This window comes from Hyla sarda, chromosome 12 (genome assembly GCF_029499605.1).
Source record: "Hyla sarda isolate aHylSar1 chromosome 12, aHylSar1.hap1, whole genome shotgun sequence".
Taxonomy (NCBI): domain Eukaryota; kingdom Metazoa; phylum Chordata; class Amphibia; order Anura; family Hylidae; genus Hyla; species Hyla sarda.
In genome coordinates, this window is record NC_079200.1 from 45,606,239 (window position 1) to 45,750,417 (window position 144,179).

General features: G+C 44.6%; 2 protein-coding genes across 8 annotated transcripts; one reads left to right on the plus strand and one right to left on the minus strand.

Annotated features, from left to right (window-relative positions):
• The first annotated feature begins 5,406 nt into the window (after positions 1-5,406).
• PSMC5 (proteasome 26S subunit, ATPase 5) lies at positions 5,407-27,327 on the plus strand. Its single transcript, XM_056549264.1, has 12 exons — positions 5,407-5,559; positions 11,226-11,297; positions 11,963-12,032; positions 13,811-13,908; positions 13,992-14,048; positions 14,138-14,368; positions 15,361-15,487; positions 16,027-16,217; positions 20,455-20,553; positions 22,496-22,606; positions 23,267-23,353; positions 24,842-27,327. Exons 1-12 carry the CDS (start codon positions 5,512-5,514, stop codon positions 24,893-24,895), a joined length of 1,245 nt encoding a protein of 414 aa, XP_056405239.1. The 5' UTR covers positions 5,407-5,511; the 3' UTR covers positions 24,896-27,327.
• A 29-nt stretch (positions 27,328-27,356) lies between these two features.
• On the minus strand, positions 27,357-105,341 carry SMARCD2 (SWI/SNF related, matrix associated, actin dependent regulator of chromatin, subfamily d, member 2). Of its 7 annotated transcripts, none has more exons than XR_008849381.1 (15): positions 105,140-105,339; positions 103,000-103,067; positions 63,096-63,277; positions 60,898-60,940; positions 55,703-55,825; positions 42,110-42,229; positions 40,389-40,484; positions 40,008-40,109; positions 39,292-39,453; positions 38,300-38,397; positions 38,070-38,205; positions 37,822-37,944; positions 34,718-34,819; positions 30,625-30,796; positions 27,358-28,030 (listed from the first exon to the last, which is right to left on the minus strand). XR_008849381.1 is itself a non-coding variant. In XM_056549257.1 (15 exons), the coding sequence occupies exons 2-15, from the start codon at positions 103,057-103,059 to the stop codon at positions 27,989-27,991; spliced, it is 1,419 nt and encodes a 472-aa protein (XP_056405232.1). In that variant the 5' UTR covers positions 103,060-103,067; positions 105,140-105,341; the 3' UTR covers positions 27,358-27,988. The 7 variants fall into 7 exon arrangements, 6 of the variants coding, with proteins under 6 accessions (XP_056405236.1, XP_056405234.1, XP_056405235.1 ...); XM_056549257.1 differs by having other exon boundaries at positions 30,767-30,796; positions 105,140-105,341; XM_056549261.1 differs by lacking the exons at positions 103,000-103,067; positions 105,140-105,339 and adding an exon at positions 101,946-102,078 and having other exon boundaries at positions 27,357-28,030; positions 30,767-30,796.
• Between the last annotated feature and the right edge of the window lie 38,838 nt (positions 105,342-144,179).

A 144,179-nucleotide genomic window follows, 5' to 3' on the forward strand; every position in this document is an offset into this window, starting at 1 on the left:
TGGTGTAGACCCCAACTTCACCTTTTCATAAGGGGTGAAAGGAGAAAAAGACCCCCAAGATTTGTTAGGCAATTTCTCCCGAGTACGGCGATACCCCATATGTGTCCCAAAACTGTTGCCTTGAAATACGACAGGGCTCAGAAGTGAGAGCGCCATGTGCATTTGAGGCCTGAATTAGGGATTTGCATAGGGGTGGACATAGGGGTATTCTACGCCAGTGATTCCCAAACAGGGTGCCTCCAGCTGTTGCAAAACTCCCAGCATGCTTGGACAGTCAACGGCTGTCCGACAATACTGGGAGTTGTTGTTTTGCAACAGCTGGAGGCTCCATTTTGGAAAGAGTGGCGTACCAGACGTTTTTCATTTTTATTGGGGAGGGGGGCTGTGTAGGGGTATGTGTATATGTAGTGTTTTTTACTTTTTATTTTATTTTGTGTTAGTGTAGTGTAGTGTTTTTAGGGTACAGTCACACGGGCGGGGGGTTACAGCGAGTTTGAGCTGCCGCGCAAAATTTGCTGCATCGCAAACTTGCAGCCCGATACTCACTGTAAGCCCCCTGCCCATGTGAATGTACCCTGTACATTCATAGGGGGGGGACCTCCAGCTGTTGCAAAACTACTAATCCCAGCATGCCTGAGAATGTTTGGGAGTTGTGGTTTTGCAACAGCTGGAGGCACATGGGTTGGGAAACAATGAGTTAGGAAACAATGTTTCGCAACCAGTGTGCCTCCAGCTGTTGCAAAACCACAACTCCCAAACATTCTCAGGCCTGCTGGGAGTAGTAGTTCGGCAACATCTTTAGAGCCAGATGTTGCCGAACTACAACTCCCAGAATGCTTGGAGTTGTAGTTTTGCAACATCTGGAGGACTACAGTTTGCAGACCACTAATACAGTGGTTCCATATCTGTGCCCTTCCAGATGTTGCAAAACTACAACTCCCAGTATGCCAAAACTGTCCAGGCATGCTGGGAGTTGTAGTTCTGAAACATCTGAAGGGCCAGATGTTACAGCACTACAACTCCCAGCATGCCTGGACAGTAAGGGCATGCTGAGGATGTGTAGTTTTGCAACATCTGGAAGGGCACAGTGGTCCAAAAACTGTGGACCTCCAGATGTTGCAAAACTGCAACTCCCAGCATTCCCAGACGCCAAGGGCTGTCTGGGCATGCTGGGAGTTGTAGTTTACAGGGTCCTATTACAACAATGCATGTCGCTTTACGGCGACGTGCATTGCTGTAAAGGGCCCGACCGCGGCTGAAGATATACTCACCTGTCGCCGCCGCCGCCGCCATCTTCATCGTCTGAATCCGGGTCTTCAGGGACGAGGTAAGTACCGGGGCCGGTCCCCAGCACTCCCCCGTCCCCCGCCGCGTCCTCCGGTCTTCCTCCCGTCCTCTCTGGACTTCAAGGGGCCGGGCAGGGCGGGAGGAAGTAACCGCCCCCCCTCCTGCGATTGGTCGGTTAACTAACCGACAGATCGCAGGGTATAGGAGGAGGTGGCCGGCTTGCCACCTCGCTCCTAGTCTTCAGCATGGTCCTGTCTGTCTGTGACAGCCGGGATCATGCGAAATTACCGGGTGGTCGGGTCCCAGAGACCCGATCAGCCCGGTATCGCCGCAGATCGCAAGGGCGATTTCCCTTGCAATTTGCGGCGATCGCTGACATGGGGGGCCTACATGGCCCCCCTTGGCGTTTGCCCTGGATGCCTGCTGAAGGATTTCAGCAGGCATCCGGTTCCGATCTCTGCCCGGCGAGCGGCAGAGACCGGAAAACGCCAGGACGTACGGGGACGTCCTGGGTCCTTAAAGCCCAGGGTGCGGGGACGTCCCCGTACGTCCTGGGTCCTTAAGAGGTTAAAAATGAAAGAAGCGATTTTCAGCTAACATCTCTCTGCAGTGTTTCTTCAACAAAAGATTGTGCCATTTGTGGCAAATGCTTCCAGCCTTGTTCCTTGTGTAGTCAGGAAAGCAATCAGCAAGGATAGGCCATTAATCATATTACCCTGAAAAATTCCTTTAACCCCTTCCCACCCTGTAAACATTCCTAGGCAGAAATACATTCCAGTTAATTGATGTAAATGTACGTCATGGTAATCCCAGCCGTTCAGAAGCGGAGCTCACAGGATCTGCAGCGGGAGCTGGCTGTCAAACTGGCAAATGCCAAGACCGAAGATCGTGGGGTCGCTCATCAGTGACCCTTCTCATACCTGCCCATGTGATTGCGGGGTTACAATGGCATGCCATAGCCACAGCCATGATCATGGCCTCTGGGTCTGCTAGCATTCACTTCAATGGACCCGTAAAAAAAATCACCGATAGTGGCGGATTGGCAGACTGACTGTGAAACCATTGAAGTGAATGGTAGTGAAACTCGCAGTGGATTTCCTACAGCGGGAAACCTGCTTTAAGTTATCAATGTGTGAATGTACCCTAAGAGTGCGTTCCCTCCTGGCGTATATACACAGCGTATTTCACGCTGCGCAAAATTTACGGCAGCAGCGGAAAATACGCTGCATATTCCTCGCTCACTATACACACAGGGCTTTCAGGCGGCAGCCCTATGTGTGTAGTGAGTTTTGGGGGCGGAGCCGTGTGCCGGAGTGACTGTGACGCGCGCCTCTGCCTCCAAAACTCACTACACATATAGGGCTGCCGCCTGAAAGCTCTGTGTGTATAGTGAGCGAGGAATATGCAGCATATTTCCCGATGCTGCCGTAAATTTTGCGCAGCATGAAATACGCTGCGCATATGCCAGGTGGGAACACATCCTTAAAGGGGTTCTCCCGTGGAAAACTTTTTTTTTTTTTTTTTATGAACTGGTGCCAGAAAGTTAAACAGATTTGTAAATTACTTCTATAAAAAAATCTTGATCCTTCCAGTACTTTTTAGGGGCTATATACTACAGAGGAAATGCTTTACTTTTTAGATTTCTCTGATGTCATGACCACAGTGCTCTCTGCTGACATCTCTGTCCATTTTAGGAACTGTCCAGAGCAGGAGAAAATCCCTATAGCAAACATATGCTGCTCTGGACAGTTCCTAAAATGGACAGCAGAGGTCAGCAGAGAGCACTGTGGTCATGACATCAGAGAAATCTAAAAAGTAAAGCATTTCCTCTGTAGTATATAGCCCCTAAAAGGTACTGGAAGGATTAAGATTTTTTAATAGAAGTAATTTACAAATCTGTTTAACTTTCTGGCACCAGTTGATTAACCCCTTAACGACGCAGGACGTATATTTACGTCCTGCGCCGGCTCCCGCGATATGTAGCGGGATCGCGCCGCGATCCCGCATCATATCGCGTCGGTCCCGGCGCTCATCAACGGCCGGGACCCGCGGCTAATACCACACATCGCCGATCGCGGCGATGTGCGGTATTAACCCTTTAGAAGCGGCGGTCAAAGCTGACCGCCGCTTCTAAAGTCAAAGTGACCCGGCTGCTCAGTCGGGCTGTTTGGGATCGCCGCGGTGAAATCGCGGCGTCCCGAACAGCTGACAGGACACCGGGAGGGCCCTTACCTGCCTCCTCAGTGTCCGATCGGCGAATGACTGCTCCGTGCCTGAGATCCAGGCAGGAGCAGTCAAGCGCCGATAACACTGATCACAGGCGTGTTAATACACGCCTGTGATCTGTGTAGAAGATCAGTGTGTGCAGTGTTATAGGCCCCTATGGGACCTATAACAATGCAAAAAAAAATGTAAAAAAAAAGTGTTAATAAAGGTCATTTAACCCCTTCCCTAATAAAAGTTTGAATCACCCCCCTTTTCCCATAAAAAAAATAAAACAGTGTAAAAAAATAAATAAATAAACATATGTGGTATCGCCGCGTGCGTAAATATCTGAACTATAAAAAATATATCATTAATTAAACCGCACGGTCAATGGCGTACGCGCAAAAAAATTCCATTTTTGGTCACTTTTTATACCATTAAAAAATGAATAAAAAGTGATCAAAAAGTCCGATCAAAACAAAAATCATACCGATAAAAACTTCAGATCACGGCGCAAAAAATGAGTCCTCATACCGCCCTGTACGTGGAAAAATAAAAAAGTTATAGGGGTCAGAAGATGACATTTTTAAACGTATAAATTTTCCTGCATGTAGTTATGATTTTTTCCAGAAGTGCGACAAAATCAAACCTATATAAGTAGGGTATCATTTTAACCGTATGGACCTACAGAATAATGATAAGGTGTCATTTTTACCGAAATATGCACTGCGTAGAAACGGAAGCCCTCAAAAGTTACAAAATGGCGTTCTTTCTTCGATTTTGTCGCACAATGATTTTTTTTGCCGTTTCGCCTTGCATTTTTGGGTAAAATGACTAATGTCACTGCAAAGTAGAATTGGCGACGCAAAAAATAAGCCATAATATGGATTTTTAGGTGGAAAATTGAAAGGGTTATGATTTTTAAAAGGTAAGGAGGAAAAAACGAAAGTGCAAAAACGGAAAAACCCTGAGTCCTTAAGGGGTTAAAAAAAAAAGTTTTCCACGGGAGTACCCCTTTAATAGAAATTGCAGTATGATCTGTGCCTGGTTTGTCTTTGCTGATTTTTTGGCATTTTTTCTCCCATGGACCTCTATGGGTTGAAAAAAAAAAAGTTTTTATTCCCATACATCCTTGACAGGAGTTATCGAGTCTAAAAAAAATATATCCCCTATCCTGTGGACAGGGGATACGTGTAAGATCACAGGGGGTCCAACCAATGAGACATTCCGCGATCTATTACTCCGGCTCTCTAAAGGCGAGCCCAAGATACGGAAACGCTGTATCTCCGGCTCTCCCATAGAGATGAATGGAGGGGCCATGTCTGCCACCGCTTCGTGCCGTGGTCGACACACTTTATTCATGTGGCGGGCAGGAGATAGCGGGGGTCCCATTGATCGGACCCCCCTGCGGATAGGGGATAGGTTTTTTTTTTTTTTTTTTTTTTTAGACTGAGCAACTCCTTTAATACAAAAACCTCTAAAGAAATGACAAAAGAATCATCACTTGTAATGAGAAAAACGCAAGTGAAAAAACACCACATATAAACACGACTCAAAATTAGGTCTTATTCACACAACTGAATTCGGGATCCATAGCAACCAATCAGCGTGAAGCAGGGTGTCAGTGCATGCTGGGAATTGTAGTTTTGTAACAGCTGCAGAGATCCAAGTTAGGAACACTAAAACTGGTGTTCAAACCTCTGCAGCTGTTGCAAAACTACAACACCCAGCATGCCCGGACAGCCTTCGGCTGTCCGGGCATGCTAGGAGTTGTAGTTTTGCAACAGCTGGAGGCACACTGGTTGGGAAACACTGCACTAACTCCTGTGACTGTACAGTATTTCAACGAATTCACTTGGCAGTCAATATTTCCTGTACTCCAGGTGGCGCTCAAGAGCTCAAGAAAAATGCACAGAACGTTCTTGACGATCAACAAGACTCTATGGTAGGAGCAGGAAGTCCGGTTGTACGTAACTACGTCTGGACCGCTTCCGGTCCTGAGTCACGGTGAAACAGAGAATGGCTCCGCCGGGTGAATACAAGATGGCGGGGGAAGGAGCAGAGCAGGTACCGGTGTTACGTGTGTATTGTGCTGTAGTATGTTACTGTAGAGATACATAGCGTACGGCTGCCCCGTCCATGGCTCCTGTGTTGTGGTTGTCGGTGCGTGTTTACATCCACATGCCCGACCTATAGCTTTTACTCCTCTCAGCTCCACGAGTCCCAGCCATGCTGAGACTTGTAGTTCTACAGGTCAGTCAGGATAGGGGCATGTGGCTGCTTGTGATTTTGAGTGCTGCCCTTTTAAAGGGTATGTTTTAAAACTACAACTCCCAGCATGCCCTGACAGTGCAGCTGTCAGGGCATGCTGGGAATTGTAATTCTGCAACAGATAGGTGATGGATGTCTGATTACTGGGACCCCCACTGATCATGGGGGTCCTGGGAATGGACAGATCCCTGACGGTTGGCTCCACCATATCTGACATGGATCATATATATATATATATATATATATATATATAATAAATATATAGTCAACCCAGGACATAAGTTTAGTAAGGTATATTGTATCAGTCATGACCTGTATTATACACTAGAGCTGTATTCATAATTCTGCCTTTTGTTTGGCACATCTCTGATATCTTAGCTGTATCTTATGTAGGGGGCGGAGTTAGGTTTTCCTTTATATTGTTATTGTAAAGTGCTTGATGTAAAGATCACTCATAACAGAATGCAAATGATCAGCGCAAGATCTGTGCAAACTTTTAACATGTTAGGAATTCTCTTGGGAGCCTGCAAAATAGTGAGTGCACCTCTGGAGTATAATACAGGATGTAAGTCAGGATCAGTACAGGATAAGTAATGTAATGTATGTACACAGTGACCCCACTAGCAAAATAGTGAGTACAACTCTTGAGTATAATACAGGATATAACTCACATATTCACATTTAGTATTAGTGTATATTAGTGTATATAGTTTATTAGTATGGTATGGGTATAATGGGTATTATAGGAATATGTCTTTTGTAAATATTGTATATATTTGTTTGTGTGCAGGAATGAGTGTGGGGTGGACCGGTGTTGTATTTTATGCTATGGTGTTTGGTTTTATGATTCGCTAAATTGATATGTTCTGTCGGATATGGTATGTTTATGTTTTGTAATTTTTTATTGTTATGTTTGAAATTTTAATAAAAGATCTACAGGATATAACTCAGGATCAGTACAGGATAAGTAATATGTGTACACAGTGACTCCACCAGCAGAATAGTGAGTGCAGTTTAGGAGTAAAATACAAGATGTAACTCAGGATCAGTACAGGATAAGTAAAGTACAGTCATGGCCGTAAATGTTGGCACCCCTGAAATTTTTCTATAAAATGAAGTATTTCTCACAGAAAAGGATTGCAGTAACACATGTTTTGCTATACACATGTTTATTCCCTTTGTGTGTATTGGAACTAAACCAAAAAAGGAGGAAAAAAGCAAATTGGTCATAATGTTGCCAAACTCCAAAAATGGTTTGGACAAAATTATTGGCACCCTTTCAAAATTGTAAAAAAAATAAGATTTTCAAGCATGTGATTCTCCTTTAAACTCACCTGGGGCAAGTAACAGGTGTGGGCAATATAAAAATCACAACTGAAAGCAGATAAAAAGGAGAGAAGTTCACTTAGTCTTTGCATTGTGTGTCTGTGTGTGCCACACTAAGCATGGACAACAGAAAGAGGAGAAGAGAACTGTCTGAGGACTTGAAAAGCAAAATTGTGGAAAAATATCATCAAAGTCCATCTCCAGAGATCTAGATTTGCCTTTGTCCATAGTGCGCAACATTATCAAGAAGTTTGCAACCCATGGCACTGTAGCTAATCTCCCTGGGAGTGGACGGAAGAGAAATATTTACAAAAGGTGTCAACGCAGGATAGTCCGGATGGTGGATAAGCAGCCCCAAACAAGTTCCAAAGATATTCAAGCTGTCCTGCAGGCTCAGGGAGCATTAGTGTCAGCGCGAACTATCCTTCAACATTTAAATTGAAATGAATCTGCTATGGCAGGAGACCCAGGAGGACCCCACTGCTGACACAGAGACATAAAAAAGCAAGACTACATTTTGCCAAAATGAACTTGAGTAACCAAAATCCTTCTGGGAAAATGTCTTGTGGACAGATGAGACCAAGATAGAGCTTTTGGTGAAGCACATCATTAACATAATTTACTGAAAACTGAATGAGGCCTACAAAGAAAAGAACATAGTAGCTAAAGTGAAATATGGTGGAGGTACAATGATGTTTTGGGATGTTTTGCTGCCTCTGGCACTGGGTGCCTTGAATGTGTGCAAGGCATCATGAAATCTGAGGATTACCAACGGATTTTGGGTCGCACTGTACAGCCCAGTGTCAGAAAGCTGGGTTTGCATCCGAGATCTTGGGTCTTCCAGCAGGACAATAACCCCAAACATAAGTCAAAACACACCCAGAAATGAATGGCAACAAAGCGTTGGAGAGTTCTGAAGTGGCAGCAATGAGTCCAGATCTAAATCCCATTGAACACCTGTGGAGAGATCTTAAAATTGCTTTTGGGAAAAGGCGCCTTCCAATAAGAGACCTGGAGCAGTCTGCAAAGGAAGAGTGGTCCAACATTCCGGCTGAGAGGTGTAAGAAGCTTATTGATGGTTATAGGAAGCAACTGATTTCAATTGTGCAACCAAATTTTAGGTTAAGGGTTCTAATAATTTTGTCCAGCACATTTTTGGAGTTTGGTTTGACATAATGTCCAATTTGCTGTTTTTTTTTCCCTCCCTTTTTTGGTTTAGTTCCAGTACAGACAAAGGGAATAAACATGTGTATAGCAAAACATGTGTTACTGCAATTCTTTTCTGTGACAAATACTTCATTTTCTAGAAAAATTTCAGGGGTGCCAACATTTACGGCCATGACTGTATGTATACAGTGACTCCCAAATTCAGCACAATTTTGTACTTTTAATGCATTTACAAAGAAGACTTATGTAAATGGGCAAAATGGTTGTCATATGGACTGCATTGCATCTTATTAAATTGATGGTGGTTACACTGCGACCCACAAGTTACAGTGACCTGAAAGACATGGGAAATGTATCCAGGATGGACTTGTGGTGGAGGCAGCAAACAGGTGGCATCAAGACCTCATCCAGTTGCATTAGCTGTGATGCAGTAATACAACACACGTCCTTTAGCCAAGGAAAGGGCCCATTCACACTACAGGGCATTCTGTTTGCGGCAGGTGCCGCCGGAGTCAGTGCTTGGACATGCAATAGATGACAACGCATTTCTGCGTGGGTTCCGCCAAAAGGATGAACATGTTCTTTTGGCGAAGTCCAGAAGTTGGATTTCTGCCACAGAAATTCTACAGTGGAGCACAATCCCATCAAACACAATGGGAGGCTGTTGCTCTGGAACTTCCAAGCCAAACGTCTTCGCTTTGAAATTCCGTAGTGTGAATGGGCCCTAACTGTAACCCAAATTCTACCTGTATGTTTTAAATAGACGTGAAAGTCCCTTCAAAGCATTTATTCTGTGGGTGCATTGAATTACATTGCATTAGGTCCTTGAACTTGTAATATATATACTGGTTTAACCCCTTAAGGACGCAGGGTTTTTGCATTTTCATTTTTTCCTCATCACCTTCTAAAAATCATGATGCATTCAACTTTACAAAATTGGAAAAAAAAAATAAAATAAATTCAAACCTGTGAAAAAAATCTCACACCGGCGATGGAACTCTATACTGTACACCAGTGGTCTCCAACCTGCGGACCTCCAGATGTTGCAAAACTACAACTCCCAGCATGCCCGGACAGCCAACACCTGTCCGGGCATGCTGGGAGTTGTAGTTTTGCAACAGCTGGAGGTCCACAGGTTGGAGACCACTGCTGTACGCTGTATCCCTATGCCCGGGCTGCAAAAGATAAAGAAAATAAACTTTAACTTACCTATGTCTGCCTCACGCTGTTCCTTGGGACTGGAACGTCGGACAGCCGTCAGCCTATCACCGGCCGGAGCGATATCCCACCCAGGCCAGTGATAGGCTGAGCCCACTGTCATGTAAGGAGCTCTGGCGGGCTTCTTACAGGACAGTGCGTTTAACCTATCACTGGCTGGGGCGGGACATCGCTCTGGCCGGTGATTGGGACTGGAACGTCGGACAGCCGTCAGCCTATCACCGGCCAGAGCGATGTCCCGCCCCAGCCAGTGATAGGTTAATCACTGGCTGGGGCGGGACATCGCTCTGGCTGGTGATAGGCTGACGGCTGTCCGACGTTCCAGTCCCAAGGAACAGCGTGAGGCCGACGTAGGTAAGTTAAAGTTTATTTTCTTTATCTTTTGCAGCCCGGGCCTAGGGTACAGCAGTGGTCTCCAACCTGCGGACCTCCAGCTGTTGCAAAACTACAACTCCTAGCATGCCCGGACAGCCGTTGGCTGTCCCGGCATTCTGGGAGTTGTAGTTTTGCAACAGCTGGAGGTCCGCAGGTTGGAGACCACTGGCGTACAGTATAGAGTTCCAACGCCGGTGGCCCCCAAGAAAGAGGAGGAGGGCAGTGCTTGCGGGTGACGTGATTGGGGGGGGGGGGAGCAGAATAGCGCTCGCGGGTCACATGATTTGGGCGAGGGGGTGAGAAAGAAATACCGTGGAGCCTCCATAAGTTACAAAAATACTGTGATACACATATTTGGTCATACCGCCCAGCCCTACCAACCGGAGTCACTGTTTGACTCCGGTCGGCTCATTAAAGTTAATGGAGTTCAGCGCCGGTCCGGCTGGGGTACGGGAGAGCCCGGTTTGCCCCTCCCCCGGCCGGATCTGGCATCCGTAATGTAAAAACGAAGTGTGACTGCAGCCTTAACCGGCAATGTTTTATTTCAATTTAGACGCGGCGATCAACTTTGATCGCCGCATCTGAAGGGTTAATACCGGGCATCACCGCGATCGGTGATGTCCGGTATTAGCCGGGTGTCCAGACCATTGATGGAAGCCGGGACCGACGCAATATGACATGGGGTTCTATCGCGGGAGCCCGTGCAGGACGTATGCATACGCCCTGTAGCGGGAATTATCTGGTCTTTGTTTAAGTATGTCTTGCACGAATATACAGGTAAGGGTGCATTCATAACCCAATTCTTTCCTACGGGGTACGGGATCGCCTGGTTTTCACATCTCCAGCCTGATCCGGTCACCGTATGGAGGAATCGTGGTGTGAATGCACCCATAGAAACACTGGTCAGTCACTGCTGTATTCTATATGATAGAGCCGTTTGTATGTTATACACAGGGATATGAGACACGGGAAGACTTCTTAGAACCTGTGTAGTGGAAAATTAGTGCAGTTGCCCGTAGCAACCAATCAGATCGCTTCTTTCATTTTGAAAAGGCCTCTGTGAAATGAAAGAAGCAATTTGATTGGTTGCTATGGGCTAATACACCAATCTTCCTCTACACAGGTTTTGATAAATGTTCCCCAGAATATTTACGTTCCTTTCAGGGCTGCGTCACACCTGACCTGTTTGATTCCCGCTACTCTTATTATTTTGGATCTGCTGAGGGTCTAATCTGTGTGACCTATACATTATAGGCAGATTCTACAGAAAGTGGTCCTTTTAAAGGGAAGGTTTGCTTTGGTTCATGTGCTTAGATTGTAGTTTCTTAAAGGAAAAAAAACCCATATATGTTGACATGACTTCTCTTGATATACAGATGGATATGGATGAGATTCGTGGTGGCACTGGCCTGCGTCAGTATTATTTGTCAAAGATCGAGGATCTGCAGGTAAGAAATGAAACCTTACTTCCCTACTGCCTGTTATGGATGTAAAACTGTGATTTTGTATCTTTTACAAGTTGAAGGAGAACTCCAGTACTTTATGTCTTGTTCCCTATCCACAGGATAGGGGCTAAATGTCTTATTACGGGTGGTCCAACCACAAGCTCTCCCCCAGCTTCCCCATGTTCTGAAGATTTGTGTCCATGGGAGAGCTGGAGCTTGTGAGCACTGTACTCGTGTATCTCTGGCTCTTCAGTACACAGTGCAAAGAGCAGTGTTTCCCAACCAGGGTGCCTCCATGTGTTGCAAAACTACAACTCCCAGCATGCCTGGACAGCCAAAGGCTGTCCAGGCATGCTGGGAGTTGTAGTTTTGCAACATCTGGAGGCACCCTGGATGAAAAATACTGGCATAGAGGGTATGTTCACATGCTGCAGATTTTGCAAATATTTCTGGAACACCAAAACCTTATCCATACATCTGATTGTACATCATGATTGAAAAATCCAAATATAGTTGGTAACAATCATATCTGCATGTGAATGTACCCCATGTATAAAATACTTGCTGCCTGTCTACAGATGACTGTAGGCGTGCGGTAAATGGCAGCTATACCTAGAAACTTACTGGGATCCAAATTGATGTCAACAATTTGATGTTTTCTTTTCTAGTTGGTTGTCAATGAAAAAAGCCAGAACTTGAGACGTCTTCAAGCCCAGAGAAATGAGCTCAATGCAAAAGGTGAGCAGGCGGAATACATATTGGGTGCTTTTCATTCTGATGTCATGGCTTCCATGTTTGTGGGGGTCTGTGTTGGACAAAGAGCATCCGTTATGATATGCAATGGTCACTGTGTTTTTGGTTTTCCCTCTCACCTTAGTTGATTGATAATTGACCTTTCCAGATTTCCTTTTTCTAATACATGAGCGATGTTACCCTGAATCTCTGCTCGCGGAATTCAGCGATCGGAGATTCAGCCTGGCAGCTGGCGGCAGGACCGCGCGGCACTGCTCCATAACCATTGACAGCTATTCAGTGCTCGCGGACTTCCGTGTAAAGAATGAACATGTTCTTTCTTTGTGCGGACAATTCCGCCGCTGAAATTCCGCAGTGTGATCGGGTCTCGTGGAAGACCCATTCACACAGATGCTAACGTTCATTGTCCGGAATATTACTTGCGGAATTCCGCAGTGTGAACATACACTTACAAAAACAGGGCCTTACTAAAACTCTAAGCCTGTGCTGCCCAATCTGCAGATATTGAGCTGGTGCAAAACTACAACACATAACAAGCCCCGGCAGTCAGGGCATGATGGGTGTTTGCACCAGCCGGAGAGAAACTGATAGAGGAACACTGCTCTATGCCATATCATTTGAGGTGCATTTTCATCATAGTGATTTGCTAGAGCAAATGGTGATAGGACTCAGGAACCCCGGACAGGCAGGGGGAGAGAAGCGGGTGGTGGCAGCGGTCTATGGCACCGCAAAAGCCACTGCAGTGCATTGATTTGAAGCGCCCGCTTTAAATCAATGATCTGCAGCGGTGTCGCGGGGGGGGGGATGAATAGCCGATAACTTATACCGGAATATCTGTATAAGTTATCCGCTATCGGCCCTAACCCCCACCGATAATCGGTATCGGCCCTAAAAAAAACTATATTGGTCGATCCCTACCACCATATATTTAATAATGTGCTCCTAGCCCTGATACAAATATTCTCTCAGTTGGGGTGATGATGTCTCTCCATCCGTGCACAATGTTTTGCATGCCTCTGCCACTCTTCGACACAAGTTCAGACTCCTCTGCTCTGCTGCACTCCGGCTCAGACCAGAAGTTGGCCACATCACACAAGGGACATTGTGCAATGCAAGTTAATTAAGTCTCCCTCCTCCTTTTTGATCGCTTTTTTTAATTAAATTGTTTACTGATAAACTGTGACCAAAATCATCAATTCTGATATCAAATAAGTGTGTTTTTTATTTTGTTTAATGATCAGATTGCTTTTACTGGCTATAGCATAGCATTGGTCAGTTAGACCAGTCTTCTGCTGGTACAGCCTGCTCAAGGTATCTGCAGAATTACCATAGAGGGCCCGGTGGCCTTTCAAAGGCCTTTAGCTGCAATGGTAACTGATCAGCACCCTAAGATTGCCTTGGGGGGAGGGGTGCCGCCGATTGGGCACCTAACACGAGCAGCTCATTTAACCTTAAAAATGGATTGCTAGTGAACACATTACAACATGGCTCCATTCACTTTAGTGGTACTAAGCTGCAATGCCACACACAACCTGAGCAGATTGGTGTATTTTTTTTCTTTTCTAATCCCGAGTAAACCCTATAAATTGACCAACAATAGTATCATCACTGATGTCTGTCATTGATGGTGAGTGCTGGCTTCTCAGTTCACTTAGCCTGCCGTAAACGTACAACTCCTGGCAAAAATAATCAGGTTATAGTAGTATCTTTTTAGAGTGACTATTGTATGAATGAAATAAATACCATACCTCTGCTTTTTCCAGTGCGTTTGCTCCGTGAGGAGCTGCAGTTACTCCAGGAACAGGGATCCTATGTTGGAGAAGTGGTGCGAGCCATGGACAAGAAGAAGGTGTTGGTTAAGGTGAGTGGATACCTCTTGACATTGGTCAATGGTTGCCCTATAGGAAATAATTTTATGTAACAAACTGACTTGTCACCTTCTAGGTCCATCCTGAGGGGAAGTTTGTTGTAGACATCGACAAAAACATTGATATAAATGATGTAAGTATTATCTCCAGAAAAGCTTATGTTGTGGATTTGTAGTATATGCACTTTACCAGGTTTGTTGCTGACTCCAAATTCTCTATTAGGTGACCCCAAACTGTAGAGTTGCTTTAAGGAATGACAGCTACACCCTGCACAAAATCCTGCCCAACAAGGTGGACCCGCTGGTGTCGCTGATGATGGTGGAGAAGGTTCCAGATTCCACGTATGAGATGATTGGAGGTTTGGACAAACAGATTAAAGAGATCAAGGAAGTCATCGAGCTCCCCGTCAAGCACCCTGAACTATTTGAGGCACTGGGGATTGCACAACCTAAGGTTAGAGTTTCAGCATGTGTTATGAAGACAGATGATTGATGACAACTAGGGATCGACCGATATCGTTTTTTTAGGGCTGATGCCGATAATCGGTGGAGGTTAGGGCCGATAGCCGATAACTTATACCGATATTCCGGTGTAAGTTATCGGCTATTTATCCCCCCGCGACACCGCTGCAGATCATTGATTTAAAGCGGGCGCTTTAAATCAATGCACTGCAGTGGCTTTTGCGGTGCCATAGGCCGCCACCGCCACCCGCTTCTCTCCCCCTGCCTGTCAGGGTGGTCCGGGCCATCCATCCTTCCTGTAGTGTCTGGCGGCATTCCGGGTGGAGGGTGAACTGGTCCGGGCTGTCCTTCTTCTCCGGGGGTCATCTTCTCCACTCCGGGCAGGCTCCGGCCTAGTAACGCAGCATAGACGCCGCTGCGCAGTGACGCCCGTGTGCAGCGACGCACCTGACGTCACAGCGTAGCGGCGTCTATGCAGTGTACTAGGCCGGAGCCTGCCCGGAGTGGAGAAGATGACCCCCGGAGAAGGACAGCCCGTACCGGTTCACCCTCCACCCGGAATGCCGCCGGACACTACAGGATGGATGGATGGATGGCCCGGACCATCCCCATTACGGGTAAGTTTAATTTTTTTTAATTGACTTGGAGGGTGGGGGAGGGGCCCGACCGGTATAGCAGTATGGGCAAAAATCCATACCGGTATACCGCCCAGCACTACGGTGGGGGGTGCGACGCGGTGCGGTGGGCCGGGGGAGGTCGCGGTGGGGGGGGGGGGGGGTGCGGGGGGCGGGGCATTATCGGCAAGGTAATTGCCGATAATGCCCAAAATCGTGATTATCGGCCATACCGATAATCGGTCGATCCCTAATGACAACCATTGTCCATATGCCCCAGTATATTACATTTATAGGGCATTGGGAGGGTTCGCACACTTAAGACCACTGTTTAGAAGCCTAATAATTTATCTTATATATTCTCTTATAGGGAGTGCTTTTGTATGGACCCCCAGGTACTGGCAAGACACTACTGGCCCGTGCTGTTGCACATCATACAGACTGCACATTTATCCGTGTGTCTGGATCTGAACTTGTTCAGAAGTTTATTGGGGAGGGTAAGTATAATTTTTTTCTGAAATTACGTTTGTGGGATCATTGTCCGTGGAAATTCCAAGGGATTACTGACTTTGAGTGAGGATACATTCCTTGCCATGCAGAAGTCTTATATTTAGAGACCAAAACTGGATTGGATCCCGTCATGTGTAGTCTAAGACAGTGTTTCCCAACCAGTGTGCCTCCAGCTGTCTCCAGCTGTTGCAAAACTACAACTCCCAGCATGCCCAGACAGCCGGAGGCTGTCTGGGCATGCTGGGAGTTGTAGTTTTGCAACAGCTGGAGACACACTGGTTGGGAAACACTAGTCTAAGAAACATTTTCCAGAAAGGAAGCTTTCTTGTAACCTTTTAACATCACGATCCAATCCAGCCTTCAGCTATAAGTATACAGCTGCCACACTGACCCATAATATGACCATCTACATACATGCTCTATTATAGATAGGCAAGTAAAGTTTCTTTGTGTACCAACAGTAAGTGGATTACTAGAAAGTGCTAAACTACATGCATTTTTATGGGGTGATGTGGTATGTTAATAGGAGCTCGCATGGTGAGGGAACTCTTCGTCATGGCTCGAGAGCATGCTCCTTCCATTATCTTCATGGATGAGATTGACTCTATTGGATCTTCGCGGTTGGAGGGGGGTTCTGGTGGAGATAGTGAAGTGCAGCGTACCATGCTTGAGCTGCTGAACCAGCTGGATGGATTTGAGGCGACAAAGAATATTAAGGTATGTTATGCATTAATACAATGTTTTAAATTGCCCGACCTAAGCGGTCATGGTGTAATACAAATATATATTCTTGTAACTTATCTCTTTCCCAATAGTCATCTTATTTCCCATAGTGTTTCCTAGCATTTTCCCTTGGAGCACACTGATGTCACAGCTGCTGCTTCTTCAAGCCTGCTCAGAGCCGAGTGAGTAAGCTGCAGCGGTGACGTTAACGTGCTCCTGGAGCACCTGAATAAGGAGAATAACTGCAAACAGGGACTTACATTGATGTGATACAAGGTGCAGTTGTGCACCTATGTTGGAGTGGAGGACCTGCACCTATGGATCACAATATGGTTTCACTACTGTGGTTAATGTAAACAATGACATTAGCTAACCCTCAAAACTGATGTAAAACTGAGACATTAGCCAGTATATCCTTATATGAAGGACACACTTGAGCCCGCACACCACGCCAAGGTTTCTCAGATGGTGCGGGACCTATCAGCTAACCTACCTGGCCAGATAAATAAAACCAGGGACCAAAATACAGCAACCATAGGCCCGGCTTGCAGATTGCTCCTCAGTCACCTCCAGTGTGAATCTAAGCACACATACAATGGGAGGGAGTAGACAAGCTACAAGCCCCACCCCTGGTTGGTTCATTTATAGCAGGCCTCACAGGTGAAACCCTAATGCTACCCAGCAAGATAAAAGGGTGCATTAGTATAAGCCTTAAGCAAAGACCAGGGATGTGGAATTCCTATCGCCCGTCGCCCGGGACAAGCAGTTTCGGGCGCCGGGCAGGTGAAATTGTCCGGCCCTTAGCCCTGCTTCGGGCAAGCAGGGCCGGACCTCACAAGCGCTGCTGACCTCTGCAGACTGTATGGAGCGGGCTCCCGACTCCTGCCCGCTCCATACTCTGCAGCCCCCCGGCTGTAAAAACCTGTTTCCTCCGAAGCAGAGCAGGGGAGATGAGAAGCTGTGTATTTGTCTTCTCTCCCCTGCTCTGCAGACGTCCGGGGTGATGAGGGGTCGTGGCTTCTTGCTCCCCGTGCAGACCTGCGTCCTCTGCCTTCACTCCCCCCAGCTGTAGCTTCAGAGAGCTGAGGGGAGGAGGCACGTCTGCATGGGGAGATGCATGCGGCGCTCACAGGGGAGTATGGAGCGGGCTCCGGATTCCTGCCCGCTCCATACTCTGCAGCCCCCGGCTGTTCTCTGTAGCCGGGGGGCGCCGCTAATAGCCAGCATGCGGCGATCGTCGCGGCTGGCTATTAACCCTTTAGATCACCGCTGTCAAAGCTGACAGCGGCGCCTAAAGGGAGATGTGAATGCTCCCTGGTGGGCTAGTGGGGTGGATCGCCCCCCCGCAGTGCGATCGCGAGGGGAGATCCACTATGGAGGTAGCCGGAGGAATTACCTCTGTTCCCTGCTGTCCCACTCTGTCATTGATAGATCCTGGCTGGACCAGGCTCTATCAATGGATCACAGAGCACACAGATTAATAGAGTTCAATAGAATCTATTCATCTGTCGGAGGAATCTAATGATTCCTCATATAAGTGTAATAAAGTGTTAAAAAAAAAAAATGTTAATATAAGTTTGAAAGACACACATTAACCCAGTGGTCTTCAAACTGTGCCCCTCCAGATGTTACAAAACTACAATTCCCAGCATGCCAGGACAGCTGTTGGCTGTCCGGGCATGCTGGGAGTTGTAGTTTTGCAATATCTGGAGGGCCACAGTTTGAAGACCGCTGCATTAACCCCTTCCATGTTAAAAGTTCAAATCACCCCCTTTTCCTATATAAAAACATGCAAACATAATAAAAATAAACATATTTCGTATCGCTTTGTGCGTAATTGTACAACCTATTAAAATATAACATTATGTATCCCGTACGGTAAATGTTTAAAAATATCAAACCACAGAATTGCAATTTTTATAATATCCCAGAAAAAAAAGTTAAAAAGCGATTTAAAAAGTCAGATCAATACCTAAATGGTACCGATACAAAAAACTGATTATGGCGCAAAACATGAGCCCTCATACAGCCTGGTATGCGGAAAAAAAATAAAGCTACAGGGGTTAAAAAATGGCAATTAAAAAAATTTGAAAAAGTTCAGAATTAGTAAAACATGACGTAAACGATACAAATCTGGTATTGCTGTAATCAGGCGCCTAAAGTATAAAACTAACATGTTACCTCAACCACAAGGTAAATGGCGCAGAAAAGAAAACCACCAAATCTGCTAAATTATCTTTTACTATTTCAATTTCACTTCCCTTGAGATATAGATATATATATATTTTTTTTTAGTTCGGAGAATGTTATTGAAAAATTAAAAGATATCCTTATAGTAGATAGTTATGGCTATTATAGGGCGAGGAGGAAAAAATGAGAGCGTAAAAGCGAAAATTGCCCGGACAAGTGGATCGTCATGAGGGACAAGTAGATTTTGCTCCATTTTAGTCCCGTGGACAAGTAGTTTTTTATAAAATTTCCACACCCCTGAAAGACATAACAGGTTATATTTGCATGAACATGGTTATAGCAGGAAAACTCAACCCCATTGCAAAACCACTGCAAACAGGGCCACGAATTGGGGATAGGTAAATGTCCTTCTCCTCAGTGGCACCCGCATTACCAGCCTGTACCAACAGGTTAGTGTGGTAGACTCTGACAGATTCCCTTTAAAACATACTTTTCATATGATTAGGATTATAGACATGCCCGAATTAAGATGAAGCAACAATTTATGATATCCTTAAAGGGGTACTCCCCTGGAAAACATTTTTAAATCAACTGATGACAGAAAGTTAAACAGATTTGTAAATGAAATCTATTAAAACATCCTTCTAGTACTTCTAAGCTTCTGTATGCTTCTTTTGTTTTTGAATTTTTCTTTCTGACCACAGTGCTCTCTGCTGACACCTCTGTCCATGTCAGGAATTGTCCAGAGCAGGAGAGGATTGCTATGGGAATTTGCTTCTACTCTAGACAGTTCCTGACATGGACAGATGTGTCAGCAGAGAGTACTGTGGTCAGACAGAAAGGAAATTAATAAACAAAAGGACTTCCTGTGGAGCATACAGAAGCTTAGAAGTACAGGAAGGATTAAGATTTTTTTTTATAGAAGTAACTTACAAATCTGTTTAAATTTCTGGCACCAGTTGATAAAAAAAAAAAAAAAAAAAAAAAAAAAAAAAAATTTCCCACAGAGTACCTCTTTAATATGGCATATGCAGCTTTTACTAGCAGAAGCAAACTCATAATAGAGCAAGACCCACACATTTCAGAATGAAAACAGGACCCCACCGCACCACCCACATCATCTTTATTACATGAAGTTAGAGGGTTGTCTGTCCCTTTAACATAGCAGCCTATACATATGACTGCAGAAGCCTAATGGTGAGACCTCACCTATTAATAGCAAAGGAGTCCCCTAACCCCTCAAACCCTTCCTTACCTGTCAGTCATATGACTTATCCCTAAAAGTATATCATGTAATTTGTAAAATCATTATTCCATGCCTAATGTCAGATCAGAAGGGAGAATGGGGAGGGCAACCTGTTTTATATCGGGACCAAAATTATCAGGCGACATCAGTAAAAAAACATTATACCATAAAACTTTTAGAGCTGCTTCAGAGCGGATGTATAACAAGCATACTTATTGGTAATATTAGCTTAGATGTTGTCTTTGCTTAGCAGTGTTACTTTTAGAGATGAGCGAACTTACAGTAAATTCGATTCGTCACGAACTTCTCGGCTCGGCAGTTGATGTCTTTTCCTGCGTAAATTAGTTCAGCCTTCAGGTGCTCCGGTGGGCTGGAAAAGGTGGATACATTTCTAGGAAAGATTCTCCTAGGACTGTATCCACCTTTTCCAGCCCACCGGAGCACCTGAAAGCTGAACTAATTTACGCAGGAAAAGTCATCAACTGCCGAGCCGAGAAGTTTGTGACGAATCGAATTTACTGTAAGTTCGCTCATCTCTAGTTATTTTCTATTCGAGTACATTCTCTTGTGTTAGTGGAAGTGTTAAGCTGCATAGAGCAGTGGTCTCCAATCTGCGGACCTTCAGATGTTGCAAAACTACAACTCCCAGCATGCCCGGACAGCCAACGGCTGTCCGGGCATGCTGGGAGTTGTAGTTTTGCAACATCTGGAAGTCAGCAGGTTGAAGACCACTGGCATAAAGTATATTCTTGTATTCGACTAACTGATATTTCCACCCTGGTGGTTCCTTCCCAGGTCATTATGGCAACCAACAGAATTGATATATTGGATTCTGCTTTGCTGCGCCCAGGCCGCATTGACAGGAAGATAGAGTTCCCCCCTCCTAATGAAGAGGTAATTGCTTGCGCCGTTGTGGTGTATGAACTCTGTATTTTCCTGTTCATTGTACTTGTCTGTATTTTCTGCTAATTGCACTAGTAGACGTTATTTTAACTCTTGATACAGTCCCTATTGGCAGCATTGAAGTTTGAAGTGTTAAAGGGGTTATCCAGTTATAAAAATTACAGTGAGTTATTCCCCTCTTTGCATGTTTATTAATAAAGTCCTGCACGTGTATGTAATGTTCTGGGCCACTTTCTGGAGCCTCTTCCACTCTGTCTCCACATTAGCTCCCTCTCACTCTAGCTCCCGGCCTCCTGAGACAAAGACCATGTGACATATGTACAGTGACCCCCCCCCCCCACGACCTACGATCGCCCCGACATATGATAATTTCAACATACGATGCTCTTGTTTGTCGGGGCCATCGCATAAACGACTATCCGGCAGCGCAGACTGCTTCAGCTGCCACCGGATAGCCGTTTACGGTGCCCCGTGTGGTCCGCTGACGATCACTTACCTGTCCTCGGGGCTCCGGAGTGTCCTCTTCGGGATCCCCTGCATCGTCGGCGCTCTCCATCGTCGTCATCACGTCGCTGCGCACGCCGTCCCGTCATCCAATAGGAGCGGCGTGCGTAGCGACGTGATGGTGGCGACGGAGAGCGCGGATGCCGGGGAAGCAGAGGCCTTACCGGAGCCTCGGGGATGCGGCGACAGCGATGGAAGGCGACATCCAGGGCAGCGGTGACGGTCCGGAGCGGTGGGGACACGTGAGTATAACCTCCAATACCAGTGGTCTTCAACCTGCAGACCTTCAGATGTTGCAAAACTACAACTCCCAGCATGCTGGGTGTTGTAGTTTTGCAAGATCTGGAGGTCCGCAGGTTGTAGACCACTGTCCTATACTTTACATTGCACGGATCCCTCAACATACGGTGGTTTCAACAAACGATGGTCCATTTTGAATGGATTACCAACGTATATTGAGGGACCACTGTACTTGCTAGGGGGCCTTGCTTGCTGCAGGTAGTGATGTCAAAGTAGCAAACTCATTCTCCTTTTGTGACAATCGGTGTCACGTGTCGGCCGGCAGGGAAAGCTGTGTTTTGGTAAACACAGCTTGTGCACATGTATCTTGGGGGCTGGATACAGCAGCCAGTAGGAGTTCCCCGGCAGTAAGAAGGGAGCCGCACTGACTACTGGAAATTTTTATAATTTCTGTCCGGCACGTACAATGAAAAATAGGGCAAGTAACTAAATGGGCATATCTGCACAATTGGAGCTCGAAATCAAGAAACATTAGCAGAGACAGAATGATTGCGAGGGGGCAGCAATAAGGTAATATTATTAATGGCAGAGTTTTATTTTCTTTTTGATCTGATAATCCCTTTTTAACTGCTGCCTCATGTTGATATTCCTGTTTAATACTGGTTCTTTTAAAGGGGTATTCCAGGCAAAAACTTTTTTATATATATCAACTGGCTCCAGAAAGTTAAACAGATTTGTAAATTACTTCTATTAAAAAATCTTAATCCTTTCAGTACTTATGAGCTTCTGAAGTTAAGGTTGTTCTTTTCTGTCTAATTAATCTCTGATGTCACCTGTCTCAGGAACCGCCCAGTTTAGAAGCAAATCCCCATAGCAAACCTCTTCTAAACTGGGCGTTTCCCGAGACAGGTGTCATCAGAGAGCACTTAGACAGAAAAGAACAACCTTAACTTCAGAAGCTCATAAGTACTGAAAGGATTAAGATTTTTTTAATAGAAGTAATTTACAAATCTGTTTAACTTTCTGGAGCCAGTTGATATATAAAAAAATTTTTTTGCCTGGAATACCCCTTTAAAGCAGGTGAATGCAGTACAGAGGATAGTTTATGGGCTTTATATGCTCTTGTACAGATTCTTCCCTACTTTAGTTATGGTAAGGGTACAAATTGAGGTTTTTCGTCTTTACGTAGGCCCGTTTGGATATTCTGAAAATTCATTCCCGAAAGATGAATCTGACTCGTGGCATCAACCTGCGTAAAATAGCTGAGCTCATGCCTGGAGCATCCGGAGCAGAGGTGAAGGTAAGATTCTCGAGACCTATTTAGAATACTTTGTTTCAGTCTTGCAAGTGAATCTGGAGGCGTTTCTGTTCTCCTGGCCCAGCACCCAGGGCCTTGCAGATGACAGATTAATAGGGAGCAGATGGATGTTTGTAAGACAGCCCTACAGTTCTCATCACCGCCCACAGTCTCAGGATACAGATCACTGGGAAACAGATGTGAACGTTATTGTGAAATCCCAGTTTACTCCTTGGAAATCTCTGCGTTTAACACCCATTCCCAAAATCTTACACGTTGACCACATTTTGGGAGTATTTCTTGTAGGAATAGATGCCAGAAATTTTTTGAGCTGTTTTTATTTCCTGTCTTTTTAATTTTGTTTTGAAGCGTGTGTACTGTGGTGACTTCTTTGGAATCCATTGTGATCTCTATAATTGCAAACAGATCACATTTAGTGATGTATCTGCTGCTTACATGTGAAACCTTTGTCTATTATACCCAATATGTGGTGTTTTTATCATATACTTCATGTAACATTTCCACTGTCTCGCAGTTAGACTTTCCAGTTCACTTGAGAAATGAATTTTCATTGTTCCCTACTTATATACATCTGTAAGGATGTAGCAATACCATGCTCACCCACCCGCCTGCTGTCAAGAGTAATCTTTTCCTTTCTTACAGGGTGTATGTACAGAAGCGGGTATGTACGCCCTCCGTGAAAGAAGGGTACATGTCACACAAGAAGACTTTGAAATGGCAGTAGCAAAGGTAAGATGGTGGCTTCTACTAATAATAGAAATAGGCTTCATATTACAATAATGTCTATTATAGCACTGGCCAGGGATTGGGCTCACAGTCATTGGATCCCTTCCTGTCAGTGTCTCTCCTTTCTGCTGGCTTTGATTGGTAGACCTGTTTTAGTCTGTAGGGGCGGCATTATTAAAAATGTTTTTCTCTCAAAAATCTCATGAATCACACATTGTATGTTCAGTTTCATGCTTCCCATTGTTCAGGCAGCAAGTGACTAATGACTATTTCATTGTAGCTGTCCATATGATATATATATTTATTGCTGCGCTCGCATCCTACCCGCACAGTCCCCTCTGCTATCAGCAGCCAGGACCTGTGGCTAATGCCGGACACTGCCGTTCAGGCAGATGTCCTGAATTAACTGTTTAGACACGGCGAAAGTGAAAGCTTCCCAGCAGCTCAGTCGGGCTGATCGGGACCATCTTGGTAAAATCGCGATGTCCCGATCAGCTAGGAGGCATCAGGAGGGTGCCTTACCTGCTTCCTGCACGTCCAATCGGCGATTAATTGCTCAGGCCTGGATTTCAGGCTTGGTGCAATCAACCGCCGATAACACTGATCAATGCAATGGCATTAATCCGTGTATTGAATCAATGTACTGCCTGTTTTAGTCCCCTATGGGAGCTATAACATTGCAAAAAAAAAAGTTAACGTTTTTTTTTTCTTTTTTTACCGTTTGGCCGTAGATTTTTGGGTAAAATGAGTGATGTCATTACAAAGTAGAATTGGTGGTGCAAGAAATAAGCCATCAAATGGATTTTTAGGTGCAAAATTTAAAGGATTTAAAAGGTATGGAGGAAAAAAACAAAAGTGGAAAAAGGGGGTTAAAGGGGTTTTCTCTTAAAGAACTCTCACCCCTGTCTAGAGGAATAAGGATAAGTGACAGATTTGGCAGTGTCTGACCTACAGAGGTGGACAAAATTGTTGGCATCTTTCTGTTAAAAAGAGAAAAACCCACAATGCTCCCTCAAATAACTGGAAACTGACGAAGTTAAAGTAGACCTGAATGGAGGGGGTGTGGCATGACGTCTCTAGGGGGCACAGAATGCCGGGGGCTGCTCCACAATCGGATAGGGATAAGATGTATTAAGCCGGATTACCCCTTTAAAAATAAAGCTGAATCCTGAGTCTTACACAGATGCTGCTTCTGCAAGCTTGATACCTGTATTACAACTATAATGCTGCTACTTTTAATAAGTTTTATTAAAACTTGTGCAGAGCAAAATTTGAGCAGTTGCCTTTACTAACTAGATTGTTTGTTTTAATTTTTAAGTCATCTGATTGGTTGCTATAGGCAACTGCTCCACTTTTCCTCTGCACAAGTTTTGATACATCTTCCCCATAGAGCCAAACTTGAAGCATTTATTAAATTTGACTTAAGAAAAGAAATGTGTGCACGATAAACATACACGGAAATCGGCATTAACATATGGCTAATGTTTTCAGGTGATGCAGAAGGACAGCGAGAAGAACATGTCTATAAAGAAATTATGGAAATGAACATGGAGTGAAGCCTTCCGAGCACACGTTATTCTCAGCCCTGATGTATGTTATGTACAGCTGCTGCTAATGTTTTTCATCCTCCAGCCTCCCTTGTGTAATCAGGGCACCCCAGGGCAAACACTTCTAATTTGAGAACTGAGCTGTTATTGTCACCGCCATACTGCGACCAGCGATAGGGCTGTATCCAAAGGGAGACTACTGTCACAGGGCATCATGGATTAACAAAACTTAACATGCATGTAAACCCTTTGGGTGCATAATTGATCACATGGGGGGGGGGGAGGGGACTGAAGCAGCAAGTTGTTGTCTTTTCAATTGCTAGTGAACCAGATCTGGATTTGTTTTTGTAATATTACTGAAACTGAATCTCTGTGGTCTGTTTTTAATAAAGAACAGAACGAGTAAAAAAAAAAGAAAGCTTTTATTGTTCTTAACCATTTAACAATTTTGCAAACAACAAAGAAATATTTAGTAATGAAACACATTCAGACCCTGCTCCCACAGTGCTGTAAACTGCACATCAATAAAGATCATAAGAAATGAATGCAGCCGTTTTAACATGTGCCCATGTCCCACATAGAGGGAATAGCTATTATGAGGGCTGCAATTTGAAAGCGCAGGTATTGCATGGGTATTGGGGGGCCGTTCACATGGGTGGATTACCGGTGAAATTTCTACAGCGTATGCTAGGTAATCTGCCTGTGTGAATGTACCCTTAGGCGGGATGTCAGGCAGTGTGTGATCACCAATCAAGTAATGCCCTGACTTAACACCTGCTTCAGAAGTTTAAAGGAGTCCTCCGCCCCTAGACATCTTATCCCCTATCCCAGCGGCCAGATCCCTGCGATCTCTTGGACGGCACCCGAGGTTCTGAACATTTATTTCCAGAACTCTGGCTGAAGCACGCGTTGTGGACATAAGTGTTCAGAACGCCAGGGTGCCATCCCGGAGATCGCAGGGGGGGGGGGGGGTCCCAGTGTCCCAGTGTCCAGACTCCTCCATGGTCAGACATCTTATCCCCTATCCTTTGTATATTGGGTTATAAGATGTTTAGGGGGCGGATTACCCCTTTTAAAGGAAAATGTTCACCCGTACTATAACCAGATACACCGGGTTATAGTGCAGGAGAACGATGCGGGGTCGTGGACTGCTATACCTACCTACAGACCAGAGCCCTGATCCCCAAAGTTCCCCCTCTTGCGCAAGCCCTGGAAGAGGGGGACCTTCGGGGGATCGGGGATCTGGTTTGCAGGTAATTATAGCAGTCTGAGACCCCACATCGGTCTCCTGTTCACCCACATTATAACTCAGTGTATCGGGTTATAGTGCGGGTGAACGGGTGACCGTTCTCCTTTTTAACTATGGTAATTTATACAGAAGAGCCACCCTGTGCATGCAACCATGGTAAAATGCTACATTACTAGCTGATAAGTTCATATAGTGGATGAATATTTTTATTTTTTTGTGCTCAGCAGTTTTAGATATATTGTCGCCTGTACACGACATCCTGAGAGTAAAAGAGTACCCCTTTAATGTTGCAGTTGCACTCTTGAATATCTGACCACATCTATACAGGGCAGTTTAAGGTATATTCACACACTGCAGAAATCTCAGCACATTTTATACATAGCAATGGGGCAGTAATCTCTGCAACACATTTGTCACACATGACCATGCTGGCAAAAGCCGGAGTCAAGGGAACGGGTTTGAAGAGGTTATCCGGCCTTGTAAAATGAATGATTTATCCTAAGGCTCAGCTGTTTGAAGGGGTCATGGTGCTTATGTGGTTGTTGCAGATTACTGCTACTCGTCCCTTTATGGATGTACTGCTAGGCTGTGTTCACACGATGGAAATTCCGGCTGGATTTCTGCATCTAATTCCGCATAAATTTAGAGTCAATACACTTCAATGGGATTCCCATTCACACAGTAGAATTTCCGCATTGGTCTTTCCTCTGCGGAAATTCTGCATTCCATGTAAAGAAAGGTCCTACCCTAAATTCGTGCGGAATTGTGATGCGGAATCCCATTGAAGTCAATGGGTCTATTTTTTATTTTTTTTCCTCCTCCTCCTCCATCCAAATGCCGATTTCGCGTGGATTACTCACGAAATGTAACCAAAGCAATGATAGAAAATCCCCATTTTCCTTACACTGGAATTTCTGCATATATTCAGAAAGATGCAGCATTCCACGTCCACATTTTTTGGCCAGAATTCTGCATCTTTATGCGGAAATTCTGACGTGTGAATGTAGCCTTAGAAGCAGTGGGGCAAGGTATTGCACTTTTGTCTCATTCAAGTGAATAGGGCACTGCAGCCTATTTAAACAGATGATCCAGAGAGGATATCTTTGGATAGGGCAGTGTTTCCCAACCAGGGTGCCTCCAGATGTTGCAAAACTACAACTCCCAGCATGCCTGGACAGCCTTTGGCTGTCCAGGCATGCTGGGAGTTGTAGTTTTGCAACACCTGGAGGCACCCTGGTTGGGAAACACTGGGATAGGGCTAAGAAAAAAAAAATTGACAGATTTTTGAAGACAAGGTGTTTTTTTTTTTAATTTTTTTAAATACCCCTTCAAAGCCAGCTGTCTCTTGCATTTCATCTAGTCGATACCTATAAACTTCAGCACAATACCTTTTTGTACCCAATAAAAACCCCAATAAACTATAAGGCTTCCTACTGTATGTGCAGACACTCAGTATTGTGTTACCTATCCTAGAATACATTCAAGCACGTCCAGATACCTTGTTCCTATATCACAACTTTTCCTGAATAAACATTCACAAGGTCAATAAGGTCCCTATAGGATCCGGAAGCCTCATTTTATATCTGCATACATCCAGAGGACATGCCCTGAGAAAATAACATTTATGGCTCTAAGTTGCATGCTCAATTACATGTAGCAAGGCAAATTCACAGCGTCAACTTCCACGCATCCTCCTCTTATGCTGGATGTGGGATGTTTTTTTATTTTTATTTTTTTTCACACAGGAAATCCTATAATGCACCAGCAAATAGTCAGTGTTCTCCTGGCAAACATGGCTGCTGGTGGATATTTTAGACTTTGTAGTGCAAAGGTCTTATAGATTTAGAGCAATTTGCATAATAAGATTATAAAACTGACTCCTACCTAAGAAAAAAAAACATTACATTTACAATATTCTCAAAAGTTACAAAAAATAAAACCAAAACCTTGTACCCAGCTTCCCCAGCAAATATATAGTGCAAATGATACTTTTTGCTTTAACTATAAAACATCAATGTAAATTCTTATCGCTACTATAAGTGGAATGCTGCTGATTAGAGATGAGCGAACTTACAGTAAATTCGATTCGTCAAGAACTTCTCGGCTCGGCAGTTGATGACTTTTCCTGCATAAATTAGTTCAGCTTTCAGGTGCTCCGGTGGGCTGGAAAAGGTGGATACAATCCTAGGAAAGAGTCTCTTAGGACTGTATCCACCTTTTCCAGCCCACGGGAGCACCTGAAAGCTGAACTAATTAATGCAGGATAAGTCATCAACTGCCGAGCCGAGAAGTTCGTGACGAATCGAATTTACTGTAAGTTCGCTCATCTCTAATGCTGATGTCAGCAAATTAAGTTCTGCTCATTGTCACAAGGTTTTTCATAACCATTTTCTGGGGCTATTGGTCACATGTTTTGCACCTCAGCACATACAGACTATTATTATTTGATTATTTCTACTACTCTTTGTGCCCTCCCTTCAAAAAGTTTTCAAAAGAAAAATAAAAGGTTATTTATGATGTAGACCTGAAATTTGACTATTTTGAGGTGCCCTTTTTAGAGCATTGTGATAATCTGAGTTTCGACCTAAATTTAGACTTCACATCTGCCTCAGAGGTTCCATCAAAATGGTGAACAAGACAGCACAGCATCCAGCGCTGTTGTCTGGTGAAATGTTGGACTCCGTTAAAATGGATGGGGTTCATCTGGCACTGTTGGAATCCAGCATGTAGAGGACCAGTACCACCATTTTTTTTTTTTCAATCTATTCCTATGACCAAACAATGGTGGTGGTATAAACCACTCCATTGTGCAAACGGCTTTTGTCTTATATCAGATAGCCATGGTATTGCTTCATTCTAGTTTCTACTAAGTAAAACATAGAACGCCATATTGCTCTATAGTAATACATGTTAGGTGCTTCCATCTGTTACAAGCTTGTAATAGGCTGGTCATACCCATTAAGACTGGAATTGTACTGAGGATTTTTTGGCAAAAATGCCGTAAAAAACACCAATTTTTCCGCACAGCGTTTTTTCGGCAAAACGCCATGGACAGATATTAGCTGCAAGTTTATAGTAAACTGCAAAATGCCAGATCCACTTGGCATTTGTTTGGCGTTTTTTTTTTTATCCTTTAGGCGTTTTTCAGCAATTTTGGGCTGGTTTTTCAAAACGTCCAACAAAACCTAGTTTGGCGTTTTTTGCACAGAAATTGTGGCGTTTTCCTCCCACATGGCTGGACAGCCATTGGCTGTCTGGGCATGCTGGAAGTTGAAGTTTTGCAGCATCTGGAGGACCACTGGTGTAGAGAGAGCTGTTGTCTAACACGTATGGCCACCTAATGGAGTCCTTATGTAAAACTACATATAATAATGGCATCGAATGACAACTCAAGCTTCGCAACATCTGTGCATCCAGTTTTATGAGCCTTTCTTGTAACTATATCCCAAGACAAAGCTGCAACTGTGGCCAAACATTCTCTGCACAGACTTGTAGCCGGCCGCTTCTCCGCCTAATAAACTCGATCAGACCCGATGCGACCAACAACTTTTGACATGTCCGATCGACGTATCAAAAGTTATTAAAGGGGTTATTCAGGAATAGAGAAACAAAGCTACTTTCTTTCAACAACCACTCCCAGTCTGTCTCCAGGTTGTTTGTGGTTCTGCAGCTCAGTTCCATTGAATTGAATGCAACCAGGTTCTAAAACCACACACAACCTGGAGACAGACATGGAGCTGCTTTTTTAAAAGAAAGTTGTTCTGTTTTTCTACTCCTGGAAAACCCCTTTAAAGGAGAAGTCTTATAGTGAAAAATGTATCCCCTATCTGTAGGAACCCCCCCCCCGTGATCTCCTGTACGGGGCCCCAGCTTTCACCGGGAGCGGCGCATTATGACCCCCGCCCGAAGTGGAGCCGCCATTCCCCTTCGATATATCTCTACAAGAGAGCTGAAGATAGCTGAACGGCTCTGCCATAGAGATATATGGAGGGGGCATGGCAGCCCCCACTGTGACGCGCCGCTCCCGTGAAGAGCCGGAGCCCCAGGTCCCAGCGATCCAAAACTTATCCCCTATTCTGAGGACAGGGGATAAGCTTTTCACTATGACATATCTCCTTAACAATGACAGAGTTTTAGGCAATGAATGTCCTGTATTTCTGTTCAGATTGTCACCGTGCACCTATGGATTATATACCCTATGATTTATCATTCCATAAGACATTTTAGCAAGCTGCAACATATTAAACTATATAAGGCTACCTTAGTAGCAAACGAATTGCACATTTCTGCATATATTTCATGTTTACTGTTGCAGCTGTTGTGGAGTTACAACCTCAATGCACTGGCCTAAGGGGTATGTTTACTTTTTAGTAGTAATTCTGCAATGTGTATATGCTAATATAACCATCCAGCTGAATATTGCTACAATATTGCTAGAAGCCAAGCGAAAAACAAAAGGCTGCAGATCCCTATCGTACCTGAGAACTGACACACAGTCATTCCAAGGTGACTGGGTACATAACAATAAAGATTTACAGGTAAAGGACATTAATAAGGCACATGGAATGTATAAAATAACATTGTTCTGGGAAGTGTTTAAGTGAGACGAAGCCCCAGAACCTGTTCAAGTTCCTGTCTCCGTTGCTGGACCTAAAAGAGAAAAAAAAGAGTCTAATAAAATGGAGGCATTTAAAGGGGTCTGTACTTATTTTCCCAGGAGATAAGCGGCACAAGGAAGATACGAGGATCAAAGTGATTGTTCCTACACATTAGATAGCCGAACCCGCAGCTGTATTGTTTATGGCAGATGTCTGGGAGATTGGGCATGTTGGATTCTCATGTCTTTGTGGGTAATGAGATTCCTGCTATCAAAATAAACAGAAACGAACGTTTGGTCACCTCGACTATGGGGAGCAATAGAATAAGGAAGTGGCTGACAGCTATCCAAAGCAGTGGTCTTAAAGGGGTACTTCGGTGGAAATTATTATTATTATTTTATTTTTATTTTTTTTAAATCAACTGGTGCCAGAAAGTTACAGATTTGTAAATTATTTCTATTAAAAAAAATCTTAATCCTTCCAGTACTTATTAGCTGCTGAATACTAGAAGAAATTATTTTCTTTTTGGAACACAGAGCTCTCTGCTGACATCACGAGCACAGTGCTCTCTGCTGACATCTCTGTCCATTTTAAGAACTGTCCAAAGTAGGAGAAAATCCCCATAGCAAACATATGCTGCTCTGGACAGTTCCTAGAATGGACAGAGATGTCAGCAGAGAGCTCTGTGTTACAAAAAAGAAAATAATTTCCTCTATAGTATTCAGCAGCTAATCAGTACTGGAAGGATTAAGATTTTTTAATAGAAGTAATCTAAATCTAAATACAAAAAAGAGCACATACGTGCACTCGCCGCAAAGCATAGACAATCAAGCCTGGAGGTCCGGTCGTGAAGACGGGTTGCCGGGTCTCTGCATCGGCGCTGGCATGTGGCGCCCCGAGCACCACATGCCAGCGCCCGATGTCGAGACCCGGCACCCCGTCTTCGCCACCGGACCTCCTGACTTGATTGTCTCTGCTTTGCGGTGAGTGCACGTATGTGCTCTTTTTTGTATTTACGTTGTATACTTCACACTGTCATATGTGCACCCCACAGGAGACTGTGACAGAGGTCGCCGAGGACCGCTTTGCTTATAGAAGGTGATATTGCTCTTTAGAGTGCTCTCCCCTTTTTCTGTTGCTTTTGTGGATGTTCTAATTTACAAATCTGTTTAACTTTCTGGCACCAGTTGATATAAAAATAAAAAATAAAAAGTTTTCCACCGGAGTACCTCTTTAAACTTTGGCCCTCCAGATGTTGCAAAACTTTAACTCCCAGCATGCCCGGACAGCCATTGGAGGGCCACAGTTTAAGACCACTGATCTGAAGTGTAGGCTCTATTATAGTGTATAACCACCAAGAGCTTGTATTTTCTAGGGTGATATGTGACTCTCTTATTGTAGGCAACATAATGGTGCAACAGAGTTTGCTTATACACTGGGCAAAGAAGTAGCATTTTTTTTATTATGTTCTCTTACTTTCTCTGCATTGGTCAATATTTGATGCATTAGGAAAGTATTCCCTTACACAGGAGATATAAGAAAAGGTCAGATCAGACTGATGCTAAGTTTCCTGACGTATTTTAATATTAAAGGAGTTCTGTAGTGAAACATAACTTGTCCCCTATCCAAAGGATATACCGTATTTATCGGCGTATAACACCCACTTTTAAAACCTAAATTTATGGCAAAAAGTCTGCCTGCGTGTTATACCCCGATAAATGTTCTGGTCACTGATTTAAAGTGGCCACAGTTTCTTAATCAACTGGTGCCAGAAAGTTAAACAGATTTGTAAATTATTTCTCTTACAAAATCTTAATCCTTTCAGGACTTATCAGCTGCTGTATAATCCACAGGAAGTTCTTTTCTTTTTGAATTTTCTTTCTGCCTGACCACAGTGCTCTCTGCTGACACCTCTGTCCATTTTAGGAACTGTCCAGAGTAGGAGCAAATGCCCATAGAAAACCTATCCTGCTCGGGACAGTTCCTAAATTGGACAGAGGTGTCAGTAGAGAGCACTGTGGTCAGGCAGAAAGGAAATTCATAAAAGAAAAGAACTTCCTGTGGATCATAAGAGCAGCTGATAAGTACTGGAAGGATTAAGATTTTTTAATAGAGGTACCGTATTTTTCGCCGTATAAGACGCACTTTTCTTCCCCAAAACTGTGGGGGGGAAGTTGGTGCGTCTTATAAGGCAAATACACACCTATCGTGGCGGGACCTGCGGCTAATACAGGACATCACCGATCGCGGTGACGCCCTGTATTAACCCTTCCGACGCGGCGATCAAAACTGACCGCGTTTGAAGCGAAAGTGACACTAACCCGGCTGCACCGGGAGGGACCTTACCTGCCTCCTCGGTGTTTGCTCCATGCCGGAATCCCCTGCATGGCCGGCGCTCTCCTTTGTCGTCGTCGCGCACGTCGCCCCGTCATCCAATACGAGCAGCGTGCATAGCGACGTGATGGCGGCAACGGAGAACGAGGTACCGGGCAGCAGAGACGTTCCGGAGCGACGGGGACACCCCGGGGACGCGGTGACAGCGATGGGCAGCGGGGACGGGTCTGGAGCCGCGGGGACACGTGAGTATTACCTCCTATACCAGTGGTCTTCAACCTGTGGACCTCCAGATGTTGCAAAACTACAACTCCTGGCATGCTGGGAGTTGTAGTTTTGCAACATCTGGAGGTCCGCTGGTTGAAGATCACTGTGACCTATACTTTACATTGTATTCCAGATTTTCCTCATTTAAAATTGCGTCTTATATGCCGGAGTGTCCTATACGGCGAAAAATACGGTAATTTACAAATCTGTTTAACTTCCTGGCACCAGTTGATTAAAAAAAAAATGTTTTCCAGTGGAGTACCCCTTTAAAGATCAGCAGCCTGTCCGTGGCCACTTTAAAACAGTGACCAGCGGCGGCTCCTGCGTGCACGGACACTTCTCCTGATTTTAATATCTTTCATATTTCCTTAACCTGGCCGCCCTCCGGCAGGCTCAGGTATTGCGGCGGGTCTTGTGGGCTGTGTGGATAGTATGATGAGTGAAGTCTCCTGCCGGCTCCTCTGAACTGCGTCAGGGACGTCACTTCTCATTTCCTGCAGCCGCCGCAGGTGACTGTTCTAAAGTGGCCTTGGCCGGGGCTGCTAAACTAAAACAAGCAGCCAGCGCTGCGCTCACTCTGACCAGCGGCGGCTGCAGGTAAAGAGGAATGACGACCCTGACGCCGCGCAGAGGAGCAGACATCACTCATCATACTATCCACACAGCCCACAAGACCCGCCACATTACCTGACCCCGCGGCCAGGTAAGGAAATATGAAAAATAGAAAAAGCAGGGGGAGAGTGCGGAACAATGAGCAGGGGAGGATTATGAGCAGGGGGAATCACAGGGGAAGGGGGGAAAACAAAGGAGCAGAGGGAATCAAAGTTGGGGGGATGATGAGGCATATAGTTTTCCAAGTCATTTATTTTCCTTTTTTTTTTCTTCAAAATTTTCCTGTGAAAATGAGGGTGCGTGTTATACGCCGATAAATACGGTAGATCGTGAGGGGTCCGACCACTGGAACCCTCTGTGATCTCGTGAATGGGCTTTGCAGTCTGCTGGAAGGGGGCGTGCCCACCCCTGCATGACGACACATCCCCTCCATGTATCCTATAGAGGTACATGGAGGGGCGCGTTGGCCATGGCTTCCTGCACGGAAGCTGCTTCTGGCAGACTGCTGGGGCCCCGTTCAGGAGATTGCAGGGGGTCCCAGCGGTGGATCTATAACTTATCCCCTATCCTTTCCACTGCACTACTCCTTTAAGTGCGCATTTTAGGTCGTAATTTGCTCTTTTGTGGATTACGGCCATAACCATTTTTTTTTGCAGACTAAAAATGCACTCGTAAAATAAAATACGTCAGAAACTTTAAAACAGTGTGAACTTAAATGGAGATAGAAAAAGTACACATCATTTAAAATAAGATCCCAGACCTTGAAGTAGATATGTCTCCCCACGCCTTCTTGAGCCCATGGTTGCTGGTAAAACTCAGAACGTCTTTCCTCCTCTGGATTTCCCATCATATCTGTCATTATCTAAAAGAATCAATAACGTATAAATGTTACAAATCATCTGTATTTATTTTTATCTTAATGCTCCTTCGGCCATGTTATAGTACTGCGCATGCGCTGCTTACTGTGTCCTCCCGGAAGCAGCGTTCCCCTCGGCTTCACAGCTGCAGACGTTGTTGCACAGTAAACGGCGCATGCGCAGAACTATAACACGTCCTAAGGAGCAGGGAGGGGGTTTATGAATATTGATTAGCCGAGCGCAGCGGCTGCCTGGAGAAGATGACGTCAGGGTGCCCAAAGTTCGGATCGGAGCTCCGCCCATGCCTCAAGGCCCTCATTAGCATATATAGAAAAAATGCTATTTGTGGCGGAACAGCTGGGCGAATCTACACAATGTCAGTACTGTTTTAATCAGCATCACCCGCACTATAAGCCTGTGTTACAGGTTTAGTGCGGGTGATACTGACAGATTTCCTTTAAACATGTATCCTGGTGCCCTAACATCATTGGAGATGTGCTTTAAATAACCTTAAGGACATGGGGGGAGATTTATCAAAACCTGTGTAGAGGAAAAGTTGACCAGTTGCCTGTAGCAACCAATCAGCTCACTGCTTTCATTTTTGAAAAGGCCTCTGAAAAATTTAAGAAGCGATCTGCTTGGTTGCTATTTGGTTGCTATGGGCAACTTTTCCTCTGCACAGGTTTTGATAGATCTCCCCCAATTTTCTGAGACCACTAACATTTTTATTTTTCCATGGTATGAGAGGATTACAGGACCAAGACAGGCTATCAAGCTTGGGGTTATTTAGTTTAGAGAAAAGACATAAGGGGGATCTGATCACAATGTACAAATATATGAATGGACAATACAGAGATCTTTCTAGATTTTTTTTTTTTTTTTTTACCTAGGCCGGTAACCATGACAAGTTGGCATCCTCTACGTAGAGACAGAGATTCTTCACTGTAAGAGCAGTGAGACTATGGAACTCTCTGTCACATGATGTTGTGATGTCTGACTCAAACATGTTCCAGAGGGACCTGGTTGATTTTCTGGAAAAATTATATTATATATACTTGATTTATGTGGTAAGACATTGATCCAGGGATTTATTCTAAATGCCATATTGGAGTCTGGAAGTAATTTTTTTCTCTGTTGTTTGGCAATTGGCATCAGCTTTATGGGGATTTTTGCGTTTCTCTGGATAAACACAGTAGAGTTTTAGGTTGAACTCGATGGACTCTTGTCTTTTTATCAACCTTACAAACTATGTTACTCTGTTATGTATATAGGCCTATGAGGGAATTTAAGCTTAATGGATTTGACCATGTATTACTTTTATGCTGCCTGAACCACGAGTCATCTGAGTGGTCCCCGGTGGCTCCTGCCTGCCTTAATTGGTAAATTTTCCCCTTTATGGGTAGAGTCACACGGAACAGATCTGTCGATGATGGACCCTACAGTGTGCTGTAGGTAATGCTTCCCCTAGGGGATATAAACCCCCTATCAACAACACCCCTTGAGTTTTTTCTGTCCCAGTAGTAGGACTTTTAACTCTTACCTGACCTGTAGTCTTTGTTTTCCTTACATGCCGATCATTCCTGCTTCTATAGCGGCGTTATCTTCATGGGATGCGTCTGCACTGTCCCTGTAAGGCTCATGTGCTGTGTCCTTCTTCTTAGGTCATGCGGGATATAGCAAGACTGGAAGTGCGCCATAATGGTACAGCCACTCTCGCTCCTGGGTTCTTTACAGTGTGCTTCTTGATATATTTATACTCCGACCCTAGACAGTCTCTGAACATTTATATTCAGAATGCCGGCATGGGGCTTCACTGTTTATATATATGAACACGGAAGCCCCAAGCCGACGTTCTGTACATAGGTGTTCAGAGATTGTCTAGGGGCGGAGTACCCCTTAAGATTTAAGTAGATACTCTGTTTTCCCATAGTTTTGTCAGCAGTACAATTTACACTACCTTATAGTAGATTATAGTATTCATTTCAATTACTTTATAATCACTCAAGGGGTGTTGTTATTTGGTTTAGATCCCCTAGGGGGAGGCATTTCTTTAATTTGATTGAGTTAACAGAGTTCACCCCATCATTGTGCTGCTGACAAGACTAAGGTAAAACAGATTAACTACTTGAATATTTAAAACCCTGAACGTGTGAAAACACCCATTCCAAGGTGGGGAAAGAACTTTCAATAAAGGTTGGTGGGATGGGGAGAAGCCCCCAGTGACCCTCCCGATGTCTCATGGTACAGGCAGTGTGAAAGTGACAACTGATTCCCTTTAATGGCACCATTTATTACTTAGTACTTATTATTTAGTACATATTTATTGGAAAAACTTCAGTTTGTTAGGAAGCAAATAAAAGGAAAAAGTTACACTTGTGTTGTCATATCCTGAGAGCCATGATTATTTTTAGTTTAACTGAGCTCTTTTTTTTTTTTTGCAATATTAGTTGACTTTTGTATTGGCACCACTTTAGATCTATAGGCTTTCATTAGGCTCCCCGCCACCTTGACAACCCATTGAAACCCACAATCATGTCTTGGAAAGGTGTGATCATGTCATGTAAGGGGGTGGTAATGGCGTGACAGGGGTGGTATGGCAGTTGTGGGAGGTCCTACCCAACAATGCCATATGTCTTTATCAGGAAGGGCCAAGGAGTAAAGGATCAACTACACATTATTCAGCTCTTCCAATATATAAAAAGAATGGCTTCTTAGAGAATATTCGTTCCCACTGGCTAACAGCTGTTTCGCCTACACAGCTAAACGCTGAGCTGCCCTTATCCTTTTCCCCTAGGTTTACTGAAGTCTTGCTATTATCTGTGATTTCATGCCAAGCACCACCTGTCTATTGATGCCAGGTTAACTGGGGAAAAACAACTATCACATAGAGAGTTAGGTCGAATCTGTTCATTGTCTTGCAAAAAGGGAAGTGCCAGAGTATATTTTTTTATGGACAGTTACTGTAATAGAAGGGTACCAATATAAGTGAACAGATTTTTTGTATTACCTTGAGGTCTCTGCTTTGGGATTTCAGCCAGTCCTGGATAAATTCCTGTGGATCATTGCTGAAGCTTAGCATGAAATCTCTCTGTGTCTTCAGCTGGTTGATGGATTCGATCGTCTCATGAATCTGAAAGAGGTAAAAAGTTAGAGAATACATTTCAAAGTCAAACCTCCAAGTGTGTAATTACGGGCAGAACAAAAAGAACAGATTGTTGTCTTTTATGGATCTTGGCAAAGATTAGTGAGTCTAACCTTGGCATCCAAACTGGCAATCTCCTGTTGGTTCGTAGTAGAGGCAAGAAAGTTGCTCATTTGGGACTTTAGGGGATCGTCCACTTCAACTTCGATGTCATAACAGGCCGTCTTCTTTTGGTCATTTGGATCGACACTTAAGGAAAAAAAAAAAATTTAATAAAACTAATAAATATTTAATAAAATATACTAATATATGAGCAAATTTTTTTTTTTTTTTTAGCAATTACCTGATGGTGTGGTTAATTATTATGGGGTCTGGGTGCTGCAAGAGACTTGCCAGCTTCATTGGAATGTCTGAAAATCTCATTCGGATACAGTTAAAGATCTGTGGGAACAGAAAGAAATGTAAGGGTGCTTTCACACGAGCAGAACCACAGCGTATTTTACGCTGCAGATCCACCGCTGAAGGGCGCCTGCATGGTGGCTTTACATATGCCTGCTTGGAGCGGCAATACGTCGCAACGAGCAGACACACTGCGATGTGCGAGTTGCCGCGCATGCTCTCGGCCCGCTCCCACTGCTCCATAAGCTAGGCCGAGAGCTGCCGCGATGTGCGAGTATACTGCGCATGCGCGCTGTGACTCGCACATCGCAGTGTGTCTGCTCGTAGCGACGTATTGCCGCTCCGAGCAGGCACATGTAAAGCCACCATGCAGGGGTCCTTCAGCGGCGGATCTGCAGCGTAAAATGCGCAGTGGGTCCGCTCGTGTGAATGTACCCTTAGGCTATGTTCACACTACGGAATGTCCGCATGGAAAATGCGGACATGGATTTCGCAATTTCAGTGCCAAAAACATCTGGCACGGAAATTCCGCCATCTGTACAGTGCAGCAGAGTCCTGTTGAATTCAACAGGACTCTGCCGCAGTGGAAAATTCCAACGTGTGAACATGCCCTAAGAAACTCAGATGCGGAAACAGTAGAGGTGGATTAGAGCAGTGGTCTCAAACTGTGGCCCTCCAGATGTTGCAAAACTTCAACTCCCAGCATGCCCGGACAGCCGTTGGCTGTCCGGGCATGCTTGGAGTTGAAGTTTTTGCAAGATCTGGAAGTCCACAGTTGGAGACCACTGGACTACAGATAAGTTCTATTACGATTGTTGGTATTGGCGCAGGAAACATGCAAATGGTCATGGTAATGCTGAATTTCTCTCTTAATGTGTAGCACTATAGTAGTGAAGATTATGGTTATCAAAGATCGCCATGTGAATACTCTCCTACCTGTCTGAAGTAGCGATTGCAGTTAATGTATTCCTTCTCATGACTGTCTTGCAGCTTGTTGTTCTTAATGTACAACCACAATGCCTGCATGATGTTGGCACGAGTCTGAGTGTGAACACCAAGCAGGCGTGCCAAGCGGGTGTCCAGTTTATACTGGGGAGGCTGTAGTAGTATGGAGGGAAACAGAACCATATTAAAATTACATATACCATTTATACCAACATACTAATCCCCACACCTCACTTTTGAGCAGTAAATGCCATGCAAAGGAGCTCAACAGGACATTCTAATAAAGCCCACCACCCCAAATTTTGCACAGTGTCTGGTACTTGTTGAAAGGGGTACTCCACTGGAAAAAATTTTAGTTTTTTTAAATCAAAAATTTAGTTTTTTTTAAATCAATTTAATAGTTTGCTATGGGGATTTGTTCCTGCTCCTGACATGGACAGAGGTGTCAGACAGAAAAGAACAACTTAACTTTCTCTGTAGTATAGAGCAGCTGATAAGTACTGGAAGGATTAAGATTTTTTAATAGAAGTAAATCTACAAATTTGTTCAACTTTCTGGAGCCAGTTGATATGAAAATGTTTTTTCCACTAGAGTACCCCTTTAATGGAAAGATTTGTACCTAAAGCTGATGCTGATGCCAAAAACTGACCAAAATACTGCCTTGTAAAAGTGGCTTAAGCTTTCTCTTTTTCTGTCTTACTTCTTACCTGATGATCCAGCATGAGAAGTAGAGTGCACTTGACATTCACATCTCCAGGGCGCTTCACCTGGAACCCATCGGTCTCCTGTGTGGTGGCCATCCTGTGCCACTATGAGAAGTTTATCAGACATTAAAGGGGTATCCCAAGCCAGGGGATAAATGTCAGATGGCAGGGGGTCCCACCCAGAACATGGCACAGACTCCTTTGTTTTGAACGAGAGTCATCTATGGAGTTGCTCAAGAGAGCCATTTATAATGCTTGGCTCTCTTCTGCAGCTCCATAGACAATGAATGTAATGCCAGCACATGTGTCACTGCTCTGCTCAAAACAAAGGCGTCAAGGGGTGTTCGATTCAATAACAGACATATTGTCCTTTATTCCACTTACTTCCACTAAATGATTATCTGGCCCATAAAGGTCCTTGTCCAGCTCAATGACAAGACTTTTAAAGAATGAAGAGAACTTTCTTTTCTGCTTGCTGGGCTATATTATAGAGAAACACTGTATAAGTAATAGGCTTACACTGCTTAACACACTTAACACATCACATTTAAAAGGGGTGCTCCGGGGAAGTTAAGAAAAATTAAAATGCCCCAAAGCCACCACAATACCTGTTCTGTGCCCCCTGTAGTTATTCATGTGGTTTTGGCAGCTCCTTCGGCCCCTGATGTCTCCTAAATATAATTTTTCCTGTTTGCAGCAAATACTACAACTCCCAAAAGTCAGTGCAGCTCTGTGTAATGGCTGCCAGCCAACCGATCTGTTTGCATTCTGTAAACACACTGTACAGGTCTTTTCTTTCAGACTATCTCCAGCAATAAATCATGCTGTGCTTTGAATGGCAGCAGTCAGTGATTAGATCTACAGCAAGAAAAGAGCATTAGTACTGGTGTGCCTGTAAAGCCAGAGCTCTAGACAAGACAGAAATCATCACGTGGTGTTGTCTTGAAGGGTGGGGTTTCCGCCAAGACAAGCAGGATCAGATAATTACTTCTTTCTCTCACTCTCTGCATGTAAGTTACAGCTGAAAGAGGGAAGCTACTCTATATAGCTAATGAATGATATTTAGACAAATACATAGGTTGGTGAGAGGGAAAAGATGAGCTATGGGTTAAGTTCCCCGGAGTACCCCTTTAAGGCTCACACAATATGGATGTACTCAAAGCAACTCATCTGTGGCAGAAATCCGGATTCACATTTGGATATGGTTCACTGTAATTCACTTGAGCAAATCTGTAGCTTTTCAGCACGGAACATCTTTTAAAAGCTCTAGCATGTTCATTATTCCACACTGTTTATTTCTGAAGTATGTGAATTGGGCATATACTTGTTTTATGTGCATTGCCGGAAAAATGCTAGTGGATTCTGTGAGGATTTAGGCCTAAAACCTGCACCTAAGCAATAACAGAATCCTTGACATGTAAACATGGCCATAAAGTGGACCTGTAAGCAAAGTGTTTGTTTATAGCTAAATAGAGACTCAAGTGTCCAAAAGCATTCCCCAGGGAGAGTCCATCATCCCTTGTGAAAATATAAAGAGATGGGCTGGGTAACTTTTGTCTCTTGCAATGCTGGGAAACACCCCCTGGGCACTTCAGCCTCATTTTCATATTAACATACAGACTGCTAACAAGCAGACTTCTTTAATCAACCATTATTGTAACCTGATAGGTACTTTTGTGGATTAGTAGACAGAAGAGTAGATAAAAAGTCATTTTGACTTTTGGAGTAGAAAGCCCTAAAGGGGTCCTCTGCAGGAAAACATCTTATCCCCAATTCAAAGGATAGGGATAAGATGTCTGATTACAGGGGTCCCGCTGCTGGGGACCCCCACTTGGAGCTTCTGTGATCGTAACATCACGCCCCTTTCATTCATGTCTATAGGAGGGGGACATGAATGGAGGGGGTGTGGTGGCTGCAGTCGCCAGTAATCCGCCACGCAGCAGAGATCACCCTGCGCACAGGATGACTGGGGTGCCGCAGTAGAGATCGTGGGGATCCCCAGCAGCGGGACCCCGCGATTAGACATCTTGTCCCCTATGCTTTGGAAAGGGGATAAGATGTTTTCTGGCGGAGTATCCCTTTAACCCTTATCAGCTCATACTCACATCTTCCAGCAATTTCCCTTCCACACGTAGCTCCCAGGAGCTCACTTTTTCTCCTTCCTCTCCATCAGGTTTACCCGGAGTAAAGGTATTGGAAATATATATCCTCAGCTTACGCTTTTGCTGTGGAGTAAATAGTCTGTTAGAAAATGAGGTATTGGATTGGGTGAGATATGAACATATCACATCTGCCATTTATCGCCAACTCGCTCAAGAATGAAATTGAAGACAAAATAACAATTTTAACCCCTTAAGGACACAGCCCATTTTCACCTCTAGGACGCAGCCCTTTTTTGCACATCTGACCACTGTCACTTTAAACATTAATAACTCTGGAATGCTTTTACTTATCAATCTGATTCCGAGATAGTTTTTTCGTGACATATTCTACTTTAACATAGTGGTAAATTTTTGTGGTAACTTGCATCCTTTCTTGGTGAAAAATCCCAAAATTTGATGAAAAAATTGAACATTTTGCATTTTTCTAACTTTGAAGCTCTCTGTTTGTAAGGAAAATGGATATTCCAAATATATTTTTTTGGGATTCACATATACAATATGTCTACTTTATATTTTCATCATAAAATTTATGAGTTTTTACTTTTGGAAGACACCAGAGGGCTTCAAAGTTCAGCAGCAATTTTACAATTTTTCACAAAATTTTCAAACTCGCTATTTTTCATGGACCAGTTCAGGTTTGAAGTGGATTTGAAGGGTCTTCATATTAGAAATACCCCATAAAAGACCCCATTATAAAAACTACACCCCCCAAAGTATTCAAAATGACATTCAGTAAGCGTTTTAACCCTTTAGGTGTTTCACAGGAAAAGCAGCAAAGTGAAGGAGAAAATTCAAAATCTTCATTTTTTACACTTGCATGTTCTTGTAGACCCAATTTTTGAATTTTTACAAGGGGTAAAAGGATAAAATTTATACTTGAATTTGTAGCCCAATTTCTCTCGAGTAAGCACATACCTCATATGTCTATGTAAATTTGTTCGGCGGGCGCAGTAGAGGGCTCAGAAGCGAAGGAGCGACAAGGGGATTTTGGAGAGTACGTTTTTCTGAAATGGTTTTTTGGGGGCATGTTGCATTTAGGAAGCCCCTATGGTGCCAAAACAGCAAAAAAAAAAAAAAACATGGCATACCATTTTGGAAACTAGACCCCTTGAGGAACGTAACAAGGAATTAAGTGAGCCTTAATACCCCACAGGTGTTTCATGACTTTTGCATATGTAAAAAAAAAATAATAATTTTCACTAAAATGTGTGTTTCCCCCCAAATTTCACATTTTTTGCAAGGGTTAATAGCAGGAAATACCCCCCAAAATTTGTAACCCCGTCTCTTCTGAGTATGGAGGTACCCCATAAGTTGACCTGAAGTGCATTACGGGCGAACTACAATGCTCAGAAGAGAAGGAGTCATATTTAGCTTTTTGAGAACAAATTTTGCTCGGGGGGCATGTCGCATTTAGGAAGCCCCTATGGTGCCAGGACAGCAAAAAAAAAACGACATGGCATACCATTTTGGAAACTAGACTCCTTGAGGAACGTAACAAGGGATAAAGTGAACCTTAATACCCCACAGGTGTTTCACGACTTTTGCATATGTAAAAAAAAATTTTTTTTTTTTTACCAAAAATGCTTGGTTTAGCAAAAATTTTACATTTTTAAAAAAGGTAATAGCAGAAAATACCCCCCAAAATTGGAAGCCCAATTTCTCCCAATTCAGAAAACACCCAATATGGGGATGAAAAGTGCTCTGCTGGCGCACTACAGGTCTCAGAAGAGAAGGAGTCACATTTGGCTTTTTGGAAGCAAATTTTGCTCTGGGGGCATGCCGCATTTAGGAAGCACCTATGGTGCCAGGACAGAAAAAAAAACCCACATGGCATACCATTTTGGAAACTAGACCCCTTGGGGAACGTAACAAGGGGTAAAGTGAACCTTAATACCCCACAGGTGTTTCACGACTTTTGCATATGTAAAAAAAAATATATATTTTTTACACTAAAATGCTTGTTTTCCCCCAAATTTTACATTTTTACAAGGGATAATAGCAGAAAATACCCCCCAAAATTTGTAACCCCATCTCTTCTGAGTATGGAAATACCCAATAAGTGGACGTGAAGTGCACTGGGGGCGAACTACAATGCTCAGAAGAGAAGGAGCATCATTGAGCTTTTGGAGAGAGAATTTGGCCATGTGCATTTCCAAAGCCCCCCGTGGTGCCAGAACAGTGGACCCCCCCACATGTGACCCCATTTTTAAAACTACACCCCTCACGGAAGGTAATAAGGGGTGCAGGGAGAATTTAAACCCCACTGGCATTTGAGGGATCTTTGGAACAGTGGGCTGTGCAAATTAAAAATTTTATTTTTCATTTTCACAGACCCCTGTTTCAAAGATCTGTCAGACACCTGTGAGGTGTAAATGCTCACTGTACCCCTTGTTACATTCCGTGAGGGGTGTAGTTTCCAAAATGGGGTCACATGTGGGTATTTATTGTTTTGCACTTATGTCAGAACCGCTGTAAAATCAGCCACCCCTGTGCAAATGACCAATTTAGACCTCAAATTTACATGGTGCACTCTCCCTTCTGAGCCTTGTTGTGCGCCCCCAGAACACTTTGCGCCCACATATGGGGTATCTCCGTCCTCAGGAGAAATTGCGTTACAAATTTTGGAGGCTTTTTTTCTTTTACCGCTTGTGAAATTTTAAAGTATGGGGCAACACCAGTATGTTAGTGTACAAAAATGTTTTTTTTTTACACTAACATGCTGGTGTAGACCCCAACTTTACCTTTTCATAAAGGGTAAAAGGAGAAAAAGCCCCCCAAAATTTGTTAGGCAATTTCTCCCGAGTACGGAAATACCCCATATGTGGCCCTAAACTGTTGCCTTGAAATACTCCAGGGCTCCGAAGTGAGAGAGCGCCATGTGCATTTGAGGCCTAAATTAGGGATTTGCATAGGGGTGGACATAGGGGTATTCTACACCAGTGATTCTCAAACAGGGTGCCTCCAGCTGTTGCTAAACTCCCAGCATGCTTGGACAGTCAATGGCTGTCCGGAAATGCTGGGATTTTTTGTTTTGCAACAGCTGGAGGCTCCGTTTTGGAAACACTGCTGTAGGATACGTTTTTCATTTTTATTGGGGGGGAAGGGGTGGTGGTGGGGGGGGGCAGTGTACGTGTGTATATGTAGTGTTTTACTCTTTATTTTATGTTAGTGTAGTGTAGTGTTTTTAGGTTACATTCACACTGACGGCGGATTACACTGAGTCTCCCGCTAGGAGTTTGAGCTGCGGCTGCAGCTCAAACTTGAAGCAGGGAACTCACTGTAATCCGTCGCCAGTGTGAATGTAACCTGTACATTCACATGGGAGGGGGGGGGGGGAACTACAACTCCCAGCATGCACTGACAGAACGTGCATGCTTGGAGTTGTAGATTTGCAACAGCTGGAGGCACACTGGTTGGAAAATACTGAGTTAGGTAATAGAACCTATTACCTAACTCGGTATTTCCCAACCAGTGTGCCTCCAGCTGTTGCAGAACTACAACTCTCAGCATGTACTGATTGCCAAAGGGAATGCTGGGAGATGTAGTTATGCAACAGCTGGAGGCACGCAAGTACAACTCCCAGCATGCCGAGACAGCCATTTGCTGTTCCTGAATGCTGGGAGTTGTAGTTTTGCAAGATTTAGAGGGGTTCAGGCTGGAGATCACTGACAGTGGTCTCTAAACTGTGGCCCTCCAGATGTTGCAAAACTACAAATCTCAGCATGCTAAGACAGCAAACTGCTGTCTGGGCATGCTGGGAGTTGTAGTTTTGTAATATCTGGAGGGCTACAGTTTAGAGACCACTGTTAGTGATCTCCAGCCTGAACCCCTCTAAATCTTGCAAAACTACAACTCCCAGCATGCCAACACAGCAAACACAAACAGCTGTCAAGGCATGGTGGGAGTTGTAGTTTTGCAACATCTGGAGGGCGACAGTTTAGAGACCACTCTCTAAACTGTCGCCCTGCAGATGTTGCTAGGCAACAGACTCTGCACACGCGGCGTCATACTTACCTCCACCGTCGCCGTAATCACAGCCGCCGCCGGGTAAGTGACCGCCGCTGCCGCTGCTACTACACGGTTCCCCCCGCTGTGCCCGGACACCGATGGGTGGGCATAGCGGGGGGAACCGAACTTTAACCCCCCCGCCCCCAGTCTGCTATTGGTCGGCCGCTCCGCCGATCAATAGCAGGGATAGGAGGGGTGGCAACCCTGCCACCTCACTCCTATCTCTTCAAGGGGGATCGAGGGTGTCTTGGACACCCCCGATCCCCCTTATTTTATCGCGGCGCCGCGATTGATGGGCAGGGGGAGAGCGCTCCCCCTGCAAACACCGTAGATGCCGTGATCAGAACTGATCACGGCATCTATGGGGTTAATGCTGCCGGGACCGGCGCGATCGCGGCCCCGGCAGCTGCGGTGGGATTCCGGCTGTGATTGACAGCTGAGTCCCACCCGCGATCTCCTGCGCTGCCCGCGGCAGAGCAGGAGATCGCTTGGACGTATGCATACGTCCATTTGCGCGAACGTGTAATTCGCCTGGACGTATGCATACGTCCAATAGCGGGAAGGGGTTAATCATTATGCAATGAATTTTTAGTTCATAAAAAAAAAAAGCAGGACACTGCCACCTAAGAAAGTAAATAACCATGAAGCCACATATCAGGGCTGTAGCTCCCATGAGGCGAGTGAGGCAATCGACTCAGGTGCGCTGTTGCAAGGGGGCGCAGCGGCCAGGGCTGCATTGGCCCTGGGCGCTGCACCTGCTTGCACAGGGAGTCCAGCACACATTACACTGAGGCACTGATTCCCAACCGGGGTGCCAGGACACTCTAGTGGGAAATATGGCGCTAAAATGTTTTGATTTTCCTGCCCAGGCCTGCGCACCTGTAAGTCACAGGCGTGCAGGCCAGGTGGGAGGGAAGTCTTTGTGTAGTGCTGGGACGGGTGATGCTGCAGCTCCAATCCTCCTGTATCCTCCCTCTCCTGAGGAGCAGCTCTGGACTCTGAATTCTCCCTGGTCCCTCAGCAGAATGATGGGGATGGAGGGAAGGAGCAGTAGCGGACCTGACAGAGGCCTACTCAGCTTCAGGCACTGAACCCCCTGCCTTCGGTCACCCCTCTATCCCCCTTGTCACCCCTGTACACCCCTCTACCCCCTTGTCACCCTTGTTACCACTATACGCCCCTCTGTCACCCATGTACACCTCTCTACATCTCTGTCATCCATGTACACCCCTCTACACCTCTGTCATCCATGTACACCCCTCTATCACATCTCTACACCACTCTGACACTCCTGTACACCCCTCTGATACCCATGTGCACCCCATCTGTTTCCCCTCTGTCTCCCATGTACACCCCTGTCACCCATATACACCCCTCTCTTCTGTCACTCCTGTTCACCTCACTGTCACCCATGTACACCCCTCACAACATATAAAAAAATTATTCGTAAAGGGTGTCCCGCAAATTTTTTTTTCCCAAGGGGTTCCCTAAGCCAAAATGGTGTGGGGGAGGGGAGCAATTTTCTGTTCTCACCTCAGGAGCAAAAAGAGCTAGCTACAGCTCTGCTTATCTAGGAGATAAGGTGTCTGATCGCGGAGGGCTCCCCGCTAGACACCTCCACTATCTCCATGCAGCAGGGCTGCTTCTCCAGTCTTGGAAACTTCTGGAGAAGCAGCCCAGCATGGAATGTGGGTGGTGCTTCGAGATCACAGGAGGTCCCAGCGGCAGGCACCCCCACAATCATACACCTTATCTCCTATCCTTTGGATAGGGTATAAGATGTATTTGGGCAGAATACCCCTTTAAGCTGATATATTAAATTGTTTGATTATAACTATAAGAAAAAAATCCTAGTCTGTCAACGCATAGATAACAATCTGCGCAAAACATTATCCACTATGAAATACCTTTGTACAGGGTGTTAAGAGGGAGAAGCATAATAACACTAGAGAATCCTGTGCCATGCTCCACCCCCTGACATCCTGCATTGGGTATTAAAGGGGTACTCCGCCCCTAGACATGTTATCCCCTATCCAAAGGATAGGGGATAAGATGTCAGATCGCTGCGGTCCCGCTGCTGGGGAGCCCCGGGATTGCCGCTGCGGCACCGCGCTATCAGTACACACAGAGCGAGTTCGTTCTGCACGTAATGACGGGCAATACAGGGGCCGGAGCATAGTTACGTCACGGCTCCGCCCCTCATGATGTCATGGCCCGCCCCTTTCAATACAAGTCTATGGGAGGGGGCGTGGCAGTCGTCACACCCCCTGCCATACACTTGCATTAAGGGGACGGGACGTGATGTCACCAGGGGCGGATCAATGACGTCACGCTGCTCTGTCCCCTGTACCGCCCGTCATTACGCACAGAGCGCGGTGCCGCAGCGGCAATCCCGGGGCTCCCCAGCAGCGGGACCGGGGCGATCTGACATCTTATCCCCTATCTTTTGGATAGGGGATAAGATGTCTAGGGGCGGAGTACCCCTTTAAATACAATAAATACAACCTATCCACTTGTAAGTAAGTTTTTGTACTGGGATAATGGTCCCTGGATTATGGACACCAATTTGCAATGAACAATGAAGGAAGCTTATAAGAAATATAAATACAATTACAGTATGATGAAATAGCTGTAGTAATAATATCAGATTTATATGCAGTAAATTTGATGTGCATTTTAAGACAAGAACTGTTATCCCATAATCCTACTTGCCCAGCTGAGATCTGTGGTTTACATGACTTGGATCAGGATTAAAAATAAATTAATAAATAAAAACAAGGAAATCCTGACTGGACTCCCAGGAGAAACGGTGTGAGTCCAGATTACCATGCCCAGGGCCAGATTAAGGCTGCCTGGATGACGGAGCACATCAGTATGATGGGGTCCCCACACAATCCCCCCTCCCACTGAGACTTGTTGCCGGCTAGTAGGGGTGGACTGACAACTCATAGGGCCACACCCATATAGATGCCCTGCCCACATACAATAAATACATTTTTCAATTCATTAAAAAAAATAGCAAAATAACGCAATTTTGCAAAACTTTTGTGGGTGTGGGTTCATTTCTACGCAATATATTTTATGGTTAAAATTACACATTATCTTCATTCTGTAGGTACGATTCCCAATTAATGTAGGTTTTATTATATTTTACTACTTTTTGTGAGAAAATTAATATGCATAAAAGTTCCAATTCTGAACCCTATAACACTTTTATTTTTCTGCATACAAGGCTATATGAGGGACCATTTTATGTGTCATGATCTTTAGTAGTTATCGATATAATTTTTGTTTAGACGGGAATTTTTGATCGCTTTTTTATGGTATATTATGTTACCAAAAAGCAGCAATTCTAGACTTTGGTATTTTTTTTTACATTTACGCCATTCAATGTCGTCTCCTAATCTCACCACTGAGTGCTAACTGACATCACCCCCGATATCACCACTGAGTGCTCAGATATCACCCCCTGACATCACCCCTGATATCACCACTAAGTGCTCACTGACATCAACCCCTAACAAGTAATGTAACGTATGTACACAGTGACCCCACTAGCAGAATAGTGAGTACAGCTCTGGAATATAATACAGGATATAACTCAGGATCAGTACAGGACAAGTAATGTAATGTATTTACACAGTGACCCCACCAGCAGAATAGTGAGTACATCTCTCGAGTGAGGTTGTGAGTTTCCATCAGCCCCTCCCCAGGTGTGTGGTAGGCACCTGGGTAGGTTCTCCTGCTATGGAGCCCCGGGAATCCGGGGCTTCATCTTCCACTCCCCTTACTCAGCCGGTAGGGGGTGTGAAGGGCTAAGCAAAGGCCAGTAGTCAGGATGGGGGTGAGGAGAACCACCAGGGCCCACAGCAATGTGGGGCCCCCTCCCCCGACCTCAGCTGGGAGCTGCAAAGCTTCCAGCAAAAGCTCAGCAAAGAAAAGAAGCTCTTCCAGGCAAAGGAGTGGAGGAAAGGCAGCTGTCTCTGGCTCCTCAGAATCCCAGAACCTTTGGATCCAGACTCCAGGCGAAGATGTCTAAATATGAACAATTTGGAAAGCAGATTCCTGGCCTTAGAGATTATCTAAAATTTGCCATTCACCAAGGTGATCACGCACCTAAGGCAGCTCCAATCATTAAACCGGCAACTCTTATACCTGTAGCAATAGACCCAGCCAGCCTGGCCTGTAACACATCAAGGGAGAGTGTAGGCAAGAGTGAAAGTGAGAGCAAAAATGTGAATAAAAATGGTATTGTAAAGAATGTGAGTTATGGTAGTGTGCATGGGAGGAGTTGTAGTAGCAGTGTGGATGAGGGGGGTGTAAGTGGAGTAAAAGGGAGGGGTGCAAGTGGAGTAAAAGAGAGGGGTGCAAGTGGAGTGAAGTAGAGGGGTGCAAATGGTATGCAAAAGAGAGGTGTTATGGCTGATGCTTATATTAGGAACAAGGGTCCTGGTTTGGGGTCTGGGTCAGGTTCTGGTTCGACTGCTCCCCCAGGTAGTGGCTGCTTCTCCCAGAAGTTATGCCAGTGTCACTGTTGGGGGATCAGGGGGATCCCCATCTCCATCTGGCTCTGGGGGTCTTTTGCAACAGCGCCTCCTGAAGGCTCAATGTAGGGGAGACAGGTCAGTCCATGTAGAGAGACGGGGTGAGGTTGACCTGTCTTTTTGGATAGAAAGACATGGCCTAGGGGCCTTCCGAGAACAAAACGGGAGGTGGTCTGGTCCCTCCCGACATCTGGGCAGGAAAGTGGCCGTAGGAATGTGGTCCGTTTAGTGTAGAGGGGCGAAGATGCACGTCCGCTTCGGGGTAAGGTGGTTGCATGTCCACCCTTACGGTACTTCCGAGTTTGACATCAGCTTCATTGGACCAGAGGGTCTTGAACTCTTCTGGTCGAACTATGAGGTGGTGAAAAGCGAGCCCGGCTGGTGGGATTTTGCCGTAAAGGCGAAATCTCATCAGAGTTTGGCCAAGAAAGTGACCGTTTTGACACGTAACGAGTCACTATCTTGCTATGACATTATGACCTGGCTCAGCCGATATGGGGATGTGATGGACATGCCAAAAAAGAACTATGACGAATATGGGATCTGGTCTGGGGCCTGGATATTTTCCGTCAAACTGAAGCATTCAGGGAGCACTGTTGCCCACATCCCATCAGCTGCTTTTCTTGGGAGAGACAGAATCCAAATTTTCTACCAGGGGTAGCCCAAGGTCTGTCACAGGTGTGACAGCCCCACTCACTTTAGCGCAGCCTGTATCGTGCACTAGATTGAGACAGGATGTCGGCTTTCCTGGCTGAAACCATTCCTAAGCCAGGGGTAGACCCCTCTCTTGATGTTTTGGCAGAAGAAATCAGGGAAGAGGAAGTGAGACTGGCAATCGAGGGGCTTGCCCCTAAGAAGTGACCAGATCCGGATGGCATAACATCCGAGTGGTACAGGACCTTTAAGAAGTCTTTAGCTCCCCTCTTGACTGAGGTATTCAATGAGTGTCTCTCCTCAGGCACTCTGCCGAAGTCAATGAGGAGGTCAGCCCTGATTCTTCTTTCAAAGGGTAAAGATCTGAGCCATATTGAGAATTGGAGGCCCATCGCTCTTCTCAATACAGACAGGAAGCTTCTGGCCAAGATACTGTTTAAATCGGCTGGTAAAGTTTGCACCCCGGCTCCTTTTGGGGGCTCAGCACTGCTCGGTTCCAGGCCGCAGCACTTTAAGTGCTGTTCTCGGTGTCCGGGAGGCAGTGGAGCGGAGTAGTGCAGGTCTCTGGAAGGGGTATTTGCTGTCCCTGGATCAGGCTAAAGCATTTGATCGGGTGAACCATGAGTACCTCTGATCAGTCCTCCTGAGATATGGCTTACCATGTACCATGTACATCTTGTATGCAGGGGCAGAGAGTTTCCCTCTGGTGAACGGTTGGTCTGGCCGCTCTTTTGGGGTGGGGTCCGGAGTCCATTAGGGTTGTCCCTAGAGCCCGCTTTTATACGTGTTCCCAATCGATCCCAATCATCTGGAGGGTAGATTGTGGGCCGTTGACGGGAGTCGGGATGAGTCTGGCAGAGCTGGATGTAGCCCAGAGAGTGGTGGCGTACGCTGATGAGGTCACCATTTTCGTGTCTTCGAGAGAGGAGGTCGATCTGGTGATGTCGGAGGTGGAACGCTGCTCGAAGGCATCCGGGTATAAGATCAACCGGGATAAGTGTGAAAGTCTCTGGCTGGGAGGGGGAGATCCCACGTTTGATCTCTCAGACACCCTTCCAGGGCCCCAAGAGTCAGCAAATATTCTGCCAGGATTCGGGCAGGAGGATTATCCCACCAAAAGCTGGGATGGTAAGCTCCAGGATGCCGCTCTGAAGGTGGACCAGTGGAAGGGTTGGTCTATGACCCTCAGGGAAAGGGTACACCTGACCAAATCGTACCTGCTCTCCTTGTTTATCTATCTGGGCAGTGTATGTATCTTGCTAGAGGCTTACTACACTAGGATCTACAGCCTGTTTTTCCAACTGTTTTGAGGGAACAGGATGAACCTAATCAAGAGGGAGGTTACGTACCGCACAAGGAGACTAGGGGTTTATCTATGGTAAACCCTGTGGTATTCTTAGCGAACACCTTCTTGAAAGCTAACATCTCAAACCTCTGGTCAGAGAGGGCTTTTCCACCTCCATGGGTACTCTTCTGCAGGGAATGGTTTTGGCCTTTCTTCCAGGAATGGGAGACAGAAGGGCAAGTGAAGGACCTCCGTACACCCCATGGGCCTCTTCCAGCTTACGCTACCCTGACTACGAAGGAGATACATCGGTGGGGTCTGGGAGTGTGGGAGATCAGGACCCAGTCAAGGCTGTTCCTTGACAAACAGGTTCTGTTGACCCACTTCCAGAAGCCTCTGGCGCTCAGGGACTGCCCAGGTCGGTATCTGAGGGTGGGGTTGTATCTTTTAAACATGAACAGGATCCCCCAGAAGTTTTGGGACTTAACTTGGTGCTGCTTTCAGGGGAAGTTATATGTGAGGGACAATTTGAAGTGTAGGAGATCTGATGACCGGGGATGTCCCCGAGAAGAGTGTGGGGACATGCTGGAAAGCATGGACCATTTCCTGCTTCATTGTCCCTTTAATATAGGGTGCTTCCATCGGCTGGAGTCAACTTGCCGCCCTTACCTATCCGGAGTAGGCTTATGGGGCATTCAGGAACCTGGGTGGCCATGATTGGGGCACTTTATTCTTAGTCAGCTTAGTGGTTAGGTACTACACGTGGAATGCACTGTGTTTAGTATCTACACAGCGGAAAGTCCTCTCCGAACTGGAGGTCTGTAGGAATATCACCGGCGACCTTGGGAAGATCAGGTCTTTGGAGTATGGCAGTCTTGGTACCAGTAGGGCTTCTCTCCTGTGGAGAGGTTTTTCTTTTGATGTGCCCTAGGTACTAGACCTTTTGGGTAGAGTATACTTGTTTTGGTTAGGGACAGTGATGTAGGGACAGGGTTAGGCTGATAGTAGGGTCAGTTTATATTTAGGGACAATGGTAGGGAGAGAGGTAGGGTGGAGTTAGGGAAAGAATGTAATTTTTGTATGTATCAGGATTTTCAGATGTTATGGTTATGAAGGGCTTACAGGCACCGAACTTGGGCCTAAAGTGGGTTGTATTGTTTGTTTATGTATATTATAAAGCTGGTAATGATAAAGTTGGTTGGGAGGAGTTTTAGGTTGGGAGAGTGTATTTGTGGGTGGTGGTGGTTGTTTGTTTTGGTGGACCTGGCATGGGTCAGTTATGGACTTGACATTGAAAACTATGAACTGTATGGATTCTGACCCACGTACAGGTGGGCGGGTGGTGTGGGTGAAGGGAATTTAGAGTAGGTTGTTTCAATATATTTGTAGGTGTAGTTTTATGTATATTTATGTATAGGTGTATATAGTGAATATAGTTTATATGTATATAGTATGTATAGTATATATTATGTTTTTGTTTATTTTATATCTTGATTTTTGTGTATTGCATAGTGTTTATAGTGATGGCAGTTTAACCAGTTGTTTTTTATACATTTTTCTTTGGTATTTTTGTATCCATTGTGGATTTAGTTTTCTTTTGGTATAGGTTTTGTAGAGAAAATGTAGTAAAGATATGTGCGTGTGGGTGTGTATAGTATTATTAATGTTATTATATAAAAATAATATATAATAATATTATATAAAATAAATTGGTGTGCAGTGGGATTGTTTCTTAATATGTTGTAAAAAAATGGTTATGTGTGTGCATGTGTGTAGTAGTATGTGTGTAATATAGTATAATTATTATTATAAAAAATGAAAAAAAATGAAAAAAAAAATGTTACGTTTGAAAGGGAGAAAAATAAATTTGCCGTGGGAGTGCTTGTTGTGTTTTTGTAACGTTTGATTTTCCCAAGTTTGGGTGTTTTTCAGTTAAGGCTAAATAGTGAATTTTTTTGTATGCAAATCAGGTATGTATGTGTGTGTTTGGTTGTTATGTAAGGTGTAGCACTAGTATTTTTTAGGAAAATCTGGGCTGGCCAGTTAGGCAGGATTTTTGTTCTTTTATTTAAATGTAAAATTTAGGTTTATGTCATTTCATGTTGTTGTTTTCCGTTATGGCAAAGTTGTGCTGGTTTTGTGTTTGTTATGATCTATATTTTTTTAATAAAATATTTACAGGATATCACTCAGGATCAGTACAGGATACGTAATGTAATGTATGTACACAGTGACCTCACCAGCAGAATAGTGAGTGCAGTTCTGGAGTATAATACAGGATATAACTCAGGATCAGTACAGGATAAGTAATGTATTGTATCTGGGCAGTCATTCCAGGAACTGGGTCCTGGCACCTGATCTATCTTTGCTAATACATTAATATATTATTTTCTCGGTATTATTTGTTATTTACATTATTTATTTATGTTGTTCTCTTTTTATGCAGTTCATTTTTGCAGATATTACATTCATAGTCCTGATCCCTGTGTTACTCAGGTTTCGGGGGAGAGATTAATATTCCTTAGTGCAGTATATAGAGAGATACCTGTCGTATGGATTTTCAGGTTAGTTCTTTATTCAGGACACGTAACCTCAGGACAGAGAGGAGACATGTAAAAGACAGGACAAGAATCCCTCCCAATTAGGTTTAATAACTCACCACCTACAATCTGCTCTCCTGGCTGCTTGAGAACTTTAGCTCCGCCCCCAAGTCGTATGATTGTGACATTACCACAGGTTCTCAAAGAAATCATCCCCTCCAGCATTCAGAAGGTACAAAGCAGGTCCTGATCGGGCAGTCACTGCCATTATGTTCTGTGTGGAGATCCCTGTATTTTAGTGACTGCCGACCAGGACCTGCATGATGCAGAGGGAGCGGGCCCAGGTGCTCCAAGAGCTACAATGATAATCCGGCCCTGACCCCACCCACATACACTGACTGACAGCTTACCCTATATCTGTGTATGTGTGTACAACAAAGCTAGTACAACTAGTTCTCAATATTTTTACTACCCATTTCTCCAATCCTTACATTATTGGACTTACAGTAAGAGGTTTCTTGATGGCATCTTGGATCTCCATCCTCTTCCTGGCAATTGTTTGATCTAATTTCCGCTCAAAGGCTAAAAGGTCCATATATGCCTGTGACTCTGGGACTAGCTCTCGGATCTACAAATAAGCAAAATAAAGAGTTTAGAAGATGGAAAATCAATACTGTCCCTTAGGGTCACAAAACTCTAAACAACTGCAACAAACTGAACATTTGCTTGAATTTTTAAAGTAGTATTCTGTTTTTATTTAAAGAGTACCTGTCATGAAACCATATTTTCTAAACTAACTTAGATTATATTCCCTAACTACTGCTAACACTCCTCCAGTCCTTAAATTCCAAGCTTTAAAAAGCTCTGTATCATACATTTCTCCTTGCTCACATTGTGTGAGCTCCCCACAGGAGAAAGTGGGCGTTCCCCAGCAGGCGTGACATCACTGAAGCCTGTGAGAGCTGTGCCTCCCCATGGCCTGCATGCACTTCCTGAGTTTGTTCTCCTGCCAGGCCGGGAGGAGACCAAACTAACTGTTTGACTTGCGGCAGGGAACAGAACAGAGCCACCTAGTTGCTGTTTTTTCAATCACATAAAAAAAAAAAAAGGTTGAGAATTTTAACAGCAAGTAAATAGCAAAGAGCCTTCTAAATACATAAGGAACAAAATATTAAGATGTTAAGTTTGGTGACTGGTACTCTTTAAAGCACCACTGTCATAATTTGCAAGGTTTCTATTTGCATTCAGTGGATGGAAACACTGAGGCTGGGTTCACACTATGGAATTTCTGAGCGAAATTTGCTGTCTATGGGATTTAGCTGCACAGTCCATGCGACGGAATTTCAGCAGCGGAGATTTTGGTTGCTAAAATTCATCTACCAAAAGAATGAACCTTCTTTCAGTGGAATGCCGCACAGAAAACATTGCTGTCTATAGGCATAGAAATGTCCATGTGGTCCTAGCGCCAACTGTTCTCGGAAACTCCACCCAGTGAGATTCTGCAATGTATATTGTATATACCTAGCCTTATTGTATATGTTCTAGTCTGAAAACCTATACTTATCATACTACTAATACAGGTGCAGGACTAAAGGAGATCTGCGGTGTATAACACTTATCACCTGATCTCCTGTGCGGGGTCCAGGCAATGCCATGGCTGTGCGCGACTAATGCGCGTGTCGTCTACCCCACTGAGGTCGACGACACGCCCCCCTCCATACAGCTCTATGGGAGAGACTGGGATGCACGAACGCTGCATCTCCGCCTCTCCCATAGAGCTAGGGGACGTGTTGGCTGTAGCGCCATGCTGCGGCCGACACACCTCCTGCATAGGAGAGCTGCGGCAGAACCAGCGCTCGGACCTCCCGCAATCAGACACTTATCCCCTACTTTTTGAGATGGGGTGTGGCTTGCAAGCCGGACTGACACTTTCACCAGGAGATGAAGAGGGGTTTGTGGAGTAAGGTACTGGAAGTCCCATATACTTGGGACTTGAAACAAAAACCTTTATATAAAATCTTTATATAAAAATCTTTTATATAAGGGTGTAGGTAAGGGTTAACTATCATATATATTTTTTTGACATATAAGTAATATGTGTTACAGGTATCATTGAAATATGTCCAGTCGTACGGAAGTTATGTGGGAACATAAATTTCCCATAGATTTGCATGGGACTTTAAACAAAAACCCTGACCCTCACAAATGGGGGTAATTAAGGGTTAAATGAACTATCCTATATTTTAAGTGGACATATAAGTAACATGTGACCAGAGATGTGACCAAACATGTGAGAGAGAGAGAGAGAGAGAGGGAGAGAGAGAGGGAGAGAGAGAGAGAGAGAGATATAGAGAGAGAGAGAGAGAGCAAGAGAGAGAGAGAGATTTTTGCTTATATAGTGCAGCATAGGCTATTATTAGAGAGTTATGTAAAGGTTCTTGTGTATGCTTTCTCCCTGTGTTAGCTGATGTGGCAGGCATGGGATAAGCTCCATGATGCACACAGAGAGGGAGAATTTTTACTAAAACATTTGCAGTGGAAAAGTGGTGCAGTGACAACAGTACTTACCTTGTCCCGTTCCATGCCAGGGATCTCCGGTAATCTTCTCCATTAAGCTTCAGCTAAGGGCCCGGCTTGGGACACGGGTGGAGCTTTGTGACTTCACCGCTGCTTCTCCCTGCTGGGTCCCGCTGCTAGAGAACAGCAGCGGTGACGTTACTAAGCTCCACCTGGGCTCGGAGCTGAAGCTTAATGGAGAAGATTACTGGAGATCCCCTTGCATGGAACGGGACCAGGTAAGTACCATTGTCATCAATGTCACCTGCACTACCTGTCGGCACTGACAGGTTAGTACAGGTGACACTGGTGACAGATTTCCTTTAATTTTTCAGAGGCCTTTTCATAAATAAAGGAAGCAATCAGATTGGTTGCTATGGGCAACTTAACCACTTTTCCTCTGCACAGGTTTTGATAAATCTCCCATGAATTTCCCATGAATCCTTTGGCTTTGCCTGGGGTGTTTTATTAGGGCAGCTGGTCATCTATTCAAACAACTAGTGCTGGTGATCACCTAGATCAGTGGTCTCAAACTGTGGCCCTCCAGATGTTGCAAAACTTCAATTCCCAGCATGCCCGGGCATGCTGGGAGTTGAAGTTTTGCAACATTTGGAGGGCCACAGTTGGAGACCACTGACCTAGGTAAACTCTAGGTAAACTCGTTTGGTGTCAGTTCACACTATGTGAAGTTTTCTTGCATTTTTTTTTTTTTACATAAAGTGCATTTTTTTTAGAGAAATATTGCCATGATGCAAAAGTGATTTTACCTATAATCACAACTGAAGTTTTTGATCAAGATATTACATCTTTAGATTGTGTTCACATGTTGAATTTGTTCTGCATTTTCACACATTTCTACTACATTTATCGATTTTCCAAAATTGTGGTAAAAATTTCAAATTTTAACTGTATTTTGCACAATTGTGATATCCCATTCTTTTCATTCAATATCCTATTTTTATACAATTTTTTTTGCCTAAATTTTGGAAAACAGAAAAAAAGCATCAAGAAATGCAATGTGTGAGCAAAACCTCAGGGGAGGTGTATATCTACTATGTTTCCTAATCCCATAAAGATAGCAGGTATACAGATCTGGGTGGGGAAACAAGGGGTATGGGAGCTAGTAGAGGGGGATCTGGGAAGTGATGATGTCATGCTGTAGTCAATCGCAAGTCAGATCTTACATCCTGTCATCACCACCCATCATTAAAGGGGTTGTGCGCTGGCTGCCCTGCAGTTCGGAGCTCAGCTCACAGCGTCCGGAGTTCATTACTCCGACCGCTGTGTGCAGGCTTCCGTGTTCGCGGCCGTCGGGGGTGACGTCACGCCCGGCCCCTTCGTGACGTCTCGCCCGCCCCCTCGCGCCCCCTTCCCATAGACTTTCGTTGAGGGGGCGGGCGAGACGTCACGAGGGGGCCGGGCATGATGTCACGCCCGCCGGCCGCGAACATGGAAGCCCGCACACAGCGTTCGTAGTAATGAACTTCCAGACGCTGTGAGCGGAGCTCCGAACTGCAGGGCAGCGCACAACCCCTTTAATGAGAGTGACAGGATCAGTAACTTCTTTTGTGTTAGACTGGTGATCTCATGACCATGTGAGTAACGAAACACGTAGATGCCGTTCTGCTGGAATAAAACAAATGGCGCTGTATGTTTAGTGATGGTAAGTGTGTTTGATATGAGCAATTAAAAAAACAAAACCCTGAGTGTTTCTTTAAGGATGGAATAGCAAAATTAAGGATGGATCAGCCATGCCATGGTTAACATCTATTCGATCAATATGCATAGGAGTTTCAGTTGCAATTTATGAAAGTTTATTTTTTTTTTTTTTTTTTTAAACGGCTTCATGAACTACTCTTCCACATGGTGGTGAGTTAAAAAAAAAATCATCTCTTTGTGATAATTGCATAGTCTACATCCAATGGGATTCTTTATAAAAAAAAAACAAAAAAAAAACATAGGGAAGAAAAGTTGATCAGTTTCCCATAGCAACCAATCAAATAGCTTCTTTCATTTTTCAGAGGCCTTTTTAAAATTAAAATAAGCACAGGTTTTGATAAATTTCCCCATATATGAGTTATACAGATAACATAATAGCCTATGGGTGACCAAAGTATATCATTTGTCACAGTAATCCGTATAATGGATACCAATGACATCACTGTCTATTCATGGACACCATTGCCGAAGCTTTCCAAGGGAGATCAGGAGGAGGAGGATAGTAAGGCTATGTTCACACGTCCGGAATGTCCGCATGGAAAATCTCCATGCGGACATTCCAGAGACTGTGGATACCGGCATATTATGCCAGCGGTAGGACCGTATGGGAATGAGCTGTCTTATAGATGGTTATGTATTCTGTGCGGAGTCCGCAAAAAGAATGGACAGGTTAATTCTTTCTGCGAACATTGGAAACAGAATCTCGAAAACATCTTGTGCGGAAATTCCACCGTGTGCACAGTACAGAGGAATTCTATTGAATACAATGGGGCTCTGCTGCTCCTGCTCCGGAATCTCTGGCGCAATTCTGCACAGAAACTCCGGACTTGTGAACATGGCCTAAGGATTACCACACCACCAAATTTCCAGGCTTTCTCAGGAACATTCAGGTGATATACGGACAGTTACATCATCAGAGAGTTTCCTCAGGACTTCCTTCTAGGAGTGGACAATACATCCCACTATATGCCTATACAATGAGCCTTCACGTTTGTGTGAATAAAAACCAAGGCCCAGATTTATCAAACTGTGTGACAGAAAAAGTAGAGTGATTTTCCCACAAGAACCAATCACAGCTCAGCTAACAAGCTCTGGTAAAGTGAAAGCTGAGCAGTGATTGGTCGCTGTGGAAAAATCACTCCATTTTTTCTCTCACACAGTCTGATAAATCTGGGCCCAAGTCTTTCTCTCAGCTATCTGGGAGTGCTGTTGCCATTTGCTGCTGCCTATACAATGAGATATGTTGCGGCCTTACATCATTGGCTCAAAACAATGACTATTTCCATCCACTGACTGCCAGTAAAGAGAATGAAAATGTTGAAGAATTAATTCACACAATAGATTAAATAGTTGGTATAAAACTTATAAATTCCTCTAAAAAAAATATAATTAGGTATCATACAAAATAAACCAAAAGCAACATACCCTCTGTGGTAAAACCTTATCAGCCATTTTCCTTCTCTTCATTCTAGAAATTAAATAAAGAACCATGGATTACATTTTGTAAAAGACAACATAACCTTACAAATTACTAATGCATTTAAAGGGGTTTTCCAGTTTGAACAATTGCTATTGATTAAAAGCTGAATTCCTATTTTCCTGGCAAAAGGTAAAAAAGTTAAAAAAAGGGTCAGCCATCAGCCGACAAACACCACTTGTTCATCAGTTAATTGGATCCTTTGTAAAGCCAATCTAAACATTGTTATTGGCTGCACATCACTGTATAAACTGGGAACGTGCGGCCAACAATGATGAAGTTATTACACGACTGATCAAGCCTTATGAATCTCAGTAAACGTGAGTTATCAGGAGAGTCCCTTGTCAATCATAGGTCACAAAATGGGGCCCTGCTGGGACCACTAGTGATCAGTTGTATTCTGTGGGGAAACCTTAAAGTTTTTAAAGGGGTACTCTGATATTTTCTTTAATCAACTGGTGCCAGAAAGTTAAACAGATTTGTAAAGTACTTCTATTTAAAAATCTTAATCCTTCCAATACTTATCAGCTGCTGTATACTACAGAGGAAGTTATTTTCTTATTAAAGGGGTATTCCATATTTTTATTTTATTTGACTTGGCTACAGGGGCTGTAAAGTTAGTGTAGTTCATAATATAGTGTCTGTACCTGTGTGTGACGGTTTTCTCACAATCCTTATGTGATTTTCACCCCAATATTTATTTTTATCATACAAAATGACTGTTGTCTCAGATTTTTCCCAGGTTGCAATGCAGCCGAGACCTGACTCACTAGTCAGCTGATGACAGGGAGCCTGTCTGCTTCAATGGGTGGAGGGATCGCTTGGTGGGAGAGAGATCAATCGGCAACTAATGCAACAGCTGTAGGCACCCTGATTGAAAACCACAGGTCTTTTGAATGGATGCAGCTCATTTATGTTTCAATGGGTTGGGTGGCTGATGTGTGGGAGGGAGGAAAATGGAATTCTGGGATTTGTAGGCAAAAGAAGAAAACTCAAACAGGAAATACCAGTTCACAAAAAGCTAGCCACAGTGTTATGGTAACCTCAATCCATAGCCATTTAGCCCCAAGACAGGAGCAGATCCTTCCTAAGCATGTCCATTACTGCCTGCCAGGTACCTAATAAAATCACCTTATGGTGGATAACCCCTTTAATTTATTTTCTGTCTGACCACAGTGCTCTCTGCTGACACATCTGTACATGCCAGGAACTGTCCAGAGCAGGAGCAAATCCCCATAGAAAACCTCTCCTGCTCTGGACAGTTCCTGACCTGTCAGAGGTGTCAGCAGAGAGCACTGTGGTCAGACAGAAATATTCAAAAAGAAATGAGTTTCCTCTGTAGCATACAGCAGCTGATAAGTACTGGAAGGAATAAGATTTTTTAATAGAAGTAATTTACAAATCTGTTTAACTTTCTGGCACCAGTGGATTTGGGGAAAAAAATAAATAGTTTTCCACTGGAGTACCCCTTTAAGTACAGTATCCTTCAGCCCCTACATGGTGCCCATTTAAATGAGTGGGTTGTGTATTCAGGACAGAACAATGCTATCAGAGAGAGAGATTTTCTTGGTGTCCACTCTGCCTACAAGATGAAATCTTGAACAGATAACCCCTTTTTCTATTAATTTCCTACTAGCATACGTGAAAATAGGCTTTGCTTAAAGGGGTACTGCATGTGGAAAACTTTTTTAATTTTTTTATTAACTGGTACCAGAAAGCTAAACAGATTTGTAAATTACTTCTATTAAAAAAAGTAATCCTTCCAGTACTTATTAGCTGCTGAATACTACCGAGGAAATTATTTTCTTTTTAAAACACAGAGCTGTCGGCTGACATCATGAGCACAGTGTTCTCTGCTGACATCTCTGTCCATTTTAGGAACTGTCCAGAGCAGCATATGTTTGCTATGGGGATTGTCTCCTACTCTGGACAGTTCCTAAAATGGACAGAGATGTCAACAGAGAGCACTGTGCTCATGATATCAGCAGACAGCTCTGTGCTTCAAACGGAAAATAATTTACACTGTAGTATTCAGCAGCTAATAAGTACAGGAAGGATTAAGGTTTTTTAAAAGAAGTAAGGAGTACCCCTTTAACTGGACAATCCATTTAAGGCAATGGAGAATAGACTTTTTACAACTACTCACCTTCTCTGGTTCGGTACAGACGGATGTCCTTGTGGGGTCATAAGCCTTTTTCTAAATGAGTCCATCAACATAGGGTTCATACCAGGCCGCATTGGGGACCCTGGTCCATATGTTGGGAGCATCGGTGATCCAACTGGCATACCCGATACTGGCATCCGAGCACCAGGCATCATACCGGGGCGCTGAAAACAAAAGAGAGAGAAAAGTCAGAAAGATGGTGTTTAACTGGTTATTGCCTAAAGATAAAACAGCAAGAAAAAGTGTAACATCGTTTCTTTGATTTACATCTATTATAATTGGCCATAACGATTGTTATCCGTCATTCTGGCTGACAAATCTCTGCATCGGAATATACCAATCCATGCCATCTGTTAAAAGTGGTTGTAAACTTTTATACAGGTATGGCTAGAAAAACCAAGTACGTATAAAAGTGCTGTAATGTAGAGTGTATTAAAAAGCAGCAGCAAGAGTTTTCCAACCAGGATGCCTCCAGCTGTTGCAAAACTACAACTTTTAAAGTGTATTAAAAAGCAGCAGCAAGAGTTTTCCAACCAGGATGCCTCCAGCTGTTGCAAAACTACAACTACCAGCATGCCCGGACAGCCGAAGGCTGTCCGGGCATACTGGTAGTTGTAGTTTTGCAACAGCTGGAGGCACCCTGGTTGGGAAATGCTGCAATAGAGAGTATATAACAAAGGCTCACTGCATAACTGCAATACTCACTGCATCACAAACATTTAGGGGTTAATAACACCTTGCCCCCAGGCTACAACATCTGCCCCATCCACTACACCATCGCACCCCGTGACACCCCATGGCTTTGCCAAACAGACACAAAACAGTGACAAATATTTGAATCAAGATTTTTTTTTACATGTTTTTATTTTTTAGATGCATTGGAGCAATAAAATATATTTGCACATTTGTACAGACCCTTGTACAGATTTACTAGATCAAAAGAGTTATAGATAGGTATACTGAAGTGTTCCTATAGATTTGACAAATGCATACACTGTTAATTGGGTTGTCACGGAATAGAAAAACTGAGCTGCAATACCACACACAACCTGAGGACAGGTGTGGTGCTGTTTTTTTGTTTTGTTTTAAATGTCTGAGGGTCTGACCGTTGGGACCCCCCCCCCCCCTTCCCGCGATCTCCTGTATAGGGCCCCAGCTCTGCTAGAGCGAGTTTCACACCCAGCACGTCAGCTCTATCGGAGAGGCGGAGGCACGCAAACGCTGTGTCTCTGCCTCTCCTATATATATATATGAATGGAGGGGGGAGTGTTTCCACCAGCTGGGTGAAAAACGACACTTCCTTGAACAGAGCGAGGGCCCCATACAGGAGATTGCGGGGTCCCAGTGGTCGGAACCCCCGCAATCAGACATTTATCCCCTATCCTGTGGATAGGGGATACATTTCTTACTGCTGGACATCTTCTTTAACTATACTATTAACACACATTACTTCCCAAAAATGTTTTGCCTGTTCACATTGGGAGAGATTTATCAAAACCTGTGCAGAGGAAAACTTGCCCAGTTGCCCATAGCAACCAATCAGCTTGCTGCTTTCCTTTTTATGAAGGCCTGTGAAAAATGAAAGAAGCGATCTGATTGGTTGCTATGGGCAACTGGGCAAGTTTTCCTCTGCACAGGTTTTAATAAATCTCCCCCATTATGTTTTCCGTTTACATTCAGCAGGTATGTTAAAAAAGGTCCGCAAGTGCATGTTAAATGTTTTCATAGCTTTGGTGGCCAAAATAGTGTCATTTTGGGATCTGCCTGGCCAACATTCTCTAAGTCAGTATACTGCAAAAATAAAGGTATGGAATAGTGTAGCGTAGTAGGATATGCTATTCCGTTTCGTGAATCCACCAAAAGAGAAGTATACATGACTTGTTTTAACACTGTAGCCTATGGGTGACAGATGCTGCTGTATAACATCTGTCACAGGCATCACTTACACAGATACATAATGAATTTTCCATTAGCTTTCATGATGTATATGTTAAACTGATGCCATAATGGCCTATGGGAGGAAGATGTGGGAAACAGATGCCTGATCTGTCACTTGAATGCTACAATGGCACCCATTTAATGTATAATCATGAAAAACGATTGAAAAACTCATGATATGTATGTTAAACGATTGCTAGAAGAGCTAGTGGGTGACAGATACCACTTTTCGGAATCCATCTTATCCTTATTGGAAGCTTTACCCAGTGTTTATGCCACATACAGACAAAAAACATGTTATGAACAGGGCTTAAAGGGGTACTCTGCCCCTAGATATCTTATCCCCTATTCAAAGGATAGGAGATAAGATGTATGATTGTGGGGGTCCTGCCACTGGGGACCCCCGCGATCTCCCTGCTGCACCCGGCGTTCGTTTAGAGCATTGGATTCAGCGCCGGAGGCTCATGGTAAGGGCCCACTCGTGAAATCATGGTCACGCCCCCTCAATGCAAGTCCCATAGACTTACATTGAGGGGGCGTGACCGTGATGTCACGAGCCTCCACCCCGCATCGCTAGTCACTGGAAGTCTGGGGTGTTGCAGCCAAGATAGTGGAGGTCCCCAGTGGTGGGACCCCCACGATCTGACATCTTATGCCCTATCCTTTGGATAGGGAATAAGATGTCTAGGGGCAGAGTACACCTTTAAAGTGTAATGGAAAATGGCAATAGAGCAGCACTGTGTACTTTCCATGGCGACATTGTTGGATAAGTATCAAGCATTGGAACTTTTTTAATGCAGATGTGTAACAGATACGCAGCAAAAGACGCATACGTTAGATGTGAATTTTATTGCAGATTCTGGATCTCCCCCATGTACAGAAAGTGGTGAAATCAATCACAAATCCACAACATAATAAGCGGCTGCGGGCTCAAATCTACAGATAAAACACAGAGCAATTCTGACCCATGTGGATTCAACCAAAGGGGACAATTCTTTTTCTTTCTCTCTCTCTCTTTTTTTTTTTAACCCACTGAAGTGCTGCCCCTTCAGCACTGCTGCCCTAGGTACGAGCCAATGGGTGTCTAATGGTAAATACAGCCTTGGGTGGGGGCCCTTGCAGACAGACCAGTCACTGATCAGACGCTCATCCCCTATCCTGCGGACAGGAGTGTTAGAGCTTGTTTACACTGAAGAAATTCTGTGGGGAATTTTCCTTGCTGAGTTTCTTCAGGTGAATCTGTGCTTTTCAAATTTGTCTGGAATCGGCGTTAATGTGCGTGGTAATCTGCCGCAGACATAAGCGACACCCCTTTGACAAATGGCAGATTCCACCCGAAGACTGAACATGTGCAATCTTCTGCTGGAATGCAATTCCTTTTCAGACGTTTGGCTACAGAACTTCCTTCATGTCAACAGAGCAACTGAATTACCACTAAGATTAATGGGAGGCTGCTGCGAGCTTGTGGAAATTCAGTGAGGAATCTCCAGACTGGGAATGTGGCCTTAATGGGAAAGCTGGTCAGACACTCATCCACTATGGACTGATGTGGTCCTGAGTTTGGAAGAAAACAGCAATGTTTTTGTTAGGACCTGTTCACATCACGCTTATGCATCCTGTTGAAACATCTTTTTTATTTTATTTTTTTCAGAACAGAGCCACAGATTTACAAGTGCGAGTTTGTGTCTATCCTTTCCCTCTCACTAACCTGTTTGATTGTCTAAATATCATTCATTATCTGTATAGTTTCCCTTCTTTCAGTTGTCACTTACATGCAGGGGGTATCCAGACATCCACTGTGTTTCTGTCTAGGTCCTTCTCTGAAAGCAGCTCCCACCCTCCTGAGAGACACAGACCACCTGGTTTCTGCCCTGCACTGATGAGTCATACTCCCTTTAGCTGGGAGGTGTTTGCAGCCTTAGCTGTAATGGCTGCTGGGACTAATAGTATCATGCTGAAGGTGGAGGAAAGGATGGCAAAGAATATCCAAACAGCAAGAGAAGACAGCAGGGGCAACAGGAGCCATTCATGTCAGGCAGGATGGTTTACAGGAAACATATCCAGGTAGTGTGGTGGCTTTGAAGCCATTTTTTTTTTTTTTTTTTCTATAAATATACTTCCCTGGAGTACCCCTTTAACAAGTTTCAGTCAGAATCCATTTTTGTAAGACTAGGTTCACAGGCATTTATGTCATACATCACTGGTATCCATCTGCATCCTTCCAAGAGCAGGATGCCAACATATACTGTGTGGTATTGCAGCGGGCCCCATTCATTTCAATTTCCCGAACGTGGTTAACTATTGACTACTTTACGCTTGTATATGCTTATTTAACAGGGCTCAACAGTGTAGTGTGCTGCGCTTTTAAGTCCTGATAAATTAGCATGTACCAGGAGAAGGATTTACATGCCAAGACGTTTCCAATACATCAGTATAACAGCCTGTGGCAGCGCTCTTCAAACAGTGACCCTCCAGCTATTGAAGAACTACAACTTCCAGCATGCCTGGGTAGAGTAGTTTTACACTACAACAGTTTCGAGACTACTGGTTTAGGATATCCTAGCAGCACATCTACAACTCCCAGCATGCCTTAAAACTACAGAACCTTATGTATTATTTTTTTTTTAACTACTAGAAAGTCTACGCTGCTCCAATTCAAGACATTTTATAGTGTGGACAGTAACAAAGCCACAGTAACTGTTCTGACCAAGAAATGTATTATGTGTAAGTAATAAGCCTGCAGAACCACCTGAAGAACCTCCAGGGCGGGCAGTACGGCTGGGCTAATTCTAATTGGCCAGCGCATGTCATGTGTTCTCTGCAATGCCTTATGGCACTGTAGTTCTGTGTAGGGATTGACCGATATCGATTTTTTAGGGCCGATACGATAATCTGTGACGTTTCAGGCCGATAGCCGATAACTTATACCGATATTCAGGTATAAGTTATCGGCTATTTACCCCCCACCCGGCCCCGCAGAAGCCACTGCAGATCAATGATTGAAAGCGGGCGCTTCAAATCAATGAACTGCAACGGCTTTTGTGGGGCCAGAGACCGTCGCCGCCACCGCCCGCTTCTCTCCCCTTGCCTGTCCTGGGGTCCTCCCCAGTCCAACCACCACTGCCACTGCCCCATTGCCTCCCCCATCCCCGGTTTTATAATTACCTGTTCCCGGGGACCAGGGTCCGCGCTACTCCTGGCTCCGGCGGCGTCCTGCGCTGTCACTGTGCACACTGACGGTGACATCGCTTTGAAGACTACACTCGTCATTGCGCCGCGCAGGACGTCGCAGGAGCCAGAAGTAGTGCGGACCCCGGGAACAGGAAATTATAAAACCGGGGATGGGGGAGGCAATGGGGCAGTGGCGGCGGTGGTCTCTGGCCGGGGAGGCGGGGCATTATTGGCAAGGTAATTGCCAATACCGATAATGTCCAAAATCTTGAATATCGGCCGATAATATCGGCCAAACCGATAATCGGTCGTTCCCTAGTTCTGTGTTTGTTGGCAAGTGTTTCAGGCTTCAGAATTACATTCTGTGACGCATTGCCTGTGACGTTTTGGAGCCATTTCCTAGCTCTTGTGACACAAGATAGCGCTGTTCCGCCATTCATTTATATGTAGATGTAGCGTCAGACCGCTGTGATACAGGAAGAGCGGACTGCCTTCAGTGTGTATGAAGCAATTGTTTGTGCCGAAGCGATACTATGCAGAGGATAAGACGTACATAAGAGTGATTTACCTCCTCCGGGCTGCAAAACGTGTCTCCTGAGGTGATTTATAGCCAAAAGTAGGAGATTTGTGGAGAAATGTGATTTACAGGCCGGCCTTGTGTAGTATAAAATACAATTTACATGCAAGGAGATGGGTTATTGTAGTCTGAGGTGAATAAATTATAGGAATGCGTGGTATCCTGCCGAGGTGGGAAATATGCTATCAACATTGCAATTCCACACAGCTTTTATGTGTTTTTTTTATTTTTTTATTTATTATTTTTTTTTACCTGAAACCCCCTCCCCCAACAAAAGCTGCTTCCTTCTTTTGCAATCCCAAGGTGCAGTTTTTGTGGCTTTTTCTTCTTTAAACTAGGCGATTTTAATATAGGTTTTTGTCTGCGTTCTTTATTTCATTACAGGTCATGTGATATATTCATGTGACTCTTAGGGCCTGTTCACACTGAGAATTTCTGCTCAGAATTTCCTCTTGAAATTCACTTTGCAGCAGCCTCCCATTGCTGCCAATTGGATTCTGCGGCATGCATGAATTTCCACTGAAGAATTTCTGCCGGAAAGAATGAACATAATAATTCGGACGGAATCCCAAGTGGACTGCATTGCCAGCAATAGTGACACACAGATATGTGTGGTCCTATCTGCACATTCCTAACATATTAGCTTTAATGCATATATGAGATTTTTCCTGGTGTATACTTTAAAGGGGTTATCAGGGAATAGAAAAACAGAGGTCATTTCTTTTCAAAACCGCTCCCAGTCTATCTCCAGATTAGGTGTGGTTCTGCAGCGCAGTTCTATTGAGTGAATTGTGTAATACCACACACAACCTGGAAACAGACAGGGAGTGGTTTTTGAGAAAAATTACTTTTGTTTTTCTATTCCTGGATAACCCCTTTAAACATGGTGCGAACAGAACAAAAAATAATCCAAATACAATAATCCACCACATATACATGATGTTTTATAACCTTCCCCTAAAATGTCTCCATGTACAACAATGATAACTAAATCCAAACCTTTGTGATTTATATTCAGGCAGTTAAGAATTTTATATAAGCTAAAATGATATCCAAATGTGAATTATGTCTACACAAAGGTAAGTAGAATGCGGTGATATAAAAAAATATGTGTGTATAAAGGAAGATGTATTATCTTCATGTAAGCTTCAAATTAAATGCCGAATTTTGGAATGTTCTGTCAAATAATAGTTACCGTATATACTCGAGTATAAGCAGAGTTTTTCAGCACGATATTTCGTGCTGAAAATAACCCCTTCGGCTTATGCTCGAGTGAACTCTCCGCCTGTTCAGTGGTCTTCAACCTGCGGACCTCCAGATGTTGCAAAACTACAACTCCCATTATGCCCGGACAGCCATCGGCTGTCCGGGCATGCTGGGAGTTGTAGTTTTGCAACATCTGGAGGTCCGCAGGTTGAAGACCACTGCGGCCTTCGTCATCATCCAGCCCCCCTCCCCCCCTTTTGTTTTGTACTCACCTCCCCTCGGTGGGAAGGAAGGGTGGGCTGGTCTGGGCCATCTGTGCTGCAGGGACCATCCGGTGGGGAGGGATAGTCGTTGCGGGCTGTCCATCTTCACCGGGGGGGGGCCTCTTCTCCGCGCTTTGGGCCCGGACTAGTGACGTTGCCTTGACGACGACGCACAGGGACGTTGCGCATGAACGTCCCTGTGTGTCGTCGTCAAGGCAGCGTCACTAGTCCAGGGCAGGCCCGGAGCGCGGAGAAGAGCCCCCCCCCCCCCCCGTAAAAATGGACAGCCCGGAACGACTATCCCTCCCCAGCACAGATGGCCCGGACCACTGGATGATTGGATGATGATGAAAGCCGCAGTGGTCTTCAACCTGCGGACCTCCAGATGTTTCAAAACTACAACTCCCAGCATGCCCGGACAGCCGATGGCTGCATTGTCCAGGCATCTGATAGTCTAGAAAGTCTGACAATATGGCACTTGTTTCCTGCTCAAGACTTGAATAGCAAAATACTGATCAGAAATAATTAATTATAGTAGCTTATTTATTGTTAACCCCTTAAGGACATTGAGGGGAAGTTATCATTGGTTGTCGCACAGTTTGTATCAGATGCTGTTTAGAGACTTTTTTTTAAAGACTTTTCTAAAAGAAAATACCAAGTGGTGATTTCAGGTGATATCATGCAGTGGTCAGGAATTTATCATGTGCCACTTTTTAGTTTGTCGCATCGTTTGCCCTGCACCATGTAATACATTTGATGCAAGCACACAGTCTCCACCACACAAATGAATGGAGTAAAATGATGTGTACCTACTCCTGGATTGGGCAGCTCTGGCGATGTCAGGTTTGAAGTCTTTTTGCAACTGTAGGTGCCATGGAAAAGAAGGCAGCGCTTACTGATGGCGTCGACTTTTGGACTGGACACGAGGGCATGGTGTTGGTGCTAAGCAGCAGATGTCGCAGGCCAGCAGAATCTTCAAAAACGCACCCAGAGGTATCGTAGGATAGGGGGAGACAGAGAGGAATGTATAGGGACTGGGGGGGCTAAAAGGCAGGGAAAGAGATTCGTCCGACAAAGCGCTTAGTGCGCGAAATCACCGGTAATCGCCTCTCTGAACGTTATGCACCGTCTACTTCTCGGATCTCACGGCATCTCTACATAGGAGCAGTTGGTCGCTTTAGTGGTGATTGCGGATATCTTTTTGTGTCTTTGCTTACCCCACATATATATATATATGTGTCAGATCGTGCGGGACCTTCCGCGGTCTCCGCTGTGGCACCGCCTGTGGTACCCGGAGCGAGCTTCTTTCCGTGCAGGATGACTGGCATTGTGACGCCGGAGGCTCGTGACGTCGCGGCCACGCCCCCTTGTGACATCCCCTCTCAATGCAAGTCTATGGGAGGGGGCATGACCATAACAGGGGTCCCAGAGTACCCCTTTAAGGAGCTTTTCTTTTTCCTGAAGAAATCCTGGCATGCCTTTTTATCTGAACCATTTTTGGTTCAAGAAATAGTTATGAGGTTTTACATTTAGGACCAACCTCACTGATTTGTCTGGTTTTAGGTTTGGGTCCAGTCAGGACTGGGTCCAATTGTTTGTCTGATCTGAAGTGAGGCTTCCATCTCTAAAGGGAAATCTCTCTAGCAGGAGTAAAAAGCTGTTTTTATTATAATGGTCTGAGGTTATAGCCTTCTAAGAATGAAAAAAGTTGTTCCTTTTGGGTTGGAGCTTGTTCCTTTATAGTATGATTTTCTGTATTGTCCCTGAACCTACTCTTGCGTCTGTCCCTGGGACCCCTGGAACCGCCCCTCCGTATTATTTACAGTGGATATGCCTGTGAGAGACAGCAATGCCAGATTTGTTTCAGGCGCCCTAAGTGCCTGAATATCTGTTAGACCAATGTAATTCTCTAAAACTAAATCATCCTCTTTTACGAGTGATGTTCTTAAGGCCATTTGAGCAACCTAACCTTGAGAGACAGTCTCAGACTTCCAGTCCACCTCTTAATGTGTCGATTTCTGTGGTGAAACAAAGGCTTTCTGCAGGCTTCTGTAAGACCACGCCCCTCCCATAGACTTGCGTTGAGGTGCCGGGTGTGATGTCACACAGGGCGGAGTCGGGATGTCACGATCTTCCGTTCTCGTGGTCGGGATGGTATTAGCCTGAGGGCCTCCAGCGGTTCCAGAAGCCGTTACAGGTGGGTGCCGCATGATAGAATACGGGGTCCCCAGCGGCAGGACCCCCGCCATCAGACATCTTATCCCCTATCCTTTGGACAGGGGATAAGATGTCTAGGCGTGGAATACCCCTTTAAAGAGGTACTCCGTTTGAAACACAGAGCTGTCTGCTGACATCATGAGCACAGTGCTCTCTGCTGACATCTCTGTCCATTTTAGGAACTGCCAGAGTAAAAGGAAATCCCCATAGCAAACATACGCTGTTCTGGGCAGTTCCTAAAATGGACAGAGATGTCAGCAGAGAACACTGTGCTCATGATGTCAGCAGACAGCTCTGTGTTTCAAAAAGAAAAGAATTTCCGCTGTAGTATTCAGCAGCTAATAAGTACAGGAAGGATTAAGATTTTTTAATAGAAGTAATTTACAAAACTGTTTATCTTTCTGGCACCAGTTGATTTAAAAAATAAATAAAAAGTTTTTCATCGGAGTACCCCTTTAACGACGAAGGAAGTATATGTACATCCTCCGCCGGCTCCCGCGATATGCCGCGCGGTTACGCGGTGTCCCCGTGTCATATCGGGTCGGACCCGCGGCTAATACAGGACCGATCTCGGTGATGCCCTGTTTTAACCCTTCAGATGCGGCGATCAAAGCTGACCGCCGCGTCTGAAATGAAAGTGAAAGTAACCCGGCTGCTCAGTCGGGCTGTTCGGGACTGCCGCGGTGAAATCGCGGCGTCCCGAACAGCTTACAGGACACCGGGAGGGCCCCTACCTGCCTCCTCTGTGTCCGATCGACGAATGAATGCTCCGTGCCTGAGATCCAGGCAGGAGCAGTCAAGCGCCGATAACACTGATCACAGGCGTGTTAATACACGCCAGTGATCAGCATGAGAGATCAGTGTGTGCAGTGTTATAGGTCCATATGGGACCTATAACACTGCAAAAAAAAGTTTAAAAAAAGTTTTAATAAAGGTCATTTAACCCCTCCCCTAATAAAAGTTTGAATCACCCCCCTTTTCCCATAAAAAAAATAAAAACAGTGTAAATAAAAATAAAAATAAACATATGTGGTATCGACACGTGCGTAAATGTCCGAAATAGAAAAATATATCGTTAATTAAACCGCACGGTCAATGGCGTACATGTAAAAAAATTCCAAAGTCCAAAAAAGCTTATTTTTGGTCACTATTTATACCATTAAAAAATGAATAAAAAGTGATCGAAAAGTCTGATCAAAACAAAAATGCTACCGATAAAAACTTCTGATCACGGTGCAAAAAATGAGTCCTCATACCGCCCTGTACGTGGAAAAATAAAAAAGTTAAAGGGGTCAAAAGAGGACATTTTTAAACGTATTAATTTTCGTGCATGTAGTTATGATTTTTTTCCGAAGTGCGACAATATCAAACCTATATAGTAGGGTATCATTTTAACCGTATGGACATACAGAATAATGATAAGGTGTAATTTTTACAGAAATATGCACTGCGTAGAAATGGAAGCCCCAAAAATTTACAAAATGGCGTTTTTTCTTTGATTTTGTTGCACAATGATTTTTTTCCTGTTTCGCCGTGAATTTTGGGGTAAAATGACGTAAAATGACTAATGTCACTGCAAAGTAGAATTGGTGACGAAAAAAATAAGCCATAATATGGATTTTTAGGTGGAAAATTGAAAGGGTTATGATTAAAAGGTAAGGAGGAAAAAAAGAAAGTGCAAAAACTGAAAAACCCTGCGTCCTTAAGGGGTTAAAGACTTAGCCTCACCTCTACCCTTTTACTACTGGGGCTCTGTTTCAATCATCTGGTCTCCTGACATATGCACTCCTTCTGTAAGATGCATTGCTTTAAAGGGGTACTCCGCCCCTTGACATCTGAACGGAGCGAAGAGCCCTCCATGTCTCATAACTCACATACAGGGCCGGAGTATCGTGATGTCACGGCTCTGCCCCCATGGGACGTCACGCACCTCCCCCTCAATGCAAGGCTATGGGAGGGAGTGTGGCTGCAGAAATGCATTGAGGGGGCAGGCGTGACATCACAAAGGGGGCAGAGCTGTGACGTCACGATACTCCGGCCCCTGTATCGCAAGTCATCAGACACAGAGCGATCTTCGCTCCGTGCAGCTAATGACGTGGGTGCTGCAGGACAGATTGTGGGGGTCCCCAGTGGCGGAGCGGAGAACCCCTTTAAGATGACCTTATAAAGACTGCCAACATTATTTATTCATTTGTCTTACTTTCATTTTTTTATATGTCTATTATATGAGACACTAGTTGTTATAACATGCAACCTTTGAACTTTTTTAGTCATGCCCCGCTTCTTTGCTCGATATGTTTGGTGCTATTTTATATATATAAATGTGACTGTGTATTATGTCTGTACATACATACTCCTATTGCAGTACAACTTTTTTTGCTTCTTAAAACAATTGCTCTCCATGGGTTCCTTCATAGGATACCAGCTTCCAGTTCTAACGGCAAGCAGCTCTGATCCTTCCTTACCCCAGGCATAGGAGTGATATGCATGAACACAGGTTACTACTAAGGTGAAAGTCTGCTCGTAATTTATGGGTCTTATCCACATGGGTTCCCATCCACAGGATTACAAGAGGCGCCAATCTCCTTGTTTTTTTCTCTATCCCTGCATCCTTAACCCCTTAAGGACCCGGGCTTTTTCCGTTTTTTCATTTTCAATTTTTCCTCCTTAACTTTAAAAAATCATAACTCTTACTCTTAAAAATTTTCACCTAAAATTATATATAATGGCTTAATTTTTGCGTCACTAATTCTACTTTGTTATGACATTAGTCATTTTACCCAAAAATCTACGGTGAAACGGGAAAAAAAATCAATGTGCGACAAAATTGATGAAAAAACACTATTTTGTAAGTTTTGGGGGCTTCTGTTTTTACGCAGTACATTTTTTGTCAAAAATGATACCTTATCTTTATTCTGTAGGTCCATACGGTTAAAATGATACCCTACTTGTATAGGTTTGAATTTGTATCACTTCCGAAAAAAATCATGAATACATGCAGGAAAATTTATACGTTTAAAATGGTAATCTTTTGACCCCTATAACTTTTTTATTTTTCTGTTTTCAGGGCGCTTTGAGGACTCATTTTTTGCGCCGTCATCTGAAGTTTTTAGCGGTACCATTTTTGTTCTGATCAGACTTTTTGATCACTTTTTATTCACTTTTTTTGTGGTATAAAAAGTGATAAAAAATGTGCTATTTTGGACTTTGGAATTTTTTTGCGCGTACGCCATTGAACGAGCGGTTTAAAAAGCGGTATATTTTTATAAATCAGACATTTCCGCACGCGGCGATACCACATATGTTTATTTTTATTATTATTTACATAATGTTTTTTTTTATTTTTGGAAATGCCGGGTGATTCAAACTTTTATTAGGGGAAGGGATAATTGAAAGGGTTAATGATTTTTTTTACACTTTTCTTATGCAATATTATAGCTCCTATAGGGGGGGCTATAACATTGCATGTACTGATCTTTTACACTGATTGATCCATCTCCATAGGAATGGATCAATCAGTGTTTTCGGCGATTGAATGCTCAAGCCTGGATCTCAGGCTTGAAGCATTCATTCGGCGATCGGACAGCACAGGAGAAGGTAAGAAGACCTCCTCCTGTGCTGCGGCTGTTCGGGATGCCGCAATTATACCGCGGCGATCCCGAACAGCTCCCTGAGCTAGCCGGGCACTTTTACTTTCGTTTTTAGCCGCGCGGCTCAGCTTTGAGCGCGCGGCTAAAGGGTTAACAGTACCGCACGCTATTAGAGGCGGGTCCCGGCTTCACTATGATGCCGGGCCCGCCGCGATATGATGCGGGGTCACCGTGTGACCCCGCGTTATATTGCAGGATCGGGACTCATGACGTACGCATACATCATGGGTCCTTAAGAGGTTAAAGGAGTACTCCGATGAAAACCTTTTTTTTTCTTTTAAATCAACTGGTGGCAGAAAGTTAAACATATTTGTAAATTACTTCTATTAAAAAATCTTAATCCTTCCTGTACTTATTAGCTGCTGAATACTACAGAGGAAATTCTTTTCTTTTTGAAATGCTCTCTGATGACATCACGACCACAGTTCTCTCTGCTGACGTTATTATAATAATAATAATAATAATAATAATAACACTTTATTTATTGTTGTCCTTAGTGGGATTTGAACCCAAGTCCCCAGCAGTGCTAACTAGAGATGAGCGAACTTACAGTAAATTCAATTCGTCACGAACTTCTCGGCTCGGCAGTTGCTGGCTTATCCCGCATAAATTAGTTCAGCCTTCAGGTGCTCGGGTGGGCTGGAAAAGGTGGATACATTCCTAGGAAAGAGTCTCCTAGGACTGTATCCACCTTTTCCAGCCCACCGGAGCACCTGAAAGCTGAACTAATTTATGCAGGAAAAGTCATCAACTGCCGAGCCGAGAAGTTTGTGACGAATCGAATTTACTGTAAGTTCGCTCATCTCTAGTGCTAACCACTGAGCCACCATGTTGCCCTTAGCATACATCTGCTATGCATGGTTGCTAAAAAGGACAGAGATGTCAGCAGAGAGCACTGTGCTCGTGATGTCATCAGTGTTCCAAAAAGAAAGGAATTTCCTCTGTAGCATTCAGCAGCTAATAAGTACTGGAAGGATTAAGATTTTTTAATAGAAGTAATTTACAAATATGTTTAACTTTCTGCCACCAGTTGATTTAAAAGAAAAAAGGTTTTCACCAGAGTACCCCGTTATGAAGGGAAATGATGCTTCTCTGTGTGCCAGTTACCATCCTGGACAACAGTTGTGTCTTTCATCTAGATCAAGCAGAGTTTATGGCTGGTAGAGAAGTTTGCAACAACACTATGAAGGCCATTACCTGATTCATTAACGTCAAGTCTTCTGGCTCGCCAACAATGCTTCTGTCTTCTAATGCCAAGAAGGAGTTTGATCAGGTTTATTGGACTTTCATGGAAGAAATGCTCTGGTTTCTGGGTCTCCATTATCACTTCATGAACTGGATTCTTTGTTTGTTTTAATCTGCCGGGGTTCAGGTGAATGGCATCTTCTCAAATGATTTTCTATACAAAATGGGATGTGGCAGGGGGGCCCCTTTTCCCCCCCTTGATTTTAACTCTAATGTTGTACCGCTCCTTTGCCGAATTAGGACATCTGCGGATTTGGGGGACGCCCTGCTGTGGCAGACCAATTGCAAGGTGACAATTTCTGACAATCTGCTATTTTTCCTCACTAAACTTTTGATTTCCCTTCCAGTCCAGATATGGGAACTGGAGCATGTATGCTCATCTCTCAAAAAAAAAATTTAAGTCTTGAAATTGGATGCTCTCAATATACCTAAAATATATACTGTATATAGTTTGTTATTATGGGTCAATTTTTTTTTTTTTTTTTTCATAGCTCTTTTAATTCCCCTAGGAAATTACTGTGGTCACTTGATTCCTTCTACAGTTGCAACTGCAATATAAATGTATAACAGGGAACTGTTAGACAAATATACAGTGATCCCTCAACTTACAATGGCCTCAACATACAATAGTTTCAACATACAATGGTCTTTTCTGGACCATTGTAACTTGAAACCAGACTCAACATACAATGTACAGATAGTCCAGATCTGTGAAACGTGTCAATGGGTGAAAGAACCGACCAATCAGAATGGGCATTTTACCAGACACCAGTCAGTGCATACACTTCAGTAATACAGATGTTTTACTGAAGTGTAAGCACTGACTGGTGTCTGGTAGCGCCCCTACAGTACAGGGAGGTATTACATGTTTTGTACTACTCTTTACCTGTGCCAGGGTTAGCTGCTCCTTTGGACACCAGGTGAGGGTGACTCCATGTTACCTTTTTACTTTTTTTTTTTTAGGGACATTTGGGGATATTTATTAAAACCTGTGCAAAAGGGAAAGTTGCCCAGTTGCACATAGCAACCAATCATCTCACTTCTTTCATTTTTAACAAGGCCTCTGCAAAATGAAACAAGTGATCTGATTGGTTGCTATGGGCAACTGGGCAACTTTTCCTTTGCACAGGTTTTGATAAATATCCCCAATTGTGTATTCTGTACAGAACCCTGAAGAAGCTCCTGTCCTCTACATAGACCAGCATTTCCCAACCAGGGTGCCTCCAGCTGTTGCAAAACTACAACTCTCAGCATGCCCGGACAGCCAAAGGCTGTCCGGGCATGCTGAGAGTTGTAGTTTTGCAACCGCTGGAGGCAGCCTGGTTGGGAAACACTGACAGTGATTTACAGCTTCCAGCATATCTCTATTACTTTTATATGTAAGGACTTGCTTTATCTGTATTAGTTATCTACTTATTTTTCTTTAATCCTCACTTTTTCCTATTTTCGGATGACATTTTGGTTGCTTCAGAACCAATTACCAGGTTTCCATTGAGTTATAGTCTCAACATACAATGGTTCCAACATACAATGGCCGTCTCGGAACCAATTAATATTGTAACTTGAGGGATCACTGTATAATAGATATGTAATGGCAGCCACAGAGGCCTTCAGAAATCCTCAGGCTGTCATCATAAGCAATTGACTCCCTGAGATTGCTTCGAAGAAAAGCTGCTTAGACTTTAAATATTAGCTGGATGTGGTTTCTGTCTAGATGCTGCTGTCAGCATTGACAGCAGCATCTAGAAGGTTAATTAACCTCTATCAGAGCCTGCACTGATGCTAGTTACTGACTGCAATTGTAAGACTGTAAGACAGCCACTGATTATGGAGTAGACTCCACTCCAGGTACTGCATGTAGGAATAATAGTGGGCCGCACGCTGGAGGGGCTAAGTCGCCGACAATCAGGTGAAACACAGGAGCCGAGTTTGGCTTAGGCGGGGGCAGTCTTGGCTCCCTCCCATGCAGCCCAGCCTGGCCTCTCAGTGTGTGTTGCTCCTGCCAGCAGTGTCTAGGGCTGAAAGGAGATGATGTATCCTTCCAAGACTGCCGGGCAGCAAGTCTATAAAGCTAGCTCAGGAGCTGTGCTCCCTTCAAACTGGCTAATGCTGGACATCACCGATCAGGGTAATGTCCGACATTAACCCTTTAGACACCACAATTAAAGTTGGTTGGTGGCATCTAAAATGCTAAAAACAAGTGCCGGTAGCTCAGCGGAGCTGATCAGGGCACCCACTACAAAATCATTGGGTCCCGATTGGAGGACGGTTGGAGGATCCCTGCCTGCACCCTTCCTGTCCGATCTGCGCACCAATAGTGCAGACAGCCTCAGCAGTTTATACTAATGGAGTGCCAATAACACTGATCAACAAAATTGATCAGTGTCTGCAATCACAAGAATGCATCTAATGGCCCCCAATGGTTTTGCAGCAACTGGAGACACACTGTTTGGAAAACACTGCACTTGGGAACAAAAAAAAAAAACATGTGCATCAACCCCTCCCATAATAAAAGTTTAAATCGCCCTCTTTTTCCCCAATTTTTAAATAAAATAACATAAACAAAATGAAACATATTTGGCATTGCTGCTTGTGTAAATGTCCTAACTAGTAAAATAAAACAGATTCAATGGCGAAAATGTAAGAAAATATCAAATACCAGGACTGTAAATTCTTGGTCACTTCGGATATCAGAAAAAATTAATAAAAATTGATCACAAAATGTCCCCAAAAATGATACCGATAAAAACTACAGATCACGGCTCAAAAAATAAGCTCCAATATGGCCCCATTTATGGCAAAAATAACCTCTCTAAAACCTCTCTAAATTGGGTTCCATTGTAATCGTATTGACCTACAGACTAAATATGTGTCATTTTTAAAAAGTGCATTGTGTAGAAACACCCCCCCCCCCCCCAAAAAAAAAAAAAAAAAAAAAAGTTGCTAAATTGCTTTTTTTCTATTTTTCCCCACAATTCATTTATTTATTTTTTAATATTCAATTAATGAATGATGTCCTTACCAAACACTGTTTGTAGTACATAGGTCTGTAGGTGGAAATTTTAAAGTGTTAAGGCTATTAAAAGGCAAGGAGGAAAAAATCTAATATTCCCCCCTCCTGCAGAAGTCCCAGAGCTCTATGGTGCAGCTGCACAATAGCCCCAGAGAGGGTGCAGATTATACCAGGCACATGAAATACAGAAGAGGCATTTAACTCATTTCCCACATTTCATATCCAATACGCTGCATTTTATGTTCAGTCAATGAGCATGAAGTGTGTGTGTGTGTGTGTGTGTGTGTGTGTGTGTGTGTGTGTGTGTGTGTGTGTGTGTGTGTGTGTAGGGGGTTGGCTAGCTATATACAATGAGGGGATTGGACATGAAATGGGGGGGGGGGGGGGGATTTTACCATTTGCTTATATCGCCATCGCATATTACAATATTGACCTCCATAATCACAATCGCACATTTTTCCCAAATTGTGCAGGCCTACTGCATACCTCCCTCATGTGTATAGGGCCCTTTAAGCCCCATGTACCTCATTGGTTGACCTATCTTAGCACTGTACAGAATAGTACATAATAAATATGACGTTTGCACGAGGTCTTAGGGCTTTGTTCGTGATATTTATTGTGCAAGCAAATCAATTCTATTAAATTGTATTATGTAGAACACTGATATAATACTGTGCTCTGTATATATCCATTTTCCCAAGAGCCTTTCCTTACTTTCCTGTCTTTCTCTCCTACCTCCCTCTTTCCCCTCCCCTAGACCAGGTGTGCTGTTTACACGCCTCACCTAGCTGGAAAGACCAGATTCCTCTCCAGACGGCTGAATAGTGCATTCTGGGAAGTGGCTGTTCTATTGCTATTGTGGGAGGGAAGTAGACAAACACAGGGCTGTAGTGTAAGATGTAACCGAGTATGACTGCAAGCACTAAACTCTCCGTCCCTCCACACTATAAATACTATATGATTTATCACCCATATCTAAATCGCATTCACATGTTGCATTCTGTATGTTTTTGGTCAGTGCATTCTTTCTTCCTCTTTTTTTTATTTTTTTCCTGTTGCAGTGTTGCAAATGTTAATCTTGTTGGACTGTGTCATGAGGCAGTCATATGGTGCTGCTCTTTAAGATCAAGGGAGGGGTATTAGTTAAGAGGAACAAATCTTTTTAGGTATTTTTGTAACATATTTACATAGTATCTGACACAAAACATACTCAGATTGACATGTTTAAACCCTGGTAGTTAAGATCTTTCCTTTATTGGCCCTTTTGTAGCCTATACAGCCTATTTCTTCACCAGGAACTAGGGGCTAATCCCTTATTATTACCAAGAAGGCTCTAGTACCGTATATACTCGAGTATAAGCCGACCTGAATATAAGCCGAGGCCCCTAATTTCACCCCAAAAACCGCCTGTCAATCCCTTCAGCCATCGGCTGTCCGGGCATGCTGGGAGTTTTAGTTTTGAAACCTCTGGAGGTCCAAAGGTTGAAGACCACTGCGGCCTTCGTCATCATCCAGACCCCCGCCATCATCACCCCCTTCATCATCACCGCCTGTCAATCCCTTCAGCCATCGGCTGTCTGGACATGCTGGGAGTTTTAGTTTTGAAACCTCTGGAGGTCCAAAGGTTGAAGACCACTGTGGCCTTCGTCATCATTCAGACCCCCATCATCATCTCCCCCCCCCCCCCCTTCATCATCACCGCCTGTCAATCCCTTCATCAGTGGTCTTCAACCTGCGGACCTCCAGAGGTTTCAAAACTACAACTCCCAGCATGCTGGGAGTTGTAGTTTTGCTACATCTGGAGGTCCGCAGGTTGAATACCACTGAGAAGGGATTGACAGACTGAGAGTTCACTCGAGTATAAGCCTAGAGGGGGGGGGGGGGGCGTTTTCAACACGAAAAACCGCTGAAAAACTCGGCTTATACTCGAGTATATATGGTACATTATTTCACACTGCATTAGGGAGTCAGTCAGCTATAGGTTGGCACCCTGTCAAAATCCGGGATGCCATCGTATACTGGCATTCTGCAGCAAACCCATTCACTTTATTAGACCCAATGTAGTCTTTTGAATCCCACCACCCAAACATATACATTAGAGAAGTAGCCTGAGCATAGTTACTAGATGACTAAAGGCAGTTTTCCACAGGAATATGACGGATGCCTCTGTTCTGGTCTGACCGTTCTCCGTTTAGGTCGTAAGACCGGCAGTCAGGCATGGACCTGTGTCTGTGATACAGATTTCTGTGAAACCGGCCTAAGTTTGGACTATCAAAGTGAATGGGCCCACTGCAGTATGTTGCGGTATATGTTGGCATCTCATTTTTGACAGGGTATAGCTATGACTGACTTTCTAAAGGTAAAGTGAGAACTTGCTGCACTATGTAAATAGTGACTGAATACTAAAAAAAAAAAGTCAAAATTGCTGCAGCAATTGTAGCCTGTGCTGAGCTGAGTCCTAGTTTAGCAATAGGGGCTCCTTCACACAGAGTTCTTTATTGGCATTATAATATACAAACATGTTTTTGTTTTTATGTAACATGTTTTTATAGGGTTATTGGTGGTGTTTTTTTTATTTACTGTCATTTGTGATGTCTTTTTTTCTTGAAACTTTTCTAGTCCTATATAAGACAACAGAAAATACATCTAACACATGTGTTTTCAAAGAAACGTCACTGCTACTAGTTGTGTGCGGTGTGTGTGGTATGTGCGGTGTGTGTGGTGTGTGTGAAACCAAACATAGGGCCACAAGTTGGAGATCACTGACCTGTGTAGTTGAACACTGACATAGTTATTGGGTACATTTGACCATGTGGCCTGTTGTGGTTATAGGTCTATACGTAGTTGTAGCACTGGGTTTGTAATGTGGTGTTGGCACTCTCATGTGGTGGCTTGTGAAGGTGGGCTTTCCTACACAATACATCAACAAACTAAGAAAATATCTCCGCAGGGTCTCACCTATTGGCCCCAGGACCTGACAGATAACAGTGTTCTGATTCTGTGCTCTGTGTGATCCCACATGGAGCATAAAAGAAACTTATAATGGGCTCCCCGTGAGTGGTATTCAGTCATGGGAGTGGGGACGCGGTGGCTTCCAGTTGTGCTCACTGCACCTACCTCCCACCCAGACAGGCTCAATTGACAGCCCGAAGCCATGATCTTAGGCCAGGCATAGGCAACCTTCAGCACTGAAGATGTTGTGGACTACATCTCCCATGATGCCCTAACAGGCAAAATGCTGCCACAGCATGAAGGGAGATGTAGTCCAAAACATCTGCAGTGCCAAAGGTTGCCTACGCCTGTCTTAGGCTGTCAATCAAGCCTGAGGGAAAAGGAGGGTTTGGCAAATGCAACAAAAGCTGCTGCGCTCCCTCTCCTGTTACTGGATGCCAGTCATGGCCAGTACAGATTCATGGTTTTTTTCTGCTCTGTACAGGTTAGAATACTGGGGGAGATTTATCAAAACCTGTGCAGAGGAAAACTTGCCCATAGCAACCAATCAGCTCGCTTTTTTCATTTTTAGGAAGGCCTGTGAAAAATGAAACAAGCAATCTGATTGGTTGATATAGGCAACTGGACAACTTTTCCTCTGCACAGGTTTTTATAAATCTCCCCCACTGTTCTTTGCATCTGTCAGGTCCCATGAGTAGTATGGTAGGGCCTGACAGTTCCTCCCTAAAAGGGCTCTAAGGCCTTTAAAATTAAAGGGGTACTCCGCCCCTAGACATCTTATCCCCCTATCCAAAGGATAGGGGATAAGATGTCAGATCGCCGGGGTCCCGCTGCTGGGGACCCCGGGGATCGCTGCTGCAGCACCCCGCCATCATTACTGCACAGAGCGAGATCGCTCTGCACCTAATGACGGGCAATACAGGGGCCGGAGCATCGTTTCGTCATGGCTCCGCCCCTCGTCATGTCACAGCCCACCCCCGTCAATACAAGTCTATGGGAGGGGGCGTGGCGGTCATCACGCCCCCTGCCATAGACTTGCATTAAGACGACGGGCCGTGATGTCATGAGGGGCGGAGCCATGACGTCACGCTGCTCCGTCCCCTGTATCGCCCGTCATTACGCACAGAGCAAACTCGCTCTGTGCAGTAATGATGGCGGGGTGCCGCAGCGGCGATCCCCGGGGTCCCCAGCAGCGGGACCGCGGTGATCTAACATCTTATCCCCTATACTTTGGATAGGGGATAAGATGCCAGGGGCGGAGTACCCCTTTAAGGCCTTCTGAGGACAATTAGCTGATCGCCCCCAGATATATTCCTGGCACCCTTACCATACAGCTGAATTCGCTAAGGAAGCCATGGCAAAATTTTTAGCCAGACAATCTCTTTAGTGGCAGCTGTCAGGGAAATGTATTATATTGTAGCCATTGAGATGAACCGCTCTCCATGAGGATTACTTTTATGTAAGTAAACCATGTATGTCTGAGGAATATGCTGGGAGTTTTATTGGGAGGCCACTGTTTAAAGGGGTATTCCAGGGAAAAAACTTTTTTTTATATATCAACTGGCTCCAGAAAGTTAAACAGATTTGTAAATTACTTCTATTAAAAAATATTTTCAGTACTTATGAGCTTCTGAAGTTAAGGTTGTTCTTTTCTGTCTAAGTCCTCTCTGATGACACCTGTCTTGGGAAACGCCCAGTTTTGAAACAAATCCCCATAGCAAACCTCTTCTAAACTGGGCGGTTCCCGAGACAGGTGTCATCAGAGAGGATTTAGACAGAAAAGAACAACCTTAACTTCAGAAGCTCATAAGTACTGAAAGGATTAAGATTTTTTAATAGAAGTAATTTACAAATCGGTTTAACTTTCCGGAGCCAGTTGATATATATAAAAAAGTTTTTTCCTGGAATACCCCTTTAACCATAAAATAGCACACCACCCATATACTGCAAGTTATACTTTGTGGGCAGTACACATTTTTGTAGGATGCTTCTGTATGGAGACCAAAAAGACATTTGAACCTATGGATACATTTCACATATGTCTTGGGAACTTTACCAATGCATATGGCAAATGGATAAATAAACATAAAAAAATATATATATACAGTGGTTGTTACGCCGAGCGCTCCGGGTCCCCGCTCCTCCCCGGAGCGCTCGCTTCACTCCCTCCGCTGCAGCGCTCCGGTCACGTCCTCTGACCCGGGGCGCTGCGATCCTGCTGCCAGCCGGGATGCGATTCGCGATGCGGGTAGCGCCCGCTCGCGATGCGCACCCCGGCTCCCCTACCTGACTCGCTCCCCGTCTGTTCTGTCCCGGCGCGCGCGGCCCCGCTCCCTAGGGCGCGCGCGCGCCGGGTCTCTGCGATTTAAAGGGCCACTGCGCCGCTGATTGGCGCAGTGGTTCCAATTAGGGTTTTCACCTGTGCACTTCCCTATATTACCTCACTTCCCTTGCACTCCCTTGCCGGATCTTGTTGCCTTAGTGCCAGTGAAAGCGTTCCTTGTGTGTTCCTTGCCTGTGTTTCCAGACCTTCTGCCGTTGCCCCTGACTACGATCCTTGCTGCCTGCCCCGACCTTCTGCTACGTCCGACCTTGCTTCTGCCTACTCCCTTGTACCGCGCCTATCTTCAGCAGCCAGAGAGGTGAGCCGTTGCTAGTGGATACGACCTGGTCACTACCGCCGCAGCAAGACCATCCCGCTTTGCGGCGGGCTCTGGTGAAAACCAGTAGTGGCTTAGAACCGGTCCACTAGCACGGTCCACGCCAATCCCTCTCTGGCACAGAGGGTCCACTACCTGCCAGCCGGCATCGTGACAGTAGATCCGGCCATGGATCCCGCTGAAGTTCCTCTGCCAGTTGTCGCTGACCTCACCACGGTGGTCGCCCAGCAGTCACAACAGATAGCGCAACAAGGCCAACAGCTGTCTCAACTGACCGTTATGCTACAACAGTTGCTACCACAGCTTCAGCAGTCATCTCCTCCGCCAGCTCCTGCACCTCCTCCGCAGCGAGTGGCCGCTCCTGGGATACGCTTATCCTTGCCGGATAAATTCGATGGGGACTCTAAGTTTTGCCGTGGCTTTCTTTCCCAATGTTCCCTGCATCTGGAGATGATGTCGGACCTGTTTCCCACTGAAAGGTCTAAGGTGGCTTTCGTAGTCAGTCTTCTGTCCGGAAAAGCCCTGTCATGGGCCACACCGCTCTGGGACCGCAATGACCCCGTCACTGCCTCTGTACACTCCTTCTTCTCGGAAATCCGAAGTGTCTTTGAGGAACCTGCCCGAGCCTCTTCTGCTGAGACTGCCCTGTTGAACCTGGTCCAGGGTAATTCTTCCGTTGGCGAGTATGCCGTACAATTCCGTACACTTGCTTCAGAATTGTCCTGGAATAATGAGGCCCTCTGCGCGACCTTCAAAAAAGGCCTATCCAGCAACATTAAAGATGTTCTGGCCGCACGAGAAATTCCTGCTAATCTACATGAACTTATTCACCTAGCCACTCGCATTGACATGCGTTTTTCTGAAAGGCGTCAGGAACTCCGCCAAGATATGGACTCTGTTCGCACGAGGCGTTTCGTCTCCTCGGCTCCTCTCTCCTCTGGTCCCCTGCAATCTGTTCCTGTGCCTCCCGCCGTGGAGGCTATGCAGGTCGACCGGTCTCGCCTGACACCTCAAGAGAGGACACGACGCCGTATGGAGAACCTCTGCCTGTACTGTGCTAGTACCGAACACTTCCTGAGGGATTGTCCTATCCGTCCTCCCCGCCTGGAAAGACGTACGCTGACTCCGCACAAAGGTGAGACAGTCCTTGATGTCTACTCTGCTTCTCCACGTCTTACTGTGCCTGTGCGGATGTCTGCCTCTGCCTTCTCCTTCTCTACAGTGGCCTTCTTGGACTCTGGATCTGCAGGAAATTTTATTTTGGCCTCTCTCGTCAACAGGTTCAACATCCCAGTGACCAGTCTCGCCAGACCCCTCTACATCAATTGTGTAAATAATGAAAGATTGGACTGTACCATACGTTTCCGCACGGAGCCCCTTCTTATGAGCATCGGATCTCATCATGAGAGGATTGAACTTTTGGTCCTCCCCAATTGCACCTCGGAGATTCTCCTTGGACTTCCCTGGCTTCAACTTCATTCCCCAACCCTGGATTGGTCCACTGGGGAGATCAAGAGTTGGGGGTCCTCTTGTTCCAAGAACTGTCTAAAACCGGTTCCCAGTAACCCTTGCCGTAACTCTGTGGTTCCTCCAGTAACCGGTCTCCCTAAGGCCTATATGGATTTCGCGGATGTTTTCTGCAAAAAACAAGCTGAGACTCTACCTCCTCACAGGCCTTATGATTGCCCTATCGACCTCCTCCCGGGTACTACTCCACCCCGGGGCAGAATTTATCCTCTCTCTGCCCCAGAGACTCTTGCCATGTCCGAATACGTCCAGGAGAATCTAAAAAAGGGCTTTATCCGTAAATCCTCCTCTCCTGCCGGAGCCGGATTTTTCTTTGTGTCCAAAAAAGATGGCTCCCTACGTCCTTGCATTGACTACCGCGGTCTTAATAAAATCACGGTTAAGAACCGCTACCCCTTACCCCTCATCTCTGAACTCTTTGATCGCCTCCAAGGTGCCCACATCTTCACTAAATTGGACTTAAGAGGCGCCTATAACCTCATCCGCATCAGAGAGGGGGACGAGTGGAAAACGGCATTTAACACCAGAGATGGACACTTTGAGTATCTGGTCATGCCCTTTGGACTGTGCAATGCCCCTGCCGTCTTCCAAGACTTTGTCAATGAAATTTTTCGTGATCTGTTATACTCCTGTGTTGTGGTATATCTGGACGATATCCTAATTTTTTCTGCCAATCTAGAAGAACACCGCCAGCATGTCCGTATGGTTCTTCAGAGACTTCGTGACAACCAACTCTATGCCAAAATTGAGAAATGTCTGTTTGAATGCCAATCTCTTCCTTTTCTAGGATATTTGGTCTCTGGCCAGGGACTACAGATGGATCCAGACAAACTCTCTGCCGTCTTAAATTGGCCACGCCCCTCCGGACTCCGTGCTATCCAACGCTTTTTGGGGTTCGCCAATTATTACAGGCAATTTATTCCACATTTTTCTACCATTGTGGCTCCTATCGTGGCTTTAACCAAGAAAAATGCTGATCCCAAGTCCTGGCCTCCTCAAGCAGAAGACTCCTTTAAACGACTCAAGTCTGCCTTTTCTTCGGCTCCCGTGCTCTCCAGACCTGACCCTTCCAAACCCTTCCTATTGGAGGTTGATGCCTCCTCAGTAGGAGCTGGAGCTGTTCTTCTACAAAAAAATCCTTCCGGGCATGCTGTCACTTGTGGTTTTTTCTCTAGGACCTTCTCTCCTGCGGAGAGGAACTACTCCATCGGGGATCGAGAGCTTCTAGCCATTAAATTAGCACTTGAGGAATGGAGGCATCTGCTGGAGGGATCAAGATTTCCTGTTATTATCTACACCGACCACAAGAACCTCTCCTACCTCCAGTCGGCCCAACGGCTGAATCCTCGCCAGGCCCGGTGGTCTCTGTTCTTTGCCCGATTTAATTTTGAGATTCACTTTCGTCCTGCCGATAAGAACATTAGGGCCGATGCTCTCTCTCGTTCCTCGGATGCCTCAGAAGTTGATCTCCCTCCGCAACACATCATTCCACCTGACTGCCTGATCTCCACTTCTCCTGCCTCCATCAGGCAGACTCCTCCAGGAAAGACCTTTGTTTCTCCACGCCAACGCCTCGGAATCCTCAAATGGGGTCACTCCTCCCATCTCGCAGGTCATGCGGGCATCAAGAAATCTGTGCAACTCATCTCCCGCTTCTATTGGTGGCCGACTCTGGAGACGGATGTTGGGGACTTTGTGCGAGCCTGCACTATCTGTGCCCGGGATAAGACTCCTCGCCAGAAGCCCGCTGGTTTTCTTCATCCTCTGCCTGTCCCCGAACAGCCTTGGTCTCTGATTGGTATGGATTTTATTACTGATTTACCCCCTTCCCGTGGCAACACCGTTATTTGGGTGGTCGTTGATCGATTCTCCAAAATGGCACATTTCATCCCTCTTCCTGGTCTTCCTTCTGCGCCTCAGTTGGCTAAACAATTTTTTGTACACATTTTTCGTCTTCACGGGTTGCCTACGCAGATTGTCTCGGATAGAGGGGTCCAATTCGTGTCTAAATTCTGGAGGGCTCTCTGTAAACAACTCAAGATTAAATTAAATTTTTCCTCTGCATATCATCCCCAGTCCAATGGACAAGTAGAAAGAATTAACCAGATCCTGGGTGATTATTTGCGACATTTTGTTTCCTCCCGCCAGGATGACTGGGCAGATCTCCTTCCATGGGCCGAATTTTCGTATAACTTCAGGGTCTCTGAATCTTCCTCCAAATCCCCATTTTTCGTGGTGTACGGCCGTCACCCTCTTCCCCCCCTCCCTACCCCCTTGCCCTCTGGTCTGCCCGCTGTGGATGAAATTTCTCGTGACCTTTCCATTATATGGAGAGAGACCCAAAATTCTCTCTTACAGGCTTCTTCACGCATGAAGAGGTTCGCGGATAAGAAAAGAAGAGCTCCCCCCGTTTTTTCCCCTGGAGACAAGGTATGGCTCTCCGCTAAATATGTCCGCTTCCGTGTCCCTAGCTACAAGTTGGGACCACGCTATCTTGGTCCTTTCAAAATTTTGTGTCAAATTAATCCTGTCTCTTATAAACTTCTTCTTCCTCCTTCTCTTCGTATCCCTAATGCCTTTCACGTCTCTCTTCTCAAACCACTCATCCTCAACCGTTTTTCTCCCAAATCTGTTCCTCCCACTCCTGTTTCCGGCTCCTCGGACGTCTTCTCGGTCAAGGAAATTTTGGCTGCCAAAAAGGTCAGAGGGAAAAATTTTTTTTTAGTAGACTGGGAGGGTTGTGGTCCTGAAGAGAGATCCTGGGAACCTGAGGACAACATCCTTGACAAAAGTCTGCTCCTCAGGTTCTCAGGCTCCAAGAAGAGGGGGAGACCCAAGGGGGGGGGTACTGTTACGCCGAGCGCTCCGGGTCCCCGCTCCTCCCCGGAGCGCTCGCTTCACTCCCTCCGCTGCAGCGCTCCGGTCACGTCCTCTGACCCGGGGCGCTGCGATCCTGCTGCCAGCCGGGATGCGATTCGCGATGCGGGTAGCGCCCGCTCGCGATGCGCACCCCGGCTCCCCTACCTGACTCGCTCCCCGTCTGTTCTGTCCCGGCGCGCGCGGCCCCGCTCCCTAGGGCGCGCGCGCGCCGGGTCTCTGCGATTTAAAGGGCCACTGCGCCGCTGATTGGCGCAGTGGTTCCAATTAGGGTTTTCACCTGTGCACTTCCCTATATTACCTCACTTCCCTTGCACTCCCTTGCCGGATCTTGTTGCCTTAGTGCCAGTGAAAGCGTTCCTTGTGTGTTCCTTGCCTGTGTTTCCAGACCTTCTGCCGTTGCCCCTGACTACGATCCTTGCTGCCTGCCCCGACCTTCTGCTACGTCCGACCTTGCTTCTGCCTACTCCCTTGTACCGCGCCTATCTTCAGCAGCCAGAGAGGTGAGCCGTTGCTAGTGGATACGACCTGGTCACTACCGCCGCAGCAAGACCATCCCGCTTTGCGGCGGGCTCTGGTGAAAACCAGTAGTGGCTTAGAACCGGTCCACTAGCACGGTCCACGCCAATCCCTCTCTGGCACAGAGGGTCCACTACCTGCCAGCCGGCATCGTGACAGTGGTCCCTCAAGTTACAATATTTATTGGTTCCAGGATGACCATTGTATGTTGAAACCATTGTATGTTGAGACCATAACTCTATGGAAACCTGGTAATTGGTTCTAAAGGCACCAAAACGTTATCCAAAAATAGGAAAAAGTTAAAATTAAAGAAAAATAAGTAGATAACTAATATAGATAAAGCAAATCCTTACATATAAAAGTAAGAAAGATCTGCTGGGAGCTGTAAATCACTGTTTATGTCAGTGTTTCCCAAGCAGGCAGCATCCAGCTGTTGCAAAACTACAACTCCCATCATGCCCGGACAGCCAAAGGCTGTCCGGGCATGATGGGAGTTGCAGTTTTGCAACAGCTGGGGGCACCCTGCTTGGGAAACAATGGTCTATGTAGAGGACAGGAGCTTCTTCAGGGTCTTGTACAGTACATGCGATGTCCTAAAAAAGTAACATGGAGCCGCCCTCACCTGGTGTACAAAGGAGCAGCTAACCCTGGTACAGGTAAAGTGTACAGAACATGTAATACCTCCCTGTTCTGTAGGGGGCGCTACCAGACATCTGTCAGTGCATTCGCTTCAGTAATACAGGGGTTTTACCAGTGAATGCCCATTTTGATTGGTCGGTTCTTCCAGCCATTGACACGTTTCGCAGATCTGGACTGTCTGTACATTGTATGTTGAGTCTGGTTTCAACTTACAATGGGCCAGAAAAAAACATTGTATGTTGAAACTATTGTATGTTTTCAATAACTTGACATCAATCTCCCCAAATTGTACAAATAATAATAAATAAATAAAATAGTCCCCCCCCCCCCCTCCCCCTATTCTGGCAGGATTATTACTTTGTTCTAACTTGCACAGAAGACTTTGCCATGAGCTTTGTTTCAGATCTGAAGGTTTTACTGACTTTTCCAAAGAAGAAGAAAGAAAAACACTTTCTATTTGACCCTCCCTCCTTTCCTTCACTTAGAGTGCCTATAAGTCACTTGAGAGAGTCGAAACAAGTTGAGACACAGCAGTCAAACAATGGCCTAGTCAGTCCTACTGCTCAGAATTCAAATTACTTTACTACCTTCTAGATTTTGGCTTTCAAAGTGAACACATTCCACCCAGGATACCCCCAGTCATGGCAAACAGTAACAGTTGCTTTAGCCTTAAAAACAAGTTAGGGACCTTTTACATTGGCAGACAACTGACTATGTACAAGTTGGTGGGTGGTTTTCAAAAGGACAATGAGTGAACTTTGCAATTTTGGTCATTTGCGTGGTAAAACGTATGCAGTCATGTGCTGCGGTACCACTAATTGGCAGCATCATGTGAACACAGTCTTAGATGGATCAATAACTTGTCCATTGTCCAGTAATTGCCCCATGTAAAAGGGCTTTAGGTGCAAACTGCATATATCCTAGGAAAAGATCCATAAAAAAGACTTCTGCTTTACTATACAGAGGACCACCCCCAAAATAGTATACAGTGCTGTCTGAGAGCCGCAGAAAAAATATACCATATGGTATATATATATATATATATATATATATATATTTTTTTTTTTTTTTTGTGTACATTGGGACCTTATACGTGATGAATACCACTGTATGAAATTTGTTACAGGCCCCGGTTGGATATGTATGTCATGAGCGTATACCTCCCTGTTAATGCAGTTAATACAGAGCCTTAGTTGTGTTTTTTGTGCCAATGTTTTGCCTTTCCGTGTCTAGTTTTGTCAGTGATTTCAATACATCTAAAACCAAGGCAATGTTCATACACAGTTACAAAAACCTGACAATAATTTTAATTATTATTTACGGCTTAAAAATGGGCAATTTTATGGTGTGTGAACAGGGCCTAGAATTTTATGTTAAATTACTACTGGATTTAAAATCCCCAAAATGTGATTAGCAAAGAAATCCTAAAGATGTGTTAAGGGTGTTTTTATTTATCCATCTGTCTAGAAGTAAATTGGTAGCTTTAGTTTATGGGATAATTACAAACAGTTGGAGTAGCATGTCACTGTTTATTTTAGTACTGGAAAGTTGGGGCTCATTCACACTGTCCTTGACGGGAGTTAAAGCGTACCTGTCAGATGATACAATATATATACCATATACTCAGTACCTAATCCTGACCATATACATCATTTTTATGCCTCTATCACCTATATTTATAATACAAATCCCTCTTTTCATTAGCTCCAAGTGTTAGAAATCCTCTCTGGGGAAGGGGGCGTGTCCCCCCTTGTGGTGGTGGGAGGTGATTGGTGTGTCTGCTCATGCAGCCTTGTCCATCTATTGTCTATGACCCATAGACAATCTGATGCTGCTGAAGACTGGTTAGTGTCCCAGTAGGTATGGGGACTCCTAGTGGTGGGATTTTCAGGGGCAGATTTATAGTTACATAGTTAGTACGGTTGAAAAAAAGACATACGTCCAAAAAAAGACATATGTCCAGTTTCCTTTATGAAATATAATTTTTTTTTCTAAACAACCATATTACAAAATGTCTTACATTTTGATCAGTAACAACATATAGAAAGTTTTTGGATCTGATAGTGTCCATTTAAGCAGAGAAAAAATAGTGCATGTTCTATTTTTTTTCTCCGCTCAACTCTGGTAAAATACCAGATCCCTGATGAACCCTATTCAAGTCATCGGCATCTGTTGGGATCAGCTGAGTGGTGCCAGTTGTCCTCCAACCCGTTTGGGTCTGTTCAGGGCAAAAAAATAAATAAAAGAGTGAACCCAGAATGGGATGGAGCACAATGGCAGTGTGAACTTAGACAGACTTAGTGTTGTTTAACCCCTTAAGGACACATGACGTACTGGAACGTCATGTGTCCACTCCCGATCTATAACGCGGGGCCACGGCGTGGCCCCGCGTCATAGCGGTTCGGGCCCGGCCTCTAACAACGGCCGGGACCCGTGGCTAATAGCGCGCGGCATTGATCGCTGTGCCGCGCGCTATTAACCCTTTAGACGCGGCGTTCAAAGTTGAACGCCGCGTCTAAAGTGAAACCGAAAGCATGCCGGCTAGCTCAGTGGGCTGTTCGGGATAGCCGCGGTGAAATCGCGGCATCCCGAACAGCTGACAGGACAGCGGGAGGGCCCCTACCTGCCTCCTCGCTGTCCGATCGCCGAATGACAGCTCAGTGCCTGAGATCCAGGCATGAGCAGTCATGCGGCAGAATCATCGATCACTGGTTTCTTATGAGAAACCAGTGATCAATGTAAAAGATCAGTGTGTGCAGTGTTATAGGTCCCTATGGGACCTATAACACTGCAAAAAAAAAGTGCAAAAAAAAAGTGAATAAACATCATTTAACCCCTTCCCTATTAAAAGTTTGAATCACCCCCCTTTTCCCATAAAAGAAAAAACACAGTGTAAATAAAAATAAAAATAAACATAAATGGTATCGCCGCGTGCGGAAATGTCCGAATTATAAAAATATATCGTTAATTAAACCGCACGGTCAATGGCGTGCGCGCAAAAAAATTCCAAAGTCCAAAATAGTGCATTTTTGGTCACTTTTTATATCATGAAAAAATGAATAAAAAGCGATCAATAAGTCCTATCAATGCAAAAATGGTACCGTTAAAAACTTCAGATCACGGCGCAAAAAATGAGCCCTCATACCGCCCCATACACGGAAAAATAAAAAAGTTATAGGGGTCAGAAGATGACAATTTTAAACGTATAAATTTTTCTGCATGAAGTTATGATTTTTTCCAGAAGTGCGACAAATTCAAACCTGTATAAGTAGGGTATCATTTTAATCATATGGACCTACAGAATAAAGGTAAGGTGTCATTTTTACCGAAAAATGTACTACGTAGAAACGGAAGCCCCCAAAAGTTACAAAATGGCGTTTTTTTTTTCAATTTTGTCTCACAATGATTTTTTTTCCTGTTTCACCGTAGATTTTTGGGCACAATGACTGACGTCATTACAAAGTAGAATTGGTGGTGCAAAAAATAAGCCATCATATGGATTTTTAGGTGCAAAATTGAAAGAGTTATGATTTTTTAAAGGCAAGGAGCAAAAAACGAAAATGCAAAAACGGAAAAAACCCCGGTCCTTAAGGGGTTAAGTGTTTTAGATGCTGAACAGTGATAAGCCAAGGCTCTGTTAATATCAATTCGGAGCCATCAGGAGCATTTTCTAATGTCTACCTTTGATGGAAACAGTATAGCTAACACAGTGATATGGTGATAGGAGTCGCGCCGCGGGCAGATATGCTGGCCGCGGACGCACTCCTCCGCTGCCCGGTGCAGTCTGTGCTTCGATTCGCATCCTGTGATACGATCGTGCCCAGCCCACTGCCCCGTTACCTTCCCCGTCGTCCCTGTGTCTCCTCTGTACTCCCCGCCTTCTAGGGCGCGCGCCGACTCTCTGAAATTTAAAGGGCCAGTACGCCACTCATTGGTCCTTGTTGTTTCCTGCCCATATATATGTCTGCACTTCCTTTAACCCCTGCTGGATCTTTGTGCCCAACAGCCTTAGAGAAAGCATTCCATACTTGTGTTCTGCCTTACTGTGTACCAGACCACCTTGCTATGTTTCCTGACCACGCTCCAGTGCCATCTGTCCTGACCATCCTGCTTTTCCCCGACTACGAGTTTGCCTTTTCCTTCCTGTGCCACGCTTCACCTCGGCAGCCTGTGTGGATGACTCGTATCAGGGGTAGCGACCTGGGTGCCACCTGCCAAAGCAAGTTCATCCCGCTTTGCGGCGGGCTCTGGTGAAAACCAGCAGCACCTTATACTCTGCTCACTGGTATGGCCCGCGCCATCATCCACACAGACTCAGCGGATCTACTTCACCACTGCCGTTACATATATGTCATCCTTTGTCTTCATTATTATGAAAATTGTATACTGCATTTTTTGTGGTGGCCCACTGTATACGAAACCTCAGCCTGTGGTCCTTTCCAATATAACAAAAAAAAATAAAAAATGCTCATGCATACCAACCTGACTCAGGTCAATAGGACACACTCTGTTCTGTTGGATGACTGGGACCTATGACTACAAAATACACAAAGCCTAGACTTGTCAAAAGAATGTTTATGAGCAAAAAATATTTCTGAGCAAAAAATTATGTTTTTCCTCATTAATTGGTGTAATTGAAGTAGTTTTCTTCTGTCTAGTGTTCAAATTGCTAGCTATAGTCCTGTATTAGTAGCAGCGTGTCTTCTCTTAGGACACCAACATTGTGGCTCAGACCTGGCTATATTATAGATTGTGTGTTACTTATTACACTTGTAAGTGTTACACTGTGTATGTAATACACCATGGTGCCAACAGAACGCATTGTATTCTCACTTAAATGGGTATTGCCAGGTACAAAATCTTTTTTTATATTGTATGTCTTGGCAAAACATTAAACTTTCTAATATACGTCATAAGAAAATTTTATTTCCTTTTTATAGGAATCATTGCTTAAAAAAACACCTCATACCATCGAAAACACAATCCTGTCTGACTGCAGCATTATCTTTGTCCAAGCTGAAGCACAGGCAGGGACAAAGTCCAGTAAGTAAGGGTGGGGCTAGCTCTCCTCTATGCTCACTCCTGTCCTATCAGACAGTAGCATGAACAGAGAGGAAGGGGTTACAGAGCTGCCTGCAGTGATTGGATGAAGAGACCAAGCACAGCGGACTCAGGGAGGAAGTGAATGAATGGTGAGTAAGGACACACCCCTCCAGAGCCCAGACAAAGCAAGTGAGCAACAGAAAGAAGGTATTTATGAGAAAAATAGGTGCTAGACACACAAAAAAAAACTATATGTGCATGATCAGGGTTAGGTACTGAGTAACATACAAATTCTTTTTCTTGTGGTATATGACAGGTACGCTTTAAGGGCAATTTATTTGGGAAAGAATACTTCCATAAAGTGTCCTGTGTTTCTGAAAGCTATGATGTTTTCCTAATGCCTCTCTGTGTCTTGGTGTAAACTCTGATGCATACAGAGTTGTATCTGCAGCAGGCGATGAGTGTTGTAATTATGATCTGTGTAGCAAGGATTCTAAGCACAATCATGCACGAGGCCTAAGGGTACGTTCACACAGGCAGATTACCTATGGAATTTCCACAGCGTATTTGCTGCGGAAAATCCACAGCAGATTTTGCTACCATTGACTTCAATGGGTCCTAAGGAAAATCTGCAAATCTGCCTCTTTTGCGGATTTTCACCTGACCCATTGAAGTCAATGGTAGCAAAATCCGCTGCGTATTTTCCGCAAGTAATCTGCTCATGTGAACGTGAAACCCTAAAATTGGCTACATACATCAGCTTTTAACTTGCCACCAGGAGCCCAACCAGTGGGCCATCTGAACTTACCGACCAATTGGCTGATTCCATCATAGAACTATTGCTATGGCTGACTTGTCACCCAACATTTTTTTTTACAAATCAAAAGAACATGGGGGAGATTTATCAAAAGTTGTGTAGAAGAAGTGTGGTGCAGTTGCCCAATCAGATTGCTTCTTTTATTTTTTAAAGGCCTTTTTTAAAATTAAAGAGTGGTACAGTCTGAACAACCTTCCTCTTCACAGGTTTTGATAAATCTCCCCCATGGTTAACAAATGAGAGTTGAAATCACCAGCTGTCTGCTTTGTTTTCTTTTGAAGTTGGGATCACACATAAAATATGATCAGTATTTTTAGCCTAGACCAGAAGTGGAACTGAAACAGAGAAAACTTTAAATGGGCACTGTCAGATACAAAAACTTTTGATAAAGCATGTATAACCAATAGGTTTTGCAATTGCTTTCATTAGAACATTTTCAGTATTTTCTACTGAAAAAGCCAGTCAAACAACTGCCCCCCTGCCTGCTTGGACACATACTAGTTCTGCTGCGTCCATGCATCATCACCTATGTCATGGACACACTTCCTTGATTGACAGCTGTGAGCGCAGGGCTCACGGCTGGAGGAAAAATCCTCCCACTGTCATCTTGTGTCCCGCTACTGTCAGTGAGGACAAGCTGGGAGTTGTAGTTTTGCTAATGCTAGGGGTGATGTGAGCAGACAGCATACTGAGGGAGGGGGCGGAGACCTGCACAGTGAGGCCACGCCCCCTCCATTTGAGAGGAATTCAGACTAGTGAACTAAATTAAAAGTGTAATAAAAAAATAAAATTGTTAGACACATAAAAATTAGATGTACATGGTCAGGATTAGGTACTGAGTGATATATAAAAAAAAAAATGTTGGTTGGATCTGACAGGGACGCTTTAATGAAAAGATTTGCACAGCTTTTCTGTGTTTTGGGCCCACTGCTGGTTTTGACTAAAACTACTGAGCAGAATCTCTGCTTGGAATATATCTGGGTGGAGATTCTGTAGTGTGAACCCAGTCTTACAGCTCAGCTTTCATTTTACCAGAGTTCATTATTATATGAAAGCTGAGCTGTGATTGGTTGTTATGGGCAAACTCTAGTTTTAGTCTAGGACAGCTTGATGAATCTGGGCCTGTGTCTTTTTGTCAGTATTTGGTCCTCATTTTGGTCTGTACTTTGTAGGAAGAACCAGGGGTAGATCTAAAACACAGGAAAACATATTGACCAAAATGAGTGTCACGATTCGGCTGGCAGGAGGTGGATCCTCTGTGCCAGAGAGGGATTGGCGTGGACCGTGCTAGTGGACCGGTTCTAAGTCACTACTGGTATTCACCAGAGCCCGCCGCAAAGCGGGATGGTCTTGCAGCGGCGGTAGTAACCAGGTCGTATCCACTAGCAACGGCTCAACCTCTCTGACTGCTGAAGATAGGCGCGGTACAAGGGAGTAGACAAGAGCAAGGTCGGACGTAGCAGAAGGTCGGGGCAGGCAGCAAGGATCGTAGTCAGGGGCAACGGCAGGAGGTCTGGAACACAGGCTAGGAACACACAAGGAAACGCTTTCACTGGCACAATGGCAACAAGATCCGGCGAGGGAGTGCACAGGTGAACACACTAATTAGACCAACTGCGCCAATCAGTGGCGCAGTGGCCCTTTAAATCGCAGAGACCCGGCGCGCGCGCGCCCTAGGGAGCGGGGCCGCGCGCGCCGGGACAGGACCGACGGAGAGCGAGTCAGGTACGGGAGCCTGGGTGCGCATCGCGAGCGGGCGCCACCCGCATCGCGAATCGCATCCCGGCTGGGGGCGGTATCGCAGCGCACCCGGTCAGTAGATCTGACCGGGGCGCTGCAGTAGCGAGGATGTTGCGAGCGCTCCGGGGAGGAGCGGGACCCGGAGCGCTCGGCGTAACAATGAGGACCAAATACCAAGTGTCAACTCTTCCTAAAAGACTTAATTTTTTTTTTCCACAAAGGCTTCAATGCACACAGTGTTCTAATTGGCTTTATCTACCGTATTTATCGGTGTATAACATGCACCCCAATTTTAACAGGAAATTTAAGTAAAAAATAAATAAATGTAAAATCAATTACTTGGACTAAATGCCACATCATTCCCCCGAACTTTGGTTTCCCCTGCACCAAAGTTTGGTCCCAACCTCCCCTCACCCTCCAGTGCCACATCCCTAAATGCCACATCATCACCCCTCTCATCGGCCCCCCATGTCTTATCATCCCCTTCCTCATAATTTCCCCCTGTCATAGACCACCAGGAATTCAGACATGTACCCTATAGCTACCATAGACCACTAGCCATACAGATATTACCCTTTAGTGCCTCACCCCCCCCCCCTCATCGTTCCTCCTATGCCATTCTTCCATCATTCCCACCCCCTGCCTCATCATTACCCCTTTTCCCCTGATTTTTATAGTTTTTTTAATTTTTCTCACCTGGCTGCGCTTCGATAGGCAAGATCTTGCGGGCTGCGTGGTCAGGGAAGCAGATGAGTGACGTCCTCTGCCGACTCCTCTGTGCGACATCAGGGAAGTCACATTTGCTGCAGTCGCCGCTGGTCACTACTCTAAAGTGGCCACAGCCTAGCTGCCGAACCTAAGCAGCTGGCGCTGCGGACAATCTTACAGCGGCGGCTGCAGGAAATGAAAATTGACGTCCCTGATGTCACGCAGAGGAGTCGGCAGAGGACGTCACTCATCTGCTTCCCTGACCACGCAGACCGCAAGACCCGCCACCTGACCTGGCGTGCTGAAGCGCAGCCAGGTAAGGAAAATAAAAAAACAATGAAAAGCAGGGGAAAAGGGGGGAGTGATGAGGCAGGGGGGGTAAGGGAAATAAAAAAGCAGAGCGGGGAGCCGCCGCTACCGGGCTGCCGATCCTTAACAAGCAGCGGCCACTGCGGCCATTTTAAATTAGTGACCAGCACATTTATCATCACATCAGACTTTTTGCCTTATATTTAAGTTTTAAAAGTACGTGTTATACGCCGATAAATACGGTAATTGTTACTTCTGGCAACATCCAGTGAGGGTATGTTCACGCTATGGAAGTTCCGCAGGTGGAATGTAAACCATTGCATTGGTGTGAAAGGGTCTTCCACGGACTCATTCACACTGCGGAATCTCTGATATGCGGAAAGACTGAACACATTTATTCTTTTAGCGGTATTACCTGCACACTGCATTGCCATTGCCACTCCCCCAACCCCCACCAAGAACCAATGGTAGAGGGCGGGTGTGCGCGTGGAAAGTGCTGAGTCATGTAACACATTCCATGGCAAAACACTAAATATGGCACTGCAGCGGCGCTAAGACCGATCAGAAATGAGCCATCTCATAGACGGCAATGCATTTCTATGCGGAGTCTGCAGAAAGAATAGACACGTCTATTCTTTTTGGAGACACGGGAAATTGAATTTCCATGCCAGATGTTTCCGGTGTAGAAATTCTGCTATGTGAACAGCGCAGCAGAATCCCATTGAAATCAATGGGACTCTGCTGCTGCGGACATTCCCCCGTGTGAACAAAGCCTAAGAGTGGTACATGTGATCTCGACCTACCATTTATCTATTGGGACTTGAAGAGAAGGGAACAGATTTTCAGGACATTTCTTTGTGTGTCCATTCTCTATATGAGTATCCCATTAAACTTCAAAGCGGGAGACTTATTAAAACCCGTGCAGAGAAAAAGATGTCAAAAAGTTGTTTTATTTTTCAGAGGCCTTTTTCAATATGAAAAAAATCAATCTGGTTGGTTGCTATGGGCAACTGGTCAACTCTTCCTCTGCAGTATTGCGGCATTGGTTTGGTAAAGTTTAAAACATGGTGTAGTGTTGTCTCCAGCTGTCATTTGTGGGAGAGGCATTGGAAAGTATCCGCTGGTTTAAGATTACAGTATTTTAGAAATAAAAATAATTTATTAAAACCTGTTCAGAGGAAAAGTTGCTGAGTTGCCCATAGCAACCAATCAGCTTGCTTCTTCTTAAATTTAGTAGAGGCCTTTTGAAAAATGAAAGCAGCGATCTGATTGGTTGCTATGGGCAACTTAACAACTTTTCCTCTGAACAGGTTTTGATAAATCTCCCCCAATTGCAAATTTTCAAGGTACGTAAAAGGGTTTTCCAGTAGTAGAAAAACAGAACAAATTTCTCCCAAAAACAGCACCACATCTGTCCTCAGGTTGTGGGTGGTATAACATCTTGGCTGAGCTGCAATACCGTACACAACACGGGGGCAGGTGTCCACAAAATCAGCTGTTTTTCTAATCCTGGATAACCCCTTTAGGCCCATACACAGAAGATAAATATTAGCCTAGAATGAGGTAAATAAATCGCACATTGAATCATTTATGCAAACCAACCAACCATCAACATGCCAGACTAAACTGGCAGAGCAGGGACAAGTAAAAAAAAATAAAAAAGATGGCAAATAGTGTACAATGTGGCAAAAGATTGGCAGCAATTGGTTGATTGTGTGAAAAATTTATACTTTAAGCCAACAACAAATTTTAAAATCCAACCTGACGTCACATTTCTCAAGTCTGATGTTGGCCATCGCAGTGGTCGTCTGTTAAGATCTTATTTTATGTATATGGCGTGTTTTAGGCCTCAAGCATGTGACAGAGAGCCTGTATGGCAGCACAGAACTCTATATAACGCTTGACTATGGAGCCGTATGGGTTCTGTCTGGTGCTCTGTGCACTCATGAGGCCGCGTATGAGTCCCAAGTGTGGTCGTTTTCTGTAAACCTAGCAGAAGATACAGTACAATTCATGTAATCCATTACCAATGTAAGGCTGCTTTCACACTGCCGAGAACGGCCGATAAAATAACTTTCTTTTACTTTACCGGCCGTTCTCTTAACGGGGAGAAATGGCAAACAACGGGTCCTAGCGACTCCCATTTACTATTATGGAGGCCGCCGGGCGCCGTTATGAATAGCGGGAGAAAAAGACGTCAGATGCTGTCATTTTTCTCCCGCTATTCTGCAGCGGCCATCAGACTGCCGGACACTGACGGCAGTGTAAAAGGGGCCTAATTATCAGTCAGTTTTAGAAAAGAATATAAAACTCATGTAGAAGAGATGAAAATCTATCTATCCTATATATCTATTTATCTCAGATCTATCATCTATTTCATATCTATCTATTTATTCATCTATCTCATTTCCATCTATCTATCTCATATCTATCTATCCATCATATCTCCTATCTATTTATCCATCTATCGATCTATCTATCTCATATCTATCTATCTATCTATCTATCGAATATCTATCTATCATCTATCTATCATCTATCTATCTCATATCCATCTATCTATCTATCATCTATCTATCTCATATCTATCCATCTGTCAGTGTTCTTATCTGTGCTGAAAGTGCCAGATATGAGGAGATTCTCTTTGTTGGGGAATTTTGAATCCGTCATTCCAATTCGCTGTTGATTCAGATACTTATGATACAATTGCGACTTAACATTTTTCTTGTACATTCCTGTAAGATCAGGAAGGGTGAGCCAACACTTAAAAGAAGTAGCTATCCAGGATTACTAGTATTATTAACATATAGATTACCTGATAAGGTCCTGGTGGACTCCTGTACAGTCCTGGGTTTGGTCCTCGCATCATATTCATCTGACTTCCTGGTGGAGGACATAAAGTTACTCAGGGACAATGCCCTTATGGAAGTGCTTCTCTGTGACCCTATGTACAGCGGGTCCTGTGCCGCCCTTTCAGTTAGTGAATTCTACCTTTTGTGAAGATATATAGCCGCCCTCCTCTATAGTTAATATTCTTCCTGTTCCTGTATTCTGTCGACCCCATACAGCTTGTATTTTACTGTTGTATAGTGTGTTCTATGTCATCTGTATTTTACTACAGCCTTAGCCTATGTGTATCCGTATTATAATATAGGTTTTTTATTGCGCAGTTTGTACGTGTAACCTGTCTGCTATCTCCAAGACGGTGCAGCTTCCTCCTGTGTGTCTTCTCTGTTTGCAACCACCTCCTTTGTACTACTCTTGTGCAATACAACCTCCTTTTAGTGCTGTACAGCTTCCTTGTCAATGATTTTGCTTCCTCCTGTGTAGAACTTTTTGTGCTGTGTATGGCTTTGTGTATGCTGTGTACGTCTCCAGTCCAGTGCTGCTACTCCCAACGTGGGTCGTCTTTACAGCTGAGCCCCTTCCTATGTATTGTATCTCCTGTGTGTACAGTCCAGCCACATGTATACAGTCCAGCCACATGTATACAGTCCAGCCTCATGTATACAGTCCAGCCTCATGTGTACAGTCCAGCCTCATGTATACAGTCCAGCCTCATGTGTACAGTCCAGCCTCATGTGTACAGTCCAGCCTCATGTATACAGTCCAGCCTCATGTGTACAGTCCAGCCTCATGTATACAGTCCAGCCACATACAGTCCAGCCTCATGTATACAGTCCAGCCTCATGTATACAGTCCAGCCTCATGTGTACAGTCCAGCCACATACAGTCCAGCCTCATGTATACAGTCCAGCCTCATGTGTACAGTCCAGCCTCATGTATACAGTCCAGCCTCATGTATACAGTCCAGCCTCATGTGTACAGTCCAGCCTCATGTGTACAGTCCAGCCTCATGTGTACAGTCCAGCCTCATGTATACAGTCCAGCCTCATGTGTACAGTCCAGCCACATGTATACAGTCCAGCCTCATGTATACAGTCCAGCCTCATGTGTACAGTCCAGCCACATACAGTCCAGCCTCATGTATACAGTCCAGCCTCATGTGTACAGTCCAGCCTCATGTGTACAGTCCAGCCTCATGTATACAGTCCAGCCTCATGTGTACAGTCCAGCCACATGTATGTACAGTCCAGCCTCATGTATACAGTCCAGCCTCATGTGTGTACAGTCCAGCCTCATGTATACAGTCCAGCCACATGTATGTACAGTCCAGCCACATGTGTGTACAGTCCAGCCTCATGTATACAGTCCAGCCTCATGTATACAGTCCAGCCTCATGTATGTACAGTCCAGCCACATGTATGTACAGTCCAGCCTCATGTGTGTACAGTCCAGCCTCATGTATACAGTCCAGCCTCATGTATACAGTCCAGCCTCATGTATGTACAGTCCAGCCACATGTATGTACAGTCCAGCCACATGTATGTACAGTCCAGCCTCATGTGTGTACAGTCCAGCCTCATGTATACAGTCCAGCCTCATGTATACAGTCCAGTCTCATGTATGTACAGTCCAGCCACATGTATGTACAGTCCAGCCTCATGTGTGTACAGTCCAGCCTCATGTATACAGTCCAGCCTCATGTATACAGTCCAGCCTCATGTGTGTGTACAGTCCAGCCTCATGTATACAGTCCAGCCATATGTATGTACAGTCCAGCCTCATGTATACAGTCCAGTCTCATGTATGTACATTCCAGCCTCATGTATGTACAGTCCAGCCACATGTATGTACAGTCCAGCCACATGTATACAGTCCAGCCTCATGTATACAGTCCAGTCTCATGTATGTACAGTCCAGCCACATGTATGTACAGTCCAGCCTCATGTATACAGTCCAGCCTCATGTATACAGTCCAGCCTCATGTGTGTACAGTCCAGCCTCATGTATACAGTCCAGCCATATGTATGTACAGTCCAGCCTCATGTATACAGTCCAGCCTCATGTATACAGTCCAGCCTCATGTATACAGTGCAGCCTCATGTATATACCTCTTCCACAGTGCAGCCTCCTCCGCAGTATATCTGGTACTGTGCTGTTGGTCTCATAGGAAGTTATTGGAAGGTTTTTCTGTTGGTGTCATCACTTCCAGAGAGCTGTTTTGCAACAAACCTCCCATCTCATCTCTACCCTCCCTCTTTCACCCCTTTCCTCCTCTTCTTATCTCTCCCCTCCCTTTTAGCTTCTCCTCCTTCTGTCATCTCCTCCCTTTCTATCCTCTTTAATCATTCCTAACCCTCACTCCTCCTCTCACCCCCCTCACTGCCATTCCTACCCTTTATTTGCCCTCTTATGTGTCTGTAATAGGTCACTAGTCTTTCTTCTTTTTCCTTTAGACCAGTGGTCTGGAACTGTTGCCCTCCAGATGTTGCAAAACTTCAACTCCCAGCATGCCCGGACAGCCAACGGCTGTCCGGGCATGCTGGGAGTTGAAGTTTTGGTAAGCAAAAAAAAAAACATGTACCGGCACTAAGTCATAATAGACCACAGGCCAAATAAGAGATAGTCACCGAACACAGAGGCCAAAATGTGGTATAAAAAATAACAATAACTTTATTGATCATTCACTAAAAACATGAACAAATCTGAAGGGATGTATAAAAACAGAATACACATACAAATAGAGCAAGAGGTGAGTATATCATAAGATAGGTAAAGCGCATAAATGTACAAAAATAGGTGTCAACATAGTAATGAGACACTCACAACATGCAAAATGCTAAATGTAACAAAAACACTGTATAAAATGTATGTACCATAAGCATGAGTACCAGTAAACAGCAAATTCAAGCTGGGAAGGAAACATGGCATTGAGATAAACAAGTCAGGCCATGCACCAGATACCTCACCTCACCTCACCCCTGAGTTGAAGTTTTGCAACATCTGGAGGGCCACAGTTCCAGACCACTGCTTAACACTATTCTCTTTCCTCCACCCTCCTTCCCAGCTATGCCCTCCTACTTAGTGCTGTCCTGTCTGTGATCTGGCACTGCTATCTGACTCTACGCCCATTCCCTGCCCTCTCACCCCCTTCTCTGTTCCCTCCCCGTCCTCTGTTCCATGTGCTTTGCAGACTTTGATCTGTTTTGTCCTCACCTATTTGCCGCTGGTTTTGATCGAAGAGTCACGCACGCTCCCTTCCTGTGCTGTGAGGGGAATTTATGAAACCATTGAGACTGCTTTTTTTTTTTTTTGTCTATATTTGTTGAGTGAAAAGTCGCAGGCACATTTCATTTAGAATGTTTACATTTCATTACCATGAAGTGTTCTTATTTTTTTTTTTTTTTTTTTATATAACAATAATTTTTTTTTCTTATTTAGAGCACTTTGTGCAGTTCTGACTGGTTTACTACATGCGGCTTTATGTGAAATATCTCACAAATGTCGCATGGGCCAGATTTAGAAGTTATCACAGGGCAAGTCAATAGAACTCTATGCGACAATTGTATTAAGGTCCGTGCGAAATTTGATACATTTGCCGCACTTCTCTGCCACATTTAACCTGTAAAGTAGAGCAGTCCTGTAGTAAGTCTGTGTGCCGTTTGATAAATTTGGCGCACGTCCGTCACTTTCTCCGTGACATTTGCGGACTAATAATGGCCAAAACTCACACTAGATTTGATAAATTCCCCTCTATGTGCTTTAACCCCTTCGCGCTAGGGCTGGGCGGTATACCGCTATATACCGTGGAACCGCCAAAAGTTACAAAAATACCGTGATACACACATTTGGTCATACCGCCCAGCCCTACTTCACGCTATAGGACGTATGCATATGTCCCAGCACCCAACATGTTTGCGCGCTGGGACATATGGGCTGCATACGTCCTGACGATCTGCATTGCTGCGGGCAGCACAGGAGATCGGCAGTGGGACCTGGCTGTCAATCACAGCCGGGGACCCGCCGCAGCTGCCGGGTCCACGATTGCGCCAGTCCCCGCAGCATTAACCCTATAGATGACGTGATCAATCCTGATCACGGCATCTATGGTGTTGACAGAGAGAGCGTGCTCCCCCTGTTCACCAACGGCGGCGCCGCGTTACCATCGCGGGGTGCCGTTGGTTGCTTTGGCAGCAGGTGGTCAGATGATGACCTCCTGTCTGCCTCCTCCAGAGGCTGGATCGCACAGGCTGTAGTAGCTGCAGCAGATCAAGTTATACTGTGCTGCAGTACAAATGTATTGCAGCATAGTATAACCTGTAAAAAGTGAAAAATAGAATAATAAAAGGTTGTTCAATACATGTATGAAGTGTAAAAAAAAAAAGCCTCTTTCCCAATAAAACCCTGTATTGTTATTAAAAAAGATCAAAAACACAAATCATATACATAACCAGTACCAGGGGTACTGAGTAGTCAGAGAACCTTTCACCACGTAAACTATAACGTAAAGTATCCTGCATGGTGAATGCCATAAAAATTAAAAAAATGAAAAAAAGCGCAAAATTCGCTATTTGATACAAATAGCCGAATAAAAAAGATCAAAAGGAAGCACATATTGTAAAAATGATACCAATAAAAAGTACAGCTCATCCCGCAAAAAAATAAGCCCTCACTCAATGGCGTCAGACGAAAAATAAAAGTTTCGGCTGTTGGAAAATGAATGGCAGAAAAATAGTTTTGCTCAGAAAAGGAAAAAGAACATAGAAAGCTATATAAAATGGGTATCGCCATAATCGTACTGACCCACAGAATAAGTATATCATCACTTTTACCGCACATTGTACACCATAAAAAAAAGGAGTTTTTCACAAATAATGTTGCATGTGTCAACAAAAATGATATAAAGTAAAATAAGTCATGAATCGCTCCGCTCAGAAAAAGTGTTCTAAAGTTATTCAAAAAGAGCCTGGTCATTAAGGTAAAAAATGGGTCTGTCCTTAAGGGGCTAAGGACTTTTTGATCACTTTTTATTATTTTTTTCTGCTATATAAAGTGACCAAAAATGCACAATTCTGGACTTTGACATTTTTTTTATGTTTATAGGCCATTGACCGTGCAATTTAATTAACGTTATATTTTAATAGTTTAGACATTTATGCACAGGTCGATACCAAATAGGTTTATTTTTATTAAATTTTTTACCTTATTTTATTTATAAAATGGGAAAAGGGGGGGGGGGTGATGCAAACTTTCATTACACATTTATTACTTATTATTTTTATTGTTTGTTACAATTTATTTTAGTCCCTATAGGGGACTATACCATGGAATCCTTTGATTTCTAACACTGATCTGTGCTGGCATACTGAGCTGTGCGCTCTGTTGCTCTAGCCTGCCAGAGCAGGCTTGAGCCACAGAAAGAAGATTGGACAGCACAGAGGCAGGTAAGGACCCTCCCGCTGTGATGTAAGGTGACCGGAACCCCTCGATTACCTGTTCACCCATAGCAACAAACCAGCAACATTAAATTGCTGGCATTTGGTCCCGTGATCAGCTTTGATTGTGGGAATCTAAAGGGTTATTAGCCTTGCAGCGACGATCGCCGCTGCAGGATATTAGCTACTATTAGCTACGGCTCCTTGCTGTTGATTCCAGTCAGGGGCACTGAGCAAGATGATGTCACAATTCCGCTCCATAGCGACATCCCCCCTCTTCCCAGGACATACCCATCATCCTGGGGAGGGAAGGGGTTAAAAAAAATTAAAGGAACAATCTGATTGGTTGCTATGGACAACTGCACCACTCTTTCTCTCCACAGATCTTGATGAAGAACCTCAATGTATCTAAATATTTACATCACTGCTGCGGTCTCATGCCTTACACCACTAAAGCAAATGATTGGCTACTGTGTTCAGGTGGGTAAATAGGCATGTCAGTTCTACAGCACTGTAAACAAAAATGACACTCTACAATGCATTGCAAAGACCCCCTGTTTTAGGGCCCATGCACCTGGCAGAACTCTGTATATGGAGCTTGAATTGGCTCAGCTGGAGATATGTTGGGAGATATTTTCTCCCAGAACTTTTAACCCCTTAACCTCTTCAGGACCCATGACGTATGCATACGTCTTCACACCCTGGGTCTTAAGGATCCATGACGTATGCATACGTCATGTCTTTTCCTGGTCTCCGCCGCTCACCCGGCGGAGATCGGAAGCGGATCCCTGCTGAAATCCTTCAGCAGGGATCCAGGGCAAACGACGAGGGGGGCCATGTATGCCCCCCATGTCGGCGATCGCCGCAAATCGCAAGGGAAATCGCCCTTGCGATCTGCGGCGATACCGGGCTGATCGGGTCTCTGGGACCCGACCGCCCGGTAATTTCGCATGATCCCGGCTGTCACAGACAGCCAGGACCATGCTGAAGACTAGGAGCGAGGTGGCAAGCCTGCCACCTCCTCCTATACCCTGCGATCTGTCGGTTAGTTAACCGACCAATCGCAGGAGGGGGGGGGGGGCGGTTACTTCCTCCCGTCCTGCCCGGCCCATGAAAGTCCGGAGAGGACGGGAGGAAGACCGGAGGACGCGGCGGGGGACGGGGGAGTGCTGGGGACCGGCCCCGGTACTTACCTCGTCCCTGAAGACCCGAATCCCGGCAAGGAAGATGGCGGCGACAGGTGAGTAGATCTTCAGCCGCGGTCGGGCCCTTTACAGCAATGCACGTCGCCGTAAAGCGACATGCATTGCTGTATTGGTGTTACGTCGAGCGCTCCGGGTCCCCGCTCCTCCCCGGAGCGCTCACAGCATCCTCACATTCGCAGCGCCCCGGTCGGACCTCCTGACCGGGTGCGCTGCAATATCTCTCTCAGCCGGGATGCGATTCGCGATGCGGGAGGCGTCCGCTCGCGATGCGCATCCCGGCTCCTGTACCTGACTCGTTCCCCGTCTGTCTTGTCCCGGCGCGCGCGGCCCCGCTCCTTAGGGCGCGCGCGCCGGGTCTCTGCAATTTAAAGGGCCACTGCGCCATTGATTGGCGCAGCAGGCTTAATCAGTGTGTTCACCTGTGCACTCCCTACTTATACCTCACTTCCCCTGCACTCCCTCGCCGGATCTTGTTGCCATTGTGCCAGTGAAAGCGTTTCCTTGTGTGTTCCTAGCCTGTGTTCCAGACCTCCTGCCGTTGCCCCTGACTACGATCCTTGCTGCCTGCCCTGACCTTCTGCTACGTCCGACCTTGCTCTTGTCTACTCCCTTGTACCGCGCTTATCTTCAGCAGTCAGAGAGGTTGAGCCGTTGCTGGTGGATACGACCTGGTTGCTACCGCCGCTGCAAGACCATCCCGCTTTGCGGCGGGCTCTGGTGAATACCAGTAGCAACTTAGAACCGGTCCACCAACACGGTCCACGCCAATCCCTCTCTGGCACAGAGGATCCACCTCCAGCCTAGCCGAATCGTGACAATTGGGACCCTATATACTACAACTCCCAGCATGCCCAGACAGCCCTTGGCGTCTGGGCATGCTGGGAGTTGCAGTTTTGCAACATCTGGAGGTCCACAGTTTGGCGACCACTGTGCCCTTCCACATGTTGCAAAACTACACATTCTCAGCATGCCCTTACTGTCCAGGCATGCTGGGAGTTGTAGTTCTGTAACATCTGGCCCTTCAGATGTTGCAGAACTACAACTCCCAGCATGCCTGGACAGTTTTGGCATACTGGGAGTTGTAGTTTTGCAACATCTGAAAGGACACTGATTGGGAACCACTGTATTAGTGGTCTGCAAACTGTAGTCCTCCAGATGTTGCAAACTACAACTCCAAGCATGCTGGGAGTTGTAGTTCGGCAACATCTGGCTCTAAAGATGTTGCCGAACTACTACTCCCAGCATGCCTGAGAATGTTTGGGAGTTGTGGTTTTGCAACACCAGGAGGCACACTGGTTGGGAAACATTGTCTGTTTCCTAACTCAGTGTTTCCCAACCCGTGTGCCTCCAGCTGTTGCAAAACTATAACTACCAGCATGCACTGATAGACTGTGCATGCTGGGAGTTGTAGTTTTGCAACAGCTGGAGGTCCCCCCCTTGTGAATGTACAGGGTACATTCACATGGGCAGGGGGCTTACAGTGAGTATCAGGCTGCAGTTTGCGATGCAGCTAATTTTGCGCGGCAGCTCAAACTCGCAGCGGGAAAATCGCTGTAACCCCCCCGCCCATGTGACTGTACCCTAAAAACACTACACTAACACAAAATAAAATAAAAAGTAAAAAACAGTACATATACACATATCCCTACACAGCCCCCCTCCCCAATAAAAATGGAAAACGTCTGGTACGTCACTGTTTTCAAAATGGAGCCTCCAGCTGTTGCAAAACAACAACTCCCAGTATTGCTGGACAGCCGTTGACTGTCCAAGCATGCTGGGAGTTTTGCAACAGCTGGAGGCACCCTGTTTGGGAATCACTGGCGTAGAATACCCCTATGTCCACCCCAATGCAAATCCCTAATTCAGGCCTCAAATGCGCATGGCGCTCTCACTTTGGAGCCCTGTCGTATTTCAAGGCAACAGTTTAGGGTCACATATGGGGTATCGCCGTACTCGGGAGAAATTGCCTTACAAATTTTGGGGGGCTTTTTCTCCTTTCACCCCTTATGAAAAGGTGAAATTGTGGTCTACACCAGCATGTTAGTGTAAAAAAATAAATTTTTTACACTAACATGCTGGTGTTGTCCTATACTTTTCATTTTGACAAGAGGTAAAAGGGGAAAAAGCCCCCCAAAATTTGTAATGAAACTTCTCCCGACTACGGAGATACCCCATATGTGGGCGCAAAGTGCTGTGGGGGCGCACAACAAGGCTCAGAAGGGAGAGTGCACCATGTACATTTGAGGTGATTTGCACAGGGGTGGCTGATTGTTACAGCGGTTTTGACAAACGCAAAAAAAAAAAAAAAACACATGTGACCCCATTTCAGAACCTACACCCCTCACGGAATGTAATGAGGGGTGCAGTGAGAATTTACACCCCACTGGTGTCTGACAGATCTTTGGAACAGTGGGCTGCGCAAATTAAAAATTTTGTACAGCCCACTGTTCCAAAGATCTGACAGACACCAGTGGGGGGTAAATGCTCACTGTACCCCTTGTTACGTTCCTCAAGGGGTCTAGTTTCCAAAATGGTATGTCATGTGGGTGTTATTTTGCTGTCCTGGCACCATAGGGGCTTCCTAAATGCGACATGCCCCCCGAGCAAAATTTGCTCTCAAAAAGCCAAATATGACTCCTTCTCTTCTGAGCATTGTAGTTCGCCCGTAGTGCGCTTCAGGTCAACTTATGAGGTACCTCCATACTCGGAAGAGATGGGGTTACAAATTTTGGGGGGTATTTTCTGCTATTAACCCTTGCAAAAATGTGAAATTTGGGGGGGAAACACACATTTTAGTGAAATTTTTTTTTTTTTTTTATGTATGCAAAAGTCGTGAAACCCCTGTGGGGTATTAAGGCTCACTTTATTCCTTGTTACATTCCTCAAGGGGTCTAGTTTCCAAAATGGTATGGCATGTGGGTATTTTTTGTTGTCCTGGCACCATAGGGGCTTCCTAAATGCGACATGCCCCCCGAGCAAAATTTGCTCTCAAAAAGCCAAATATGACTCCTTCTCTTCTGAGCATTGTAGTTCGCCCATAGTGCACTTCATGTCAACTTATGGGGTACCTCCATACTCAGAAGAGATGGGGTTACAAATTTTGGGGGCTATTTTCTGCTATTAACCCTTGCAAAAATGTGAAATTTGGGGGGAAGCACACATTTTGTTGAAATTTTTGGAATTTTTTTTTACATATGCAAAAGTCGTGAAACACCTGTGGGGTATTAAGGCTCACTTTATTCCTTGTCACGTTCCTCAAGGGGTCTAGTTTCCAAAATGGTATGCCATGTGTTTTTTTTTTTGCTGTTCTGGCACCATAGGGGCTTCCTAAATGCAACATGCCCCCCAAAAACCATTTCAGAAAAACGTACGCTCCAAAATCCCCTTGTCGCTCCTTCCCTTCTGAGCCCTCTACTGCGCCCGCCGAACACTTTACATAGACATATGAGGTATGTGCTTAGTCGAGAGAAATTGGGCTACTAATAGAAGTATACATTTTCTCCTTTTACCTCTTGTAAAAATTCAGAAATTGGGTCTACAAGAACATGCGAGTGTAAAAAATGGAAATTGTGAATTTTCTCCTTCACTTTGCTGCTATTCCTGTGAAACACCTAAAGGGTTAAAATGCTGTCTGAATGTAATTTTGAATATTTTGGGGGGTGCAGTTTTTATAATGGGGTCATTTGTGGGGTATTTCTAAGATGAAGACCCTTCAAATCCACTTCAAACCTGAACTGGTCCCTGAAAAATTGTGATTTTGGAAATTTTGTGAAAAATTGGAAAATTGCTGCTGAACTTTGAAGCCCTCTGGTGTCTTCCAAAAGTAAAAACCCGTCAATTTCATGATGCAAATATAAAGTAGACATATTGTATATGTGAATAAAATAAAATAATATTTGGAATATTCATTTTCATTACAAGCAGAGAGCTTAAAAGTTAGAAAAATGCAAAATTTTCAAATTTTCCATCAAATTTTGGCATTTTTCACCAAGAAAGGATGCAAGTTACCAAAAAATTTTACCACTAAGTTAAAGTAGAATATGTCACGAAAAAACAATCTCGGAATCAGAATGATAACTAAAAGCATTCCAGAGTTATTAATGTTTAAAGTGACAGTGGTCAGATGTGCAAAAAATGGCCGGGTCCTAAGGTGTAAAATGGCTGGGTCCTTAAGGGGTTAAAGGGGTACTCCGGCCCTAAGACATCTTACCCCCTATCCAAAGATGTCTGATCGCAGGGGTCCCACTGCTGGGGACCCCCGCAATCTCTCATGCAGCACCCACCTGTCTCAGCTGCATGCAGCGTTGGAGGCTTTGTATCTGAAGCCTCATGACCACGGGGCCGGAGTATTGTGATGTCACAACTCCACCCCCTTGTGACGTCTTCAGACACAGATCCTCCAGTGCTGCGTGTAGCTGAGACAGGTGGGTGCTGCATGAGAGATTGTGGGGGTCCCCAGCGGTAAGACCCCCACCATCAGACATCTTTGGATAGGGGATAAGATGTCTTAGGGCTGGAGTTCCCCTTTAAGGACAAAGGAATCTTTCATTTTTGCACTTTCAGTTTTTCCTCCTCACTGATAATAGCCTTAACGCTGTAAATCTTTTTACTTACAGACCCATATGAGGGCTTGTTTTTTGTACTACCAATTGGACTTTGTCATGACATCACTCATTTACCATAAAATCTTCAGTGAAACAAAAAAAATATTTGTGAGACGAACTTGACAAAAAAAACCTACACTAGTTCTCAACTTTAGGGGGCTTCTGTTTCTACACAGTGCACTTTTTGGTAAGAATTTATAAGTTATTGTTATTCTCTGGGGCCATACGATTACAACCACACCCCATTTATACAGGTTTTGTTTTATTGTCCTCTTCTGGCATCTTTAACACTTCCAGACTGGACCAAGGGGAATCGCTGGATGTCGTATACCTGGATTTTTCCAAAGCATTTGATACGGTGCCACATAAACGGTTGGTACACAAAATGAGAAGGATTGGGTTGGGGGAGAATGTGTGTAAGTGGGTAAGTAACTGGCTCAGTGATAGGAAACAGAGGGTGGTCATTAATGGTACTTATTCTGATTGGGTGACTGTTACTAGTGGGATACCACAGGGGTCCGTCTTGGGTCCTGTCCTATTTAATATATTCATTAATGACCTTGTAGAGGGGTTGAATAGTAAAGTAGCAATCTTTGCAAATGATACTAAACTCTGTAAAGTGGGAAACACAATAGAGGACAGGGCACTGTTACAAATGGATCTGGATAGGTTGGAGGCTTGGGCTGGGAAGTGGCAGATGAGGTTCACAACTGATAAATGTAAGGTAGTGCACATGGGGAAGAAAAATCTGGGCTGGGATTATGTATTAAATGGGAGCACACTTGGGACGACTGACGTGGAAAAGGACTTGGGAGTTTTAGTTAACAGTTAATTTAGCTGTAGTTACCAGTGTCGGGCAGCTGCTGCCAAGGCAAATAAAATCATGGGGTACATCAATAGGGGCATAGATGCCCACGACAAGGAAATAATTCTACCGCTGTACAAATCACTAGTCAGACCACACATAGAATATGTGTACAGTACTGGGCACCAGTGTACAAGAAAGATATAGTGGAGCTGGAGAGGGTTCAAAGACAGGCAACCAGAGTAATACGGGGAATGGGAGGACTACAGTACCCAGAAAGATTATCAGAATTAAGGTTATTTAGTTTAGAAAAAGAAGGCTTAGGGGCGACCTAATAACTATGTATAAATATATCAGGGGACAGTACAGAGATCTTTCCCATGATCTATTTATACCCAGGACTGTATCTATAACAAGGGGGCATCCTCTACATCTAGAGGAAAGAAGGTTTCTACACCAGCACAGACGGGGGTTCTTTACTGTAAGAGCAGTGAGACTGTGGAATTCTCTGCCTGAGGAGGTGGTCATGGTGAACTCTGTAAAAGAATTGAAAAGGGGTCTGGATGCATTTTGGGAGAGTAATAACATTACAGGTTATGTATACTAGATTTATAGGGACAGAACGTTGATCCAGGGATTTATTCTGATGCCATATTTGGAGTCGAGAAGGAATTTTTACCTCTAGTATGAGGGTTTTTTGCCTTCCTCTGGATCAACTCAGTAGGGACTCATTAGGGATATAGGTTGAACTTGATGGACTCTGGTCTTTTTTCAACCTTATGAACTATGTTTCTATGTTACTATGTATTTTGTCATATACGGGGCTGTATGAGGACTCATTTTTTGGGGCCCCGTCCTGTAGTTTTTATCGGTACCATTTTTCTTTTGGTGGGACTTTTAATTGCTTTTTATTGATATATTTATTAATTAATTAATTAATTAATAATATTTATTATTTGTTTTAATGATATATATATATATATATATATATATAATGGCTACAAATGAACAATTCTGGACTTTGGAGATTTATTTTTAATGTTTACACCATTTACTGTGCAGTTTAATTGACGTTTTATTTTTATAGTTCGGGGTAGCTCTGCACTCGGGTATGGCTTTTGCAGGGGGGAGCGGGGTTCGGGATAGCTCTGCACCCGGGTATGGCTTTTGCGGGGGGGAGCGGGGTTCGGGGTAGCTCTGCACTCGAGTATGGCTTTTGCGGGCGGCGGGCGGGGGCGGTAGCACTGTGGCCCTAACAAAACTATTGTTTTCAATGGGGGGGGGGAGCGGGGTTTGGGGTAGCGCCGCGGACCTAACAAAACTATTATTTTCAACACAGGGTGCCTCCAGTTGTTTCACCACTACATATATTTTTTATATATATTTTTATTTATGTGTCCATATTTCTTTTTTTCCCCTTCTCTGTCTTATTTCTATATTTCTGTTTTCTAATTCTTTTTTCTTCTTATATTCTATTCATGAATAATGGCCCTTATTTACTAAGAATGAAGTGTAGGTTTCCTGGTGGGTTTTAATTCCCTAGAATTTATTTTCCACCATATTTACTAATACATTTTCCACTTTCCCTACATTTAGCTTTTTTTTTTACACATGATCTCATCTGTCTGGTTTTCCTCAGCTGAAATCCACCACATTTTCTGTGGAAACCTTAGTAAATATGTTGGGTTTTTGTGAAAATGTCGGAACATGCCCCTTTTCCCGACCGCCATGCCCCTTTTTCGGATTTTCTTAGCAAAATGGAGAGTTAGTCTGGGTTTTTTCAATTCTGGTGCAAATTCTGGCGCACAACCCGACAAAGCATGTGGGATTTGCAATAGTAAATGAGGGCCAATATGTCTTCTTATATTTAGATAATTCATATGTGGAATACTTTTCCAGGTTTTATATATATTTTTATCTCCCCCACTTATATAAGCCTGAATCTTGAGATAATAACTCGATATATTTTATGGCTACTGAGGAATGAGACAGTTGTCTTGAAACGCATATAGGCCACTATTTTGATCAATTTTATATTACAACCACCTTCATGTGACTTTTATAGCCCGTTTTTAGCCTTGGCAGTGCTGCAATACCCTAATAATTGGACCACTGTTGATCACGCATGCGATCCATTCTCTTCAACACGAGGACGCCAGGGATCGCGATTAATCCATCACCTTTTCCATCTACCTCCTTTGGCCAGACGCACCTCCGTGCCAGCCTGCACCTTGACGAGATTTTCACTACATTGGGACCGCTCACCTGCACAGAGGCCGGACGCCACTCACTCTGAGACCACCACTCCTGAGGATGCCGGATGCATATACTGTCAGTAAGTGTAACCACATCCCAGCTAACAGGTATCATCCAGTACTATTGAATATGCTGAGCTAAGCACATTGCTGCACCCTGAACTGTTACATCTACTAATATCCTATTATTGAACTTTTCTGCACATACGGACATCCCAAGGCTCTCTATACATAGATATACGGACATTTAAAGGCTATATATATATATATATATATATATATATATATATATATATATTGTTTTTATCTATAGGTGGTTGCTCTACATTTCATTCATTTTTACTTATGATATTTTTATAACATCTGGTGCAATTGCCCTGCCTAGATGTGAGGTGTGATATTGTAATACATTTTGTCTATATTATTTTTATCCCTAATTCAGGTTTTTCTATTACAAATGTATTTATTTATTTTTATTGTTTACCAATATCATTTTTAATGCTATCGAATTCTATTACACATCATTGCTGTTATGATTCGGCAGGCTGGAGGTGGATCCTTTGTGTCAGAGAGGGATTGGCGTGGACCGTGCTGGTGGACCGGTTCTAAGTTGCTACTGGTATTCACCAGAGCCCGCCGCAAAGCGGGATGGACTTGCTGCGGCGGTAGCAACCAGGTCGCATCCACCGGCAACGGCTCAACCTAGCTGACTGCTGAGAAGGCGTAGGACAGAAGGACTAGACAGAGGTGAGGTCAGACGCAGCAGAAGGTCAGGGCAGGCGGCAAGGTTCGTAGTCAATGGTGATAGCAAGAGGTCTGGAACACTGGTATGGCAAACACAGTAAACGCTTTCTCTAGGCACTAGGGCAACAAGATCCGGCAAAGCAGGGAAGGGGAAGTGAGGTTATATGGACGTGGAGCAGGTGGAAGCTAATTAGACTGATTGGGCCAGGCACCAATCATTGGTGCACTGGCCCTTTAAATCTTAGAGAGCTGGCGCGCGCGCCCTAAGGAGCGGAGCCGCGCACACCAGGACGTGACAGCCGGGGACCGGGACAGGTGAGTAACTTGGGATGCGATTCGCGAGCGGGCGCGTCCCGCTATGCGAATCGCATCCCCGCCGGCAGTGTCAGTGCAGCGCTCCCAGTCAGCGGGTCTGACCGGGGCGCTGCAGAGAGGGGAACGCCGCGAGCGCTCCGGGGAGGAGCAGGGACCCGGAGCGCTCGGCGTAACAATTGCTAGAAGTTATTTTTCTCGCCTGATAGTTTACGCCCCTTCCCAGTCTGTGAATCTAACTGAGACTGAGCAGAAAATACAGAGCAATATCAAGGTACAAAACTAAAAGCAAAAAAATAAGGGCAGAGGGGGATTTATCATGATTGGGACAGTGAACTGGGAGGAATGCCAGGGTGCAATGCTGAGCTTGTCTATGTCCTGGCTGCAGTCTGAAATTTAGGACTCCAGCATGAGTCTGAAATCTATAAAAAAAGGCTTGCACCCGGGACTGGTAGGGAGACCCCTAGTAGTCATTTTTTCAAAGTGGAAAATTAAATAGAAAGAATAATTTTTTTTTAATAACATGCTATTGGAAAGTTATTCTGCATACATCTATAATATATCAAAAGTTTTTTTTTGATGAAAGGTACCCTTTAATACATTGCACCCTGTACAGATTCACAACACCCAGTGCCAGATGAAGCAAAGCAGCCACAAAACATAACCGAGCCACCTCCATGCTTCACAGTTGGTACAGTTTTCTTTTTTTGTATGCTTCCTTTTTGCATTCGTGAACATAAAGGGACATTTACATAGACTGGTGTGAGTTTTTAACTTGTTTAGAGCACAAATTCTGCTGAAAAAGTGGCGAAGGTGTGTCAAATGTATCAAATGGCACACAGACTTTGATGAATCCCCATAGAACTGTTCTACTTCATTTTGGTTAAATGTCGCAGAGTAGTAGCGGCCGTGTGACAATTGTATCAAATGTGTGCATGGATCTTAATACAATTGTCGCATAGAGCCATTTCGATAGTTCTATAGGGCAGGGTTGACCTGCCCTGCGACAACTTCTAAATCAGCCAGTGCAACATTTGTGCGACATTTCACAAAAAGTTGTACATGATAAATCAGTGACCACTGCACAAAGTGCCCTAAATAAGAACACTTCATGATAATGACATCTAAATGTTCTAAATTAAATGTCGCAGAAAATTTTGCACAGGTCCTGCTTGCAACTTTTCATGCAACATATTTAGACAAAAATGCAGTCTAAATGGTTTTATAAATTCCCCTCATAGATCTGATGGGACTTTTCCCCCCCAAAAAGCTCCCGTTTTGTCTCATCTGTGCAAAGGACAAGCCACAAAGTTTCTTCGATTATGGGGGAAATTTATCAAAACCTGTCCAGAGAAAAAGTTGCTAAGTTGCCCATAACAACCAATTAGATTGCTTCTTTGATTTTAACAAGGCCTCTGCAAAATGAAAGAAGCATTCTGATTGATTGGTTCGCTATGGGCAACTCAGCAACTTTTCCTCTCGACAGGTTTTGATAAATCTCCTCCTTTAGACAGATGAGACAAATCTGGAAATTTTTGGGAAGTCACTTCAGCTCTATGGTCACAGATGCAAAAATAAAGCATACAAAGAAAAGAACACTGGAGAAATTTAACAAAACGTCAATCAATCAGATTGCTCCTTTCAAACAATTTCTGAAAAATTAACAAAGTGATCTAAGTGGTTAATATGGGCAATGTATATGGAATTAAAGTTATTTTTTCCATTCTTTGCCTGTGGGAATGTGAACTTTCTCCAAATTTATACGTTTCAAAGTGTGGTTTGGGCTGGAGTGAGATTGCGCAAATATGTTAGTGATTGCACAAAAATTTGCACTTATTCTAAATTGTCGCAAATGATAAATCGGCTACCACTGCAAAATTTAAATCTCTTTAGACTTCAACAGCGCTACTTTTTGAAAAAGAATATACAAATAATTGTAATTTAACACAAAACAACGAGGGTAAAACCAATAATATTTTCACTCCTTAGGTTATGTTCACACGGTGGAATGTCCACACAGAAAATTTCCATGCGGACATTTCACAGACAGTGAAGCGCCGGCAGAATATGCTATCTCATAGACAGCAATACATTTCCTTGCGGAATCAGCAGAAAGAATAGACTTGTCTATTCTTTCAGCAGACGCTAGAATTGGAATTTCGGCGGCAGAAACATCTGGCACGGAAATTTTGCTGTGTGAACAGTGCAGCAGAATATTATTGAAATCAATCGGACTCTGCTGCAACTGATTGTCTTCTGCGGAATTCCGCATGGAAATTCTGCCGTGTGAACATAGCCTTAGGCTTTGCATTGTTTTCAGAGTGGTTGTTTCCTCACCAGCTTTACAGTCCTTATTCCTTACTGACGGTTAGAAAACAAGAAGTAGCTGACGAGAAACTCGTGGTGACTTGTTCATTTAATTATTTAGATTCAAGATCTCGGCTTTTGAAAAGAAGTAAATGAATCAGGGCTGGCACATGATGAGCTGGAATGCAGATTTCTTGTGACCACACACTTCATATCTGCTGCTGATAGGTCCACAAAACAAACTGCAGCATATGTTGGGAAGGCTTCTGGTTCCTCACTAACGAATGGTTAATTAGTAGGATAACAAAACATATGTTAGCTGTAATTACAGAGGATGGATAAGCAACTGCTGTCAAACAGATGGGGGGGGGGGGGGAGATAGTAAGGTGGGCAACAACTAGAGCGGATTAGGGTATTTGTACTGCTATAAATAATATAAATAACATCTCTTTTCTATTATAAACTTTAAAGAATTGTGACTATTTAGGCCTTGGACATACAGCAGTTTCACACACTATAATTTCTTTAGCTTGAAATCCCAGGTATATCTTAGTGTCATATCATGTTTTATGAACCCTAAGGGTAGGGTCTCATGCAGTGTAGTATTTCATGCTGCGGATACGCAGATGACCGTCACTAGAGTGAGCTCCCTGCTGTGCTCGCGTGTCCTGTGTGTCTGCAGCAATCTGCCACTACGGGCAGACACACAGGGATCTGCGCATGCGTGCGACAACTAGCAGAAGACTGTCTGTCTGCTTATTGCAGCGGATTGCCGCTACGGACAGGCACAGCTGGAGGCACACTGTAGTGTGGTAGCCACGGGGGTGTCAGGAGAAATACCTTATCACTTTGTGACGCCAGGGCACCGTTATCCTATACAAGGTCCAAGTTTGCTGACAGCTTCTCCTGGGCCAGACTCGGGGAGTAAAGGAACACAGCACACACAACGTGAACCTCACTGTAGGTGAGGAACAACTAGACTGACTGCAGTAGCTCCTCCCCCCCACTACACTACATAGGGGAGACTTTAGAGGATCCCATTGGCAGGCAGGTTCACATGAGGTTCACTACTCAGTGAAGGGTACAGTAAGGGTACAGTAACACAGGATAACACATATACATTAATATACAATAATAGTAATATACTTAAAGGGGTATTTCAGAAAAAAAAATATTTTTATATCAACTGGCTCCAGAAAGTTAAACAGATTTGTAAATTACTTCTATTAAAAAATTTTAATCCTTTCAATAATTATCAGCCACTGAAGTTGAGTTGTTGTTTTCTGTCTGGCAACAGTGCTCTCTGCTGACATCTTTGCTTGTCTCGGGAACTGTACAGAGTAGAATAGGTTTGCTATAGGGATTTTCTTCTAAACTGGGCGGTTCCCGAGACATGCGTCATCAGAGAGAACTTAGAAAAGAACAACTCAACTTCAGAAGCTCACAAGTTCTGAAAGGATGAAGATTTTTTAATAGAAGTAATTTACAAATCTGTTTTTAATTTTCTGGAGCCAGTTGATATATAAAAAAAATTTTTTTCCTGGATAACCCCTTTTAGAAAAATATTTTTTTTGCAATAGAATGTAAACATAATTAATATAACAAGTCTCTGGTGGTCTCAACACCTTGTGCTACCAAGCTGCCCGAAACAGTCCAAAGCCAGAGGACAGCTATTGGTGATGGGACACCACAGTAGGGTCCAGGATCAGCAGATCCATTCCATGTGACCCTACCCTAAGGGCCCGTCCACACTGCTATATTACCACAGGGGAAATTCTGTATGCAGCAGAGTCCAGTTGTTTTCAATGGGATTCTGCTGCACAGTTCATATTACTGTGGTGGCGGGGTGTGATGTGCAGGGCAGATGTTGTAACCCTAGGGGCAGATGGCATTAACCCCTTGTATTCATGAGGCCAGGGTGTGGTTTAGCCTATAACAGTCGAAGGTATACAGCTGGATCCTGGGCTAGGCACGTGGGCAATAAAGACTCTGACGCCAAGTTACGGACAACGGTAGCTTTACTGAGGGTAGTCAGTTGGTAAAGTCTATACAGTTTAGCCAGGGCCCAAGGAGGTGATCAGTGACTCAGAGACCTTAAGGACTTGCTGGGACTTGTAGTAGGACTGGACAATTTGCTATACAGTGGTCTCTAATCTGTAGCCCTCTAGATATTGCAAAATTACAACTCCCAGAATGCCCAGATAACTGTTTGGGCATGCTGGGATTTGTAGTTTTGCAGTATTTGGAGGGCTACCGTTTGAAGATCACTGTGCAGTGGTCTCTAAACTGTGGCCCTCTAGATCAGATCTTGCAAAACTACAAATCCGGCATACTTTTTATTTTTACAAAAGGTAAAAGGAAAAAAAGACTCCCAAAATTTGTAACGCAATTTCTCCTGAGTATGGAAATACCCCATATGTGCTCTATAATGCTCTGCGGACGCAAAACAAGGCTCAGGAGTGAGAGCGCACTATGTACATTTGAGGCCTAAATTGGTGATTTGCGCAGGGGTGGCTGATTTTACAGAGGTTCTGACATAAACGCAAAAAGATAAATACCCATGTGTGACCCCATTTTGGAAACTACACCCCTCACGGAAAGTAACAAGGGGTGTAGTGAGTCTTAACACCCCAAGGGTGTTTGAGGAATTTTCATAAAATTTGAATGGGAAAAGGAAAAAAAAATTAAAAAATTAACTAAAATGCAGTGGTTACCCTAAATTTTTCATTTTCACAAGGAAAAATAGGGAAAAAAAAGCCCCCCAAAAGAGTAAGAACATACCCCATATGTGGATGTAAAGTGCTCTGCGGGCGAACTGCAATGCTCAGAATAGAAGGAGCACCATTGGGCTTTTGGAGGGAAAATTTGTCCAGAATTGAAGGCCACTTGTGTCTACAAAGCCCCCATAGTGCCAGAACAATGGACCCTCCCACATGTGACCCCCATTTTGGAAACTACACCCCTCACGTAATGTAATAAGGGGTGCAGTGAGCATTTATGCCCCACAGGTGTCTTACAGATTTTTTGAACAGTGGTCTGTGAAAATGAAAAATTTAATTTTTCATTTCCACAGCCCACTGTTCCAAAGATCCGTCAAACGCCAGTGGGGAGTAAATGCTCACTGCACCCCTTATTAAATTCTGTGAGGGATGTAGTTTCCAAAATGGGGTCACATGTGGGGGTCCACTGTTCTGGCACCACGGGGGGCTTTGTAAACCCACAAGGTCCCCAACTTCTATTCCAACCAAATTCTCTCTCCAAAAGCTCAATGGCGCTCCTCCTCTTCTGAGCATTGTAGTACGCCAGCAGAGCACTTGACATCCACACATGGGGAAATTCCATACTCAGAAGAAATGGGGTTACAAATTTTGGGGGGCATTTTCTCCTGTTACCCCTTGTAAAAATGTAAAATTTGGGGAAAAACAAGCATTTTTTTTTTCATTTACATATCCAACTTTAAGGAAAGTCTTCAAACACCTGTGGGGTGTTAAGGCTCACTGGACCCCTTGTTACGTTCCTTGAGGAATGTAGGTTACAAAATAGTTTGCCATGTGTTTTTTTTTGCGGTTCTGGCACCATAGGAGCTTCCTAAATGCGACATGCTCCCCCAAAAACCATTTCAGCTAAATTTTCTTTCCAAAAGCCAAATGTGACTCCTTCTCTTCTGAACATTGTAGTTCGCCCGCAGAGCATTTAATGTCCTAACATGGGGTATTTTCATACTCCAAAGAAATGGGGTTACAACTTTTGTGGGGCATTTTCTCCCATTACCCTTTGTAAAAATAGTAAATTTGGGGGAAAAAATGCACTTTAGTGAAAATGTTTTCTTTTTTATCTACACTAATGAAAAGTTGGCAAACACCTAAGGGGTGTTAAGGCTAACTGTAGCCCATGTTACGTACCTTGAGGGGTGTCGTTTCCAAAATAGTATGCCATGTTGGTTATTTTTTTGCTTTTATGGCACCATAGGGGCTTCCTAAATGCAACATGCCCCCCCAAAACCATTTCAGTAAAATTCACTCTTTAAAATCCCATTGTCGCTCCCCTTCTGAGCCCTCTAGTGAACCCACAGAGCACTTTACTTCCACATATGAGGTATTTCCTTACTCAAGAGAAATTGGGTTACAACTGGCGTTTTTACCTTTGTGTGGAATTTGCCTTTTTTGGCACCTTTGGCATTTTTTCCCCCAAATTTGTTGGGTACCAAAAAAAAAAGAAATATTATTTACAAATAATAAAAAAAGGATGCAATAGGGATGGAAAAAAATGTATTTAACAAAATTTTTATTTTTTATGACAAAATTTTTATAAATTTTTAATAAAGTGTGTGTTTCACTTTTTTTCTCTCTACTTTTTTTGAAAACATTTTTAGGTAGTACTACTACTCCCAGCATGGAACAGACTGTTCCATGATGGGAGTAGTAGTACCTGCACTAATAGACATAGCGCCCCGGATGTCAGTCGTGACACCTGATGCAATCATCCATAATGTAACAGAGATGCGGAACGGCTCTATACAGCGCTCGCATCTCTGCACCATACTCCGGCCAGTGATGTGAATAGAATATCATATTTTCCGCCCAGAGTGGGGATTGGCCGGATGGTTGCAGCCAATCACTGCTCTCTGAGGGAAATATGAATGAGTGATGTTCTATTAACATCACTGAGATTTATCCCCCAGCCCCTGCAGTCTATACATCCCCAGCCTGTGCACTTTGTCATCCTCCTGTTCCGTTCAGTGAACACAGGCAGCAGAGCAGGGGAGGGGAGATGAGGAGACATGTACATCTTCTCTCCCTTGCTCTGTCTTCTTTCTCCCGTGCAGACCTGCGTCCTCCAAAGCCAGAGCACATGTACCTCCTCTTTCCCCCTGCTCTTCCTTCGCTCCCCCCCAGCTCTAACTTTGGAGAGCTGAGGGGAGGAGTGGAGGAAAGTCTGCACGGGGTACAAATTTCCATCTCACACTGGCCAGAGTATAGTGCAGAGATGCGGAGCGCAGGAGAAAGCCGCTCTGTATCTGTGCAATAGAAAATACGATCACAGCAGGTATCAGGAGTGATACCCGCTGTGACCTGTCCTTTAACTGCAGGTACTACTCCCATCATGAAGCACACTTTGCTCCATGCTGGGAGATGTAGTATCTGCATTAATAGACTGATTGCAGTGAGTGTCACTCCTGATACCTGCTGTGATCCTCCTGTATAATGTATAGATGCGGCTGGACGCTCTTCTATGGTCCCCTGCACTGACGTATATACAGCTATTCATATTTCCCACAGAGAGTTGTGATTGGCTGGAACCATCTGGCCAATCACAGCTCTCTGCAGGAAATACGAATAGGTGTATATATACGACAGTGCAGGGGACCATAGAAGAGCGGCCGTCCACATCTATACATTATACAGGAGGATCACAACGGGCGATCTGTCACTTAGTACAAGTACTACTACTCCCATCATGGAACAGTGTGTTCCATGCTGGGAGTAGTAGTACTACCTAAAAAATGTAAAAAAACAAATCAAAAACCCACACACAGTACATTTTTATTATTGTCAGCTACATTTTTAGGTCCCCACCCACCCACATAAATTGATCCCTTTTTAAAAATGAATAAAAATTTCGTTATAAAAAAGATACATTTCGTTAAATACAATTTTTTTCCATCACTACTGTATCTTTTTTATTATTTTTTTTCAATGGTACCCTACAAAATTTTAATAAAAAAGGTATCTCCATCACTTTTTGGATTGATAAAGTTCAAAAAAGAATAAAAAAAGGGGCAACAAAAACGCCACGATTTCCGTGCAAAAAACGCCAAACTAGGTTTTGTTAGGTGTTTTGAAAAACCAGCCTCTGAGCCCAAAATTGCTAAAAAAAGCCAAAAGGATAAAAAATAAGAAAACGCCAAACTGAAAAACACCAAGTGGATCTGGCATTTAGCAGTTTACTACTGACTTGCAGCTAACATCTGGACGCGGCAATTTTTCGCTGACAAAATGCTGTGCTGGAAAATTGTTTTTTTTTTTTACAGCATTTTTGCTAAAAAATCCTCAGTGGAATTCCAGCCTGACAAGCAGAGAACTTCAAAGTTAGAAAAATGCAAAATGTTAGTTTTTCATGAAAATTAGAAATTTTTTTTTACCAAGAAATGATGCAAGTATCGACGAAAATTGACCACTATGTTAAAGTAGAATATGTCACTTAAAAACTGTCTCGGAATCAAATTCACAAGTAAAAGCATCTCAGAGTTATTAAAGCTTACAGTCAGATGTGCAAAAAATGCTCGGGTCCTTAAAGGGGAACTCCGGTGGAAAAAAATGTTTTCAAATCAACTGGTGCCAGAAAGTTAAACAGATTTGTAAATTACTTCTATTTAAAAAAAAATCTTAACCCTTCAAGTACTTATAAGCTGCTGTATACTACAGATATACTACAAAGAAATTTGTGCAGTTCTTTCCAGTCTGACCACAGTGCTCTCTGCTGACACCTCTGTCCGTGTCAGGAACTGTCAAGAGCAGAAAAGGTTTTCTATAGGGATATGCGTCTAATCTGGACAGTTCCTGACACAGACAGAGGTGTCAGCAGAGAGCACTGTGGTCAGACTGGAAAGAACTTCACAAATGTCTTTGTAGTATATCTGTAGTATACAGCAGCTGATAAGTACTTGAAGGGTTGAGAATTTTTTAAATAGAAGTAATTTACAAATCTGTTTAACTTTCTGGCCGAAAAGAACTACACAACTTTCTCTGTAGCGCACAGCAGCTGAAAAGTACTGGAAGGATAAATAGTGTGATATAGAAGTAATTTACAAATCTGCTTATACCCTTAAAGACCGAGCGTTTTTCTGTTTTTGCACTTTCGTTTTTTCCTCCTTACCTTTTAAAAACCATAACCCTTTCAATTTTGCACCTAAAAATCCATATGATGGCTTATTTTTTGCGTCATCAATTCTACTTTGTAATGACAAAATTGAAGAAAAAACACCATTTTGTAAATTTTGGGGGCTTCTGTTTCCACGCCGTAAATTTTTCGGTAAAATTTATACTTTATCTTTATTCTGTAGGTCCATACGATTAAAATGATACCTGTCCATGGTCGTTATCGGGTTAACTTTCTGGCACATCTTTGTGATAATTACTAATCCCTGTGTGTAGATTTCTTTGGTTGTAAAATTGGAAAAAAGAATAAAAGAATAAAAAAAATAAAAAAACTTCATGGCACTAGTTGATTTGAAAACATTTGTTTTCCACTTGTTTCCACCGGAGTTCCCCTTTAAGGTGAAAATGGGCTGGGTCCTTAAGGGGTTAAAGGGGTACTCTGCTGGGAATTTTTTAAAGTCAGAAAGTTTAACAGATTTGTAAATTACTTCTATTTAAAAATCTTAATCCTTCCAGTACTTATCAGATGCTGTATTCTCCAGAGGAAGTTGAGTAGTTCTTTTCTGTCTGACCACAGTGCTCTCTGCTGACACCTCTGTCCGTATCAGGAACTGTCCAGAGCAGGATAGGTTTGCTATGGGCGTTTGCTTCTACTCTGGACAGTTTCTAAAATGGACAGAGGTGTCAGCAGAGAGCACTGTGGTCAGACAGAAAATAACACTCAACTTCCTCTGTAGTATACGGCAGCTGATAAGTACTGGAAGGGTTAAGATTTTTTTTAAAGAAGTAATTTACAAATCTGTTTAACTTTCTGGCATCAGTTGATTAAAAAAAATATGTTTTCCATCGGAGTACCCCTTTAACACATACCTGTCATTTCAGGTAACTTTTCAGGATAAGCTAACCTGTGTTATTTCTGGCAATTATATAATTAGCACATGGCATTATTTTGCAGATATCTGCTCTACAGGCTTCATCCGTAATTTTTGTTTCTCCCAGAGGTAGTGGGTGGAGCCTAATGTCTGTGGCGTCTTCCATACACTGCACACACACAGAGGAGGGGAGACTGCACTTCGTTGTCTCTGTGCACAGGCTAAACTGCAGAAGCCACAGCATGAGCAGTCTAAACTGTGTATATACTACATAGTCCTGGTGTGAGATCCCAAACTTACAAAGCTGTGTGCGCGGTCTCTCTCTGTAGCTTGTGTATGTTTACAAGCACTAGTCTTAATTTCATTGTCTATTCGAATAGAAGGCACTTTTGAGTTACGCATTAATATCGTTATAGACTTGGAAAAGAATATAAATAATGACTATTAGGAATACATCGGCATACCCTTCCTCTGGTTTGCTGAAGTATACCACAATCTTAATTAGGATAATTTTCAGATATGAACTTACATCTGCATTTTTGACAGATTTCACCCATGTACGTATAGCTGATCTGCTGTGAAAGGTAATCTGCTGTGAAAATTTATGACGTTTTAACAATAGAATTTGAGTGCTTGTTACGCCGAGCGCTCCGGGTCCCCGTTCCTCCCCGGAGCGCTCGCCTCATCTTCGTTGTTGCAGCGCCCCGGTCAGATCCACTGACCGGGTGCGCTGCGGTCCCGCCTTCAGCCGGGGTGCGATTCGCGATGCGGGTAGCGCCCGCTCGCGATGCGCACCCCGGTCCCCGTACCTGACTCGCTCTCCCTCGGTCCTGTCCCGGCGCGCGCGGCCCCGCTCCCTAGGGCGCGCGCGCGCCGGGTCTCTGCGATTTAAAGGGCCAGTGCACCAATGATGGTGCCTGGCCCAATCTTCCCAATTAGCTTAATTGGTAATCACCTGTGCACTTCCCTATATTACCTCACTTCCCCTGCACTTCCCTGCCGGATCTTGTTGCACTTGTGCCTAGTGAAAGCATTCCCTTGTCTGTTCCTAGTCCGTGTTCCTGACCTCCTGCCGTTGCCCCTGACTACGATCCTTGCCGCCTGCCCCCGACCTTCTGCTACGTCCGACCTTGCTTCTGCCTACTCCATTGTACCGCGCCTATCTTCAGCATCTTCAGCAGCCAGAGAGGTGAGCCGTTGCTAGTGGATACGACCTGGTCACTACCGCCGCAGCAAGACCATCCCGCTTTGCGGCGGGCTCTGGTGAAAACCTGTAGTGGCTTAGAACCGGTCCACTAGCGCGGTCCTCGCCATCCCTCTCTGGCACAGAGGATCCACTACCTGCCAGCCGGCATCGTGACAGTAGATCCGGCCATGGATCCCGCTGAGGTTCCCCTGCCAGTTGTCTCTGATATCGCCCGACAGATCGCCCATCTAACCCACCAGCTGTCGGAAGTGTCCACCATTTTGCACCAACATCCCCTGCCAGTTGCCTCTGATATCGCCCGACAGGTCGCCCTTCTAACCCACCAGCTGTCGGAAGTGTCCACCATGGTGCGCCAACATTCGCAACTTCTTCAGCAATCATCTCCTCCGCCAGCTCCTGCACCCCTTCCGCAGCGAGTGGCCACTCCTAGCCTCCGCCTGTCCTTGCCGGACAAATTTAATGGGGACTCTAAGTTTTGCCGTGGCTTTCTTTCGCAATGTTCCCAGCACTTGGAGATGATGTCGGACCAGTTTCCTACTGAAAGGTCTAAGGTGGCTTTCGTGTTCTGCCTTCTGTCTGGAAAAGCCCTGTCATGGGCCGCACCGCTCTGGGACCGCAATGACCCCGTCACTGCCTCTGTACACTCCTTCTTCTCGGAAATTCGAAGTGTCTTTGAGGAACCTGCCCGAGCTTCTTCAGCCGAGATTGCCCTGCTGAACCTGGCCCAGGGTGTTTCTTCCGTTGGCGAGTACGCCATTCAGTTCCGTGCTCTTGCTTACGAGTTGTCCTGGAATAGTGAGACTCTCTGCGCGACCTTTAAAAAAGGCCTATCCAGCAACATTAAAGATGTTCTGGCCGCACGAGAGACTCCTGCTGACCTACATGAACTCATTCATCTAGCCACTCGCATTGACATGCGTTCTTCCGGATGGCGTCTGGAGCTCCGCCTGGATATGGACTTTGTTCGCACGAAGCGTTTTTTCTCTCCGGCTCCTCTCTCCTCTGGTCCTCTGCAATCTGTTCCTGTGCTTCCCGCCGCGGAGGCTATGCATGTTGACCGGTCTTGCTTGACACCTCAAGAGAGGACACGACGCCGCATGGAGAATCTTTGCCTGTACTATGCCGGTACCGAACACTTCCTGAAGGATTGTCCTATCCGTCCTCCCCGCCTGGAAAGACGCACGCTGACTCCGCACGAAGGTGACACAGTTCTTGATGTCAACTCTGCTTCTCCACGCCTTACTGTGCCTGTGCGGATATCTGCCTCTACCTTCTCCTTCTCTACTATGCTCTTCTTGGATTCCGGATCTGCAGGAAAATTTTTTTTGGCCTCTCTCATCAACAGGTTCTACGTTCCTGTGACCAGTCTCGCCAGACCCCTCTACATCTATTGTTTTTACAATAAAAGATTGGACTGTCTCGTACGTTTCCACACTGAACCCCTCCTAATTTGCATCGGACCTCTTCACGGAAAAATTGAGTTTTTTTTTCTCAGGTTCTTTGGCCCCAAGAAGAGGGGGAGACCCAAGGGGGGGGGTACTGTTACGCCGAGCGCTCCGGGTCCCCGTTCCTCCCCGGAGCGCTCGCCTCATCTTCGTTGTTGCAGCGCCCCGGTCAGATCCACTGACCGGGTGCGCTGCGGTCCCGCCTTCAGCCGGGGTGCGATTCGCGATGCGGGTAGCGCCCGCTCGCGATGCGCACCCCGGTCCCCGTACCTGACTCGCTCTCCCTCGGTCCTGTCCCGGCGCGCGCGGCCCCGCTCCCTAGGGCGCGCGCGCGCCGGGTCTCTGCGATTTAAAGGGCCAGTGCACCAATGATGGTGCCTGGCCCAATCTTCCCAATTAGCTTAATTGGTAATCACCTGTGCACTTCCCTATATTACCTCACTTCCCCTGCACTTCCCTGCCGGATCTTGTTGCACTTGTGCCTAGTGAAAGCATTCCCTTGTCTGTTCCTAGTCCGTGTTCCTGACCTCCTGCCGTTGCCCCTGACTACGATCCTTGCCGCCTGCCCCCGACCTTCTGCTACGTCCGACCTTGCTTCTGCCTACTCCATTGTACCGCGCCTATCTTCAGCATCTTCAGCAGCCAGAGAGGTGAGCCGTTGCTAGTGGATACGACCTGGTCACTACCGCCGCAGCAAGACCATCCCGCTTTGCGGCGGGCTCTGGTGAAAACCTGTAGTGGCTTAGAACCGGTCCACTAGCGCGGTCCTCGCCATCCCTCTCTGGCACAGAGGATCCACTACCTGCCAGCCGGCATCGTGACAGTGCTGGTGATTTTAAATTCCACAACATTCATTTTCCCCACACAGAAATTAGGATAAGCCCTTAAAGGGGTACTCCACCCCTAGACATCTTATCCCCTATCCAAAGGATAGGGGATAAGATGTCTGATCGCGGCGGTCGCGCCGCTGGGGACCCCCGCAATATAGCATGCAGCACACACCTGTACCTGCTTCCGGCAGCGCTGGAGGTTCTGGCTCCCGACCACGGGAACGGAAGATCGTGGCGTCACGACTTCACCCCCGTGTGTTGTCACACCCCCTCCCATAGGCTTGCATTGAGGGGGCGGAGCTGACATCACACGGGGCGGAGCCGTGACGTCACAATGCTCCGACCCCGTGATTGACAGTAATCAGACCCGGACCGAACACGCTCCGGGGACTGATTTTTACAAGGTGCAGCGTGCAAGATCACGGGGGTCCCCAATGGTGGGACCCCTGCGATCAGGCATCTTATCCCCTATCCTTTGGATAGGGGATAAGATGCCTAAGCACTGGAGTACCCCTTTAACCCCTTAAGGACTCAGCCCATTTTGGCCTTAAGGACTCAGACAATTAAATTTTTACGTTTTCATTTTTTCCTCCTCGCCTTCTAAAAATCATAACTCTTTTATACTTTCATCCACAGACTAGTATGAGGGCTTGTTTTTTGCGTGACCAGTTTTCCTTTGTAATGACATCACTCATTATATCATAAAATGTATGGCGCAACCAAAAAACACTATTTTTGTGGGGAAATGAAAACGAAAAACGCAATTTTGCTAATTTTGGAAGGTTTTGTTTTCACGCCGTACAATTTATGGTAAAAATGACATGTGTTCTTTATTCTGAGGGTCAATACGATTAAAATGATACCCATTATTATATACTTTTATTTTATTGTTGCGCTTAAAAAAAATCACAAACTTTTTAAGTAGTATGTTTATAATCCCTTTATTTTGATGACCTCTAACTTTTTTATTTTTCCGTATAAGTGGCGGTATGGGGGCTCATTTTTTGCGCCACGATCTGTACTTTTTTTTGATACCACATTTGCATATAAAAAACTTTTAATACACTTTTTATAAATTTTTTTTTAATAAGATGTATTAAAAAAGTAGGAATTATGGACTTTTTTATTTTTTTTCGTTCACGCCGTTCACCGTACGGGATCATTAACATTTTATTTTAATAGTTCGGACATTTACGCACGCGGCGATACCAAACATGTCTATAAAAAATGTTTTTTACGCTTTTTGGGGGTAAAATAGGAAAAAACGGACGTTTTACTTTTTTATTGGGGGAGGGGATTTTTCACTTTTTTTTTACTTTTACATTTTTTTACATTTTTTTTTACACTTGAATACCATGATTGCTAATACTGATCTGTTCTATGTATAGGACATAGAACAGATCAGTATTATCGGTCATCTCCTGCTCTGGTCTGCTCGATCACAGACCAGAGCAGGAGACGCCGGGAGCCGCACGGAGGAAGGAGAGGGGACCTCCTAGCGGCGTTATGAATGATCGGATCCCCGCAGCAGCGCTGCGGGCGATCCGATCGTTCATTTAAATCGCGAACTCCCGCAGATGCCGGGATCTGTATTGATCCCGGCACCTGAGGGGTTAATGGCGGACGCCCGCGAGATCGCGGGCGTCGGCCATTGCCGGCGGGTCCCTGGCTGCGATCAGCAGCCGGGATCAGCCGCGCATGACACGGGCATCGCTCCGATGCCCGCGGTTATGCTTAGGACGTAAATGTACGTCCTGGTGCGTTAAGTACCACCTCACCAGGACGTACATTTACGTCCTGCGTTCTTAAGGGGTTAAAACCCAGTACACAAAATAGTGTTTTTTGTTTGAGAAGTGTTTTTATTTTATTTATTTTTTTATTTTTTAGATTTGAGCTGTCGTTTTACAATGTAAAAAAGAATGTGTGTACAATTTTTTTTTCTAGAACTAGGAGCTTGGGTCTCATTGTTTAGTTAAAAAGTGGTATACAATTGCTGTCAATGGGGGAGATTTATCAAAGGATTTAGACTGTGTTTTCCCATCTAAAATTGTCGCACAGAAAGTCGCAGTCTAAATACTTTTTCGCGACTTTTGCTTTAGAGGATTTTTAGAACATGATGCATTCTAGTCTATTTTAGACAGAAAAGTGCATTGGTGTTGAATTTATCAATAGTAACTTTTCGGCAAAAATTCCCATCGGCCGAAAGTACACCGAAATGTCAGACCATGCTGGAGCAGGTTGAAATACAGTCTAAAGCATAGATCCCGATGTCCGCGCGCAGAACTTATCAAGAGCCGTGCGACTTTTGATAAATTAAGCGCACAATAGAGCGGCCTAACCCCCTGTAGGTTGGTCTAAATTGATTCGGGAAATAGACAACTTTGATACCCCCCCCCCCCGAATAAGTCTAAACAAAACACTACTTATACCAAAAGGCTGTACTAGAGATAAATAGCTGGATTGCAATTGTATGTTAATAGAAGCCAGGAAAAGATTTGTGGTATCAGAGGGCCCCCTAATGGATACAGATGGTTGTATTTTTACTTTTTATTTTACTTGGGGCTATTGCATACAAATACATTTCATGAATGATCTTTTTATTTTGTCTCTGAAAATGTATAGGGATTAAAACAGGTAGCAACAAATCTGTCAAAAAAGGAACAGATATAAGGCTATCAGGAGTCAAGTGAGGCCAGGTTCACACTGTGTTTAGCTGTCTGCTACAGGTATCTGTTTGCACCAAGAAAGGAATGCCGACATATACTGGGGGCGACCGCAGCGGGTGCTAAACATTTCGATGGCTTTTTAATCCTGTTAAAATAACGTACACCACAGTTAAGTGGTCTGAAAGGATCACTTTGGCCCATTGAAATGAATGACATCCACTGCTGCCCCCCCACAGTATACATTGACATCCTGTTGGCGGCATCTTGGCGGGATGTTGATGGATATGTGTCGTGGACAGTTGAGATTAAAGCAGCGTACCAAGAGGCATTTTTAAAAATGAATTAATGATGACTTAAATAGAAGGTAACATAAATGATAACATTAGTATGTGATAAGGTAGTTCAATGTTGATGAATCCTGCTGATTTCCTCAAAGGTTTATGCACAAATGACAGGTATCACCTACCTTAGGATTGGTCATGAAAGTTAGATAGGAAGGGGTTTGAAAACTTTCTTGAATGTAATTGAAGCAGTAGTGGGGCATACATCTGGACTTGCTCCATAAAAGTTTGTGGGAGCTTTGCAAACCTCCAACATTGGGAGAAAGACCCCAATATTCGAGGTCCTCCTTTGCTCATGGAAAGTAGCCATTGAAAGAGACTCTGGGCACAAAAGCAAAATACAATTTCAATGAAGGGGTATTCCTTAGGCTAGGGGGATGAGTGACAGATTGCAGGGGATCCATCTGCTAGGTCTCTCCGCGATCTTGAGGATGGAGATCCAAGTCGCACATCGGAACAAAGTGGAGAGTTGAGTATGAGTACGGCTGCTCCATTCATTTTCAATGTGAGTGCTGGACACACACAAAGCTGTCTCAGGGGCTTCCATAGACAATGAATGGAGCGGTCTCACACATGCGCAGCCCATCAATCCATTCTCTGGAGACTTCCCATTCTTGTGATCACGGAGGTTGGGGGGTCTGATACCTCCTATCCTCTAAATAGCGGATAAGTGTTTTAAGTTGGAATACCCCTTTAATATACAGATGACAGAATAACATTAGCTATTTAATACACTTTAAAGTACATATGCTTAGTAACCATATTCTAATCTATAAAACAAGGTGGCAAAAGGTATCATTAAGGCAGTTCATTGCCAGATTAGTCTTAGGGAAAAAGAAGTCAATGGCAATAAAGGGGTTAATGCCAGGTTCCCTGGTATGCTTAGGTCTAGGGTAACTTCCCCAATGGTCTAGGGTAGTGAGTGGGTTAATGCATGCTTTCATCCATTGTGGTCTAGGACGGAGGAGGGGTCTATCCAAGCTTCACTGGTGGCATTGGTTTGTAGCGAGGTCAAAGGAAAAATACCTAGTTGCTTTCTTACACAAATAGCACCACACTTTTCCTCAGTTTGCCAGTGGTGTGGCAGCTTGATTTCATTGAAGTAAGTAGAGCCGAACTGTAATATTACAATGCTTTATAGTTAAAAGAAGCTTTTTGAAAAAAAAAAAATCCTGCCTTAATCCTTTAATACCTGCTTTCCCGAGGGTCCAGGCTTGTAAAGTAGTATACTCACATCCACAGGTTCTAGCAATGTCTCCTGCCTGACATGTGGAATTTCAATGTACTTATAATGATAAGTGTGGTGAGGGTGTGATGAGGGCAGATGTTATTACCCTAGGGGAAGATGGCATTAAACCCTTATATTCGTGATGCCAGGGCATGGTTAACCTCTGCATCACTCAAGGTAGGGCCGCTGGATCCTGGGCTAGGCATGGGGCAAATAAGGACTCTGATGCCAAGTTACAGAACAACTGCAGCTTTACTGAGGCAGACAGATGGAATAGTATTTATAGCTCAGTTAGTCCCAAGGAGGTGACTAGTGACTTAGTACATTACATAGTTAGTATGGTTGAAAAAAGACATACGTCCATCAAGTCCAACCAGGGAATGAAGTGAAGGGTGTAAGGGGATAAGGGAAAGGGATATAGTTTTATAATTCTGCATAAGCATTAATGTTATTTTGTTCCAGGAATGTATCTAACCCTGTTTTAAAGCTGTTAATTGTTCCTGCTTTGACCAGTTCCTGAGGTAGACCGTTCCATAAATTCACAGTCCTCACGGTAAAGAAGGCGTGTCGCCCCTTTAGACTAAACCTTTTCTTCTCCAGACAGAGGGAGTGCCCCCTCGTCCTTTGGGGGGGTCTAACCTGGAACAGTTTTTCTCCATATTTTTTGTATGGGCCATTTATATACGTTTATCATATCCCCCCTTAAACGTCTCTTCTCAAGACTAAACAAGACTCAAGACTTTAGAGACTTGCGGGCTCACTGGGACTTATAGTAGACTTGGATAGAATGCTGCAGACCCATGCTGAATTCAGACAGACTGGACTGACTTGACTAGGACTGACTAGACTTCACCCCTTGTGTAGCTTGCCAGGCTTTGACGTTCACCTGCGGGGCACTTGGTGGTGGAAGCGTGGCCGCGTGACTAGTCCTTGGGTCTCCTCAGGACTCCAGAATGTATTCTATGGAGAAAAAGATAGAGCAGAGCTCCTCATAGGGCAATACGTTTGGAACAATGTAAATATGTATATGGTGAGGCTGTAAAACAAGTAAGTAGTCTCGCTCACCTTGTACTGTTGTGTATATAGACACAACAGCAATAAGCGCGTGGTTTAACCCCTTAAGGACCAGGCCATTTTATACCTTAAGGACCGGAGCGTTTTTTGCAATTCTGACCACTGTCACTTTAAACATTAATAACTCTGGAATGCTTTTAGTTATCATTCTGATTCCGAGATTGTTTTTTCGTGACATATTCTACTTTAACTTAGTGGTAACATTTTATGGTAACTTGCATCCTTTCTTGGTGAAAAATCCCAAAATTTGATGAAAAAAATTAAAATTTTGCATTTTTCTAACTTTGAAGCTCTCTGCTTGTAAGGAAAATGGATATTCAAAATATATTTTTTTTGGGTTCACATATACAATATGTCTACTTTATGTTTGCATCATAAAATTTATGAGTTTTTACTTTTGGAAGACACCAGAGGGCTTCAAAATTCAGTAGCAATTTTGAAATTTTTCACAAAATTTTCAAACTCACTATTTTTCAGGGACCAGTTCAGTTTTGAAGTGGATTTGAAGGGTCTTCATATTAGAAATACCCCATAAAAGACCCCATTATAAAAACTACACCCCCTAAAGTATTCAAAAAAACATTCAGTAAGTGTATTAACCCTTTAGGTGTTTCACAGGAATAGCAGCAAAGTGAAGGAGAAAATTCAAAATCTTCATTTTTTACACTCGCATGTTCTTGTAGACCCAATTTTTAAATTTTTGCAAGGGATAAAAAGGAGAAAATTTTTACTTGTATTTGAAACCCAATTTCTCTCGAGTAAGCACATACCTCATATGTCTATGTAAAGTGTTCGGTGGGCGCAGTAGAGGGCTCAGAAGGGAAGGAGCGACAAATGGTTTTTGGGGGGCATGCCGCATTTAGGAAGCCCCTATGGTGCCAGGACAGCAAAAAAAAACACATGGCATACCATTTTGGAAACTAGACCCCTCAGGGAACGTAACAAGGGGTAAAGTGAACCTTAATACCCTACAGGTGATTCACGACTTTTGCATATGTAAAAAAAATATATATTTTTTTTACCTAAAATGCTTGGTTTCCCAAAAATTTTACATTTTTAAAAAGGGTAATAGCAGAAAATACCCCCCAAAATTTGAAGCCCAATTTCTCCCGATACAGAAAACACCTCGCATGGGGGTGAAAAGTGCTCTGCTGGTGCACTACAGGTCTCAGAAGAGAAGGAGTCACATTTGGCTTTTTGAAAGCAAATTTTGCTCTGGGGGCATGCCGCATTTAGGAAGCCCCTATGGTGCCAGAACAGCAAAAAAAAAAACACATGGCATACCATTTCGGAAACTAGACCCCTCGGGGAACGTAACAAGGGGTAACGTGAACCTTAATGCCCTACAGGTGTTTCACGACTTTTGCATATGTAAAAAAAAAATTTTTTTTTACCTAAAATGCTTGTTTTCCCAAAATGTTTACATTTTTAAAAAGGGTAATAGCGGAAAATACCCCCCAAAATTTGAAGCCCAATTTCTCCCGATTCAGAAAACACCCCATATGGGGGTGAAAAGTGCTCTGCTGGCGCACTACAGGTCTCAGAAGAGAAGGAGTCACATTTGGCTTTTTGAAAGCGAATTTTTCTCTGGGGGCATGCCGCATTTAGGAAGCCCCTATGGTGCCAGGACAGCAAAAAAAAAAAACACATGGCATACCATTTTGGAAACTAGACCCCTCGGGGAACGTAACAAGGGGTAATTTGAACCTTAATACCCTACAGGTGTTTCACGACTTTTGCATATGTAAAAAAATATATATTTTTTTTACCTAAAATGCTTGTTTTCCCAAAAATTTTACATTTTTTAAAAGGGTAATAGCAAAAAATACCCCCCAAAATTTGAAGCCCAATTTCTCCCGAGTACGGCGATACCCCATATGTGGCCCTAAACTGTTGCCTTGAAATACGACAGGGCTCCAAAGTGAGAGCGCCATGTGCATTTGAGGCCTAAATTAGGGACTTGCATAGGGGTGGACATAGGGGTATTCTACGCCAGTGATTCCCAAACAGGGTGCCTCCAGCTGTTGTAAAACTCCCAGCATGCCTGGACAATCAACGGCTATCTGGCAATACTGGGAGTAGTTGTTTTGCAACAGCTGGAGGCTCCGTTTTGAAAACAGTGGCGTACCAGACGTTTTTCATTTTTATTGGGGAGGGGGGTTGTATAGGGGTATGTGTATATGTAGTGTTTTTTACTTTTTATTTTATTTTGTGTTAGTGTAGTGTAGTGTTTTTAGGGTACAGTCGCACGGGCGGGGGGTTCACAGTAGTTTCTCGCTGGCAGTTTGAGCTACGGCAGAAAATTTGACGCAGCTCAAACTTGCAGCCGGATACTTACTGTAATCCTCCGCCCATGTGAGTGTACCCTGTACGTTCACATTGGGGGGGGGGGACATCCAGCTGTTGCAAAACTACAACTCCCAGCATGTACGGTCTATCAGTGCATGCTGGGAGTTGTAGTTTTGCAACCGCTGAAGGCTCCGTTTTGGAAACAGTGGCGTACCAGACGTTTTTCATTTTTATTGGGGAGGGGAGGGGGGCTGTGTAGGGGTATGTGTATATGTAGTGTTTTTTACATTTTATTTTGTGTTAGTGTAGTGTTTTTAGGGTACAGTCACACGGGCGGGGGGTTCACAGTAGTTTCTCGCTGGCAGTTTGAGCTGCGGCAGAAATTTTGCCGCACCTCAAACTTGCAGCCAGATACTTACTGTAATCCTCCGCCCATGTGAGTGTACCCTGTACGTTCACATTGGGGGGGGGAACATCCAGCTGTTGCAAAACTACAACTCCCAGCATGTACGGTCTATCAGTGCATGCTGGGAGTTGTAGTTTTGCAACAGCTGGAGGCACACTGGTTGTGAAACACCGAGTTTGGTAACAAACTCAGTGTTTTGCAACCAGTGTGCCTTCAGCTGTTGCAAAAGCTACAACCCCCAGCATGTACGGACAGCGGAAGGGCATGCTGGGTCTTGTAGTTATGCAACAGCTGGAGGCATACTTCTTTGGCTGGGGATGCTGGGGATTGTAGTTATGCAACAGCTGGAGACACACTGGTTTGCTACTCAGTGTGCCTTCAGCTGTTGCAAAACTACAACTCTCAGCAGTCACCGACAGCCAACGGGCATGCTGGGAGTTGTAGTTATGCAACCACCAGATGCACCACTACAACTCCCAGGATGCACTTTAGCTGATTGTGCAAGCTGGGAGTTGTAGTTACACAACAGCTGAAGGTACACTTTTCCATAGAAAGAATGTGCCTCCAGCTGTTGCAAAACTACAAGTCCCAGCATGCCCATAAGGGCATGCTGGGAGTTGTGGTGGTCTGCCTCCTGCTGTTGCATAACTACAGCTCCCAGCATGCCCTTTTTGCATGCTGGGAGCTGTTGCTAAGCAACAGCAGGAGGCTGTCACTCACCTCCAACGATCCAGCCGCACAGGTCAGTCCCTCGTCGTCTCCGCCGCCGCCGCTGCTCCTGGGGCCCCGATCCCAACAGGGGCGCCGGGGATCGGGGTCCCCAGCACTCGGGGTGCACGTCCCGCACCCGCTCACGTCCTCCAGAAGAGGGGCGGAGCGGGTTGCGGGAGTGACACCCGCAGCAGGCGCCCTGATTGGTCGGCCGGTAATCCGGCCGACGAATCAGGGCGATCGTGAGGTGGCACCAGTGCCACCTCACCCCTGCTGCCTCTGGCTGTTCTGGGCCGTCGGAGACGGCCCCGAACAGCCTGTAATTCCGGGTCACTGGAGACCCGATTGACCCGGAATCCGCCGCAGATCGCTGGACTGAATTGTCCAGCGATCTGCGGCCATCGCCGACATGGGGGGTCATAATGACCCCCCTGGGCGATATGCCCCGATGCCTGCTGAACGATTTCAGCAGGCATCGGGGACCGGCTCCGCTCCAGATGGTTGCGGGGGGCCGGTAAAACACATGACGTTCTCATACGTCATGTGTCCTTAAGGACTCGGAAATGGAGACGTATGAGAACGTCATGTGTCCTTAAGGGGTTAAAATGATGGTGGAGCAGCTTCCTGGATTCGGCAGCAGGTTAACCTGTCCGAGGTATTTGATGCAAGTGCTGGTGCTAGGCAGGAAAGGTACCAGGTTCTGTAGCGCAATCCTCCACTCAGGCAACTTCTTGGGATAAAAAGTTCAATTTATTTAGCCAAAAACATTAAATTGGCTAAATAAATTGAACTTTTTATCCCAAGAAGTTGCCTGAGTGGTGGATTGCGCTACAGAACCTGGTACCTTTCCTGCCTAGCACCAGCACTTTCCTCAGGACTCCAGACACTCTCAGGTCTTGACTGTTCCTCAGCATGCTCTAAACTGAACCCACTAGCTCCTGCCAGGGTTTATGTGGGAGAGAATTTGGAAGGGTCCTATGGGTCACCCACAAGTCATCTGGTCACTGGCATCTTCCCTGGTTACAAGACTTAGCAACAGCATTTAAAGGCACATAACATTATACATACATTGCAATAGATAATACAAGGCACTTGTTAACCATTTGAGATATATACAATAAGGGTGGACTAAGGGGACACTGCAATAGAGTCTGCCACACAGGACAGCAAGGGTACAACTCCTGTACTAGACCACTACAAAATCTTATGCACCAAACCACGAATCTTCAAATAAATCCCCCTCCTTTACTCGTATTCGTGTTTTAAAGACCCCCTTTAAGGGGATGTGCTCTGCCCTGACTTTTGGAGCTCCGCTCACAGCGTCCGGAAGTTCATTACTCTGAACGCTGTTTGCGGGCTTCCGTGTTCGCAGCCGCCGGGCGCCCGGCCCCTCGCGACGTCTCGCCCGCTCCCTCAACGAAAGTCTATGGGAAGGGGGCGTGACCGCTGTCACGCCCCCTTCCCATAGACTTTGGTAGAGGGGGCGGGCGTGACGTCACCAGGGGGCAGGCGAGGGGCCGGGCGTGACGTCACACAGCATTCGGAGTAATGAACTTCCAGGCGCTGTGAGCGGAGCTCCGAAAATTAGGGCAGCGCACAACCCCTTTAAACCCCCGATTAAGGACACAGCCCATTTTGGCCTTGAGGGCACAGACAATTTCGATTTTTCCTTTTTTTTTTTTGCTCCTCGTCCTTTTTTTCTCTTTTATTTTTCCAGCCATAGACCATGAGATGTTTACATTTTTTTGCACGACCAATTGTACCTTTCATTTTACCATATAATGTGTGACAAAAATATAAATAAAAAAAGATTATTTGGGACAAGGGGGAGGGGGGGTTCCTAAGAAAACTGAAATTTTGCAACTTTCAGGGGGTTTGGTTTTTATTCAGTGCACGTTATTGTAAACAAATAACTAAAAAACTGTCCTTTTCTGACCCCAATTTTGAAAACCTGTTTTAAGTCCCCATGGGGGACTTTTATATGAAATGATTAGATTGCATTCACTGTATAATGTCTGCAGTATGCTATAGACCAGTGGACTGGGATACTGTTATTGAAAATGAAATGAACCCTCCAGCAATATCATTAGGGGTATATAGGCAAATGACACTCTGGGCCAAATGTGTGAGCTCTCATACGCCCTCCCACAAAATACAGAACCAATCACTCTGCACAATAATACATATATGATCCTTCTGGTCCTACACTTCAGGGAGAGGATAGTGACATATGTTCGTGCAGGCAAAAAAAAAAAAAAAGAAAGTTAAAAAGGTCCCAAATTTGTGTTTTTCAGCTCCTGTTGACTTCAATGGAGAAAGTGACATATGGATGCCTGTGCACATGGGCATTATCCGCGCCTGTTTGCAGCACTGCACCTTAAAGGAGTACTTTGGCAAAAATAAACTTACCTCCTATTCACAGGATAGGGGATAACTAGCTGATCATGGGGAACTCCGCCCCCTGGGGCCCTCCGCGATCTCCAGGATGGGACTTAGACGCTCTCATTGAGGAGCCGTGTCGTCTACTGGTAGACGGCACGCGTTCCATTTATTTCTATGGGAGCGCCAATGATGCCCATTCTGGGATGGCGGGACATCACACTACAAGCAGGAATCTGGGATGGTTGGGAGGTATGCCTATCCTGTGGACTGGGGATAAGTACATTTTTTCACCGGAGATCACCTTTAAAGTCCTATGAGCCATGGGCAGTACGTGGGGATGGAGTGGAGGGGTATCAGCTTCAGCATGTAACTGCGTGTAAAAGAATTAACATGTTCCTTCCTACACAGTGGGGTATTAAATGCCAGGGATTGGAGGGGGGCATGTTTTGCAGGTGGATTTTACGAAGCTTCTTTCATAACTGTGTGAATATACCCTTAGGGGAAGCGGGGAGATTTATCAAAACCTGTGTGCAGAAAAATTGATGGGTGCAGTTGACCATAGCAACCAATCAGATTGCATTTTTTTTAAATGCATTTAAAAAAAATGAAAGAAGCAGTCTATTTGGTTGCTATGGGCATCTGCATCACTCTTACCCATGATAAATATCCCCCATGGAATGTAAACAAGCAAAGATTTTGCCTGGGTGGGATGACCAGCTGGGTGGGATCCTGGGTGGGCTATCCAGCTTTCTGTAAAACATGCATCAGACACTTCTGCATAGGAGTCTATATAAGTTAGCACCTTTGAAAACACCAGAGTAAATTCATTACATGCCGATGGAAACCTGTTAAAGTACTGTTGCCACTTAGAAGCATTACAGACTGTATATTTATGTAGTATGTTTGTATTTTTAAAGGGGTTATCCAGGAAAAAACTTTTTTTTTATATATATCAACTGGCTCCAGAAAGTTAAACAGATTTGTAAATTACAACAGACACAGAAGAAACTAGTGGCACCAGTACCTTGTTACGCAGCTCCACGAGATTGACCACAAGGGTATGTGGGACAACAGCCAGAAACATTCAGAACACGATGGTGCTAGGACAATGAAAACGTCATGAATGCAATGCAATGAAAAGAAAAAACGGGTGTC

What these genes read in the sequence shown, in the direction of transcription:
- PSMC5 (XM_056549264.1), top strand. Translation starts at nt 5,512, where the DNA reads ATGGCTCCGCCGGGTGAATACAAGATGGCGGGGGAAGGAGCAGAGCAG. An exon ending in AAAACATTGATATAAATGAT is followed by an intron (nt 14,049 to 14,137) that starts GTAAGTATTATC and finishes ATTCTCTATTAG; the next exon opens with GTGACCCCAAACTGTAGAGT. An exon ending in TCAGAAGTTTATTGGGGAGG is followed by an intron (nt 15,488 to 16,026) that starts GTAAGTATAATT and finishes GTATGTTAATAG; the next exon opens with GAGCTCGCATGGTGAGGGAA.
- SMARCD2 (XM_056549257.1), bottom strand. Translation starts at nt 103,059, where the DNA reads ATGAATATGATGCGAGGACCAAACCCAGGACTGTACAGGAGTCCACCA. An exon ending in CCCAAAGCAGAGACCTCAAG is followed by an intron (nt 34,820 to 37,821) that starts GTAATACAAAAA and finishes TGATTCTTTTAG; the next exon opens with ATAATGACAGATATGATGGG. An exon ending in GGAGACATATCTACTTCAAG is followed by an intron (nt 30,797 to 34,717) that starts GTCTGGGATCTT and finishes TTTCTCTTTTAG; the next exon opens with GTCCAGCAACGGAGACAGGA.